Below are 144,179 nucleotides of genomic sequence, written 5' to 3' on the forward strand. Positions count from 1 at the left end.
TGACTGTTAGTCTTTCGAGGTAGTTTCATCATTCGAAAAGTAAATAGGATAAACTTGTAAACGAGTCTTAATTGTTATTTGAATTTAAATTGGAAATTTGTTCATTATGGGATTTCCTTTAAGAGCATTTCCACCAGTTAGCCCATTGCCATGGCAAGGGGAGCCCTAGGGTAGCTACTATTCATGTGAATAGTAGCTGCCCTAACCCAAACAAAGTGTGTTTCCAGCAGTTTAGGCTTGTCATGACAAATACTATTCATGTTTTTGTTTTTTTCACAACTTTGTTTACTTAAACAATTAATTTAGATAATATTTTCGGATAAGATTTTTCGGTTCCTACGTGTCAATACTATTCATATCGGATAAGATTTTCGGTTTCAAATTTCAGATACATTTCAAAATTCAAATTTCAGATAAATTCAAAATGTCAAATTTAAGATACATTTCAAAATTCAAATTCCAGATAAATTTCAAATTCCAAATTTCATGTGAATTTCAAATTTCAGATAAGATTTTCACCTTCTAAAATTGTGCCACATGTCATCTTTATCTGTCTAAATTTTTCTATAAGATCAGAAGCTCAGCTCATACCTCCCACACCATATCTTCTCTACATCTTTATTTCTCAGATTTTAGATTTCATTTCTCAAATTTTAGATTTCATTCTCCATTCTCAATGGCAGACATGGAAGAGGTTTTGGAGAGGCAAGAGCAAGAAAGGCGATAAAGAATGTGTAGAAGAGCTGCAAGTAAAAGGGCGCAGAGAGAACTAGATGAGCAACTTGGCATGGCCGTTGCTTTGCTGGAGGAAGAAAACCAAAGCCGCCGTAGTTCACGAGAAGGTCGGGCATTGAATGTGGACAGACAGACATTCTCGAGGTAAGAATCTTCTGGAAGATTATTTTATCCCACAATCTCTGTACTCTGATGTTCATTTTCGAGCAAGATATAGAATGCAACCCCATTTGTTCAATAAAGTCATGCATGATATTTGCAATTATGATGACTACTTTGTTCAAAAGAAAAATTGTGCTGGAAATTTGGGGCTTGCTTCCGGTGTAAAAGTTCATATTGTGATCTGAATGTTGGCGTATGGGTCATCTGCTGATCAGGTGGATGAGATTGCCCGGATGGGGAAGTCCACTATTTTGGAGAGCTTGGTACGATTTTGTAATGCAGTGGAAAATCTGTACACAGGGACTACTGCGCAGACCTATGCCCGAGGACTTGCAGGCTTCTACAAAAGTGAGTCTCGTGGATTTCCTGGAATGATTGGTAGCATTGATGCATGCACCGACAATGGAAAAATTGTCAAACCGCTGGCAAGGGATTATGGGAATCGAAAGGGTAGAAAAGCATCATCCTCGAAGCAATTGCTAGTTTTGATACATGGGTTTGACACGCCTTCTTTGGAGTTGCCGACTCTCAAAACTATTTGAGCGTCTTGGGCAATCCCGGTAATCAATGATGTTCGAGAGTGTTTGGGCCAAAATTGACACACCCGACCCAATAAAATTAGGCCCGAATAAAGCTGCAGAAAAATCAAAGAAAGATGGAAGCCCAAAAACCAGAAGAGACCAGCCCAAAATTGACACACCCAGTAAAATTAGGCCCGAATAAAGCTGCAGAAAAATCAAAGAAAGATGGAAGCCCAAAAAACCAGAAGAGACCAGCCCAAGGCTCATCAGAGCAAACAAGGCAATAGGAAGAGGGAGTCCAGAAAGGAACAATCCCACGTGACATCTCTGGGATAAAGAAAAGTCAGCAATGGCGACTGTCATAGAAGAAGTGATTGAAGGGTTCATGACATCAAGTTGATTATGAAAAAACTGAAGATCAAATCCCTCTTATATATGTATATTCAGATATTTTTCTTCTGTCTTTACAGAGAAGGTAATTCTCCCAAGGAGATAAGGCAAGTTACAATCTCAGAGAGGGATAAGCAAGAAAGCAGGGAGCTGTCCAGAAAAGGAATCAAACTAACCATCACGGGTAAAATATCACAAGGGGCAGTTGAAATTGGGAAAGAGATTAGGTTCCTTTTCAAGAAAATCAGGGAAGTGATTGCCTATTTGAGAGCTTATCTTTGCCGCCCAATAAATAAACACAATCACCCTACTCCAGAGAAGAAACAGTTTACTATAAATACAAGAAGGAGTGAACAGGGTAAGAGACAACCAAAAAATCAATCAAAAACAAAAACTCAAAATGATCACTTGATCTCAAAAAACCTTCAAAACACTGAAGCAACCAAAGCTCATTGAGCCACGACACAAACAACTCAAAATCAACCAGAAGCTCACTTGAATTCCAAGTGAAAACCAGCTTTAGATTAGAATTCCCAAGGTTCAGACTTAGAAAATAAGTCATTCAAAACGAGATTTCTCTCGTTACAAATTTGGTTTAGCAAAAAACCAAGACAGGTAGAGCTTGAGCTTTTCCCAAACATGAAAACCTCAACAAATTTTACATGCAGTCTCTAGCCCATGAAGTTCTAGAAACGACCATACGCCCTTGGTGAAGAAGCGCAGTTCTGCCCACTCAGAAGCTTCACAAAAGCTTAAGGTACATTGAAGCTCTGCCAGAATCAACCTTTGGTATCGATTTATAGTTGAAGCTTAGCAGTCAAGGTTGTCAACGTTCCAGTCCACCCAGCGTCTCGTCCGGCCGGACATTTCCGAGTCCAGCCTGTAACGAACCTTCCATCTCGCGAAATGGAGTTCCAATATCTTCATCTCTAGCATGAGTATTTATTGTTATAGTTTTGTAAAGCGATTACGCTAAAAGCGATTTAAATTCCATCAACCATTACGGCCGAACAACCTCTTTATCTTGAGATAAATTGTTAAAGTCCTCACCGATCGAGGCAAGAAAAGAACTTACTTGGGAGATATTCCTCACCCAAATTCACAATCGTTTGTTTGCAGAAATCAGTAACTTGGGGCGCAAGTTATCCATTCCAAACTAAGTCTGCTAGAATTTTTATTACTAGCAGTGGCACGCTCGCACACCAAAGAAAGCTGACTTGTTGACCAGTCTATGGTTCTCAAAGCGTGGGGAACTTTGCCCTTCCATCATAGGAGTAAACACAAAGCGGGCAAACAGAGAGGTGAAGGCCCAAATATCACATATCAAATCAATATCGTATACGAGAACGGTATTATCTAGCTTATAGTATCTACACGAGGTGGACAACATTTGTGAAATCAATTCCACATCCTCGATCCGGAAGGAAATTTTTTGTTGCCTATCAAGAGAGAAAAAGATGTGGAGAGGTGCTTCGGTATCCTTCAAGCCCGATAGGCTATTATCAGGCGCGGCGCGTCTATTTGACGAGGAGGTGCTTAGAAGTATAATGATGACTTGTATCATCCTCCACAATATGATTGTGGAAGATGAGTATGATTACAATGTTGATGAAGTGTATGAACCAGATCCCATGAACACGGCCTTAACACGAATTTATGAAAAACCTATGGGGCCAAATGGAGAACTAGTGTAGCATGATCCGTTGGTTAGAGATGGTAGTTTCATGCATTGTATGATTGAGCTCTACACGGAGATGCAATCGTCGTATATTCATGAACACCGTCAAGTTGACTTGATGGAGCATTTGTGGGCGGTGAAAGGCAATGAAGGTCAATGAAGTGAAGTGTTGTATTTTTAGTTATGCTTTGTTATTTTTTTATGCTTTAGTTGTGGTTTGTTTATTTTTTATGCTTTGGTTGTGGTTTGCTTTTTATGTATGGAATGTTTTGAATAAAAAGGAATTTTGTTGAATATTTTCTTCATTCACTAAAAGAAAATCAATACAACTCATAAAATAAAATACATGAATTACCACTAATTTTTTAAACAAAACAAAAAATACAATGAAATGAAAGGCAAGCAAACTAACTTAGTGGTACAATGAAATGAAAGGCAAGCAAACTAACTTAATGGTACAATAAAATGAAAGGCAAGCAAACTAACTTAATGGTTTTGATCATTTAACCAATCCGTGTTGCTAGGTCCATCGTCACGAAAAAGTCTTCGTCTCATAACATCCCTTCGTTCTAGCTTCCAATATTGTTTTGTTTCAGGGGACATATGGGTTGTATCCATGGCCATGGTTTCCTGATCCTTTTTTTAAATCTTTTCTCGGCGTACATACTCCCTTTGTTGGCGTACATACTCCCTTTCTTTTGCATATTCTAGTTCCATTGCCCTATCGTACTCTTGTTGTTTCATGTCCATTTCAATTCTCATGGCTTGCATCTTTGAAATGTCCTCCAAAAATTTAGATGCATTCTTGGTAGAATTACTCCCTCTCTTCGCCTTCGCCGCTTTTCTCCCAATAGGCCTTGGCTCTTTTTCAATGGGTGAGTCTTAACTCATCGGGGAATCCATAGGTGAATCCGATGCCGGTGTCTCATAGAGTGGCATCTCGTTCAACACTACCGTTGGACCCGTTGGAATAATTTGGAATCTCTTACAATTCTTCACCACCTCCCAACATAGGGTATGGTTGAAACTTTTTTTGCCTTGCCCAGTAGCACCAAAAAATATTTGTGCTTGAATAATCTATAAAAAAAAAAAAAAAGGAAATGCAAGAAACTTTAAGAAATATTGGCAATGCAACAAGTATAAAAAAATAATAATGGAAATACAAGAAACTTTAACAATTTATTAGAAATGCAAAACAAAATATAAATATTGCAACAAACATTCATATTAATATTGGAAATACAAGAAATATTAGCAAAATATATAAATTGCAAGAAACATTTAAATAAAATTTAATATGACATAGAAATTAATAAAACAAAAATTACAAATAATTTACCTCACTGGTAAGGTTTTCCCCGCTTCAATGGTTGTCCACTGGTAAGGTTTTCCCCGCTTCTATGGTTGTCCATCGCTTTTGCCAAGGCATCTCTCCATTTCGCCAACTCTTTATTAAGAATTTTCCACATACTAGATAATGTCATTTCCGTACGGGTCGAACCAATTACCCTTTCACAAAAATCTGATGAATTTTTTTCCACATATGACAGAATTTCATCTCATTGGCTGTTACAGGACAATAACTAATGTGGAGCCAAGACTCACACAAGCTAACATCTTCCATGATGCTCCATGCCCCTCCGGTTTCACTAGAAGAACCCATAAATTTTTCTAGAAAAATACAACTTGAAAGTGAAAAAAATATTGAGTAGAAAGTGAATAATAGTAGAATGAGAAGAAAATGTATGAGGAGTTGGTGTTACAAGTGAAGAGTATTGGTTGGTATTTATAGAAAAAAATTTCAGTATTTTTTGGGTATTTTTTTAATTTTTTGCGATTTTTTTTCATTTTTTATTTGGGAAAAATTGGCTGCAATTGGATTCTTGGAAAAGGGATCGGAGAGCCTAGAAGGAGCCACGTGGAAGAGAGTCGTTAGGGTAGTTCAATTTTTTCATTTTTTTATTGGCGAAAAAATGGCTCTGTTGGATTCTTTGGAAAAAGTGGATCGAGACACCCTTGCCCGCATGTGGAATAGACTGTTGGGGGACATTGTAGGGCGCATCAATTCACGCGCCAGCGTTAAAAAATTTAAACCCGATCTTGATGTCGTCGTGGACGTGTAGCGATGACATCAGCCCAAAACAAGTTTTGGTGCTCGAGCCGAGCTTCCCAAGGGCCAGCCCAGTTATTGGGCCCCACACTGGCTGATTTTGTTGCTAGAAACACCATTTTGGGTTTGCCCCTCCTAGCCCTCCCCTTGGGCCCCTTGCTGGAAATGCTCTAAAGGTTGTTGCTTATCTTTAATTATTATTATTTGATTAAATTATGTTGCATTCTACTATAGACTTGAATCGCTAAATTGTGAATATCTCTATTATTATTGTGACATTTGAGACTTATAATTATTCGGAATATGGATTATATATGTTGAGTACCATCCATCAAATACAAGACACTTCCCATATGTGGCGGTGGAATTTCCGGCGTGTGAGACACTTCCTATACGTGGCGTTGGATTTTCCAGCGTATGGGAAGAATATGTGACTATCTGGTCTCATACGTGGCGTTGGAATTTCCGGCATGTGAGACACTTCTCATACGTGACGTTGGATTTTTCGACGTATGGGAAGAATATATGACTATCTAGTCTCACACGTGGCGTTGTAATTTTCAGCGTGTGAGACACTTCACATTCGTGGAGTTGGATTTTCTGGTGAATTAGAAAAATATATGACTATCTGGTATTACATGTGGCATTGGAATTTCCAGTGTTTGAGACATTATGATTATGTTATTTGCTCATCACACGTGGCGTTGGATTATCCGGCGTGTTATAGAGTAACATGGAGAAGAAAAAGGGATTATTTTACTATATCGGAGAAAGATTATTGTATAAAATGAAGTGTGTTGGGATTTAAATAAAAAAAGGGGAAGATATCTCTTGAAATAATTTACTTGTACTACTGAAATGGTTGTATATCATTTGGTGCATGATTATGTATGTGAAGAACTACGTGTGGCTTGATCCCTTAGTAAGGGTACATAGGTAGCCTGGGGTCCCAAAGTGACCCAGTGACTATATTTTATTTATGTTGTTTTATTGAGATTGGGCTGAGGCCTTAAACTACTTGCGATTGTGTTCGGAGGTTAAAACCTTGTATGTTAGATATTTGGGAAGTTAGATGATGTAAATTGCATTTGGCATTCATAATTATATTTGAGTTTATTATATGTCTTGTTTAAGGTATTATTTGACTTAAGAGCTTTGTTGGTAGTTTTGTTTCGGATTACTTGAACGCCGGAGGCCGATTATGTTTATTGCTTGAAATTATCTTGTGCATGCTGCCAGTTGGTGATATTAAATGTGTTTTAAGTAGGTTGAAATTTTTGGGATTATTCAATTTACAGGAGAGACTCTGCCAAAATTTTAGTTGAAAGTCTTGGTCATTAGTAAGTGGGCCTGGCATCGGTGATGTTGGAATTTCCACAGGATTCGTCTCGGGTTCGAGGAATTCAGGGCGGGTCCTGTCATTGAATCCCTATATTGAGCATAATAGTGAATCTCCCATCATTTAACTTTATAAACGAGAGCGATCAGAAGAGTCACGTGCTACTATGCTAGACGCATGCATATGGCTTGCTATATCTTGGCAGTTTGCACCATTGCAATAAAAAGACAATACCCCTGCAATTCAATTTCTTCTTTTGTTTGTTATACCTGGAATATAATTTGAAAAAATTAAATCGCAAGGAAGTTCCTATTATATGACAAGAGTGGCACTTCCAAATGCCAATTGTTCCACACTTGATTCTGCTACAGTTGATGGAATGCTTGTTTGAGTTGCCCCACTATGTATGTACATCACAACTTCCTCCAAATAATGTGTTAAAAACGCTATAACAGGTTACGATAGCATTATACAAAACACCACAAAACTATAACAATTAACTACTATAAATTTTTTTCTTCGTTTATATATTGGTTTAATTTTTTGTCGGAATGTTTATATATTGGCTTGTAATGATATTTTGGGTGATTTTGTTTATTTTTTATGTTAATATTATTGTATTTGTTTTTAGGTGCAATGCATTTTGTGGCTTATCAATGAATTTGTTTTTCTGCATATTATTGGTTCAAAATGCAATATTTTGGTTTTTGCATATTATTTATTTATTTTTAAATTGACAATCAATATTTTTATGAGAGATTCACTATTATACCCATTTTAGGAGTCCAAATTATAAAAATACCCTACATGAAATAGATTTTAGAAACACACCCAAAACCCATTTATAACATAACAAAGAGACTTTGAACTTTCTATAAATTACAAAATTGCCATTGATTTCTTAAAACAAGCCCAACCCCAAAACTTCATTAAAAAAACCAAAATACTCAATAGGGTATCAAAGTAATTTAATAATCAAAATTAAATTTAATAGGGTTAGCTATCATTTTTTGGATTTTTTTTTGGGTTTGTTTATAGAAATTAAATGGGGTATGGTTTATCTATGTCACTAGTGCTAAGAATGAGTATATAACTAAAAGGAAAGGATCTAGTGAGAACATTTATATGAGAACATTACATGAGAACACCGTTGGATCTAATCTAACGGCCGTGTGAAAAGCAATTGTAAGTGAAAGTGTTGTATTAGAACGAGGCCTTCTTCTCTTTCCTCCCTCCAAAACAGCTGTTCACTTTGTTCAATTAGGAGGCCAATTTTTTTATCAGCTTTGATTAAGGAAGAACACTAACATTGAAGAGAGAGTGCCCCTGTTATTCCTTATTCACTTTGAGGAAGAACATATAAACGATACCCTCATTTTTCTGGCTTTCTCCTTCAAGCAAAACAAAGCAATCTTGGATTTTATATTTTCATCTTTGTGGTTTGGTATTTCTGGTTAGAACATTTGTCAATCCTTGAGCAACGTCGAAACTGGTGTTGAGTTGGAAATTGGCGATCGTACCGTTGTGGTTATGTTCTCTTGGTTTTGAAATCCTTGAGCACGGTCGAAACAGAGGTTGATAAAGATGAAATTTTTTGGGGTTGACGTCCAGATCTAAAAGGGCTACATTTTCGTATTTGTTGAAATTTTGAAGTTGGAAATCACTTACGAGGTAAGTGATATATTGTATTTTGTCAATTTTAGTTTTGGGCATCAACATGAGTTACGTTAGTTTGTATGTAGGTTTTTAATGTTTCACCAGATAGTCATTTTCATGTTAGTTAATACATATATTTTAAAACTCTTTGAAAACATGTGCCAATGTTGGTATGATGGTGGTGATGTGATATTCAGGGTTAAATTGCAAGAATTGTGAAATGGAGTGTGAAGGACAGGTGATACTAGAAGTAAGTTCAGACTTCAAACCAAAATTGGGACTTGCATTTGATTGCTGTGAGGATGTGTTCAATTTCTATAATATGTATGCCGCGAAAGCCGAATTCGGCATTTGGTGTTCTACAACAAGAACGTGCACATTGACAAGAGAGGTAACAAGGAAAAAATATTTATGTTGTAAACAAGGGTATTCGTTGACAAGCACTGTTAGTCGTAAGAGAAGACATCAAGGTTGTACTTGAACTGGTTGCAAGATTAAACCTATTAGGTAGTAAAAGACAAGAATAAGTACATTGTTGTACGATTCAATGAGGTACACAACCATGACATGACCACAGTTGATAAAGTTCATCTATTGAGATCTCACTTTAACTTAACAGAGTCTACAAAGGTATGAGCAAAGTTAATATCCATGTACATAAACAGGTAAGCCTTCTTGAAGTGCAAGTTGGGGCATTGGAAAATGTTGGGTTTGTTAAGAGAGAGGTATATAATTATGCAAGGGATATGCGGGGGAGGTGATTGGGGATGATGCAGAGCTGCTAAAGGAGCATTTTTGGATGAACAAGAAAAGAATGAATCATTTTATTTCAAGATGGAGGTAGATTCAGAAGGAAGGATTTGTAATGTTTTCTGGGCAGATGCAAGGTCAAGACGAGCATATAGGTTTTTTTGGGGATGTGTGGTATTTGATACGACGTTCAACACGAACCGCTATGGGATGGTCTTTGATCCTTTGTCAGGCGTTAATAACCATCGGCATACATTGTTGTTTGGTTGTGCATTCCTAACTAGTGAAACCACGGATTCATTTGTATGGTTGTTCGAGGAATTCATTATCGAGCAGGAGCAGTTCAAGATTGTGCATTCTTCTAAATGCCTCTGCCTTGAAGGCTACCTCATTTGATGCAGCAGCTGAATTTGTTGAGGAAGAGTTAATTGATATCCAAGAGAAGTAACCAAGTCGACGTCGTCTTGAACAATTTCCATCAAAGTCTTCAACATGGCACCGCTTTTGGTTACTTGTACTAAATATTGCCTCGCTAGGAAGGATGAGCATGAGGCCCTTAATAGTTTCTGTTCCCTGCTTCGAAATCAGAACATCTGGTAAGTAACAAGTTCACAAGCATTGCACAAATATAAAAGTGAGCAAGTTTCTTACAGTTAATTTTCTCAAAACATCAGAGGCATCTTTATGCCACACTCTACTACGCTTTCCAGGGTCCTCGGGTGATTCTTCACGAATAATTGCCCTTCCCATGTCTCTAAGTAATTGATGCATGATCAACTTGTTGTCTATATCAATTTCCACTAGACATCTATCAACTAGATTTTGAATTCCAATCCTTTTGTAAAAATTTAAATTGTCTAGTACTGTAATTGTATAACCCATCTTCTTTTCTATGAAGAAACAGACAATATGAAGGAATAAATTCCTGTCATGATCATCTTTTAGAGAATCAAAGCTTATTCTAAGAATTTTTTGAATCTTGTCATCAGGAATCACATGCAACTTCTGTAATGCACTTTGCCATAGATCTACTCTTTTTCCAAGTAGAGAAGATCCCAAAACTTGGAGAGCTAGTGGAAGGCCTTCACAGTGTTGTACTACAGATCTTGAACGGTTCATGTAACCTTTGATAGGATGCGCTTGTTTGAAGGCATGCCAACTGAAAAGCTCCAGTGATTCACCCTCACCTAATCCTTTAACCTTAAACATTGCATAAACTGCATGATCATTTAACAGATTTTCATGTCTATTTGTTACGATAATTTTACTTCCTGGTTGAAACCATTCTCGCATTCCAAGAATTTATTTTCCTGTGTATTGACTGATGAATAAGAGGCCAATTCCACCTAAATATTTATGATATAGACTGAAAGCTAATTAATTGAAATTTTTTAATTATTTGATGATTAGTTTGTGGTCTTGAAATTGTGCGAATGCCTTCTGCATTGTAATTATTTAGGAAAAAAAATGGAAATGGGAACTTTAATTTTGAGTCTTTTGAGTGTGAGTCTTCAGTTTAAAACCCAAAACAAAATATCATATGCAAATGTAAAGCATGATTACAAATAAGAAAAGTAGGGTTGGATCGATGCAAATACTAAGGAAAGTCAAGAGGAGAGTCATTGACTTATCTCCATGAGGACTTGGATTCCAAGCTCCTGATGACCAAAGAGCAGAGCTACGTCTTCACCACACGAAAGCGGACCAGGGTGGATTAGTAAGTATACTCGCTAACTGTTCGATGAAATTCCCGACTCAGACACTGTGGAAGAAAATGGACTATCCCAAATCGATTGTTGTTCAATATTCTCCACCTCTCTCACTCTCTCTGCTCCAAGAATTTTGAATGGGTGCAAAACTGAAAAGAATCCCCATTCAACCTCAAGGAGCCTGCACCTTGAATCCCACGCTAAACACAATCGGCTGTAAATCCCCACAGCTCAGCTTCCACTACAGAGCTAGACCCCAAGTTGGCTCGGATACCATCCCAGTCACTCTCAGGCGAAATATGGTTATGTAAACGTGTTACGAAGTTTCAAATGATTGCTCAACTAGAATACTTGTTTGAACAACCCAATCGGCAAATTAACTTATTAATTTATACGAAAATTTACAGGAAATTTGAAATGCACTTTATTTAAAAACACCCTAAAAAGCACTCCTGCTTAAACAAAGGAGGGCAAGTACATGCACAAGACGATTATGAATACATAAACATAAAAGAGCACATTTCTTACAGTTAATTTTCTCAAAACATTAGAGGCATCTTTATGCCACACTCTACTACGTTTTCCAGGGTCCTCAGGTGATTCTTCGCAAATAATCTGCAGCTTTTCCAACTCAAACTTTGATGCTTATCCTATATGTCTATGTATGAGACGACTCCTATATGACTATGATTACAAATAACGTATTCACCCACCTTATCCAACTCAAACCTTGATGCTGACGCTGACACATCTCCAGCAATGACATGATTCTTGCTCAAAGGAGTATTTGTTTCATGCTGGAACATTGTGGTTATATCTTCAGTTATAGTACCCTCATTATTATTCTGCTCGTACACAAGCTGGATTCCAAATTCCTTTGTCCAGAAACTATCGGATTCATCTCTAACCGAAACACGTATTTCTTCCCCACCTTCCAATTCATCGTTTGTGAATCGCCAATGACTAAGCCATAACATATCTTCCTTCTCTTTTGGAAACCCTATTATGACTGGCAAATAGGTCCACTTAAGACCCTTGGTCTCATTACTGATGCGAATTAAGGGAACGACCGAGTAACATTTCAATTCCTCAACAAGAAACTTACCTTGTGCATACACAACACATGCATTTAGGCCTCGGATCTTCAAATTAAGATGTGGAGGTATACTTATAGACAGCTCAGAGTTACCCATGCTCGACTTGTAGCAGAACCAATCTGGAACCTCGCTCCCAGGAAGGAATATGCTAAATATACCACATTCATCCAGTCCCTGTTTCATGCATGCATGGAGAGATTTATATATGTTCAAATATTACAGGCCACAGAAAATCATAATCATCATAAAAACTATATAATACATGAGAGAGAGAGAGAGAGAACCTGGAGAGGGCCCTTCCTCGTTGTACGTGTCATGTAGTTGATCATTTCAACTTCAGTGCTTCCTATGGATTCCAAATTGAACAGACCGATATCTTTGATCATTTCTATGTCGACACTTCTCAACGGTCTTGTTTTGAACACCTTTCGAAATTCAACTAAATTCTCGCATCTCAAAACCTCATGTCCCATTGTTTTGAACGTGGTGGGTAAGTTTGTTAGTACTCTTTTCAATGAAGTACATTCCCATGCTTGCAATCTCTCTACACTTGGTGGGAGCTCGGGAAGCATTTCGAGGTTTGGGCAACCATCCAACACAAGAGTCTGGAGCTTACTAAGACCATTCATGTTTACTGATAGGCTCAAAAATGGGTTTCCACTTAGATTCAAATGCTTCAATGAGGATAGGCTACTAAGACCATTGGGAATTTCTGACAGATTGCAGTATGCCATACTTAAGCTTTTTAAAAATTGTGGCAAACTTGCACTGGTAAGTTGGAGATTTTTTCTTGGCAATACCCGTGATCGGATTGATTGCCACAATTTAACTGCAGATAACAGACTGAGTTTCTTCATGTCACTAGGTGTAGAGTCTGAGTGATTTTTAACAATCATACTGGCAGGCAGCACAAGATTTGGGCAACCAGAGAGAATAAGTTTCTGGAGAGATCGCAGCATACTAATTCCTATTGGAAGCTTCATGAGACTTTTGCAATCTTTTAGATTCAAGAAAACAAGTTTCTCCAAATCTCCAATGGATTCATCCACCTCTTTCAAATTTATGCAATCTTTAAGAATTAATCTCTCGAGGTTAGGGAGTCCTGACAAGTCAGGGGTTGTCACAAGGCCATGTGAATGACTGAGATTTAAGATTTTCAGTCCTAGAAGAAACTGTTTTAAAAAAGAAGTAATTAGTTTCTAGAAATATATAATCATCTTTAAATTTGTCTGTGTGTGATTGAGAGAGAGAGAGAGAGAGAGAGATTAGTAGCATACCCTAGTTCCCTTCCAAACATGTTGGAGGCTGCTGTTCCGCAAGTCAAGAGCAATTAGATTTTCCAAATAAAAATTGGTTGGTATCGACTTTAAAGCGAATCCTCGCCAAGACAACCATATTAAATTTTTTGGGAAATCTTCATAGCCTCCACTGACTTGTACATTATCAAGCAGCAGGAGTTCAAGATTTTGCATCCTTTTAAATGCCTCTGTTTTGAAACCTATCTCATTTGATACAGGAAATGAGTTTTTTGAAGAAAAACTAATTGACTGCCAGGAGAAGAAACCAAGCCGACGTCAGCTGCTTGAACAGTTTCCATAATAATCTTCAACATGGACTCTTTTTCTGTTACTTCCACTGGATGTTATCTTAGAAGACTCGTCTTTTATTAACATAGGAATGTTGAGCATGAGGCCCTTAATGGTTTCTGTACCCTGGTAACAAATAAGAACATTGGGTAAGTAACTTGTCACATGCACAACACGATTACGAATACATAGACATAAAAGAAGATATTTCTTACAGTTAATTTTCTCAAAACATTAGAGGCATCTTTATTCCACACTCTAGTTCGTTTTCCAGGATCCTCAGGCGATTCTTCGCAAATAATTCCCCTTCCCATGTCTTGAAGTAATTGGTGCATGGTTAACTTGTTGAATCCATCAATTATCAGCAGACCTCTTTCAACCAGATTTTGAATTCCAATGTTTGTGGCAAACTCACATTCATCAAGGACTGTAGTTGAAAAATCCTTGTCTTTCCCTATGAAGAAACAGGCTATATGGAGGAACAGACGTTTGTCATGATCTTGCAGAGAATCAAAGCTTATTCTGAGAATATTTTGAATTTTTCCTTCAGTAATCACATCCAAGTTCTGTAATGCATTTTTCCATACATCTGCAGCTTTTCCAAAGAGAGAAGATCCTAGAACTTGAAGAGCTAATGGAACCCCTCCACAGTGTTGCACTACAGGTCTTGAAAGATCCATGTAACCTTCGCTAGGATGGGGTTTTCTAAAGGCATGCCAACTGAAAAGCTCAAGTGATTCATACTCATGCAACCCTTCCACCTTAAACATTGCATAATTCTCATGAACCTTTAACAAATGTTCATGTCTAGTTGTTATGATTATTTTACTTCCTGGATGAAGCCATTCTCGCATTCCAAGAATTGCATTGAATTGTTCCAAGTTGTCCACATCATCAAGAGCAATAAGAACTCTTTTGCAACGTATCCCCCGTTTGATCTTTGTTATTCCTTCATCCAAGCTGTATATTTTCTTTGCTTTCCCCTTTTGGAGATCTGAAAGAAGGTTCCTTTGCAAGTGAACCAAACCATTGGGAAGTTTTGAAGTTGCTCTAATATCTGCAAGAAAGCTGCTACCTTGAAATTTATAGAAGTTCTGGTTATAAGCAGTCTTGGCAATGGTGGTCTTGCCAATTCCACTCATCCCATAGACTACAGCTACTCCAACATCACTTGATCCATCTTCTAACCACATGTTTAGGCCTTTCACACGATAATCTATTCCAACTACATAGGGATCGACTCTTAATCTCCTATTCCATGTGTGATCCAGTTTATTTCCAATAACTTCAACTATATCTTGGATAAACTGCGACTCGTACCTATAAAATATTGATATCAAAATACACAAGGCACAAAAAGTTATTTCTTTTCAACAAAAAGAAACTTATTTCTTTATTATTTTTATTTTTATTTTATAGAAGAGAATTGATATATATCATAGGTTGAAATGAATCATATTAAGCAAATGAACTTTCAAAACAGAAGTGCTGCCATCTAACAACTACATGAGATTAAAGAAAAAGCTTCAATATAATCTACTTTAAAAACCATCCAAGAGAGAGTTAAAACCACCATTTTGGGAATGAAAAAGTACCGATCTCCTAAAACCATCCCTCCCAAATCTGCAACATCTCTGAGAGCTTTTCTCCACTTCTCCACCTTGTCCATCTCCTTGTTGAAGCGCTGTTGGTGTCTGGCAAATGCTTCTTCAAAAATTCCTGTCTGGTTCCTGACATGGGATGGATCCACATCATAGAAAATCGGCATAACCATGTGCTCATTAGTTTCTCTACGGTCCATGATCGTCACTAGTTCATCCAGGCACCATCTCGAGGAAGCATAGTCCTTGGAGAAGACAATGATAGATACTCGAGACTCTTGTATTGCTTTTTGAAGCTCTGCTGAAATATTTGCTCCTCTCTCGATTTCGTCATCATCTCTGAAAGTGTGGATCCCTGCCACCTCCAAAGCCCTGTAGAGGTGATCAGTAAATCCCTTGCGTGTATCTGTACCCCTGAAGCTTAAGAATGCATCATAAGTGCACCGGTGAGAGGACGGATCCTGCTGCGTGCTGGTAGCAGCCATTTGTATGTTCAGCTTGTGTTTGTGTTTGAGAAATAAAATCTTGCTCTATAAAAGAGAACAGAATAAAGATAAGAAAAACAGGAACGCATGACAAAGTCACAAAGGTAGTGACCAAAGTGATAGAGTAACAAAGTCAATGTCTATTGCCCCACCAGCCACTGAACATATTTATGATCTCGATTTTCACACTGAGATGCGAGAGATGTATTGAGGACGAAGCTTCCTCCATATGAATTGAACACCGGTCCACTGCTAAATTCCAAATACACGGACACTACTAGCAATATCGATACTGTCCCATTAAATTTCAGACAGACGATTTAGTTAATGGTTCACTACTAGCAACACTAATATTGTCCCTAACTTAACCACGTACAAAGTTCAGTAGATGTGAGATTTTATTACAAAAGGCATTACTTTGGTGTTATTATGAACGGAACCACTTATTATAAGTAATAATTTATTTAGTCAAGTTTCCGATGTGGGACTTTATATTCTTCACCATTAACTACTTGAAAATTTAAGGGCAAAACTAAAAGTTAGAATAAATTGCGGGGATGAAAAATATGGTCATTCAAGAATACAGATAATATATATTTCGTAATAAATGGACTATAGCATGCTCACTTGTGATGCAAATGGAAATATACATGTTCAAGCAAATTGACTAAATGATTCATGGAGTGAAAACTAGCTAATGGAAAAAGTGGTCAAGTACTTGATGAATAGTTAAATAATGTGTGTGACAGATTAATATACTAAGAATATAAATGTTATAAATGAAAAACAACAGCCAGTGGACTAGAAGTCATGTGAGTTTCATTTTGATCCAAAACAAATATTAATTTATAGACAAATGTGAAACAGATAAAGATATAAGAGCACTTTCAGCAGTTTTCCCTTGCCATGGCAAGGAGGACTAGGGCAGCTACTATTCACGTGAATAGTGGTTGCCTTTTCAAAAAAGCAATGTGTGTTTCCAGCAGTTGTCCTTTGCCATGCAAATACTATTTATTTTTTTGTTTTTTTACAACTTTTTTTACATAAACAATTCATTTGGATAATATTTTCATATAGGATTTTTGAGTTCCTACGTGTCAATACTATTCATATCTCATAATCGGATAAAATTTTCGGTTTCAAAATTCAGATAAATTTCAAAATTCAAAATTCAAATAAATTTATTTTTTAAAAAGAAAACATTTAATAAAATACCTTTTTATTCAAAACATTCCATACATAAAAAGCAAACAACAACCAAAGCATTAAAAAAACAAAGCATAACTAAAAATACAACATAAACATAATAAATAAAAAGAACATCTTCACTTCACTTCATTCACCTTTATTGCCTTTCACCACCCATAAATGCTCCATCAAGTCAACTTGACGTCGTTCATAAATATACGACGATTGCATCTCCGTGTAGTGATCAATCATACGGGGCATGAAACTACCATCCCTAACCAACGGTTCATGCTGCACTGGTTATCCATTTGACCTAATGGGTTTCTCATAAATTCATGTCAAGGCCGTGTTCATGAGATCTGGGTCATACACTTCATCAACATCGTAATCATACTCATCCTCCACAATCATGTTATCAAGGATGATGCATGTCATCATTATGCTCCTAAGTACCTCCTCGTCAAATAGACGCGCCGCGCCCCTAATAATAGCCCAACGGGCTTGGAGGATACCAAAGCACCTCTTCACATCTTTTCTGTAACCCTCTTGATAGGCAACAAATACTTTTGCTTTTGGGATTGGGGATGTGGAAGCGATTTCACAAATGTGGTCCACCTCGGGTAGATGCCGTCAACTAGATAATACCCATTCTGGTAGATGATATTGTTGATTTCATAGGTGATATTCGGGGCTTCACCTCTCAAAACATCATTGAACACCAAGGATTGACCCGGGACGTTCAAGTCGTTTTGAGATCCGACAACTCCGAAGAATGCCTGCCAAACCCATGTATCGAATCCAGCAACAGCTTCAAGGATGATACTTTTCTGCCCTTTCTTATTTCCATAATCCCCTTGGCAAGCAATTGGACAATTCTTCCATTGCTAGTGCATGTAGTCGATGCTACCAATCATGCCAGGAAATCCTCAAGCTTCAGCTTTTTATAGAAGCCGTTGCGGGTCCTGGGCGTAGGTGCGCAGTAGTCTTTGGTGTACAGAGTTTCCACTGCATCACAAAATCTCATCAAGCTCTCCAAAGCAGTGGACTTCCCCATCCGGGCAATCTCATCCACCTAATCAGCAGATGACCTATTTGCCAATATTCGTATTACAGCTGTGAACTTTTGCTTGGGAAGAAGTCCCAAATTTCCAGCAGCATTTTTCGTTTGAACAAAGTATTCATCATAATTGCAAATATCATGCATGACTTTATTGAACAAATGAGGTTGCATTCTATATCGAGCTCGAAAATGAACATCAGAGTACAGGGAATTTGGGATAAAATAATCTTCCATAAGATTCTTACCCCGAGAATGTCTATTTATATCCACATTCAAGGCACGGCCTTCTCGTGAACCACGGCGGCTCTGGTTTTCATCATTAAGCAAAGCCACTGCTATGACAATTTGCTGATCTAGTTCTCTCTATGCCCTTTTGCCTGCAGCTCGTCTACGCCTTCTTTCTCTAGTTTCTCGCTCTTGCCTCTCCAAAACCTCTTCCATGTCTGACATTTGAGAATGGAGAATGAAATCTAAAATATGAGAAATGAAAATGTAGAGAAGATTTGGTGTGGGAGGTATGAAAGTGAAAAAAATATTGAGTAGAAAATGAATAACAGTAGAAGGAGAAGAAAATGTATGAGGATTTGGTGTTAAAAGTGAAGAGTATTGGTTGGTATTTTAAAAAAAAAAACAGTAATTTTTGGTATTTTTTTAAAAATTTCGATTTTTTCATTTTTTTATTGCACAAAATTGGCTGCCGTTGGATTGTTGGAAAAAGTGATCGAATAGCCCGGTAGCGCATCACGTGGAAGAGAGCCGCTATGGCAGCTCATGTGCGGCGAAGGCAATTTTTTTAACGTTAGCGTACAACCGTAAAAAATTCAAAGCGCAAGGTTGACTCACACGTTAGCCATGACATCACCACCCTCGGTGAACTCCACCTTAGGCCAGCCACGGTCTGGTGGCCCCACCTCTGGGCTTGCTTTTGTTGCTGGAAACCACTTTTTGGCCCAAACCAACCCCCCAGCCCGAGTCCAGCCTCAACTGCTAGAAATGCTCTAAGAAAGATGGAACGTAACTAAAGCCAAGTGGAGTCAAAGTCAATGTTGATGACTTATCTCCATGAAAGTTTCAAGTCAAGGCTAATGAGGACCATTCTCTCAAATTAAATGTTGTGCATTCTCCACCTCTAATTGATAATCATAGTTGCTCTCTGTCTCCGCCATGCTCAAATTTCAATTGGATTGAAACCTTGCGCTCTCTCTGTCACCAAGAATCTGAAAGGGTGTAGAACTCAAAAAGCCGTATGGCTGAGCATTTGCTCGAAAGCAAAAAGGTCTTGAAAGTTGAAGAAGAGGAGGCGGGAGATGCTAATAGAGAAGCTGAAGAAGGAAAGTTTAATGCTAAGAAAGAAGGCCAAAAGTCGCAATTGGTACTTGTGGTTTGCTTTTAATTTTCTCCTTTTGGTTTACTGCTAATGTTTTTTTCAGTCAAATGTTCAATTTTTTTTTGTTAAAGTTAGGAAGGGGTAGAAGCATTTTCTCAAACATACACTGCCAAAATGCCATGGGATTCCAACGTGAATCTTTGTTAGGCCCGTTTGGTTCATGAGAATGGAATTCAATTGCTTTCCCATGTTTGGTAAGTCCAGACATGGGAAATGGTTGCCTGGCACATGGGAAAGTAGGGGAAAGTGAAGCCCTCCTCTTAACTTGAGTTTTTTTTTCCCTCATCATGGGAAAGTTTGGGAAAATGAGCCTGTTGGCGTGACTTTGGATGTGTGGCTTTCGCTCATCTCCAAAAAATCAACGTAGCAAACTTGATCCCCTGTGCTGCGTTGTGTTTTGTGGGTTATGCCACTCATCGAAAGGCTACCCTGTTATCACCCTCCTACCCAACATACCTATGTCACTTTGGATGTGACCTTTGGAATCTGAATCTGTTCTTCCATGACCCATTATCCAATTCTATGCTTCATGGGAGATACTGAGTGAAGAGCAGAATTGGAGCAACTTGGAAAACGAAGAAATTCTCCTATGTGTGAAATGATTGATCGTCCCGAGATTACTCTCTGCCGAAAAGCGATCAATCGTCCATTCATAGCGATCAATTGCCTGACCCACCTGATCCATGTGAAGATATTTCTTATCCGAGTCTCACACCTACAGACAATACAGAACAACAAGATGAAGACCCTCATTCTAACTCAATAGTACCAACAGAAAAATCTCTTGAGAATATCCTTGAGGTAATTACTCCTACTAGACTTGTGCATTTAGAGGATAAAACTATTGGATATCAATTACCTTTCATGCAAAATCGTGGGAAGCCACCAAACCGTTATTCACCTGATATTGGCAAGACATTCAAGTATCCAATTGCAAATCATGTATCCATTGAGAAGCTGTCAGAACCACTCATGGCTTTTGTGCACCAATTGTCTGCTATCCATATTCCAACCAAGATCTTTGAAGCATTGAAAGATCCTAAATGGGTCCAAGCTATAAAAGAGGAGATGAAAGCTCTTGAGAAAAATCAGACTTGGACATTGGAGACTATACCACGAGAAAAAAAGACTATTGGATGTAGATGGGTATTTACTATAAAACACAATGCAGATGGATCTATCGAGCAATACAAGGCAAGACTTGTGGCAAAAGGGTACACACAGACCTATGGTATAGACTATGAAGAAACATTTGCTCAAGTTGCAAAGTTAAACACCGTCAGAGTCTTATTGTCCCTTGCAGCTAATTTGGATTGGCCACTACACCAGTTTGATGTAAAGAATGCTTTTCTACATGGCGAACTCATGGAGGAGGTGTACATGGACATCCCTCCTGGATATAATACTACTCAGACTGGAACAGTTTGCAGGTTACGAAAAGCATTGTATGGATTGAAACAGTCACCACGTGCATAGTTTGGACGGTTCACCATGGCAATGAAGAACAATGGTTTCAAATAGTGCAACTCAGATCATACTCTGTTCTTGAAACATCGGAAAGGGAAGGTAACAACATTAATAATCTATGTTGATGATATGATTATTACTAGGAATGATAAACAGGAAATATCACAGCTACAAGACTATTTGGCTACGGAATTTGAGATGAAGGATCTAGGTGGACTCAAGTATTTCTTGGGAATTGAGGTGGCTCGATCGCAGCAAGGCATATTTCTCTCTCAAAGGAAATATGTCTTGGACTTGTTGATGATTACAGGAATGCTAGATTGCAAACCTGCGGACACTCCTATTATTCAGAATCATCATCTTGGAGAATATCTGAATCAAGTTCCAACTAACAAAGAAAGATACCAAAGGTTAGTGGGAAGATTGATCTATTTGTCACATACTCGACCAGACATTGCTTATGCGGTGAGCGTTGTCAGTCAATTTATGCACTCTCCAAGTGAAGACCACATGAATGCAGTTCTTCGGATACTTAGATATTTGAAGTCTGCACCTGGAAAAGGACTTATGTTCTCAAAGCATGGTCATTTAAATATTAATGGTTATTCGTATGCAGATTGGGCAGGTAATGTAACAGATAGAAAATCCACATCGGGTTACTTCACATTCGTGGGAGGTAATTTGGTGACATGGAGGAGTAAGAAACAGAATGTAGTAGCTTTATCCAGTATAGAAGCTGAGTTCAGAGGCATGACTAAAGGGATTTGTGAACTTCTTTGGTTAAGAAAGTTGCTTACTGAACTTGGGTATAAACCTACATCCATAATGAATCTCTTTTGTGACAACAAGGCTGCTATAGTCATTGCACAGAATCCGGATTCAGCATGATCGTACTAAACATGTTGAGGTGGATCGACACTTCTTCAAACAAAAGCTTGAGGCTAAAGTGTTTCAGTTTCCATTTGTGAAATCCGAGGATCAATTGGCGGATATTTTGACAAAGGCGATTTCCAGTAAAGCATTCCACAATTCACTGGATCAGTTGGGCATTGGCGACATCTATGCACCAACGTGAGGGGAGTGTTGGCGTGACTTGTGTATATTGACTTACTTTCCTTACACACCAAGAATTCCTATTATAATTGTAATTGATTTACTTTAATTCATGATTTCCTACTGTAAATAGATTTAGGAATTTATTATTTACTTGCCCATTCAGGTTTCGTTGTATTATAAATATGACCTCCTACAAGGAGAAGAATACACAGAAAATTCCCACAAACAAATATTCTCTCATAGTTTTCATATTTTAGCAGAGCCCACATTCAATGCACAATTTTCATGACTATTTTGTTCCTATGAACAATTTATAATTACAACGTATCATTAAATGCATTCTTTTTTTATTTGATTTAATATGGGTATAATTGGAAAATTATACAAACTTTGTTTTCCATTCCTACTCAAAACAAACATGGGAAAGGAAACAAAGTGAAATCTCCCGGTTACTTTCCCGACATTACCAAACTTGGAAAATGAATCTTTCATTCTCATTCCTTGGGAAATGACATGGGAAATTATTTCCCCTCATATCTATTATGTGAACCAAACAGGACCTTAGAGAATTGTTTCATGGGCATTTCTTGAGCCGGCATCGAAACACGAATATCTTCGTGGATAAGCGCACATGCATAGTTCAGTGCCCAAGAAAAGTTGCAGTACATTTATGGTGCAGCTCATACCTATCCGTCTTTGCAACACCTTACATAATAATAACTTAAAAAATTGTTCAAATAAAAGAAAAAAAACGCAGTCCCAACTTATGGTGCAGCTCGTCATACCTATCCGTCTTTCATACACAATATGAAATGTTTTCCCCTGCGGGGTATAGGGAGATGCTGCTTCTGTTCTTCCCCAGTCCCTAATTAATCGTTTGCAAACCGCCAATGACATAAAGATCAATGCAAAAATTCATATTTAGAACAAATCGAATCATCGTCCAGCCTAAACAAAAATTGATGGAGGCCTTAGGCTCCTATTGAAAATCAAGATGAGCTGGGTTCTCTGAGCTCAATCTGAATTGAAATTGGTCCTTATAATTACAAAGAAAGTATTTGCCCGTCTACAGTTGATACTTTGAAGCAAACACAGACACATCTTCACCAAGCACATTCAGCCTCCAAGGAGATGCTTCCTGTTGGATTGTTATATCTTGATCACTATTTGATAGCACACTCTTACCCTTATTTTCCTGCTCATACACAAGCTGGATTCCAAACTCCTTTCTCGAGAAACCATACTCCATATCCACCAAAACACGTACTTCTTCACCGCCTTCCAATTCATTGTTGCCAAACAACCAATGGCTCAGCCATAGCATATCTTCATTCTCTTCTGGACAACCTATTGTGACTGCGGAATAGGTCCACTTAAGACCCTTAGTCTCATTACTGACTTTAACAAAGTGTTGGCTTTGAAGCCCAAGACCCCTATCTGGATGACGAGCATACACAACACATGCATTTAAGCCTCGAATCTTCCGGTTAAGATGTGAAGGTATGATAATAGACAACAATGAGTTGCCCATATGCTCCTGTAGCTGAACCAATCTGGAATCTTGCTTCCATGAAGGAAAATGCTAAATATGCCACACTCATAGAGCCCCTGTATCATGGAGATCATATGGTTCAACGATTACAGGCTACAGAAATCATACTCATTATTATAATTATAAGTGAGAGAGAGAGAGAGAGAGAGAGAGAACCTGAAGGGGACCCTTCTGGGTTGTATTTGCCGAGTAGTTGATCATTTCCACGTCAGCACTTTCAATGGACTCCAAATTGAACAGCCCCATCTCTTGGATCATTTCTATGTCAATGCTTCTCAACAGATTTATGTTAAACGAGCTCTTAACTTCGACTAACATCATACATTGGTAAAACATTAATTCCAATGATCTGAACTTGTTTGGAACATTTGTTACTCTTTTCAACGATGTACAAAAACTTGCCTGCAAGCTCTTTAAATTTGGTGGGAGATCGGGAAGCGTTTGCAGTTCTTTGCAGTTATCTAACAGAAGATTCTGGAGCATAATAAGACCGTTCATATTTTCTGGAAGGTTCAGAATTGGATTTCCGCTTAGATTCAAATACTGCAACGAGGATAGGATACAAAGATCGGTGGGAACTTCTGACAGATTGCAGTAAGCCAGACTTAAGCGTCCTAAGAAATGTGGTAAATTTCCCAATGAGAAATGGCTTTCAGGAACTTTTCTTGGTAACACCCACGACCACCACTACCAGATTGATTGCCACATTAATTGCCATGAAGTAGTCAATAACAGAACGAGTTTCTTCATATCAGTAGCGGTAGAGGTGGCAGTTGTGTTGGCATGAAGCACCAGCTTTGAGCAACCAGAAAGAATAAGTTCCTGAAGAGATGTCAACATGCTAATACTTGTCGGAAGCTTAATGAGATTTTTGCAGTCCTTCAGATTCAAGAACACTAGTTTCTCTAGGTTTCCAATGGATTCACCAATCTCAACCAAATTTATGCAACCATTAAGATTTAGTCTCTCAAGGTTAGACAGTCCTGACAAGTCGGGGGTTGTCATAAGGCTATGTGAATGACTGAGATTAAGGATTTTCAGTCTTGGAAGCAACTGTTCCAAAGAGCAGTAATTAGTTTCTAAGAATACGTAAACAATCCCTAAACTTCTGTGTCTGTGTGTGTGTTTTTGTTGAGAGAGAAAGAGAGAGATTAGTATCATACCTTGGTTCCCTTCCAAACATGTTCCAGCCTGCTATTTTGCAACTCAAGAGCAACTAGATTTTCCAAATAAAAATTGGCTGGGATTGATTTTAAAGGGAATCCACGCCAAGATAACCATATTAAATGTTTTGGAAAATCTTCATAGCCTCCACTGATATTAACATTACTGAGCAGGAGAATTTCAAGATTGTGCATTCTTCTAAATGCCTCTGTTTTAAAGTCCATGTCATTTAATACAACTGAACTTGTTGAGGAAAAGTTAATTGATTGCCAGGAGAAGAAACCAAGCCGACGTCTCTTTTTGTTACTATCATAATCTGTAACGTGGCATCTCTTTTTGTTACTTCCACTACAAATTGTCTTTGAAGGCTCGTCTTCTATGAACATAGGAATGTGGAGCTTGAAAGCCTTAATAGTTTATGTACCCTGCTAACAAATCAGAACAAATGGTTAAGTAAGTTGTAAACATTTACAGTACAGACATACATATGAAGAGCATGCTTCTTACGGTTAATTTTCTCATAATATTAGATGAATCTTTAGACCACACTCTACTGCGTTTTCCAAGGTCCAGAGGTGATTCTTCGCGAACAATTCCCCTCCCCATGTCTCTAAGTACTTTATGCATGACCAACTTGTTTTCTCCATTAATTTTCAGAAGGCATCTATCAACTAGATTTTGAATTCAAATCCTTGTGTAAAAATCACAGTTGTCTAATACTGCAATTGTAAAATCCTTCTCTTTTCCTATGAAGAAACATGTGATATGAAGGAATAAATGTTTGTCATGATCATCTTCAAGAGAATCAAAGCTTATTCTAAGAAATTTTTGAATTTTTCCATGAGGAATCATGTCTAGCTTCTCTATTGCGCTTTGCCATACATCTACATTCTTTCCAGATAGAGAAGATCCCAAAACTTGAAGAGCTAATGGAAGCCCTCCACAGTGTTGTATTGTACTACGTACAGGTCTTGAAAGCTCCATGTAACCTTCAACAGGATGGGCTTGTCCGAAGGCATGCCAACTGAAAAGCTCAAGTGATTCATACTCATTCAGTTCTTGAACCTTAAACATTACACTAACTTCATGAGCCTTTAGCAAATATTCCTGTCTAGTTATGATAATTTTACTTCCTGGATGAAACCATTCTCGCATTCCAATAACTGCACTGAATTGGTCCCAATGGTCAACATCATCAAGAACAATAAGAACTCTTTTGCAACATACAGCATGCTTGATCTTGATTACTCCTTCATCCATGTTATATACTTTCTTTGTTTTCCCCTTTTGGATATCAGAAAGAAGTTTTCTTTGCAAGCGAACCAAACCATTTGGTTGTTCTGAAGTTTCTCTAACATCTGCAAGAAAGCTGCTAGCTTGAAATCTATCTAAGTTTAGGTTATAAGCAGATTTGGAAATGGTAGTCTTGCCAATTCCACCCATCCCATAGATCACAGCTACACCAACATCATTTGATCCATCTTCCAACCATCTGTTTAGGCCTTGCACACGCTTATCTATTCCCACTGCATAGGGAGCAATGTTTAATGCTCTGAGATCCAATTTATTTCCAATATTTTCCACAATTTCTTTGATAAACCGTGACTCATACCTATAAAATTATGGATATCAAAATATATAAATCACAATTAGTAAGTGTGTATTTTGTGACAAATTCTTTAATTCTTTAAAAAATAATCTTTCGAAAAGGTCATCTCTAGCAAATAGTTTAGATAAGTGAAAATTTCACATAAAAAAGCTCTAGCACTTTGAAATTAAAAAGGTGACAAAGTGATGATTTTTGGGAAATGACCGATTTTCTAAAACCATTCCTCCAAGATCGGCGACATCCCCAAGTGCACTTCTCCACTCCTCCACCTTGTACATCTCGTCCTTGAAGCGCTCTTCATGTCTAGCAAATGCCTCTGCAAAACTTCCTCCAAATAGTGTGTTAAAAACGTTGTAATAGGTTACGATAGCATTATACAAAACACAACAAAACTATAACATTAAGTTTCTATTGACTTGACAGGACCCACCCTGAATTTCTCGTAACCCGAGATTTAATCTCGTGGAATTCCCGACATCACCCCAATGTCGGGCCCACCTACTAAAACTATGTCCTCTTTTGCCAAAGAGGACTAAGGGCTTGAGATTTTCTCCCGAAAATTCGGCATAGTCTTCCTTGTAAATTAAACATTTCCCAAAATTCCAGCCTGCATAAAACGCAATTTAATAACACAAATTGGCAACAAGCACAATATAATTTTATGCAATTCAAACAATTGGCCTCCGACCTTCACATAACTAAAATTAACTTCCCAAAAAAAAATCCAACATATGAGGCTTTAACCTCCTAACACAAACACATCTCATTCTCACTCGAGTAGCAGGACCAACGACAAAGTCCGCATCATACTCAATAAAACCACCTAAGTGAAGTTTAGCCCGCGGCTGCACCTAGGCGCTATCCTAGGCTGCCTACGTACCCTTACTAAGGGATCAAGCCACACGTAGTTCTTTTCCTAAAACCTTTTTTTTTTAAACTTTAAATCACAATTCACCAATCACAATCTCACATATCTCCCCATACAACAGATCTATCAGCGCCACGTATGGGAGTCTGCGTAACACGCCGGCTACTCCAAAGACACGTGCGACCTCAACACAATATAACATATCTCCCCATATGCCGGATATACCAACGCCACGTATGGAGTCTGTCAACACGCCGGCTACTCCTACGACACGTGCGACCTCAATACAATATCACATATCTCCCCATATGCCGGATATACCAAGCGTCACATATGGGATCTGTCGTATGGAGTCTGTCAACACACCGCTACTCCTACGACACGTGCGACCTCAACACAATATCACATATCTCCCCATCGCGGATATACCAACGCCACGTATGGGGTGCATCAACACGCCGGCTACTCCTACGACAAGTGTGACCTCACAATCACAGGCGGTGCTTATGACCATACACAACTTCAAACGGACTCATCCCGGTTGTTCTGTTGACTGAATTATTATAAGCAAACTCCGCTATAGGTAACACAGAATCCCATGACTTAATGTGGTCACCAACCAAACATCGCAACAAATTGCCCAAACTTCGGTTAACCACTTCGGTTTGCCCATCTGTCTGTGGATGAGAAGCGGAAGAAAACTGGAGTTTAGTACTCATCATGCGCCATAAAGTCTTCCAAAAATAACTCATGAATCGAACATCACGATCCGATACTATAGTCTTAGGCACACCATGCAAATGAACCACGTCATCCATGAAAAGTTTAGCCACTTTTGAAGCATCGAATGTCTTAGAACAAGGGATGAAATGGGCCATTTTGGAGAAACGGTCCACTACCACAAAGATAGAATCGTGCTTCCTCAGTGTCGTAGGTAGCCCAAGTACAAAATCCATGTTGATATCTTGCCATGGAACATGGGGTACCGGTAATGGAGTGTACAACCATGTATTTTGCCTTTTATGTTTCGCAAGTTGACAAGTACGACATCGTTCCACAATCTTGGCAACATCACGTTTGAGACTTGGCCAATAAAATCTGTCTTCCACAAGGGCAATGGTTTTGTCTCTCCCAAAATGACCAGCTACTCCACCAGCATGCAACTCCAAAAGCAGAAAGTCTCGTCTGATGTGGGGGAACGCAAAGTTTATTACCCTTGAAGAGAAAACCATCTTGTAAAACAAATTCATTACTTCTGGATTTGTCTTCTGAAAGTGCCGCATATACCTTCCCAAAATCTGGACATATCGGATAGTCTTCTTTCAATCTTTCAAATCCGGTAACTTCCACACTCATAGTACTTATAAGAGAAACCTTACGACTGAGAGCATCTGCTGGTTTATTCTCCACACCAGCTTTATGTTTCAACACAAACGTGTACTCTTGAAGGAACTCAACCCACTTTGCATGGCGGGAATTTAATTTCTTTTGTGAACCCAAATATCGAAGAGCTTCATGATCTGAAAATAAAACAAATTCTTGTGGTAACAAATAATAATGTCTCTAGTCTCAAGGCTTGAACAACTGCGTAAAACTCTTTGTCATAGGTAGAATATTTTTGCTTGGCTTCATTCAATTTCTCGCTGAAATAAGCCACTAGATGTCCTTCTTGACTCAATACTCCGCCTATCCCTACCCCTGATGCGTCACAAGCTACCTCAAAAGGCTTTAAGAAATCTGGAAGACGCATTACTGGAGCCTCAACCATTTTAGCCTTAATCTCTTTGAATGCTTTTGCAGTAGCATTAGACCAGTGGAATTCTCCCTTCTTCATGCAATCCGTGAGAGGAGCCGTGATTGAACTAAACCCACGAATAAAATGATGATAGAATGTGGCCAATCCATGAAAACTACGCACTTCGTGGATATTTGTTGGTTCTGGCCAACTAACAATGGCCTTTACCTTTTCCGGATCAGCTTTCATGCCTTCAGATGATACAACAAACCCCAAGAAGATAACTTCACTAGACATGAAGGAACACTTCTTAAGGTTAGCAAACAGCTTCTTTACTCGAAGAACCATGCAGACTTGCTTTAGACGGCTAAGGTGTTGCTCTTGTGAGGTGCTATAGAGTAAGATATCATCAAAATAAACAACCAAGAATTTACCTATGAATGGCCTCAAAACTTGTGTCATAACTCTCATGAAAGTGCTTGGCGCGTTGGTAAGTCCAAAAGGCATGACTAACCATTCATATAGGCCGTCTTTTATTTTGAAGGCTGTCTTCCACTCATCTCCTGGCTGAACACATATCCAATGATATCCACTTTTCAAATCTATCTTGGAAAAGATAGTGGCACCGGTCATCATATCCAACATGTCATCGAGCCTTTGTATGGGAAACCGATATTTGACTGTAATCTTGTTGATAGCCCGGCTATCTATACACATTCTCCACGTGCCATCTTTCTTGGGTGTGAGTAGAGCGGGTACCGCACAAGGACTAAGGCTCTCTCGAATAAATCCTTTAGCAAGAAGTTCATCAACTTGTCGCTTCAACTCTGCATGTTCTGTGGGATTCATTCGATAGTGAGGTAAATTGGGTAATGTTGACCCAGGAACAAGATCAATCGCATGTTGAATGTCTCGAGAGGATGAAGTTCATTTGGGAGATCATCGGGGAACACATCCTAATACTCTTCTAAAATCGGTCTCACCATGGAAGGCACTTCCATATTAGCGAAACGCCCTGATTCCCTTATGGCTAGAACATATATGGGAGCATCTTCTACTTCTTTAATAAATTCTTTTAAAGTAATGATGTGCAAGGCTTTGGATTTGTTTACTTGACTCTTTTCCTCCTTGCTTGGTGTAGGGTTATTCACAATCTTGGGTTGAAGTGGCTTTAACGTGACTTTCTTCCCTTTGTGGATGAATGAACATATGTTTTCTCGGCCTAAGATGGACACGTTGTGATCATATCCATGGCCTTCCAAAGAGAATATGACCCACATCCATCGCCACCACATCACACCAAATACGATCCTTGTAAGATGAAAATTGAATAGGAACTTGACATCGCTGGTAACAGGGATTGAAGAAGTATTGTCAATCCATGCTACTCTATATGGTTCAGGATGTTTTTCAGTTGATAATCCAAGACGCGAGACAGTAAGTGTTGATACAACATTGATACAACTGCCATTATCTATTATCACTTTCCAATCTTTATCACCAGACTTGATGTAAGTGTGGAAAATGGAAATTCTACGCCAATCCTCAGTTTCCTTCCTTGGTTGAGCCAAAGTACACCTTACTACTGATAATGTTGGATGAGGGGCTTCAAAGTCGTTTCCACAATCTTCAGCAGGTTGTTGGGGCTCATAAACATCTTCCTCAAAATAGTCTTGATCGTCAGTTTGTTTGTCAATGTTTGTGATCAGACTTCTTGTTGTCTCCTTCGTTGGGCATTGGACAGCAAAGTGTCCAAACCCTTGGCATTTGTAACATCTTTGTGTTCCACCATTTTGTGTATCCATTAGTGCTCCTTTTCCTTTGTCAATTCTAACTGAACTTGTCGTTGTGAAACCCTTAGACATTGCATTAGGCTTTGTCCCAGATGTACCAGCACGAAAATTAGATTTGTGAGGATCAACTCGCTTGACTATGTTGGAAGATTTCAAATACTTCTCTAATTCTTGTACTATCTGAAAAACCCTCTCCAAGGTATTCACCGTATGAGGAATTAATTCCCTTTGAAGCTCTGGATGAAGTCCTGATCCTGAACCGAGAAAAAGTCATCCTTCGATCTTCCCTTATGTCACATCTCAGCATGAATTCCTCAAATTTTGCAATATATTCAAGCAACTGGCATGTCGTCTTGACGAAGAGTTTGCCACTCGTCCAACAAACTTTGTTGATAGGATAATGGTAGATATTTCTGTCAAAGGAAATAAGTATATGATTAATGCCAGCAGATTGACAGCTGATTATACAGATTTACAGATTTAAATACCAGCAGATTCTTTCCTTAATTAGGATATACTAGTTGTAGGCTATAATTAGATAAATGTATATATGGTAGGTTAGCTGATTTTAGGAGCTGAAGATCAGCCTGTGTTCTTTCCTAATTAACTTGTATTCTGTCCATATAATGGCCAATTCTTGATGAATAGATATACACTTTTTCAGAAAGACTCTAAATTGTCATGGTATCAGAGCTATAGCTCTGAATTATCTCTCGCTCCCAAGTTCCTTAGTCTCAGTTATTCTTGATCAAGTTCTCTTGACATCATGTCTTCGGATAAGTCCGAGGTTTCTCTGATTCGTTTCAATGGCAAGAACTACTCTGCTTGGGCATTTCACTTTGGGATTTTCGTCAAAGGTAAGGAAGCGTAGGGACATGCTGATGGAAGTAACCCATCTCCTGACAAAAACAAAGACAAAGACCAGCACGCCAAGAAGGAAGTCAAGGACGCTCAAGTTATGACATGGATTTTAGGATCTGTCGAACCTAATATCATCTTGAACCTTCGATCATCTCAGACTGCAACTCAGATGTGGACTTACCTGAAGAAGATCTATAGTCAACGAAACACTGCTTGTCGGTTCTAGCTTGAACATGAATTGGCTGCTCTCCAACAGGATAGCCTTTCTATCTCTGATTTTTACTCTAGATTCAATAATCTTTGGGCTGAATACACTGATATAGTTTATGCTGACTTACCATCCGAAGGTCTTAGTTCTGTTCAATCTGTCCATGAAACTACCCGGAGGGATCAATTTCTAATGAAATTGAGACCTGAATTTGAAGGCACCAGATCCAATCTTATGAACCGGGAATCTGTCCCCTCCTTAGATACATGCCTCAATGATCTCCTTCATGAGGAACATCGCCTTCTCACTCAAACCACCATGGAACAACGGCGGTCTGCATCTATTCCTGTGGCCTATGCAGACAAGGTAAGCCACGAGGCAGGGATATGAGCACTCGTTGTTTTTGTTGCAAGGGATTTGGTTATTATTCGCAAATTGTCCCCGGAAATTCTGCAACTACTGCAAAAAGGATGGCCATATCATCAAGGAATGTCCTACTCGACCCCCCAAGAAATCGAGACCACATATACCGTCTCGCTGGCTCTTCTAGTGCGGTAGTTCTGTGATCTGCAGACACGACACAAAGTGCTACCGCTCCTGTTTAACTCAGTGACCCCGACATGATTCAACAAATGATCATTTCTGCATTTTCAGCTTTAGGACTCTCAAGTAAACCCTTCTCTACATCATCTCCTCGGTACTTTGATTCCGGGGCTTCCCATCATATGACAAACAATGCTAATTCTCTTACCAATGTAAACAAATATGTTGGAAATCTCAAAATTCATACTGTTGATGGCAATCATTTACCTATCACGGCCACTGGTGATGTTTCTTCCTCTCTCACTGATGTCTTTGTATCTCCTGGTCTTACCACCAATTTTGTGTCTGTCGGTCAGTTGGTTGATAATGATTGCAAAGTGGAATTCTCTAAATCTGGTTGTGTTGTGCAGGATCAACAGTGGAGGATGATTGCGAAGGGGCCTAAAGTGGGACGTCTTTTTCCTCTTCAATTTCCTTTGTCTTCTTTTTTACCCCTGTCTCTTGTAATTCTGCTCATGTTAATTACCGAGCATGGCATAAACGTCTTGGACATCCAAACTCTAATGTACTTCATGATTTACTGAAATCTGGTATTCTTGGGAATAAAGAATCACCATCTCTTAGTGTTGTTGAATTTGATTGCAATTCTTACAAACTTGGCAAAAGTAAGACTCTCCCATTTCCTATTCACACACCACATGTAGTCCAACCGTTTGATTTGATACATAGTGATGTGTGGGGAATGGCACCAGTCACTTCTCATGCTAATTACAAATACTTTGTCACTTTTATTGATGACTATTGCCGTTTCACATGGATATATTTTTTACATTCTAAAGATGAAGTCTTTTCTGTTTTTAAGATTTTTCATGCATATATTCATACCCAATTTTCGGCCCATATCAAAATCCTTCGTTCTGACAATGGGGGTGAGTATATGTCTCATTTGTTTCAGGACTTCCTACAGACTCACGGCATCATCTCTCAACGGTCTTGCCCTTCAACACCTCAACAAAATGGGGTGGCTGAAAGGAAGAACCGTCACCTTCTTGATGTTGTTCGCACTCTCCTGTTAGAGTCATCTACGCCCTCTCGTTTCTTGTGTGAAGCTCTCTCCACTGCTGTCCATTTCATCAACAGGTTGCCTTCTTCCACATTGCACCACAACTCTCCTTTCACCAAGTTATTTGGTAGCCCTCCATCTTATTCCAACCTTCGTACCTTTGGTTGTGTCTGTTATGTTCATCTTCTTGCGCATGAACGCACAAAACTCACGGCTCAATCGATTCAGTGTGCTTTCCTAGGATATTCAGTCCACCAGAAGGGTTTTATTTGCTATGATCCAACTTTGCGACGCATTCGAGTTTCTAGAAATGTAATCTTTCTAGAAAATCAGTATTTTTTTCCCACGCATCAGGACCCCGTTTCTCCTTCATTTTCTGTTTTGCCTATGTTTACTAACTCTTCTGCAACTCCTATTTTAAATACCTCTTCTCCAGCACCAGTCCCTTCTAAGCCTCTCTTAGTGTATCAACGACGCTCCTCCGCCACTTCCCACTAGCCTCCAAAGCACCTCCCCAGCCCCCTCCAGCTCCTTCCCCGATTGTCGCTCCTGTTCTAGCAACTGCACCTCCCCTCTCAGACAAAGTACTCGGGTTCGTAGACCACCAGATAGGTTTGGTTCCTCTCCTCTTTCATCCTTCACTGCCACCTTATCTTCTATTTCTCTTCCTTCGTCTTATACACAGGCCATGAAGCATGAGTGTTGGCGGAAAGTCATGAAACCGAGCTTCTCGACTTGAGGAAAACCAAACTTGGGACGTTGTTCCATGTCCCTCCTCCGTGAAACCCCTTGGCAGTAAGTTCGTGTTTTCTGTCAAGCTTCGTTCTGATGGGTCCATAGACCATTATAAGGCTCGGTTAGTGGCACTTGGCAACAAACAAGAATATGGTCTCGACTACGATGAGACCTTCGCACCAGTCACCAAAATGACCAATGTCCTCACCATACTCGCCCTTGCTGCATCCCAATCATGGCCCTTACATCAAATGGATGTTAAGAACGCATTCCTCCATAGTGATCTCAAGGAAAAATTTTACTTGAAACTTCCCTCTGGTATGCCTACTTCCTCACCTAATGATGTTTGCAAACCGAAACGTTCTTTGTATGGTGCGAAGCGAGTCCATGAGTATGGTTTGAAAAGTTTTGCTCCACTTTGCTTGGTTTTTCTTTCACTCAGAGTCAGAATGACTCCTCTCTTTTTCTACAACGGACATCCATGGGTATCGTTGTCCTCCTTGTTTATGTGGATGATATCGTCATCACCAGCTCGACTTAGAGGCAATCTCTGCAGTTCAGACTTTGTTGCATTCTACTTTCCACATGAAAGATCTTGGTCAGCTCACTTATATCTTGGGTTTAGAGGTCCATCATTAACCTCACGGTCTCTTCTTGCATCAGCACAAGTACAGTCAAGATCTGGTTCAGTTAGTCGGCCTTACCAACACTACTTCAGTTGACACCCCCATGAAACTTAATGTGAAATATCGACGTGACGACGGGAAGCTTCTTTAGGATCCTACTACCTATCGAAGTTGGTTGGTAGTCTTATCTATCTAACCATCACCCGACCGGACATCTCTTATGCTGTTCACACCTGGCAAGTTCATGCAAGCCCCAAGGCATCACCATCTCTCTGCCGTTCGCCGCATCATTCGCTATATTCTTGGCACACCTAGTCGCGGCTTGTTCTTTCCTACAGGTTCTTCCCTTCAGCTCCAAGCCTATGGTGACTCTGATTGGGCCGGTTGCCCAGACACCAGGAGATCTACTACTGGCTGGTGTCTGTTTCTTGGTGATGCCCTTATCTCTTGGAAATGCAAGAAGCAAGACCACGTCTCCAAATCATCCACTGAGGCAGAGTATCGAGCCATGTCTGCTGCGTGCTCCAAGATCATTTGGCTGCGTGGTCTCCTCACAGAGCTTGGGTTCAGTCCACTTCATCCTACTCCACTGCATGCTGACAACACAAGTGCCATCCAAATTGCAGCCAACCCCGTCTATCACGAACGCACCAAGCACATCGAGGTTGACTGTCACTCAATCCGAGAAGCCTATGATCATCAGGTTATCACCCTTCCACATGTCTCCACTACTCTGCAGATTGCCGATATCTTCACCAAATCCATGCCACGTCAGCGCCATCATTTCCTTGTTGGCAAATTGATGCTTCTCGATTCACCAACATCAATTTGAGGGGGGATGTCAAAGGAAATAACTACATGATTAATGCCAGTAGATTGACAGTGATTATACTGATTTACAGATTTAAATACCAGCAGATTCTTTCCTTAATTAGGATATACTAGCTGTAGGCTATAATTAGATAAATGTATATATGGTAGGTTAGCTGATTTTAGGGGCTGAAGATCAGCCTGTGTTCTTTCCTAATTAACTTGTATTCTGTCCATATAATGGCCAATTCTTGATGAATAGATATACACTTTTTCAGAAAGACCCTAAATTGTCAATTTCTGCTTCAACCTTTCTTTCATCTCACCCCAGTGGACGATTGTTCTTCACCAGCTCTCTCTAGCTGTGTTTCAACATTGGTCCAAAACAATCCAGCTTGACCCACCAATTTTATCTTAGCAAATCTCACCCTTCGAGCTTCGGACATGTCATGCCACTCAAAATAGCTATCCATGGTAGCCAACCAGTCGAGGAGTGCTTTAGGATTTAGCTCACCATCAAAATTAGGAGCGTCAACTTTCACTGATCTCATCACCCTTTCATCGGGGTCTTGCTCACACCAAGGAGTCTCCAATCTCTAGAAAGTAAACTTTTCTTATTATCTCAAATCTCAATTTTAAGAACTACATAGGGAGTATTTATAGCAAACTAAACCTAGAGACAATAGGATAAAAATCCCTTACTAAAAAAAAGGAATCCTAATCCACAAAGGAACCAATCCAAACAAACTAGGAAACTTAAATCAAATCCTACTAAAAACTGGAAACTAAAACTTAGTAAAATCTGGAAAATCTAGAAATCCTAGTGAAATCTGGAATCTGGAAAAAAAATAGTTTTCCTATTGAAATCTGGAAACTAAGATTTCACGCCAACCATAATGATAATGTTGGATTGGCTGATCGTTTCTTCCTTCTTTGGTAAACCTTAAAAGGTTTGTCACAGATGTCCGCATCGTGGTGCACAAGTGATCAGATGTGTTTGCAAATGGTGGAACACTTGCATTAGCAGTTCAAGATTCATAAATTTCCGTCACGAGATGAATGTCATGAAAAATGCTTGTGAATATTTCTTTAATGACACAGCATAAGAAGGTGCTCACTCTTTTGTTATGAAGCAATTCCCAAGTATTTGGATTTAGAACTTCCTAATCCCATAAATGGTTTCGTCGTTTCTGGTTTGTGCAATCAGTTTCTTTGCATTTCTAACAGTGTTTTATTTTCACTTTTGGACCCTTTTGACTTTGATGATTCCTCTGTAAATTTAGAATCCATCAATCCGGAAATCTCAAGAGACTTCCATAAGGACTTATTCATGAGCATTATCATAATAGTTGTTTCACTTCTCTAAGCTTCGGGATCCAATGTGTCTTTGGTGGGGGCACAGATGACTAAATGGTTCTGTTTTGTCATTATTGGTTATTCAATTGTGTAATGTGGGTCTCCTAATTTGGTTGGATATATTTCCTATTTCCAGTTTAGTTGCATGTATACAATTTTGAACTGGTTCATGGTTTTGCCCTCTTTAAATGAAGCATGCATGGTGATGCTATTGGGTTGGATCTTTTCTATCTTCAAAAACTTTTACTTTTTTCTTCTACTCCTTTTCTAAATTAGTTAAATATCTGTGAAATTAATCAACTCATCTTTCATGCTTCTTTAAAGGGTACTCTCTTTCATCCAGGAGCAGCAAGAAAGACACCAATACTTGGGTGTCTTGTGATTGCATCACAAAATGTAGCATTAGACCTTCCCTATTAAGACATTTAAGAATGTGGCAGTTTCAAACAGTGCTGTTATAAAGGTGGATGCATCCCCGAAGTTGATGATGCTTACGTGACAGTTTCAAGGCATATGTAAAACTGATGGTTGTCAACATTAAGTTAGATTTGAAGAGAAAGTATCTCTCTTGTCAGCCACGACGAAGACAATGATAAATGGTCCTTCTTTCAAAATTCTCAACCATTGTTGGATGGAACTCTGCTATAAGAGAATCTGTGAACCAAAGCCGTCCCCACAAAGCCCTCCTTCTCTTTTTCCAAATGAAACAAAATGGTTTGGAACCTAACAACTTCACCTTTCCCTTCTTGGCTAAAGCATGTTCCAAGCTCTCCAACCTCAAATTCTCCCAAATTATTCACACCAATGTTTTAAAATCACCATTTCGGTCAGATATCTTTCTGCAAACAGCAATGCTCAATATGTATGTCAAGTGTGATCAGTTGGCTGATGCCTACATTCTGTTTGAGAGAATTCCCATGAGAGACGTGGCTTGCTGGAATGTGATGCTTATGGGTTTTGCGCAATTGGGATTTCTTGATAAAATGTTACATTTGTTCCATGAGATGAGGTTTGCACGAATTCTGCCTGATACCATCACAGTTATGGGGTTGACCCAGGCAAGTTTGGAGACAAAGAATTAGGCACTGGTGAAAGCCATTCATGCATTTGGAATTCAGATTGGGATAGATGGAGATGTTTCAATGGCTAAAACTTGGATCTCTGCCTATTCCAAATGCAATGACTTAAGTTCGGCCATGGCTGTCATTAATGGGATTGAAATTGGCGCGAGGACTGTTGTTTCATGGAATTCAATGATTGCGGGATATGCAAACTTGGAGAAATTTATTGATGCTCTAAATTTTTACAAATGGATGCTCTGTGATGGATATAGGCCTGATATAGGCTCAATTGTGAGCCTTTTGTCTTCATGCATTCAACCTGATAAATTGCTACAAGGTGTGCTGATTCATTGTCATGGGATTCAAATGGGCTGTGATTCTGACATTATTGTTGTCAATGCCCTTATATCAATGTATTCCAGGTGTGGTGATATACTTTCTTCTAGATTTTTATTTGATGGCATGTCAAATAGAACTTGTGTTTCATGGACTGCTATGATCAGTGGGTATGCTGATAAAGGAGATTTGAATGAGGCACTAAGATTGTTTTATGCTATGGAAGCAGTTGGTGAGAAACCTGATTTGGTTACTGTGCTTTCTCTGGTTTCAGGTTGCGGCCAAACAGGAGCACTTGAGCTTGGAAAATGGATTCATGACTATGCCTTTTCTAACGGTTTAAGAGGCAGCATCGTAGTCTGCAATGCTTTAATTGACATGTATGCAAAATGTGGAAATATCAACAGTGCTCAAGAGCTCTTCTATGCCTTGCCAGTGAGAACTGTTGTTTCCTGGACAACTATGATCGCAGGCTTTGCTTTGAATGGCAACTACGAAGAAGCTCTGGACCTTTTCTGCCTGATGGTGGATTTGGACTTAAAACCAAACCAATTAACTTTTCTTGCCATTCTTCAAGCTTGCACTCGTGCAGGTCTTCTTGAGAAAGGAATGGAGTTCTTTGACATGATGAAAAAAGTGTACAAAATAAATTCTGGGGTAGACCACTATTCCTGTACGTAAAGGAAGGTTGGAAGAAGCAACGGAGCTTGTGAAAAGTTGGCCGATGAAACCTGATGCGAACATATGGGGTGCGTTACTTAATGCTTGCAAGATTCACCGTAACGTAGAGATCGGGGAGTATGCATGTCGCCGTCTATTTGAGTTGGAGCCCCAGGGTGCAGTTCCATTTGTGGAGATGGCCAACATATATGCATCAGAGAGAAGGTGGGATGAAGTTGCTGCATTAAGGACAGCTATGAAATTTAAGAAAATAAAAAAAATTCCAGGACAAAGCCTTCTTCATGTTAACGGGAAACCTCATGTATTTACAATCGAAGATAGGGGTCATCCTGAAGGCTTGCTTATATATGCAATGTTAGATAGTTTGGCATTGCAGTTGAAAGAAGAACAATACTTGCCACATTCAGACAATTTTGTGAAATGATTAGTTTAAATAATTTATATTTGCTCAACATAATAACCATGATCATGAATATTTCGTTTGACCAAAGCCCCCCTATCAATTTTTGCATTTTCCATTCGTTTCCTAAAGTTGAACCTAGCAGTCTGTTTCCCTTCTGTTACAAAGAACTTCATCTCTTCTGGTTTGCCTTTCTTTTTATTGGTTTCTTGTTTGTAACATGAAGTTTTTCTTTTGGTCTTGTTAAATTATTTTCAGTTTCATATTGGACACCCATTGTGTCCGCTTGCCATAAGGGCGACCACCATCACCCCATTCCTAACTCGTAATGAAAGTTTGAAGACTAGTACATTCATGGACCATTTACAGTAAAAAAAACCTTAAATTATTTATTAAAAAAATAATCACTTTTAGTTCATGTAGTTTAAATTTTAGCAAGTTGATCCATGTAGTTTGATTTTCATTGAAATTCAAGGACATGTCCAAATTTCCATCCAATTTGGCTCGTCCAAAATTCAGTCCTATTTCGTGACGGAGTAAGCACACGCCCCTCATGTAAAGAGTTAAATCAGTATGCCATGACAAGATGAGCCACTTCTGCCACCTCTAAATCAAAAAAAATTCACTATGATCCCTCTACAAATTGAATGAAATCTCAACCCTAGAGTCTAAATTTTTAAAGAGCTCTTGTGAAATAGGAAGAGATTTAGTGCCCGTTTGGCATTACTTATTTGGGGTTATAAGTGATTTTAAAAAAAAATTGATAAGCCCAGCCCGTTTGGTAAACTATAAGAAAATCACTTATTGTTAAAAATTGCTATGAGAGAAAGTTACAAGGGAAAGCGGTAATGAGGTGCTTTTATTTTTTGATTATACAGAATCGGTTTTGAAGAGGTTGAGTTTAATGATTATGTAAATCATTTTCTAATTATTAGGAAATAGTACCAACAACACTTTTAACAAAAAGTTTACCAAACGCACTGATTTCTCTCACGTAAATCGACAACGATTATTTTCACAGCACAACAATACCGAATTGGCCCTTAGCCAAATAGGTAGATAACACTAGTAGATAGAAATACCCTTATACGTGAAGAGCACAAGCTTACAGCATTAGGGAGTTTGACGGAAATTTGGATGTGTTCTTAAATTGCGACCTTTATCAAACTATTTGGATCAAATTGCTAGATGTGACACCGAAGGGACCAAAGTGGAACATCCGAAAAGCTACAAGGACTAAAAGCTAACTTTATTGCGTAAACACAGCATAGCGACGCAGACCATTACTCACTCAGCCTCTACTTCAACTTCGTCCTCCCGTACTCTGCCTTCACTTTAACACTCACAAAAAAAAAAAAAAAAACAAAAAAAAAAAAAAAAAAAAAAAAAGAGGCCAAAAGTCACTTTTGGTTCCTATAGTTTGGCGCTTCAACCACTTTTGACCTTGTAGTTTTAATTTTGTCACTTTTGACCTTGTAGTTTCATATGTGTAACAATTCAAGGAAAAGATAAAATTTTTGTCAATTTCTTTAACGGAGCAACAACATGGAGGGGCAATTTTGTCAAACTAAAATCTCACGCTAAAAGCTGGTCTGGTCTCTACCTCTTCCCTAGGGCGCGAAAATGGGCAACCAAAATCTCAAAATCCTTTCTTCACTATTCCAAATTCCCAGCACCTAACCAATCTCTATCTCCTCCATCCCTTTCTCTCTCCCTTCAATCTTCCAAATAACCAATTTCTCTTCCTCCTTTCTCAACTCCTTCCACCATTCCCCACCTCACACCCACCGCCGATCAGCAACTATAGCAATTGCAGGAGATAGTGGCTGCTTTGAAAATGAAGTACAAAAGTGTAAAATCACACCCACCACCATAGCAACAAAGCAAGAACTTTCCAAACCCAAAGTTACAGAACAAAACAAGGTCATTCAGAAAAAGAAAAAAACAAAACAAAACAAGGCCACAAAAGAATGGATTAAACAAAAGTCTTGGATTATATGCATTGAAAACTCGAATATAAGTTATAAAACAATTTCGCACAGAAAACTGAACCCTTAAAGATTCTGAGTTCACTTGGATTATTGAAGCCTCCATCGACTTCACCTTTCTTCACATCATCGTCGTTGCTTCTTCACGGAAATAATAACCGATTGAAGTTTTGCTAGTCTTTTCACACCTTGTTGTTGCACTCAATTGAAAGCTCAGACGAATTTCACTAAATTTTTAGGAGCCCCTAGTCCTAATTTGCTTCAAAATGGCCAATTTTGCGAGCTTTAGGGAAGAGGTAAAGACGAGCTTTTACATGGGGCTTTGGATGACAAAATTGCCCTTCACATGAGAGGCATGTGGTTACTCCATTAAAAAATTGATGGAAATTTACGTGTCCTTAAATTCTCTGAAGTATGAAACTACGTGGTCAAAAATGACGAAATTGAAACTACAAGTTCAAAAGTGATTGAATTGTCAAACCACGGACCAGAAGTGACTTTGTGCCTTAATCGCCAGACAAACATCCAAGTCTTCTCTTCCAGACCGCTGCTCCCCGCCACATCCACCGACGTTGGCGACAAAGCCCACACTGCCATCATTCATCCTCTGCGTCCCCATCCCTCCTTCATGCTCCATTGTTGTTGGCGTCGTCTCCCTCTTCTCGTCGGCTCTCTCATCCTCACCTCTCTCTCCTCTCTATTCAGGCCAACAACAGTGAAGGAGACGACCTTGCCAGCCTCCAAATTTGAGGTAGCTGACTTAAGATTTAGAGGCCAATCTCTCCCTCCCTCCCCATTGCGAGGTCAACTCATCATTTCTCTGTTAGTCTTTTCTCTTTTCTTCGAACACACCTCACTCTCAGTTGTTTTCTGAGTTCTATAATTTTTTTTCCTGCTTTACTTTTGACTTATATGGTTGCTTTGTTCTCTTTTAGGTTTTCGGTTCTCTCTATATCTCTCAAATCCCAATTTGGGAATTTCAGTTGAGACCCAAATTCAGATGCTGATTTGAGGTAATTTCTCTCTTGTAGGCACTGTTATTTTACATTTGAATGGTGAATTACTCAATTTAGCTTGGGAATGAATTGTTTGGGTTTATTGATTAATGGTGCGTTTGTCGCATAAGAATCTATCTGTTTTGATTTGGGTTTGGCTTCTGTTATATTGTCAATCAAAAAATTGGTGAAGTTGTAAAAGATGTAGCTTGCCCCTTTTTCATTTTATTTTGTATTTTCTTATTCTGTCATAATTTTCTGGTAACCGAACCAATTCCACCCCAATTTATAGAATTGAGGGTTAGGTTCCGTTTCGTTTTTTTTTTTTCCTTCTCTTCTCTTCATTAACTTAGTCCTACAAGTTCTATGTCAGCCATGGAATTAGTCGTTTCTTCCATTAAACAAAAGCTCTATCACCTTCCATTAAAAAAAATGTTCAGTTTGGAAGTTTAGTCGGCCTGAACAAACAATTCTGGCTCCGGTCATGTTTACGCTCAAGTGTCAAAGTAGGTTGGGAAGCAGTGCACAGGTTGTCAACAATGATAGTTAGCACAAAGAATTATCCCTCATATCTTCAAGACCCTGCTCCACTAAAGAATGCAAATACATCCCACCAGTTGGAACTGCTAATGAAAGTGTTCCGCAATTTTCAAACACATTTTGTAACCTGTGCACCGCTTACCTGCCTACTTTGCAAAACAATCGTGTTGCACTTGCATTGTTTTCCTGGGACGGGTCAGGGTCTTAATTGCAAGGTTAGGAATGTAAGTTCTTTTATTTTTCAGTCTAGATATTAATCAATTGAATGAACCATGTCCATTCAATAAGTGTTTTAAATTCTATTTCAAAGAATGTGTTGTACACCAAAGGTTGACCCAGGAGATACCTTGTCATAAGTTTTTGTGTAACTTATTACACATCTAGATTGTCATAGTTGAAAAGAGATCGCCACAAGTACAAGACGTTATGCTTCAGTTTTGGATATAATGCCTCTAGTTTTGTTTCTTTCTTCTGCTTCTTCGTGTTTTGGTTCTGTTCTGTTTTTGTTATATGTAAAGTTAGCTTGAGTAATACAAAGAAAATTAATCTTATTACTCAGAATTTTTCGTTTCATGGTTGTCTGATTGTGTGACATGGATCTCTAATTTTCTCACTGAAGTTATTTCACACATGGTATAATCTTTGCATAGAGCTTGAGCTATAAGAAATTCCTCATCATATGTGTTTGGGGTATAGAGTAACTTATTTGACAAAGATTCTTGTTCCTGAAACGGGATCATACTGACTACAAATTTGTACATGGAGCTTGAGCTAGGAAATTTCCAACCATATGTCTGAGAGGTATAGCATAACTTAATTGACATCATAGATTCTTGTTCCTTAAAGGGGATCATCCGGGCAGCAAGGCCTCCTATTTAAGTTCTTGTGCTGCATTTTTATTTATTCTGCTTCGTAATACTCTTTGTAATGTTTCCTTCTAAAGAATTAAAAAACCATATGGCATGTTTGAATTTTTTTTATTTGTTGGTTATCTGATTGTGTAATGTCAGTTTTGAAATTTGATTGAATTGATTTGTGTTTTCATGTTAAGATGAAGCATACATGGTGATGCTTTTGGATTGGATCTTCTCTATCTTCAAAAAAAAAATTAGCTTTTGCTCTACTCCTTTTTGAAGTTCGGCATACATGTTAAATTAAAAAAATCATCTTTCATGCTTCTTGACAGAATGTATCTCTGCGTGAGCCTGGAACAGCAAGCAAGGAAACACTACTTGGTAACTTGTCTGCCATTACATTCAAGAAATGTTGTAACAATATTTCCCTATTGAAATGTTTAAACTATCAGTAATATTAGTAAATCAAATGACTGAGAATTAAGAACTATTACAAGTGAGACAAAAACGCTTATACCTCTCCCAATGTACAATGCTTCTTTTCTTCATTAAAGTGCCCACTGGATGAACATCACTTAATTATTCCTTTATATCTTTCATTTTTACCTTTGATTCCCCCTCCCCTTGGTCACCTTTCCTTTCTTTCATAATCATACAACTCAAAAATCTCCCGTCTCTCTCTCTGTCTCTCTCAATATTTTTAAATAGTCATATATATATATATATATATATATATGCATTTATATGTGGCTATAGGTGCAAATGCAAGCTCTGAAACCACTAATGTTCTTTCGTTCACCTCCAAAATTCCAATGCCTTCCCTCTAACACAGCCAAACTTTCCATATCTCTTTTCTCTTCTCTGTCTTCACCCATGAAAATCCCAAACCCAAATGGAAACTCTCACATAACAGATTACCTTATCAGTACCTTCAAATTTACCAAAACCCAAGCGTCCTCAATCTCGAATCGCTTCTCCTGGGTCACATCCCCTGAAAAGCCCCAATCCGTCCGTAGCTTTCTTCGAGAGCTTGGATTCTCCAATACCCATATCCGCTCTGCTGTGCGTGGCTCGCCCCAAATCTTGTTTTCTAATATTGATAAGACCCTAAGGCCAAAGCTTGAGTTCTTTCAACAGTTAGGTCTTTCCGGTTCTGATCTCGCTAGTTTGATTTCCAAGAATTCCACGCTTTTGACTGTTAGTTTGGAAAGAAAATTAGTACCCTGTATTGAAATTCTCAAGAAAATCTTAGGGAATGATGAGAATGCCAAGGATTTGATTCGGGTTTTGTGTAGATGCAATTGGGTAGTGAGGAAAGATCCAGAATCAAGATTGTTGGGCAACATTGCCTTTATGGAGAGTTGTGGAATTGTTGGTTCTCAGCTTACCATGCTATTGAAGAGGCAGCCATGGCTTTTCATTGTGCAAGAATCTGTACTTAGAAGCCTTGTTTCACGGGTTCTGGAAATGGGTTTCTCATTGAATTCTAGGATGTTGGTTCATGCTCTCTACACAGTCAGTTGTTTGCGCAATGAGACAATCAGCAGAAAAGTGGACCTGCTTTGTATTTTTGGCTTTTCAGAGGATGAATGTATGGAAATGTTTAGAAGAACTCCAGGGTTGCTTAGGACATCGGAGGAGAAGTTAAAGTTAGGAATTGATTTCTTCTTGAACACGGTTAAGTTCAAAAAGTCAGTATTAATTCATACACCTTGGATTTTGATGTTTAGCATGGAGAACCGAGTGATTGCCCGATACAGGGTTTTAGAGGTTATAAAGTCAAAACGGCTATTGAATAGGGATCCAACTTTTTATGCTGCACTTGTTTTGACAGAGGATGAATTTTTGGATAAGTTTATATCAAGATTTAGGGATGACGCAGAGGTATTGTTAGTTACTTACAAAGCTCATCTGCTGGATTCTACTCGGGAAGAAGATTCTTAGTTCAATTCAATATTTCATCTTCCCAGGTGGGAGTTCTAGGCCACATTTGAATCAAGACTGTATCACATGGTGGTGGTTTTGGGTTCAGACGGATCTGAAAAACCCCTTTGTGCCTTGTCTGGAGAATGGGTTGTGAGTAGCCTGAAAGTTTAAGGATATGCAGGATCACCATGACTACATGAGATACTTAAGATTTGGATATTATTTTTCTGTATTTTTTTATACGATGTTATGTTGCATTGTTCTGGTTCTGATTTGTCCGTGTTCTTTGTAATGTCCCATTTTTCATTGTTTAAACAAAAAGAGAAGAGAATATATCATATTTGAAGGTCTGTTTGTATGAGTATATTTTTGCCTCTGTCAGGTTATCGGATTGTGTACTTTCAGTCTCTGAATTTGATTGAGCTTGTTCATTATTTCTGCTTAGTTACATCCATACAAGAATGGGGTGTCATGAACTTTTATTAATTGTTTGGGGTATTTGACTGGTTCATGGGTTTTGAAGATGAAGATACATGGTGATGCCCTTGGTTGGATATTCTCTATCTTCTAAACACTTTTTACTGTAGCTTTTGTTGTACTCCTTTCTGGTGACATGAAACAGAGGTTCTCTGTTTGATGGATAACTGTTTTAATCTAATTCCCTCAAAACTTGACTTATCAAACAGAGAACTTTTGTAAGTTGTCAACCATTAGTGACTTGATCCTTAGTGACCTTTAACTTTACTAAGAACAATGGGTGTAAAGTAGTTTGAACTCCTTGTTTAAGATGTGTCTATTTTTTTACCGTCTATGCTGAAAGGATCAACACACTTTATGATCCAAATATGAGGTGGCACAAACACCTTACAAGCACTAGCTATGAGCCTACTTGCAGGGTGGATAGTTGGACATGGGTCATGCATGTATTGAATTGCACTCAGAAAAAGAAAAAAAAAAATTTCCCATGGAATATAGGGGTAATTGGTATGAACAAGTTGACGTACAAGTCCATCGCCTAATTTAACTAGTTTTGGTAATGGATAAACATTACAACTAAGAATAACTCTTGAACGTTAAATTTCTTCTCCATCTTCCCACCTCTAACGACGACTACACGTGCTCTCACATCATCCAATTTTGGATTTGGATGTGTTAGCTATGTCCATGTTCATGCTCATCAGTTGTGATAAGCTTGATCCTGGTGTAGCTTAAGTGTATTTCTATGTTATTTTACTCAGAAAGGGTATCTTTATTTCTAGCCTCATTCTGGCAAATTTTTTGTTTCCATGGATGTTAATTAGTTGCCAGCTTGACAACGGTCCAAACTACCATTTGTAATAGCTCAATGTTAAATTTTCTTCTTTCCTTTTGCGAACGATTCCCCTTGTGCCTTACTACATTTTCTTTGTGGCGGTTGGTCTCCATTTTGTTGGTTACATCCTCCTCTCCACCGCCAAAATGATGCATTCAATCCCTTCAAATCTTTTAAGCTCTTGGTTGAATGTTTTCTGTATCTAGAATGGACGGACACTATTTCTTCATTTCAAACAGACAAATTGCAAAGGGCTTGTAACTTAAGTTCTGAAGAGTATTTAGGGCCTGAGTGACACAAGCCTAATAAGATACTGACACAAGCTCCTTCAGCCACAGACAGTACAATCGTTGCTTATGTATTTGAGGCCACACCACATGTGTATGGTAGCTGTGACTTGTAGACCAATAATAGCCACAGTTGGCATGTCGTGGCTACGGAAACTGTGGAAAGGAGAGGAAATCGATTGGGCGGTGATGTGAACTCTTTAACTACCTAGAGTCTCTATTGTTGTTGGTCCTTGAAAGTCAATAGCCTTATGTTTCATTGTTGAATGTCAACATGTGCAGTACGTGACTGATTGAATAAATGATAACATATGCTTTGTCGGCATGCTTATAAACAGTGCATTTTTTGTCCATAAACCAATATCTTTTATGAACTTTGGACATTGTCGTCCCAACTCCCAACTTTTAAGGGGTCGGCCGAGATTTCTGTGTTTCGGATCTCGCCGCTGTTTCTGTAACCTCCTTTTCTTTCGATCTCTCCGAATCTCCGATGTCTGTGTTTTCAATCTCTCCACTGTGGTTTTACCCTTGTCTCTCGACTTATTCCATAAGATAAAATGAGTCTTAAGTGCAACTTCTCGATGAAAGGATTGACATTCATTCCAGTCCATATATGTTGTTAACTTCAACGTGTGAAGGTTTCGTCCATATATGTTGTCTGTGAAGGTTTCGTCTGCTTCAAATCATTTGAAAATCACTTTTCCTTTATCAAACAGAATAGAAGTAATATCAAGATGAAAAGAACCAGCTTTTATAGCAATTCTATGCGAATTACGAACAATGCTATTGGGTTGTCATTTCAAAGTTTTGTTGAAGAATATAACTCCACATCGGAAACTTAACTAAATAAAATAAAAAATATAATAAATGGTTCCACTACTAATATTACCGAGACTTTTTGTGATAAAACCCCACATCTATTGGCCTTCGTAGGTGGTTAAGTTGTGGACAATATCAGTGTTGCTAGTAGTGGGTCGCTGGCCATTCTCTATTAAATTTAAACAAGTTTTTCTTTTGATTTTTCATTTCATTTTATATTATTAGACTGAATTGGTTTTTCTTTTTTACTTTTTTTTTCTTCTTAATTTGGCTCGGAAAAGTTACTTTTGTGCTAAAAAAGTTGGCCATGTGATCATTTTTAATGGAAAATGAGACGGAATTGATAGAAAGGACTCATAATGCAATGTGCAATTTAATTGGAGAATGCTTGTAACAATTTTTGGAGATCACAGACGAAAATGCAAAACGGGGCATCTGTCTTCATGATTTTTGTATGAGGTAATTATGTTAGCTTCTCTTTTGAAAACCCAATCTTTTCACTTTATCTTGCGCAAAATATATTATTGTTTTCTTGCTGATTGAAACTAATATGTATCTAAAAGTTAGAATAGAAAAGATAAAGAGTAAGCGTTCTGAGTTAGTATGTAGGTCAGTACAATGTTAATTCCTCTGCTCCACAATGTAGTTTCATAATCCAACTCTTTCAATTTTTAGGCCCTCATTCAATGATTATCCTTGCCAAATTGCATCCAAATTAGAGATCATTTAGCCATTTTTGCGAAGAATTCTTTATTTATCAAAAATATTGTGTGAATTTTTTGTACAGATTAGAGATCATTTAGCCATTTAGTATATTTAGTTTGTCACAATTAGATAATGAAGAGGTTTTAAATTCGAGTGAATTTTTTGTACGGATGATTTTTCAATAAAGGTACTTAAGAAGGAAACAAGTTGGATTATGAGATACATTATAGTGTGGGCCAAACTATGCAATTACCGCAGTTTAAGTTACGAAATGGTAAGTGTTTGAGCGCCATTGATACTATATTACTCGAAATTTTTAGTTCAATACTACATTTCCTAAATATCAATCAAGTTGGTGGAAATGAAACCTTTTTTACGTTTGAAAATTACAAAGGAATTTACAAAGAAGATTCTCTACATTTCTTAAAACCACAACGATCAAACTGTAATTAATTTATGTAGTACAATAGAAGGAAAGTGACTAAACCAAATACGTACATGATGAAGAGTATGTCCTAGATTTGGTCTACTATATTGGTTTCTCGAAAATTATGTGTAATGCCAACCTTGAAAGTTGTGACGAAGAGCCCTACAAAACCTGCAGCTGCTTAACCATTAGAAAGAACTGAACTCATGCGGACATCCATATGTAGTAATAATAGCACAAATTTGTAGATGAAACTCAAGCTTTTGAAAATACCACACGTCCGACTGTTACTTTTAATTATACATTAATTCTCGTTTTGTGTGGGACAGTAGAGAGGCATGTGGCTATGTTTTGAAGCCGCTGGACGTCGGAAACCCCTATTTAGTCTCGAGTGATCCAGGAGAATCTACCAACAAAAATAAACATAATTTAATATAATTATAATTAATTATATTATATTATTATATTATTTAAAACCATAAAAACTAATGGTTTATAACGAATTGTTATAAACCATAAAAAGTTAATGGTTTCAAAATGAGTGAGATTTTAGGCCGATCATTCTTTATGGCTTAAAATAATTTACTATTTTAATTTAGTTAATTTTAGCAACCGAACCTTGTATAAATACATAAGTTATTCATTGAAATGAATCAAGCAATTCTAAAAGCATAACTCAAAGCAGTTCCTTAGCTTCTTCCTTTTGTTTCTCTAATTGTCTTAAAATTCCCTCGTTCCCTTATTCCTATAAACTAGGAATTCATAGTTCTATTAACTAGAAGTTTTGGATCAAGTGGTATCAGAGCACCAGATCCGAGAGGGTGACGTGGTTTGTGGTCTCAACTCACAACCAACGCAAAGTTTCTGGAGAAGAACTTTTAGGTCCTTTGCTCGTACACCGAAAGCCAAGGTCCAAGAGAGACATTATGACTGGAGAAAATAAACAGGATACATCTAGTGATGACGATTGCATCACTATGCTTGAGCAGCAAGTTGAAAACTTGTCTGCATCAATCCTTAAACTCGTGGAGAGTTTGAAGACTGAAAACCTTCACGTCCATTAACTTCATATGAACCTGATCAAATGCTCAAGAAAAAAGTTTTTGAGGATAGCGAAGATGAAGATGACACACAAGCTAATCCAACGAAAAAGGAAGCTGAATCAGGTGACAACAAAAATTCTATTGATACTTTAAAAATTGATTTTAAGGTTGATATCCCTATATATAAAGGAGATGTTGATCCTGAAAAGCTAGATAACTGGATAGAAACATTAGAAATTTATTTCACACTTTATAAGTATTCTCATGTGCAAAAGATTAAATTTGCGAGTTTGAAACTTTCAAGCCATGCCCTTACATGGTGGAAGTCTTATCAGAGACGGTATGATGTCTCAAAATTGACTTTGAAGAACTTCAAGATGCTTTTAGAAAACAATTATATCCAGTTGGCTATGAAGATGAAAGATGGTATAAAGTGGCAACATTTCAGACAAAGATTTAGGCAGCCCGTACAAGAGTATACAACAGAGTTCCACAACCAAGCTATGGTTCTGGACATTGACGTTGATGACTACAATGTTTTCATGAAGTATATTGGAGGTTTTGCCGACTACATAAGGAAAGAACTAAAATTGTTCACCATAGATACTATTGAAGAAGCTACTGTGAAAGCCATTGCCATTGAGGCAAAAAATAAAAGAACTGACAAGAAGGATGACAAATTAAAACCTGTCAACAAAACTGACTGGCAGAAAAAAGGGAAGCAGAGCAAGGAAGGTCAAATATGGAAGGTCTACTATGATCACTGTCAAACCAGCAGACATGCCAAAGACAAGTGTTGGATACTCCATCCTGAGTTGTGGCCAAAGAGAGAGAAAAACAACCAAGAGAGAAATGACAGAAAAACCACCTTAACTACACAATAAGTAGAAGAGTTTCTAGAGTTCAAGCAACTTGATGTTACACTTACCCTTATGACAAGACCAACAGATATTGAAGACACGTACAACCATGAAGACTTGTTTCATGTGAATATTCAGGTGAAGAAAAGTGTTGTACAAGCTATCATTGGCCTTGGAAGTCAAAAAACCTAATTTCAGAGGCTTTAGTAAGAAAAGTGGATTTAGAGACCACACCACATCCTAAGTTGTACCCGCTAGGATGGATTCAGAAGGACGTTGACTTACAGATCATAAAGCAATGTACCTTCAAATTTTCTATCACCAATCGATATATCAATGAGGTGACATGTGAGGTGGTTCCTTTGGACGTTTGCCAAGTCATAGTAGGTAGTCCATATTTATGGGACCGAAATGGCATTCACTATCTGAGGCTTCGCAAGTATAGACTTGTGAAGGATGGGAAGGAGTTCCACATCAACGCTTGCAAGCCTCAAGCTACAGATAATTTGCTTACGGATAATTTGCTGATAGCTAACCAAGCCAAGAGGTTAGTCAATTCATGTAGGCGATTCATTTTATTGATGATTCGACAGCAAGATCAGAGTTCTAGAGCCGTGACATTGTCTACTTTGTCTTTATCTCCTATGTAATGCTCAAACATAGGGAAATTGCAGGAGAAGTTCAAGGACTTATTTCAGGATGTGCATGGTTTGCCACCGAGGAGAGTTGTGGAGCATGATATCCAGTCGGTAGGAGATTCACGTATACCAAACTTGGGTTTGTATCGCACTTCTGTGATGGAATCTGACTAGATCAAGAAGCAAATTCAAGGACTTCTTCAACAATGAGTCATCAAACCTAGTTGCTCGCCATGTGGTTCGCCAGTGTTACTTGTGCCTAAGAAAGACGGAGGCTGGGGTATGTGTGTAGATTATAGGGCACTCAACAAAATAACCATTAAGAATCGGTACCCATTGCCGAGGATTGATGACATGCTAGATCAACTACATGGTGCACATTACTTCACTAAGTTTGATCTCAAATCTGCCTATCACCAAGTCCGCATCCATGAAGAAGATACTTGGAAGACTGCATTCAAAACAAAGCAAGGACTATTCGAGTGGTTAGTCATGCCATTCGGGTTATGTAATGCTCTAGCTACCTTTATGCGATTGATGAATGAGGTATTCCGCGCTTTCATTGACGACTTCGTCATTGTATACTTGGATGACATATTGATATTTAGTGTCACATGGGAGGACCATCTTCGTCTTATTGCTCAAGTTTTGGAGGTTCTATGAACAAATAAGTTACAGTTAAACGGTAAGAAGTGTGAATTTGGGAAACAACACCTCGTATACCTAGGATTCATTGTTGGTGCAGGAGAACTGAAAATGGACCTAGAGAAAGTACATGTGATTTCTCAATGGCCTACGCCCTGTTCAGTAACTGAAGTTCGGAGCTTTATAGGTGCATGACAATATTTACGAAAGTTTATTCGGCACTTTTCACAAATTGCAACACCCTTACATTCTCTTACAAAGGCCAATCAAAAGTTTGAATGGTCGAGAAACCATGAAACCATGAAGAATCTTTCTAGTTGTTGAAACGAAAGATTACAGAGGCCCAGTACTAGCATTACCGAATCTGCAGAAACCATTTGAAGTGGAAGCAGATGCATCAAACTATGCCATAGGAGCTATATTATTTCAAGATGGGAAACCAGTTGCATACCATTATGAGATGTTTAGTGGACCAGTATTGAACTATCCGACTTATGACAAGAAGCTGTATGCAATGCGTCAAGCAGTGAAGCATTGGAGAGCTTACTTGTTAGGAAAAGAAGTTGTAGTTCAATCAGATCATAAACCTCTTTAGTTTTTAACTACACAGTCTAAGTTGCAGCAAGCTCGCCATATGAAATGGATGTCTTACCTACAACAATTCAATATTGTGACAAAGTACAAGAAGGGATCAACTAATAAGTTGGCATATATGTTCTCTAGACCACATACACCAGTTAGTTCCGCATTGCTGGTGGCTATGCAAATCCAACCCATTGTTCTTTCTGAATATGCCAAAGGGTACGACACATGTGCTGATTTCAACTCAGCCTATGCCAAGCTACAACAAGGAAATACAAGTAAGTTTCAATTGAAGGATGGACTAATGTACAAGGGAACACAACTGTGCATTCTAGAAAAAGGCGACAAATTGCAGTTGATTCGTGAGACTCATACTTCCAAAGTAGCAGGGCATTTTGGAGTTGAGGAAACTTTATTGAATCTTCGTAGTTTTGTGTATTGGCTAAAGATGCATCTCGATGTTTCACAATACATAAGAGGTTGTGTTCTATGCAACACATCGAAGCCTTCCAACATAAAGTTAGAATTGTATCTTCCATTGCCAGTACCTAGCCGACCTTGGGATAGTATCTCCATGGATTTCTTAGGTGGATTGCCTAACACCAAGTCTAAAAATGACTACTTGTTTGTGGTGGTAGATCGTTTCAGTAAGATGGTGATTCTCATTCCATGCAAGAAGACCGTTACTGGAGAAGGCGCTGCTAAGTTATTTTTCCAACATGTTTGGAAGTATTTTGACTTACCTACATCGATTATTTCTGACAGAGACAGTCAATTCTTAGGCCATTTCTAAAGGTCATTATGGGGAATGATGGTACCAGATTGAAAAGAAGCACTGCATTTCATCCACAGACAGATGGGCAAACGGAGGTTGTAAATCGAACTATGGTACACTTGTTGAGGGGTTACAATTCCAAGCATCCGAAGACTTGAGATGAAAGTCTCCTTTACTTACAGTTTGCTTTTCACCGTGCAATTCATGGCTCCACACTCAAATCTCCATTTGAGGTTTGTTTAGGTTATTTACCCCAGAGTCCTTTTGATTTAGCATTCACTATAAGTGACCAGCCATTAAGTGGGAAAGAAGAAGAACATATTCGAGCACAAAAATTTCTCGAACAAGTCTGAAAGATTCATACTGAAGTGGAGGCACAACTAAAACGTTCTCGGCAACAATATAAAGCTCGTCATGATAAGCATCGTGTGCCATGTAACTTCAAAGAAGGTGATCTAGTATGGTTACACCTTGGAAAGGAGTGGCTAACCGGTGAAGGCAAGAAATTGAAACCTATTCGTTATGGACTGTTTAAGATCATCAAACAAATTGGTGATAATGCCTTTCAACTCGAATTACCACCATACATGCATATGTACTCGGTCATCAATGTCGAGAATCTTAAACTTTTTGAGCCATCTCTACTTGATGATGATCCCAACGAAGACACATGTCTTCTATCAATTGATGACTTGCGAATTGAACGAGAAGACCCTTTATAAGAGGATTGTATATTGGAACAAAAGGTTTGTGAGACTCGACACGGAAAGTATGAGTATTTCCGTATTGGTAGAAAAGGTCAATTTCCTAGCAAGTCGAAATGGTATATTTGAGACAAGGCAATAATAAAGTTTCCTCATCTCAATTTAGCTTGACCAAAGCTCAAGCATCTTAAATGGGGGAGCCATGATCCAGGAGGATCTACCAACAAAAATAAACATAATCTAATATAATTATAATTAATTATATTATATTATTATATTATTTAAAACCATAAAAACTAATGGTTTATAACGAATTGTTATAAACCATACAAATTTAATGGTTTCAAAATGAGTGAGATTTTAGGCCAATCATTCTTTATGGCTTAAAATAATTTACTATTTTAGTTTAGTTAATTTTAGCAACCGAATCTTGTATAAATACATAAGTTATTCATTAAAATGAATCAAGCAATTCTAAAAGCAGAACTCAAAGCAGTTCCTTAGCTTCTTCCTTTTGTTTTTCTAATTGTCTTAAAATTCCTCTCGTTCCCTTATTCATATAAACTAAGAATTCATAGTTCTATCGACCATAAGTTTTGGATCACAGAGGGTTTGAGGATGTTGGCACCCAACATGAGTATAGCTAACTAAATACTAGTTACATCATCAGACGTACAAGATGGATAGTTCTTCGGGAGTGAGAAAAGGAGCATGGACTAAAGAGGAAGATGATCTTCTGAGGCTGTTCATTCAGAACCATGGAGAAGGGAAATGGAACCAGGTTTCTCTACATTCAGGTGACACATCTCAAGAAACCCAATTCTAGTTTTAGTGCTTTGGATGTGTGTGTATATATATATATATACATATATATATATATGTATATATATTTGATGCAGGGTTAAAGAGATGCAGAAAAAGCTGTAGACTAAGGTGGTTGAACTACTTGAAGCCGAGCATCAAGAGAGGACACTTTGCTGAGGATGAAATAGATCTAATACTAAGGCTTCATAAGCTTTTAGGAAACAGGCAAGTTTTATATATCAATCCCCTTAATTTCCAACCTAGCTAGGAAGCACACCATATTTATTCCGGCTTACTATTGTGGATGGATAACAGTTTTGCCATCCTTCATCTTGAGAATTAATCCCTGATCATGCCCGACCAAGAACTTTCTCCTTTAACCAAGAACTTTCTTTTGCCATGCTAACTGTCCTAGCTAGAACAGTATGTTCCAATAAAGGAAGCTAACCCCTAATTCTGTAAGGTACACAAACCATTTGTAGCTAAACTTGGCTACTTTTGGTTAACACCACACTAATTGTCGTTGGATGACTTTATTTTTTATATTCATGTAGCAGGTAGATTAAATCGATTTTTTTAAATCAAATTTAGCCAAAATTTAGCCTCCAAATTCATAAATGTCAGTTTTTTTTTTAAACTTTCAAATATAGTAAAAAACTCACTTAAATTGACCCAAATGCCCTCTAAATTAAAAACCTAACCAAAAGGCTAATTGTCATGCTCTTCCAAGCCATAGGCTGAGTACTGAGCACAAGGACACTGCTCTTAAGTGGGCTAAATGACCAAATGTGGTCACCTTTTTGAAAACCAATCTTTCTTTTTATTTATTTAAATGTGGTCACCTTTTAAAATGTTTTCAAGTGTTGTTTAAAAATAAATAATTAAATTAAACAATATATAGTTGTAGAATGTATGAGTATTGTATCATAGTTTTTCTCAAAATAATAAAATATGAAGGACCCTAAAATATAGCCCTGCATGGCCGGAGATGGAAAAATGTAGTCCAACACTATTCTTTAAAAAATTAATATTTTGGATGGCAAAATTTTTAACCTTGGACTACATTTAGCCCTATGACTGGAGATGGCCTAATAGCCTCACTCTCACCCACCCTACCCTCAAACACAATGACACTGCTCCTCGTCAATCGCCCTTAATAGATCTACTTTGCAGTTGTTTATTAGGGTTTGGATACGTACATTTCATGGAACAATTGTCATAATATCATGTTTTATATGCACCCACACTAGATATATTTTTGTTTTTTCACTCTGTTTTTGTTTATTTCATTTTATTATTATTTTTGTTTTATAAAGGTAGAAGGGAAAGCAAAGCTAATATAGGTAAGATTGTGTTATGGGAAGATAGTCTGTGAACAGCGAGGGCCTTGCAATTTTTCTGGACCTCTTATCCCTGAGGGAAGGCTTGGTTTGCAAGAAAGTTTAAACCCCACATCAGATGCGGAGCAACATTATTTAAAATTTATTATGTCAAGAAACTAACTTTAACTTCTTTTTTTATTGTAAAAAACTTCAAAACCCACCAATTCTAGTCATAGCCGCATAGATGATTTTTGTTGCCTGGATTTATGAATACATTGGCTTTTCCCTTTCTTCTTCTTTTTGGTAATTACATTGTCATTTTTATGATGGGATTCATAGGCATGATTTAGTTTATGGAGCCAATTTTGGTGCTCTTGCTATTTTGGGTTTCTGGTGTAATTGAGTTTTAATTTAGGGGCATTGGGGTTTTTAAAAAACTGACATTTATAAATTTGAAAACTAAATTTTAGCCACATTTGATAAAACCTCGATTAAATCACACCCATCCAACGACATTTGGTGTGGTGGTATTGCTTTTCCATCTGCTTTTGGAATACTCAACATGGTTTTTAGTGCCCAATATTTGCTCCTCGTGGTAAGTTTTAGTGCATATTGAGACATACGAAATCAGTTGGAATCCAATCCAATGCTAGAGACTAGTTTACAATCTGCACTAACAAATGAAATTTAGTGCATGTTTTAATGATAATCATATTATGTTGTCTGGCAAAAAAAATAGCACCTTATGTATTTCTTTTCTGTGTGTTTTGCATGTAAGGTGGTCATTGATTGCTGGAAGACTTCCAGGAAGAACAGGAAACGATGTGAAAAACTTTTGGAAAACTCGACTGAGTAGAAAGATGACTTCTGTTGTTGTTGAAAAGGTGAAAGAGAAATCTCAAGAGACCAAAAAGGACATCGCAGTCAGACCTCAATCACGGAGGCTCTCGAAAACTTCACACTATTTGAGTGGGCATAAAACTGTAACTTCACGTCATAATCAACCAGAAGAGAATTTTAGCAAACTGCCAATACTACCCTCATCGCCTATAGAAGATGAAGCTGATTGGTGGGAAACCTTCTTGGAGGACGAGGACAATGTGAAACGAACAAAATGTTCATTTCTTGTGCTAGAGGAAGACCACCTCACAAACGGTTGTGTTGAAGATTTGGCTGAGTGGACAAGAACAGATTTTAGATATTTGGAAGACTGTCCTTGTTGGATTGGCTCTTCTGATATGGACCTTTGGAATCTATCAACATAACAAAAGAAGTTCACCCCTTTGGGACCAACTATGAATTTTATTTCAACCCTTTTTATTAAAACCTTTACTCATATACCATTCTTGCAAAAACTTTGGTAACTCGAAAACTGTTAAGACTTCTATTTGTGCCCAACAAAAATCGACCAATACAGTGCATCAAGAAAATACTACAATAACAATCGTTAAATTGAGTGATCAAATATATTCAAATTCAAGTGATTTTTAGCAGAAAAGATCTTTTAATAAATACCTAAAACATCACTACTAGAATATGTGGCTTTAGGCACCATTTTTATTTGTGCTCTTAACTGCAAGAGACACAAATAATTGTGCCCTATGTCCAAAAGCCACAGTGCAGCGACCTTTAAGCTGACGGTGTTTTCCATAGGGGTTTCTATTACTATAGGGCACGAATCACAAATTCGTGTCAGACAACATAAAGCACGAAAAAAAGTACTTGTGGTTATATTCTGACAAGTTTCCTCAGTCACTTTACGAACTGATTAGACATATGTATAAAGACAGACACAACTTTAGAATCGTGCTCAATGCTGTATATTTTATTATATAAATAAAAATTATTACACAACCCAGTTGCTACTTGCTTAGGCTGGATTCCGCCCCTCCTTTCTGTTTTCACTGAAGCAAGTTACACCCGAAATTGCAAACATGAAAAATTTTACGAATAAACAATCACATTGAATTTGAAATTTCAGCAAATTAGTTGATCTAGATGCTCCGAATAGCATACAAATGCAATGACAATATATTTTCACAAGAACCAAACGACCAAATTTTGAAACAAGGAAAATCACTAAATACATAAAACTTAAGAAACCAAAACAATAACATTCATTCAAATTCCGTAAGAGTATCAGGGCATGTTTAACAGTAATGGGTATGGAAGGAGAATGACCAATCAGGAATGAAAAAAAATGGGCCCTATTTGTAATCACACATTAGGAATTCTCAATTTTCTCACAAAAATAATCACTTTACCATAATTCTAAAATTAATTTGGACTATGCAAATTAGTAAACACTAACAATGGGAATCAATCCCATTCCATTGCTAATTCCATATCTTTAGTAAACATTCGATCCCATCAAATTCCGTTTCTCCATTAGATTCGTAAATATGCCCTCAGTGTATCACCCATCCATTCCTAAATGAAATTCAAAATTGAAAAACAACATAGGGCATCAAACACGGGTTGCTGCCCTGTAGAACATCTCAGGATTGCTTGGCCTCTAATGCCTCGGTTTTGTAATACTCGGAGCATTAGAATCGTGACCACCGTAGCGGAAACCTCATATCCCAATCGCCGAGAACCCACACCCACCAAAGCTTGACATCAAGGGTCTAATTTGCATTTTCCACTTCAAGGATATGGAGATAGAAGGAGAGAGCTATCAAAAAAAAAAAAAAAAAAATGATGAAAGGAGATGAAGTCGGCAGATTTGAGCAGTAGAGTGGACCTGATTTGGAGGCAGCAGCGAGACAGAGAGAGGGGTAAATGCGACAGAAGAACGACTGAGAGGTTCTTTATGGGAGGGCATAGAGAACCGATGAGAAGTTCTTAACAAGTTCTTTTGGGGGGAGAAAGAAGGCTTGAATAAAGAAGAAAGGATGGGTTAGATATTTTATAGGGTTGGAAAAGATTAAAATAAAACATATTTATTTTTTCTTTTGTTCTTTTTTAACTTTGAAGATAAAATGTATGGGTAAATTACTCAAATGGTCCTCAAATTTGTACAAATTTACATTTTGGATCTCTAAATTAAATTATTAGTCTAAATGGTACATAAACTCTATTTTAATTGCCCATTTGATCCAACCGTTATATTCTGTCAATATTGTTGTTAAATATGATGGCAAATTGGTCATGCGTATGTTAAAAATAAAATAAATATTGAAAAATAAAATAAAAACTCTTTCTCTCTCTCTCTCTCTCTCTCTCTCTCTCTCTCTCCATTCCCCCGTGGCCACCACCCTTCAAGCTCCAACCCCCAAACTCATCCCACAACCACTCTCCACCCAAACCCATCCAACAACGACCCTCCACCCTAGGCCCTATGAACCCAAAACCCCAGCTCCTCCCCAACCTCCCAAGCTAGCAACTACAAGAAAAGAAAAGAAAAAAATCTTCCACAAACCCCATCCTAACAAATCCAGAACCCCAACTCAATAGCCATCGGACCCTCCCCCCTTCCCAACAAACCCACGATTCCATTCATACAATCCCATCTCATCTGCCTTAAACTCAAAACCTCCACAAAACCCCAAAAACCAACTAACCCAATTCCCTCAAAATCTCCAAATTCTCTCTCACTCAGCTCCACCAGGACAACCCGAATTTGAAGGTTCCATCATAGCCTAATTCAAGCACTGACGCTTGTATTAAAGCGCCCATAGCTCCATGGATGAAGGGTCCTCTTCTTCTTCAATTGATAGTCAGATACTCATACTTACACCATATCTTTTGGCCTAAAGAAAGAACTTGTTGCAGACAACGAGCCCAAAAAGCTGATTTGTGTCACTTATTCCGGAGGCCATCATAGATAGAGGAATGTTCCCAGGAGAAAGTTTCAGGGGTACATGAATCCAAAACAAAATCCACAAATTTTTGGAACCTATGCATGTTAGAATTTGGTATTTAGCTTGCTGGTTTTAGTGACTGGTTTACAGAACAAATAAAACCTTTTGTAAGCATGTATGCAGAGCCAAAAAACACTATATGCATGACACAAGTTGCCAAAAAAAAAAAATAGATCCTAAAAAACTAGGACACAAGGACTCATCTCCAGCCATTCAAGGTCATTGGAGGCTACGATTCTTACACCTAGGCTAGAAATTGTTACAGCATAAAGGACTAAGACAGCTAAGAATGATAGCTGTAGAGTTTTTCAAAATAGTAAGAAAACTAGCCGTTGGACATATCCTATAACAGCTATTACTATAAAAGGAAAGTTGTTTAGCTCCTTCGATTTCTTCATCCTCTTCACTGTCAATCTGCAGGATTAACATCTGCAGCTTGATTCAAGGCTAGTATGCAACTTAACTCTCAACAGCCTCTCCTAAGCTGCTTACTAGCTTGACTCTAAGCTTCAACCTCAAGTAATTGAATCGATCTTTGGGCAGAGCTTTTGTAAAAATATATGCCAACTGTTCTTCACTTCTGCAGAATCTCATGTCAATCACCCCTTCTTGTAAAGCTTCCCTTATGAAATGATACCTTCGGTTTATGTGCCTTGTTTTCTGATGGAAAACAGGGTTTTTGACCATTGATATTGCTGACATGTTGTCACAAAACAATGGTGTTGCATCAGGTTGCATTTCACCAAAATCATCCAACACAAACCTTAGCTAGATAGCTTGAGTAGTTGCCTCAGCTGCTGAGACGTATTATGTTTCTACGATTGACAATGCAGCTGTGTTTTGCTTTGAAGCCCATGAAAAACTCCACTACCAAAACTGAATGCATATCCGGATGTGCTTCTATCATCTTCACTGCTAGCCCAATCAGAGTCACAAAAACCAATCGAGCAGATTCTTGTCCCTTGTAAATTCAATGCCATAGCTGAGAGTGCCTTAAATGTATCTGAGAACCCTTTTTGCAATTCTCATGTGCTTCTTTGTGGGGCTACGCATGAATCTTGATAACAAACTAGCTGCAAACATTATATTAGGCCTGGCAGCAGTTAGATACAACAGGTGCCAACAATTTTTCTAAACAAACCTTCGTCAGCCAACTAACTTCCATCAACTTTCTTTAGTTTCTCACCAGTGGGTAGAGGAATTGTTACTGACTTACAATCCTCGAGACCAAACTTCACAAGCAAGGACTTTGAATACTTGCTTTGATGAATAAACACCCTTTATCAGTTTGTAGAACTCTCATTCCCAAGAAATGATGTAAGAGTCCTAAATCAGTCATCTCATACTTTTGCATCATGTCCCTTTTAAACTCATTGAGCAATGCATTACTGTTTCCAGTATAAACTATATCATCAACATATATAGAGACAATGATCAATTTTCCTTCTTCATCAGTTCTGGTATATAAGGTGGCCTCACTAGTGCTTCTTTTAAAATTGCAGCTAGTTAGATAAGTGTCAATTTCATTGTACCAGGCTCTAGGAGCCTGCTTCAAACCATAGAGAGCCTTCTTCAACTTATAGACTTTATGACTTGCTTTTTCCACTTCAAACCCCTCTGGTTGTTCAGTATAAACCTCCTCCTCAAGTACTCCATTCAAGAAGGCTGACTTAACATCTAATTGGAACAACTTCCAACCCTTTTGTGCTGCAAGTGCAATCAAAGTTCTAATTGTATCTAACCTTGCCACTAGGGCTAAGATTTCATTATAATCAATACCAGGTTTCTGAGCATACCCTTTAGCTACAAGCCTAGACTTGTGTTTTTGAACTGTTCCATCCAAATTCAGCTTGGTTTTGAACACCCATTTGACTCCTATGACTAGTTTATCTATTGGCGTTTCCAACCAGCTCCCAAGTTCCATTCTTTTCAATAGTTTCAATCTCAGCATCCATTGCTTCCTTCCATGCTTTGTCTTCAACAGCTTCATAATAAGTTTCAGGTTCAATAATGGTCATGTGACATCTTGCATAGATGTCCTCCAAACTTCTCAGCTTTACTGGTGAATTGTTTGGAGTTGAGCCTTGACTGGTACCATTGTCATTGCTTTCAGGGACATGTTCATCATCTGAGCTTAATTGATTTAGAGTTGGTGAATCAATGCTGTGAGTTTCATGAGAGGTTTCTTCTGTTTCATTCATCTCAGAATTTCCATTTTCAAAGATGAGAGGCATGGAGACAGTTTTAACTTGCTTGATGTCCCAATTCCAGGATTTGTTCTCATAAAAAACAACACTTCTTGAGAGTATGATCTTCTCAGTTTGAAGATTATAGATCTTGTAACCCTTCTCACAGCTGCCATAACCCATAAAGACTCCTTTGCTTGCTTTGTCATCAAACTTCTGTCTAAGATTTGATGGAATATGACTGTAACAGATGCTTCCAAACACTCTCAGGTGTTTTACACTTGGTTTTCTTCCTATGAAAGCTTCAAATGGAGTTTTGTGCAGAATTGAAGTGGTATAGCACATGTTTTGCAGATACACAGCAATACCAACTGCTTCAGCCCAGAACTTTACAGGAATTTTCTTCTCAGTCATCATTGATCTTGCCATTTCACAAATGGTTCTGTTTCTTCTCTTAGCAACCCTGTTTTGTTGAGGTGAGTAAGGCAATAGTCAGTTGCCTCTCCATGCCAAGATCACTGCAATACTCAAGGAATTCATGTGAAGTGTATTCTCCACCTCTGTCACTTCTTAGTTTCTTTAAATTGAATCCACTTTGTAGCTCAACAAATGCTTTGAACTTTTTGAAACACACTTATCACACTTGACTTGTTTCTGAGAAAATATACCCAACACATTCTTGAATAGTCGTCAATGAATGTGATGAAGTATTTATTTCCTCCAATGGACTCATTTTGCATTGGACCACATACATCTGTGTGTATTCAACTCAAGTGGATTCTTAGCTCTCCAAGGCTTCTCATTCTCAAATGGTTCTCTGTGGCTTTTACCACACACACAGCCTTCACATACTCCTTCTTTTTATGAGAAATCAGGTAAGCCTAACACCATTTGTGTTTGCTGCATTTTTTTCATGCTTGCAAAGTTCAAATGCCCCAATCTTCTATGCCAAACCCATGGATCTTCTTGTATTGCTGCTTTCATTCCCATTGAGCAGATAGATTCCATAGACAATGGAAAACATCTATTTCCAGCCATTGCAACTTTGGCAACAACATTATCAAGGCTGCGGTCATCACATATTAATGCATAGTTTCCTCCGAATAGAATGTAGTACCCATGCTCCATCATTTGTCCTATACTCAACAAATTCTCATCTAGACCGGGGACTAGCAGCACTTCATTTATATATCTTCTCCCTTTTCTTGTCTCAACTAAAAGTGTCCCTTTTCCTGTGGCTTGAACAAGATCACCAGTACCCATTTTCACTTTGCAAGTCATTGATCTATCAAGATTGATCAATAAAGACTCTTGAGAGGTCATGTGGTTGATGCACGCACTGTCAACAAACCACACAGACTTGCTTGATGCAATTGAACTTGCATGACAAGCATAGAACATTGTTCATGTGGTTACCTCTTCCTCCTTTGCACAGTTTGCAACTTGTTTGCCATTGTCACAGTCCTTAGTTAAATGACCAAACCTATTGCATTTTCCACATCTAGGTTTGCCTTTGTGCCTGCACACACCAAAATGAAATTCTGACAAACTTGGCACTGTGGTTTCACACTTCCTTGACTGCTACTTCCTTGCTTGTTTTGTGAATTGAAGCTGCTGTTCCAATTCCCTCCAGAGCCATTATTCCAATTTGAGCCATTATTGTTGTTAAAGTTTCCACCTTGAGACCAATTTGAGCCCTTTTTGTTTTGTCCTTGCCATTTTTGATTTTGCTTTCCCTGAGAACTTTTGTTAGCTCCAGAAGCTTGATTATTTCTAACTCTAAGACTGCTAAAAGCTTTCTCAGTTCCTGCCAACTTATCCCTTTCATCATGCAAATCCTCTCCCTTATCAGAGACTTTGACAGATGCAAGAATTTCTTCAACTCTAATAGTGTCAAGGTCTCTAGTTTCTTCAATGATTGACACTATGGACTTGTACCTCCTACTTAGACTCATCAACAATTTTTGGACAATCCTTTTCTCTGATACATCTTCTCCTAGAGATTTCAGGTTGTTTACAATTTCAAAAAATCGAGCCAAGTAGTCATCCAGAGATTCAACATCATTCATTCTCAAATATTCAAAATCAGCTCTAATAGCTTGTAATTTCACAGCTCTTACCTTTTTATCTCCTCTGAACTCTCTTCTCAGAATTTCCCAAGCACCTTTTGCAGCCTTCTCATTTCTGATGCAAGGAAAGAGTTCATCTGTTAGTGCTCCTTGAATAAGACTCAAAGCCTTGGCATTTTTGATCTTATCTTCTCTGGAGATAGTAGGTGCTTCCACTAGAATTTGCTCAGCCTCACTCTCTTCATCTCCAGAGCCTTCAGAGCCTGCTTCCTCCTCAATAATCGGCTGTGGTTGTACTCCAATCTCCACTACATCCCATAGATCATATGCTATGAGAATAGTCTCCATTTTTACTGACCAAAAATCATAGTTTGCACCATTAAACTGTGGAGTTCGTAAATCTCCACCTGCAGAACCTGATCCCACCATTTTGATGTGAGTCTTAGTGAACCACACAATAAAAGAGCAACCTTTATCCCTTATAGAGATTTTAGGAAAACCCCCTTTCTCACAGCTCACGCCCCTTCTCGAAATCGACCAGGAGCTCGATATCATGTTAGAATTTGGTATTTAGCTTGCTAGTTTTAGTGGACTGGTTTACAGAACAAATAAAACCTTTTGTAAGCAACGTATGCAGAGGACAGAAAAAACTCAGAGAGAATGAGAATGATTTAGTATATTTTTTTATGTATTGCATCAGAGCCAAAAAACACTATATGCATGACACAAGCTGCCAAAAAAACAGATCCTAAAAAACTAGGACACAAGGACTCATCTTCCAGCCATTCAAGGTCATTGGAGGCTACGATTCTTACACCTAGGCTAGAAATCGTTACAGCAGAAAGGACTATGACAGCTGTAGAGTTTCTCAAAATAGTAAGAAAACTAGCCGTTGGACATATCCTATAACAACTATTACTATAAAAGGAAAGTTGCAGAGCCCACTCGAGATTTATGGGGGTCACACCACCATGCTTACTTCGATTTGACTACCCATTGCCCCGATCTTCATCCATCTTCCTCGATTGGTCAACTCCTCCTATAAATATTAAGCTCAAGACTACGTTCAAGAGGTTAACACTAAACCAAAAGCCTCCCACGGAGCAAATTATATTTTCTGTAATGCACTTTCAATACCTTTATTTGCTTTCTTAGGAGTAGTGGTAGACTGTAAGGAAAATCCATTCATCAATATATCATACAACCCTTGATTTTCAAGGCGTTGGAGCACCACCTCTGTTATCGCCTCACTCACCCCATATATCATACAACCGTCGCTCTCTGCACCACCTAAAACCCACCACCAACAAACTACTGCCGAGATTCAAGGCTACTATGCGCACAATCGCTTAACATCTCACGATGCAACGAGATTTGCGACGGACCAACAATTTACGTAGCTATTAACCAAAACAATAGATTGATTTATGAGCTCTACAAAATTTTTTGAATGAAGCTAAACATAAATTGATCATATGATTGAGTGAGGAAAAATTGACCTTGTATAAGCATTTGCATCTCGTTTTGAGAACTTCGAAATTTCCAAGTGGTCTTGTTCTTGGTTGAGGCCCAAGAGCAGATAACGCCCATCAAGACATGGTGTGAACGATGAAGCCAAAGGCTTCAACAGCTTCAATCCATATCTCGTCAATTCTAGTTCTCAAGCACTGACGCTTGGACCAAACAGAAAACATATGAAACCCAAAAAAGTTTTGGGGAATTTAGAATTTGGGATTCCTTGGAGGGACTTGGACAAAATGAAAAATGGGATGAAACCCACAAAGAGTTTGTGGAGTTTGGAATTGGTGGTTGCTTGGAGGAACGCAGTAATTGAAAGGGAGACTTTGGAAAAACACAAAGGAGAGAGAAATTTTGTAAAAGAAGCCAAAATGGACAAAATTGCCCTTATTTATTTTTGGATTTCCTAATGAATCCTTTACATTTGCATGTCTTTGATTTGAAAGTTGAGAGGTTTTTCTGTCTTTTTTGAAAAAACTTTGGCTTTTTCCAAAAGTGAAATTTTTTTTTTTGCTAAAACCTAAATTTACTTAATTTTGGAATGGGGGAGAAGAAATCAAAGGGAGGGGGTTTGGATCTCATGATTTTTTCTCTCTCTTTTTCTTCAATTATTTTCTAATTTTGTATTTATTTTAACCCTATTTTATTTGTTAATTATGAAAATTCGTATTTGCTCCTAAAATTTTGGTTACATTTAACAGAAAATGTAACAGTTGGATCAAATGGGCGATTAAAATAAAGTTTATGTACTATTTAGACTAATAATTTAATTTATGAGATTAAAATGTAAATAGTATATAAGTTTGAGGACCATTTGAAGTAATTTATCCTAAAAAGTATACTAATAGAAATAGGGAAATAACTGGGCTGTGTAAAAAAAAAAAAAAAATTAAATAAATGGGCACAAATGTAGTTTTTGTGTTTTAGCGTTGTTACATCTGTCAGATAAAGACACAATTATTTGCGTCTACACAAGTAAATGATCTTACTTTTTCTGAATCATTTGTCAGATGGTATTTATCATTTACATTAAATTGACATTTGGCACAACTCTTTGTGTCCAATAAAAGTTTGTGCTTTATGTAAATTCATTTGACACAATTATTTCTGTTTTATACAAAAAGAGCCCGAATAAAACTTATTTGTGCTCAATGTTAGAGAAAAGGGCACCATACCTATATTTGTGCTCTTAAGTTTGTAGTTTTTGACCAGTTTTTCAGTAGTGCATAGACGGTTTTGATCATTGAAATACAATATGAGATAGGATGTTCGTGAATAAACTTAGTTGAGGGATATATATATATATATATAATATTATTTTTCCTTTTATCAAAGTTGATTGTGGAGTGTTTTTATAGGCTTGGTTTTATTGGCCTACGTACTATTAGTGCATTACTTTAGCATAGTGGCATTTTCTTCACTGAAAAGAGCGTTTTGTGTAATCTTAATTTCAGATCAATTAGGTTGGCTGGACTACTATACTAGACATTTGAAGGATGGATTCAGTATGATGAATATCAAGATCTTTGTTCTACTAAGTTTATTATTCATATAATACATTCACTTAACTTTTTTGAGCGACCATAGTCTTTGTTCCTCATATACTTTAACATTGAAATCCTGTTTTTTTAAAATTTTTTTTATCAATCACAAGAATTCTATTTGATTGATCACATTTTTTTATTTATAACACTTCATTTTGAAATGTTTTTTGTTTGATCGATCACTGCTACTTAGCTCAGTTCATTTTGTCCCCCAAAGAAGAAGATTTACATATCACATTTATGAAAAGGATTTTAATTAAGACAATTTTCTTCAACTATAAAAGTCTCTTTTTAGCAAAGGGCTTGTAGTTCAAGTAATTAAGAGCATTTATCCTTGCACCCGAGTTTCGGTTCCCCCTCGTCCAATAAGATTTTGTGGAATTGGATATGTTTTCCCTTAGCATACCTCAGATAATCAAATCTGACATTAGTTGATTCTCACACATATTGTATTTCACTTGTTTGGATTGTGGATCTGAATTATTGAGTCAATGGGTGTTACTTGCAGCTAGCACTTGTTTTGATTAAGGAATATCTGATTTTGAAAATGAAGTCAGTTTGGGTTTCATGACTTCTTTCCTTTTATAGTTTTCACATAGTTGAAATCACGTCCATAATCTGAGTTTGTTGTTTCAATTAAGCAATCAAGTCTACTTAAAGGAATCGACATTTTCTCAATCAGCATTATAATTCTTTCTCTGCTCCTATCAACTACTTGATGATATTGCACTATGAAGAGATGGAAGAATCTTTTGCAAGGTGAACAATTGCAAACTTATAGCTTATAGATTATTGTTTTGGGTGTGTGGCTAGCAAACTGTGAGGTTCATTTTAATTCTTGTTAACCTGATTGCTTGGTGTCTAGCTCATTGCTGCTGCATGTGTATTCTGTTTTTCTTATTAAATTAGAAAATTTGATACATAAATTCTCATTAAAGAGTTCGGTTTAGGCCTCCGTTTAGGATTGCTTTTTTTTGGGCAAAAACATGCTTCACTTTAAAGTTAAGTAGTTTAAGGTGTTTGATAAAAAAAAAAAAATTCTGATTATTTAAAAAGTAGTGGCATTTTGACAACAACTTTTTAAAGCAGGATCTGAGTTGTTTTTCAAAGCTGCTTTCAAAAAAAGCAGAGATGAACCTTTAATGAATTTTTTAATTCCCAAAATACTATCATTCATTTTTTAAAATGACACCACATCCATTTCCACATCCTAACTCCATCACTTGCATCACCACATTCACTACCACCACCACCACACTACCATAGCCATCACCACCACCACCACCACCACGACGCTACCATAGCCGCCACCACCACCACTCTTCATCACCACTACTACCACCACATGATTAGTAACATAACACTTTCAACATCATGTCTATTTTAGTCATTAATCCACGAATTTGGTGTATTTGATCTAAGTTCTTTGACTTTTGTGCCGCATTGGCTTTCCTTTTTCAAATTTCCTAATTTAATCATTGTTTTTTCTTTTTAAAATTATTAATTTTGTTTTAATTATGCCCTTATATTTAAATCGGATAAGAGTGATTTATATAATTATAATTAGCTAATTAATACAGTTATTGATGATTGCAATTCATAAAGGGTAATAAATGAAATTTAGGCCATAATTACTATATTTGACCTTTTAAATACGTATAACTTGAATTTATTCTAGTCTATCAATTTGAATTTTTCAAATCCTATCTTATAAAAAAGAATTGCTATAAACGTGCTAGAGGCTCTTTGGTGTAATGTTGATGTCATTCAATTTTTTATCTACCAAGGGCATATATACCTTACCATAAGGTTAACACAACACACAAAACTTAAATAGGTAAGGTACCTATATGCTATACATACACCTATAGTCCAGGTAATTAAACCTATAAACCACCTCTAGTCCACATAATTAAATTCATAAATTACCTCTAGTCTAGGTAATTAAACCCAGAAGCGACCTCTAGTCCACATAGTTATAACCATAAATTGTATTTAGTCCAGGTAATTAAACTCATATAATACCGTTGGTATGGATCTTTAAACTCATATAATAAGTCTGCCCCAGATACTTAAAGTCAAAAAGTACCTATCTAAAAAATTATAGAAAAATGAAAAAGAAACTCACACTTGCAAAACCGGTATACTCAACATCTGAATACTTTGAGATAAAATTCCATAAAAATTACTTTGTCAAAACCAAGAAAAAAACTATTACGTGGAAGACAACTAGTACGTGTATATATACACACACATATGTATATATATATATATATAAATTCTCTCATCCTGATGTCCACATTATTATTGTGCGAATGATATTGTAAATGAGTAATGTTACTCTTACCACATTTTGTATACCGCATTTCAATACCACATGATGTGGCACCTTACTTGGACATAACACCTCATTTAATTTCATTTTAAATTATCTTATTTTTCATTCATTTTGGTTAATATATTTAATAATTATTATAATAATAAACTTTGTTAGACTTCTCATATTCTTGAGTCCTCCTCCTCCACCACTCTTCGTCTCCCCAAATCAATTTTCTCTTCCCTCTTGAAAGTCCCTCTAAACCTTAAACCCTTCATCCTCCCTCCCTCCTTAATTTCCAGAACAAATGGAAAAAACATCACAAAAGATACAAAAGAGTAAATTAAAAAAACACAGCAGGATCAATGCAATTAATAGGAAAAGACCAATCATCCTAGATACATCTAAGAACTTTCAGCCATGAACAATGGCCCATAACCCTTAACATGATATAGACATTTTTCTTCCTTTCGACTCCTTTAATTTCAATGAAACAATTAGATAAAATCATTCTTTATAAAGCAAAAAGGAAAGAAAAGATGGTTTGCTAGAAATCAACTAAGAATCAACTAAAAGAATGGAGACGTGTTGGAAGGACAAGAAGGGAGGAGGCATATGGAGTGGCGAATAAAATGTAAGATCTAATATTATTTTTTACCTAGGGTTTTTAATTGAAAGATTCGTAAAATGAAATTTAATGAGGTGGCATGTCCAAGTAGGTGCCACATCATGTGGTATATGTTATACATGCAAAGTAGCATTATTCATTGTAAATAGGGAGGAAAGTAAGGGAGGGATAGTAGAACAATACATGGCATCAGCATGGTAATAACATCCGGACATTTGCATAGGAGAATTTCTATATATTATACCGTTATTCTCACATCTAAATGTCTGCATGTTATTATCGTGCAAATGCCATTGTAAATAGGGAGGAAAGCAAGGAGGAGTAGTAGAAAATATATGGCGTCTACACAGTAATAACGTCCGGACGTCCGCATAAGAGAATTTCTATATATATATATATTCTATTATTTGGATGTGCACACGTTATTATCATGCATATGTCATTGTAAATAGGGATGAAAGCAGGGAGAAGTAGTAAATAGGGTTTCTAGGTGAACATTTCTTGTGTGTTGTCTTGACTTTTATGACTAATGATATGAAATATATGTTATCTTCTAAAATGTTGATGAATGCTCACACACCCTTCACGCTAGTTGTTGCTAGCACATGTGATATTCTAGATTGACGGGTCCTTTTGAGTGCGTAGGTTGTCATTTAGTTATTTTCTAGGTTTGCAGGGGTTTGAGAATTGATTGTTGGTTGGATGTGGTTTCTATTGTGTGTTTTTAGATCTATGGCTAGTTGTTGACTAGACATATATTTGGTAGGATTACTTTGTTGGTCTAGTTTGTGGTAAGCTAGATTACCATTTAATTTTACCCCTTCAACCTAAGTACCAATTTCAATTGGTCTTAGAGCTCCGACTTTTAATGCAAATAGAGAGATCCTAGGGGGAATGTTGCTGTTTAGGTGGTGGTGTTACCATGGGAAGGGAAAGAGTTGCAAGCTCTTGCAACTCTCCTCCATAGTTTGATGGCAATAATCATGATGCATGGAGAAAAACTTTGAGATATTTTTTGATGCACTTGATGTAAAGTAAAGTAGCTCTATGTTTGCTAAGGGCCAGTTTGGTAATCGAGTTTCATTAAATAGAAGGTTAAAGCTCAGATTACATCAAAACAAACTCAAATAATTGAGTTCACACCAAATATTAAGAGCAAGTCACATAAGCTACAACTAGTAGGAGTAGCGCTAACCATAATGCAAGCAATAAGTGTAATTTGCACTTTAAGGACATATCAAACTCCATAAGTGCCACTGAGGGTAAACAATGGAAGAGACATTCATGGAGTTAAGGAGCCGATGAGAATGGTTTAAACCATATGATAAGACGCAACCACCAATGATGAGGAGAGAAAATGCATTGCAAAAAAGTGTAAACACAGCACCCGAAAAAACAAAACCAAAGCCTTCACGGCCTAAAAGAGAAAACAAGTTAAGCTTAAATAAAAATAAAAAACGAAAGAAAGAAAAAAGAAAAGTAAACGGCTCTGCACCGTTCCAAAGTATGAATTGGGGCTTGAAATCATGCGCCGTATTGTGGGCAATTGCTGAGCTGAGTATTGGCATTTTTGGGCACAACACAGCCCATGCATAATTACTTTCTTAATCTAACAATGGCTTCTTTAAAAAATGTAACCATTCACCCTTTTTTTTTTTGATAATATTTTTCTTTCTATTTCAGTGAAGCTAAATAACAAAATAATTAAGTTTGAAGGGCGGATTACAACTTGCAGGGAGTGACTAAATTTTTATGAAAAAAATTGAACATATTCAAGTGGCACCGAATTACACTGTTATATATTTGAACGCAAAGGACAGTCCCATTTAGGAATTTTTTTTAAGTATATATAGCATAAATGAACTTAACCAAGTTGGTTAGACCGGATGTGCTCCCCACTCTATATTCAAATTCGAATCCCCCACTCTGTAGTTTAAATTAGATTGAAAGTAGAATATCACTTATAATATATATATATATATATATATCAAAACACTACATTCTAATATAATGAGGGTAAAATAGTAAAAACTAATTTGCTAAATTACAAAATAAAAAAATAATTTGCTGAATTACCACTACTAGAAAAAGGCTCAACAGGGACTCCTTTATTAGAGACTGAAATAAAAACAGTCTCTACAGAATGCTATTAGGGACTATTAATAGAAACAATCTCTATAAAATTATATTAGGGACTGACTTAATAATTTTCCATGACTAATAATTTTAATACAAATTTATAAATAAACCCAATCATAAACATGTATTTATAAAAAAACTCAAGCACTATTTAAACATAGAAACACACCCAAAATCAACCCCAAAGTCAACTTTTTGGGTGTGTTTATAAATGGGTTTTGAGTGTGTGTAATGATGGGTTTTGGGTGTGTTTATAAAGTGTTTTGGGTGTTGGGTTTTTTTATAATTTCAACCTCCATTTTGGGTGTTTTAGTGAAACTCCCTAATTTTAAAGAGTCTGAAATCCGTGCCTTCAGTATTAGAATAATTATATATAATACTTTCATGTTAGATATATATTAGAAAATAAGGCACTGATAAATTAATCAGTGCCTAAGAACGGATCAACATAAAAACTTAATTAAAATTTTAAAAATATATAAATAAAAGACTCATCATACCAACTTTTAAATTTTAAAAAAAAAAAACCACTCTCAGATACGGAAGTGCGTGTGAAGAGGTTAATATATATAAAGCAAAAAGCAGAAGAATGGTAAAACATTTAAAATACCTACAAATGCCCTTAGTTAATGCAAATATTAAAAATTGAAATTATTAATTAAATAAGTATAACATGATAAATTCACACTTTTTCACATTAAAAAAAATTAAAATTAAAAGAAAATTCAGATAATATATCTTATTTTGATGAAACACAACTACCCATTATTATTTTTAATTCTAAAATAAATTTTAAAATTTTTATATAAAAAAAATCTCATAGGTTCACAAGTGCGTGCGCAGAGACAAGTACCAACTAAGTGAAAGTATACGTATACCAAAATGGCTTTCCTCCTTTTTATTTGCCCACTATCTCTCTCTCTCTCTCTCTCTCAAATTATTATTTTCTTAAGAACATCAATAGTGGAGGTTGTATAATAGGGTGTATGTTAAATATACATCACAATCACTCTCAATAGGGAGGTGTAAACAAGTGTAAATTTGCATCACCACCCGAGATGCAAATTTAGATATATATATGTACATCTTTTTATATATATATATATCTCTTGCATGTGGGACCCAACTGAAAAAGGTGAAATAAAGTGGAGAAAGGTCAGCAAAAAAATTGCTCGACCAAAATTAATATGTGGGCCTATTTTTTGGTTGTCATGTCTCCCCCTCCAAAGGCTACATTGTTGGACCAACAGCTTTAATTTTCAAAAACAGCCAGCTTTAATTTTTTTGGGAGTTTCACTAAAACATCCAAAATAAGGGTTGAAATTATAAAAAAAAACACCTCAAAACACTTTATAAACGCACCCAAAACCCATCATTATACACACTCAAAACCCATTTATAAACACACCCAAAAAATATACAATTGTTGATTTTGATTTTGGTGTGTTTTCTATGTTTAAATAGTGTTTGGGTTTTTTTATAAATATATGTCTAGGATTTGATTTATTTATAAATTTGTAAATTTTTTTTTTGATGAAATCATATCTTCTTCGAATTTAAATATTTTTAAGTCTATTTGTTTCAAAAAATAAAATTAACCTAATACACAAAAAATTAATTTTATAAAGTTAACACAAAATAAAATTTTAGCATAAAGAACAACTTAAGACAAAAAAATCAATTATATATATTTAGATTTATATCTTTCTCATTGAAGCAAAAACTATATTTACAACTTCCCAAAAATGTATAAAGAGGATATAAAAGTAAGCCTTACACCCTCAAAAATACACCCCTACTGTAAGTGCTCTGACCACTCGTTTTACTTCCCAAGATTTCTATTGTTTCCTCCATTCTCTCTCTCTCTCTCTCACTCTCTCTCTCTCTCATATTTCCTCCTCTTTTCCTAACAACTTTCTTGAAACTTCTTTCTTTTTCTGCTTCAAATCTACATGCACCCCTTTTATCTATTAATTTTTTCTTCTTCTTATTCTCGTCTTTTTTCTTGGTATTGTGTGCTGGATTCTTGGTTTCGTTTCAAATTTAATTCTTGGTACAGTGTTTGTATGAATCTAACCCATTGTCTGGTTTCGGCTAGATCTGTGTTATATGTCTCATACAAATATTTCATTTGAATGTTTTTTCCTTAGTGACTCATGTTTTTTGTTTGCATGGTTTTTTTAATGGATATTTGTGTTTTTGAATTTTGAGGATTTATTTGTGTTTTATGTTTACTGCAGATGCGGTTAATAGGCTTAATGCTCTCAGGGGCAGAGGTGAATTTCTACTCCTTTTTCAACACTTTTGTGTTGTTGAATTTGATGAACTCTCTCATCCAGTTCAACATGCAAAGACTCTTCCAGTGTGTCTCCATAATCCATGGTCAGAAAAAATTCTTATCTCATCTTGACGGAGAACACAAGGTTTACAAGAGTGACGGTTTAACAAAAACCGATGAATGGTTTAACGACAACCGATGTTTAAGCATATTGAAACAATCAGATATTTTAAAAAAATCAGGTTTATGATTTTTCGGGACTGATAAGCATTCTGTACCCACTACTACAATTTTAGCTTATACCGACAACCTAATACTGTTCAAGGAGCAGTTTAGCCAGTACTAGGAGCCATTACTGGCAAAGTCTTTCGTCAGTACTGGTTTTACTGACGAGCGACAGCGCCAGCCCCTTTAAGGGCGGGAAGCCAAAATATTAAGCGCCCAAATTCGTAGACATCAGGAAGCCAAATTTTATCACTGACGAGTTGGTTTGCCAGTACTAGACTTAAGTATAATTTTTTTACTTAAACTTTCTCTTTACTTCCTTCAAATCGACTCTCTCTCTCGTTGACCAAAAAAGACCATATCTTCTCTCTCGTCTTTTTCTTTCGTTTTTGGGTTTTGCTCTGTCACTCACTCTCCCTTCCTCTTTTTTTTTTTTTCATTGAAGAAGAAATTGTTTTCTTCCTTAGAGCTATTGGAGTTAGAGGAATCATGTGGTAGTGATTTTCGTATCAGTTGGTTCAGATTGACAGAGAGATTCAATTTGGGGGTTTTCTTTGTTCTTTTCAGTTGGGGTTGATTCTCTGTTCTGGTGAGATTTCTGTTCCTATTTCTTTTATGTTTTTTCAAGTATTTGAGTATAGGCAATGACCCACGAATCCTTCTGATTAGTTTATAAATTAGAATACAAATTTTAAGATGCAGACATGGACGATGTACCAGTTGTATAGATGAAAGGCTGATTATATCCTTTGATTTTTTAAAGCTCTTGTTTCAATCTTTTATTATTTGTTGATGAAGTCTGGGGCTTGTTTGTTTGTTTTTGGGAGCTTTGTCTTCTGTTTTAGTTTCGTTTGGGTTGTGGTTCTGTTTTCTTTTTCTGTTGGGGTTCTGGTGGTTTGCCCTGGGGGATTTTTGTCCTCTTTCTTGTGTTTCTTTTCTTTCTTGTTCTTAATAAAATTGTTTCTATTAGGAAAAAAAGTATTGGGAGTATTTTGCTTTTATATATGTGTGAGTTGATATATTTTGGTGAATATGCGTACTTTATTTGTTTGTTATAACGTGGTCTACTTGTTTGGTGTTATTTCTTCTTTTCTTCAGTTCAATGAATGTGCAATTTCTTGTTTAATTTGGTTTTTCTTGTGAGTTGAAGTAGATGGTGTTGAGGGTCATCCAATGGAGAGACAATAGATTGTTTTGTATTGAAATGCTGAAGTAATAGTTTTTTTTTCCATTCATGTCTGATTAATTTGTTACCACTTTAGATGAGTAGTTCTGGAGATAGTTCACAAGAAGGGCTCAATGTTGACTTGGGGGATGGTCTAGAGGGAGATGGTTCTGCAAGTGGTACTGGGTATGTTTAAATCATTATATAAATATATTGTATGTGGGATATATGAGAAACTTATTACCTTTGTATTGAGCAGTTAAATTTAATTTTTCATGTAGGCAATGAGGCAAAGCAAGGTCGGGGTCAAGGGATATGCAACTAGTGTCTAAATAACATGAGAAAAAGTATCAGACTCCAGCAAACTTGATGTGTGGGACACTCTCGTGTTTCTTATTCCTAAAATTATTGAATACTTAGTGCATGTATGTGAGTTTATTAGTTATGTATTTTAGAGTTGATGTAAGACTACCTTATTGTGCATGCAGGGCACCATTGAATTTTGTCCTGAACAGCAGCCTTTGATTCATGTCTTCAAGGATGTATGTATAAATGAAGAATAATGAAAAATTGTGGAGAAGTTTCAAGAGTGATTTGAAGTTATTATAAACCTTTCGAAGGAAGTAAAAGACGGTGGCAATGTGGGGATTCTCGTGTAGACCCAGACCAGTGGCGGCTGTTGTTTGAACATTAGGAAAAATATGAGACTGCAGTACGTATTATTACACAACAGTCAATATATATATATATAATCTGTGCAATGATCAAGTATGTTTTGCTTTTGCGAATAGCAGGAACAAGCTAAATGAAATGCTGAAAATTGGAGTAAACAAATGTTGAATCACACATCTGGCACAAAGTCTTATGCTCGAAGCAAAGCACAATATGTAAGTTTATGATGCACTTGAATGTTTATTCTTTTTTCTTGTTCATTGTTCTTTATGTTCTTTTATTTGTTCAAGTATATGAAAAACTGAAATGTAGAGGTCCAGAAGACTAATTGTACAATTCATCATTGTAGATTTTATTGGTTTGGTTAATCTATGATGACCATAGAATTTGATGGAGAATGATGAACTGAATATGTATCTTTGTTTTTTGTTAGGCTGAAATGTAGGAAAACTTTAAGGGATTAGTTGAAGATGAATGTCCTGATAATTTTAGAATGGTGATTTCCCCACTCCACTCCTTTTTTATAACTAAAAAAGGAGTGTAAGTGGATAAAATAGGAGTGGGGAAATCATTGCCCTAATTTTAAGGCAAGAAGAAGAGCTTTAGGTTGGGCAACTAAAGTTTTGGAACTCTACTGATGTAGGCAGACCTTTGTAATATTTGGCTATTGTAAATTGTAATCCACATTGGTACTTTATATTTTATAAGAATGGTTGTTGTATCCTGTATGGTTCAATCTTTCAGTGTTGTACTTATAATTGTCATTACATTTTTAATATCAATTAAAAAAAATTTAGGAATGAAAAATGTGCAGATTATATTACAAAACAAAAGGCATTTGAAGGAAGTATATTTAATGGTGCATTAGCTCAGAAAAGAATTGAATTGACAAACAATCCTGGCATTTTTTACGTTGGTTTAGAAACAATCCTGGCGAATGTTTGGCCACTGGTATCGAAACAATAATCCTCACAAAAGCTTCTTTAATACTGGCCATTTGTTTTTCAGTAATAAATTGAAGTCACTTCTCAGAGACAAACCTGTACTGACGAATAAGTTGCAGAAGTTGGTCGGCATTAGTATTACTGGCAGGATATTTACTGACAAGCCTTATTTCCGTCGCTGCACTCGCCAGGAAGCCATTACTGACGAATTTTCACCAGTAATGAGGTTTCTACTGACCATAGACGGTTGTCAGGTATAAGCTAAAATTGTAGTAGTGACCCTTTTTTTTTTATTGATGAAATGTGGAGGTTAAACCCCAAAGAAACACTGAACTTTAATAAAGGAGATCTGACGGGCATGAGAGACTCCAAGCATGTCATCAACCAGCACATGATCACATGGGTATTATCAAAGAAGCAAATGCCCAGATCCAAATTGTAGCTCCATCTTGCAAGACAGTCAGCAAGATAGTTCTTCTCTCTGTATATATGATGAAACTGGTAGCTCTCAAACTGCCTTAAAAGAGTGTACAACAGTTATGCAACAGCGAGGGGATGAAAACGAGCTGAGTCCATTTCGATGGTGATTTTACTGACACCTTTATCCAAAGCCATTTTAAGTCCAAAGGCTAGACCCCAAAGCTCAGCTTCAAGAATTTGGCCAATTCCCAAGTTCACAGCAAATCCCTTAATCCAATTCCCAGAGCAGTCGCGAAGAACACCCCAGCACCAATATTCCCAGAAGCAGTTTTACAAGATCCATCCACATTCAGTTTAAACACTCCAGTATCAGGAAAGTTCCACGTCACAGAAATCTGCACTTTCTCTCCAGCAATATTATCACCACACGAAGCATTCCGTACCTTTCAATTCTACTGGACACGGATGTATTTAGAATGCATACTGGTTGGACCAGAATGTGGGACCCGTTGGAAAAATATGTCACGAAGATTTGAATTCCGTGTCATATTAGCAATAGAAGACCCATGTAAAAGACATTGTTAGAAGACAGTGCCAACCACTACATTAGCCACTGTTTTCAGTTCCCAAATAATGCAAAAGGGGCATGCAAAAGGGACTGACAGCCCTCCTCAGTGTCTTTTGGTCTTTTTTTTAGTAGTAGTGTACAAAAATTAAAATAAAAAAACTAATAATATATTTTTATTTCTTTTTATATGTCTATATTTAATTGATTAAACAGAAAGAAAGAATGTTTACATATAATAATAATAAATAAAATAAAAATTTGTAAAAAGTCATTTTTAAAATGAAACATAAATACAAATATTATGAAGAAAAAAAAATTCAATTGGCACACACGAAAAGTAACGGTAGCTGAGAAAAAAGAAATTTACTAGATATTATATAAGCATATGCTAAATGGGTAGAACCATAGTCTAAAATATCGATAATATCGACGAAATATTAAGGATATTATCGTTTTTTCGAATCACGGATATTTTGAAATGTATCTATGCACATATCGTATAAAATATCAAGAATATCTACGATAATATCGGAAAATATCGACGTCGATAATTTCGTTCACACTTCAGCAATATTTTATTATAATATCACTAAAATATCAAAAATATCGATACAATAAAAAAAAAAAAGAAAAAAAAGGGAAAAAAAACACACGGAATTCAATGTGTTTCCTCTTGTAAAATTAGTCATTCTTGGTTTGCTTCGTATTGTTGCGTTCAAGTGGTAGTTCTTTTTTGCTTCTGAATATTGAAACATGGACAGGCAATGAATGATGGACCTTACATTTCCAACCATGTCGCTTTCAGCCAACAGTCAATCAAGATGGTGGCAGGGCCATGGCACACTTGGTTGTCCTTATGGGCCTTTTACCTTGTCAGTTGCACTGCATGCGGCCCCACGTTTTCCGTATCTGCATAAGTGATGCTCTCAAAATAAGAGACATCAAGCATATACAACACCACAAACCACCCAATCAGAAAAAAAACATTTTGGTGAGTGTCACACTATGCTATCATATATCTTGGACAAATTACTTTGTTTTTTTTTTTGGGTGCTAAAAGACTTTATCTTTATGTTGAAGTCTTTGTAGTTCTGATTCAAGCAATCAAACAATGGCCAGCGAAGAACCTTCTCCAAACTAAGGGAAAGTAAAATAAAAATCTTCAAGTTTCAAGGAGGGTGAGGAACAAAGTATGGAAGGTGTGGGAAATAAATTTCATGATATTTGAGAAAGACCTGCTGTATTGGAAAACTAAGAAGAGAATGCCAACTGAGTCTTTTTGCACACTGATGTGGTGTGAGCCGAAGGGCCTCTAATTCGTGTCAGTCTTCGAGTAAGAGAATGCAAGATCAAAGTTAGAAGGAAACGTTATTGAACAGGCTAAATCACTCAATCCTTCTCTTGATGTCTATGATTGTGGGTTTCCAACCAAAGGAATGCAACAAGGCTACATATAGGCTGGATTGTCTGCCTTAGATCTAGATATTCCAATTCATAGGGTTTAAGAGTGGCCAGCATGACTTTATCCTTTGTTGAATGATGATAATATGCATGACCTATCATCTTAAAAAAAAAAAATACTTTTCTTGATTAAAAAAAAGAATGTTAAAATGATTTCCACTGAAAAAGATTGTTACAAGGTTATACTCTGCTGCTGACTGTTACAAGATAAGAGAGAATCATTTTTCAAACTAATGCCATGTGTCAAAGTGTTATTGGTAAAATCCAATGACAGGGATTTATCTGCAAGTTGAATTCGGCAATTAATGCAAACATGAAGCTTGGATATGAGATGAAGAAACCTAATGTGCAGAAAGTGCCTCGGTAAGAACATCAGGCCACTGAGCGTGACGAGGAAGAAATTGAAGAGAGGTTAATTTTCCTATTTTAATGCGCATTATTGACAACAATTGAGCTCATGATTTTCAGAGTAGTGTGTTTTTAGCCATCCAATTATTGTCATGCTGCATCATGAAAGAAGATCTTACAACATTGTGCTTTCTTCTTATGAGACCTACCATTAAAAGTTTTAAAATTATTTTTCCAATTGTAATTAATTACACGGAGAACTTAAGTGTGAAACTAACTAAGATATGAAAATGATAAGAAAACCAATATTTTGGCATAAAGTTGATGCAAAAAAGACTTTAGGTGGTAAAGGCTGAAAAATTAGTGAACTTCTTATACCCAGGCAGAAACCCCCAACCTGACAGTTAATAGTTTCAAATGAACATCGAATACTCTGTCCTAGAAAGTGAAGCAACTCGTAATTCTGAGATTCATTAGTTTAATAAAGATTACACTTCAGCTTATATACATACAACTCACTTAAGCTGAGATCATTACATTAAGTATATAAGCTGGGATGACTTGGCATCAGAAGCTAATGTAGAAACTCTATCAAAAAGCACCTACCTCTATCAACGTCAAATTGATGTCGCATGTATCATCTTCACCTCTTTCTGTAGGACAAATTTTAATTAACATGACATCCATCTGATGTATACAATTGAAAAACAAAAAGAATGACTTATCTATGATTGTTTTGTCTATAAATAGACGAAGCAAAATATGTTTGTGGGTAAAATTACCTTAATCCGAGCTTCATATGAACTGGAATTTTATTTAGAGATGAATTTTTACTTTGAGGCTAATTAGGAAGCCTATTTCTACAAGAATTTGGTGATCTCTAAATTATTATATAAAGCAAACTCTCCAACTTGAGAAGGGGTGAAGATGATATCAACCCTACGATATTCTTCCCCTAGAACTCAACCCTACGATATCAGTGTCTTATTTTATTCTATATGAGTGTTATGGTTGTAATTGAGATATGGGTTGTGAGGATCAAACACTTTGTTCACCTTTGTTCTTTGTTCATTCAATAGTGAAAATACCCAACACCCTGTGTACGTAGCCCAAATATGAGTGAACCACATAAATATCTTGTGTTGTTTAATTGGATGTTCTTGCTTAATTTCTAGGGGACCAAATTGGTTTGAAAAGATTGTCGGCCTTTATCTTGGAAAGGACATTTTCTGTTGAATCAATTTCAGGGATCAAGAAAAAAAAACAAACAAACAAACAAACAAACTGCAAATGACAATAAATAATAGAGGCATGCAAATCTTCTTGCAAGTGGCAGGACTAGCCAAAAATAAAAAATAAAAAAATTGACAGGCCAGAGGACCCTCCTCAATCAAGAGGGGCAAAACTAGAATAGAGAAAACGTGCCGAGATAAAGAGTAAAAGAATGGGTTACCCGCTCTTCTACGATTGGAAGTTTCGTTGAATGATGGATGGTGGTGAGTCGATGATGATGGATGGTGAGAAACCTCAAAATATGGACAAAACAAGTGGACCAAAATTCAGACCAATAAAAAAAAATGTCGACCTAAAAAAGGAGCAAAAGTGAATGAAAGCCCCAAAATATGGACAAAACAATTCCAAAATAAATAAATAAACAAATAAATAAATAAATAAATAAATATATATATATATATATATATATTCCCGATCTCTTGAATTACAGATCAAGAGATTTGTAGTCGTCATTCACTATTCATTCATTCTTGTATTTCTTTTAAGAAACTTTTTTGAGCACCGTTAGATTAACATCCGATGGTGAGAATTCTAAATCTCTTGGACCTTTGTGGTCAAGAGATCGGTGTTCTATATATATATATATATATATCACTTTTACTCCTTAGTTTGTTGAATTTTCACTTTTGTTCTTGTTAGTTCAGTTATGATAATTTGACTTACATAATTTGATATCCTTGAATTGTTTGATATTCTTACAATTCAAAGACACGTGTAAATTCCTGTTTAATTTCATGACGGAGTAAGTATGTGTCATTGATGTGCATGTGTGTTTTGGACAGAATTAGAATGAAATTAATAGAATCTCTCTTCATTTTTCTGACCAAAAAAGAAAGCAATACATGTGGTGCTTATTTGGGAATTGTGGAGGAAATGAAGATTTTCTGTCGTTTGCGAGAAGATGATCGATCGTAAGTGATTTTACAATCATTTTTGAAAACGATTTATTATTTTTATTTTTCTCCTTATTTATTTGTAGTTTTGTTTTCAAAATATTATCAAATCAGAAATGTACAACAGTACAACTTTACACCCAGCCAAAGAAATCGACATCTATATGACCAATCACAATCATCATTATTAGGTTGAACAAATAAAATGGTCATTTTTACTTATTACTCACATATATTTAATAGATCTAATTGAATATCTGAATTTTGTATACAGAGGCGGACCTACAGAGGCATAAGGAGGAGCAGTTGCACCTCCCCTTGCCTTAAATCCTGTGAAAAGGCTGGATTATGCACCTCTGCTGGTCCTAAGATTCTGCATCTAAGGTGTGTTGCAGGGGGTTTCAAAACGAGGAAGATGACTTGGGCTTTCTGTTTTCAATTTTTTGCAGAGCAAACGATGTCGTCTTTGTTATCCTCCAGCTCAGAAGGTGTTTAATGAAACGGGGAGTATTGATTGATGCAATTCTGACTTTCGGCAAATTACCACTTTAACCATCTTAGTATCCTCTAGCTCAAAAAACGTTTTAATTATCCCATAATCAATTAACCATGTGAGCAAATTAGGATTCCCTTCCATCTAGAAAACCCACAACCCAAATCTCTCGAAGATTTCTTCATTGCAAATTTAAGTGTTGATGGGTTAGTCTTGAAGATATATTTTATGAGGTAATATTTCTTGTGGCTTTTATAAGTTATTATTTCTCACTTTTATATTTTTGGATTGCTTATTCTGCTTAGATGAATAAGTACGTATATCTAATTACATTATACTCATTATTATGGGTCAATATTAATTAGTAAATTTATAAATTTTTCTTGTCAAAACAATTGATGCCTCAAAAAACATACTCCTCACCGTTCAAAATTTTAGCTAGCGCCTGCTATGTATTCAACTAAATGTCTCAAAGAGGTTTCCATGTTTTGTTTGTACTGTTATTTTTTTCATCAATTATGAGTGACATTAGTATTATTTAAATTCTAAAGATAATAGTTGTCTAAATTTTGTTTTCAAATTTTTAGTCTTTTAAAAATTGCCCATTCTCTGAAAATTCTCTAAGTCCGCCATTGTTTGTATATATTTATGAGGATTTTACGTCAATTATTTTCGTCTAATTGTAATTGTGGATCACACAAAACTTATCTCTTTTATTAATTAAAAAAAAAATTACACCCGAGAAAGAAAGAAAAAGAAAAGGAGAAATGTTATACCTTTTGTCTTCCCTTTGTATGGAGGGCAGAGATGCACGTACGCAAGAGTATTTATATATAGATACCTTTGTCTGCATATCATATTGAGACCCTTTATTAGGCAAGTGGTGTCTGGAGGCTTCGACAAGTGTGTACGACGTATCCCCACGAAATGGAGGGTAATAATTTGTTGAGAGTGAGAAAAGGTGCATGGACTAGAGAGGAAGATGAACTTCTCAGGCAATACATTCAACAGTACGGTGAAGGCAAATGGCATCAGGTTTCTCTCAAAGCAGGTATTATTATTATTAGTTGGAAACACTGCTTGCTTGGTCTTTTTCTGTATGCACGACGTGACAAAGTGTAATTTATTTATTCGATTGTACGAGCGAGTCAGAGTAAGGAGGCAAGTAATTTTTTTAACTAAATTTATATCTGTACTTATAACTGGACTTATTCAAGAAAGAAACTAAGGGGCTCGTTTGATAATCATTTCAAATTTTATTTTTAGTTTTTATTTTTTATTTTTTGTGCTAGGGTATAGAGAAAGAAGAGGGAGAATGAAAGTGAGAATAAGAGTGGAGATGAGATTGAGAGGGAACACGAGGGTGGAGGATGGGATGGATGAGTAAACAAAAGAACAATAACTAAAAACTGAAATCTTTTTGAAATTGTTTTCACTTTTGTGACTCCTCCTTATCATTCTATCTCTCAATCTCATCTTGACTCCCATTCTCACTCTTATTTTCCTCTATTTTCTAGCACAAAAAATGAAAAATAAAAAATAAAATAAAAATGGTTATCAAATATGCCCTAAATTGTTTTTTGTGGAGAATGTAGGAAGATTTTATGTGTAAGTTTTATGAATTATACATGCAGGCTTGAATAGGTGCAGGAAAAGCTGTAGACTGAGGTGGTTGAACTACTTGAGCCCAAATATCAAAAGAGGAGATTTTACAGAAGATGAAGTGGATCTAATGGTTAGGCTTCGAAAGCTTTTAGGAAACAGGCAAGTACAATCTGATCTCTTTCGTAGCAAACTTTCTAAGTTGCTAGGAATGAAGGACTTTCTGTTCTTTTTGTTCGACATGTTTGTACTTTGCAGTTAAATCTAAGTACTTGTTACTCATCCTATAAAACACAGCCAAATTAATACATAACCCAACCATATAAATCTTCAATAGTAATATCAAAATGAAAAAAAGAAAGAAAAAAGAATACCACAGCCAGAAGGAAAAGTAATATGACAAATTATGTTATTTACTCAATATGATATATATAGAGTTTTTCTATTTAAATCCCATACTTTTCTTTGTTCACCGCAATACTTAAATCATTAAGCTCTTAAGTTTTATTATTATGTAACAAGACAAAAAATGTAATCCAACTTAATACTTAACTCTAGTTAATCTATACACACACCCCACCACTCTTCATATTAAGTTTAGAAAAACACAAACTTTTCTACACCCTATTACCAGAGATATGTCTGATTATGATTTTGCCAATATGGAAAATCAAAATACTGCAATAGGATCACCAATTCGGACACCAAGGAAAATAGCTTTAATTGGTTTCGCATTAAGTAAAGCCTCCAAACCAAACTTGAAATAAGAATATGTCAATTGAAGGCTACAATCATCGTAGACATATCTCTGACTAAATTTTCTTTTAGGATGCCATTTTGTTTGATAATGGTAACTTACATATTAATTTAACTGTCAATATTTCTCTATCAAAATCTCCTATTTTATTCTCAAATTTTTAATAATAATAATGGTAATAAAATAATACTGTTAGACATTTGACAACCGTATTTTTATTTGTGAGGTTAAGGTGAACTTAGAGTGGTAAGGGGCAAGATAACCGGTTGTAGGGTGTGGGGTGTGAGGTTGATGAGTTTTTCATTTTATTTTTTCTGCTAGGTGTGTATTTAGGGATAGTTTGGGAAGATAGTGAGGTTTTCTTAGAAATTGTCAAAATTTGAATTAGAAGTTGAGCTAAACTTAGAATATGGAGTGAACATAGAGAAGTACGGGGTTTAAATAGAAAAGGTCTATATTATAGTAGCATACAAGGGATTAGTATGTAGTGGACTAGATTTTGATTCCATGGTACTTAATAAGATATTTATTATGAATAATGTTACTTTTACCATATTATGTGGCAAATGAGGTGGACAACCACATCAATTAAAATTATTTAACATTTTCTTTTCTTTTATGATTTGTTAACCACTTTAAAAAAACTGTTAATTAAACTTTTTATTTATTAAAATACATTTTATTGATTTAATTGATGTGACATATAATATGGACATGCCACATCATGTGGGATAAAAATATGGTAAATGTAGCATTTATTATTATCAAATCTGATAGCTTGTTACAGAGTGAGGGAGAGAGTTGCGTGGAAGAATAGAGGGAGGGAGGGGGAATGGAGAAAAAAAGGGGAGAGAGAATTGGGATGTGTGCTCTGGGCCCTTTATCAATTTTTTCTTTAATTCTCACATAAAAGTTAACCAAGGTTAACGATAGGACAAATGTCATCCTTTAAAAATGGTGGTGAACATACAACTTTGGTTAATGATGTGAGGAAAAATGCTCATTTTTTAACTATGGCAAGCCCTTCAATAGGATAGCACACAACTCTTATTTGGGAAATTTCACAAATCAAATTTCTACGTTTTCTAGATATGATGTAACAAATTTTCAAGTTCTTATTAATTAATAGTATCAATCTTCGAACCATTCAATATATAACTAGCATATGCAATTTTTTATTTGACTGTTCTTTCTTACAACAAAAAAACGCTTCTAATAGCATTTGGCAAAAAGTTTAGAAGTGCTTATAGGTTATAGAAGTATTTTCTGGAGAAGCACCTGTTATGTGCTTCTTCAAAACACTTGAATTTCTTATGAATATTTCAACATCTTTATAATAAAAGCACTTATGAGCTAAAAACACTTATGAGTAGAAGTACTTCCTAAAGAAGCAGTCCCAAACGAGCCCTTAGACATGAACAAACAAAACATTGCAATCTAATCCCTTTCCTTTTATGACTTTTTGGTCTTTCCAAATTCACTTGTTCTAATATGATGTATTTTTAAAAATGTCTAAATAATATAATTTCTAACAAATCCTTTTTCTTTATGTATGCACATCATTTAGGTGGTCGTTGATTGCCGGAAGACTTCCTGGAAGAACATCAAACGATGTGAAAAACTACTGGAGTACCCGACTAAGGAAAAATAAGTCTTCTAGGGCCGAAAATGATAAAACCCTAGAAACAACAAAGACAGTAATATTAAGGCCTCAACCACGAACCTTCTCCAAAAAGTCATATCGTTTGAGCAGCCCAGCTCCAACTTTACAGTATATTCAATTAAAAGAGAATTTTAACTGGCCATTGCCATCATCACCGCCTATAGAAAATGGAATTGATGAGTGGAAAAGCCAGTTAGCTGATACGAACAGTGTTGAAAGAGCAATGTGTTCTGGTTTTCAGTTGGAGGAAGATTTCTTCGCAAACTTTTGGGTTGAAAATATAGCCCAAAACACAGGAACTGGTGTAAATTCTGCAGACGAAGGCCTGCTGAGTAACAGTGACTTCTCTTCTCATCTTTGGAATTTTTCAAAAGAAAAATAGAGAGAGAACTAAGGTTTAGAGGGTCTATGTCTTCCCAGTAGAATTCTTGTGCATCTCTTTTTAAACATTTATTTCTGTTGAATTCTTTTGCATTTTAATATTCTGTAATAACATTTTAATATTTTACACTTGGTAGTCAAATAAATTGAAACGACTGACCCAAATTCCACTTTGGAATCCGGGTGAATCAAACTGACACCTAAAGTGCTGTGGTCGTAAATGACCAAAATGCCCGGAAGCGATAACACAAACTCGGGGCCCTATCTCGTGGCTGCGCCAGAATCAGAGGCTGCCTACGTACCCTTTTGAGGATCAAGCCACACGTAGTTCTTTCACCGCCCGACTGAATCGGTTCAATTATCCAGTAAAACAAACTCTAGGGTTGACGCTTGAGTATCCGACTCCCTTTACGATCCGTCAAATACTATACGATCCGGAAAACCTAGATCAACATACCAAGTTGACTACGATCCAACGGTTCAAACATATAGAACTCTGAAATTGCACACTAAAGCGAGATCCGTTCGGGTTCAAACGTTATCCGAAATAAGATCCGCGAAATCCTATACGCTCGTGAGGACTAGGAGATCACTCTAGAACTGACTGTGGTCCCCACCCTGCTGCCCACGGCCGCCACACGTGCTTTGGCGCGTGGTGCCTAAAGCGATAACGCCTCGCCGGAAAATCTCAACATCTCGGTTCAAGACTCCTATCCTAGGTAAAACACCCTATTTGGAACCACTTTTGTTCTTGGACCAACCCCAAAAAGTGGCCGGAAATGGCCGGAACAGTGACTCGAAAACCGGCTGAAACCTAACTCGTAAATCGAGCTATTTACGCTAGAAATTTCTGAAATCCTACCCAACCAGCAGCTAGAGCATGAAAAATAGCTAGAAAACCATACCTCACTCGTCCGATTTGGTGGCCGGACGACGGAGAACGAACGCTTGGAAGTTCTGTCAAAAACTGTCCAGCGCCGCCTGTTTCGTGGCTGTTTCCGGCGACTATGGCGGCGGATCATGGCGGCGAAGGGCTGGGGTTGGAAGAGGGAAGTTTCGTGGTTCATTTGGCACTGGTATTGCCTGAATCGGGGGTCGGAGCTGAGAGGAATCAGCGCAGAAAGTCGGCTCGTTCTGCTTCCGAAACCCAGAAAAATCTGGGTTTATAAAATTTGAAGTTCGAGATATTTACGGTTATGCCACTGAACTTCTTTTGCTCGTAACTCCTTCGTTACAACTCCGTTTTGAGTCCACTACATGTCTACGGACTCGTTTTATCGCGCTCTACGCAACAGTACAACTGGAATCCTCAAATTCCTTCCCGGTCAAAAAGTCAACTTTTAAACTAATAAAATATTCTAGGGGTATTTTAGTCTTTTTCTCAAATAAATTAATAATTAAATATTAATTTTGGGTTTGGGTTATTACATAAATAATATTCTAGTTTATCAACAAAAATAACTATTACACATATGCCCGAATTTATTACCATATACGTTTTTTATTTATGCAAACGATATTAGAGAAGGAGAGATTCAAACACAAGACCTCAAGTGTATGGCTAACTGCTCTTAACCCAACTCAATGCATGCATTTATTGAAAATTGAGTAAGTAGTTTCCTGGAGACTTATTTACTGTAATGCCCCTGAAACTTCGGTCAAATATCACTTTACCCGCACCGTTATCTCCATTAATAACTTTGTCAGTTTTGATGACGTGTCATGGTTATTTTAGTTTTTTTTTACTATAAGTGATGATGTGTCATGTGAATGTCCCATTTTTGTTTTTTTAAAATTGAATTAAATATAAAATAAAATAAAATAATTACTTGTTTAATTAAAAAATGTATAAATAAAATGGAAAATTAATAAATAATTTTTTTCCTTCTCTATGCTTTAAAAATAGGGAGCTTTAGTAATATACCCAAAATGGGACCTGAATTTATAAAAAACCCCCACATAGAATACACTTTATAAACACACCCAAAATCCATTTATTATATAACAAATTAGTGTTCAAGTTCCTATAAATTACAGGTCTGCCACTATCAAGCCCAACACCAAACAAACTCAAAAGACACCCAAAACAAACCCAGCCCAAACTTATAAACAAGCCCAAACCGTAACTTTCGTCCAAAAAAAAAAAAGTAAACCGTAACTTAAAAAAAAGTAAACCGTAACTTCCAGCACTTTCATTAAACGTTCTCTGCAAAACGTCTCTTCACTTCACTCATCGTCTTCATCAAGTCAAATCGTCTTCATCAATTCGTCTTCATCGTCGTCGAAACCGAGACTCCATAACCACCACCAAGATTGATCTCGTTTCAAAAATAAACACCAGACACTGACCTAGACAAAATTTCAGAGAACCATTTCAACAAGAAAACGCTTCAAAGGTAAGACATTTACAAACCAAACCTTTACTGTAATATTGATTATTTGCTACAAAGATCCAGTCTAGGGTAATAACAGTATTTTAGATTTCACTGTAGGACAAAATCTTGAAACTATATTGGATTTCACTATAGGACTGACTGCATAGGACCATTACTCTAGTCACTAATTTAGCGGCTAGCATGCTGATTAATGGCTATAAAGTTCCAGTATATGGTAATAACACTGATTGTTCCCTATAAAATACTATATCTAAGGCATGTCTACCACTGTCAAGTTCCAGTATAGATAAAGTTCCAGTATATGGTAATAACACTGATTGTTCCCTATGAAATACTATTTCTAAGGCATGTCTACCACTGTCAAGTTCCAGTATATGGTAATAACACTGATTGTTCCCTATGAAATACTATTTCTGAGGCATGTCTACCACTGTCAAGTTCCAGTATATGGTAATAACACTGATTATTCCCTATGAAATACTATTTCTAAGGCATGTCTACCTCTGTCAAGTTCCAGTATGGGGTATTAACACCGATACTTTACTGTCGTGTTCCTATTTCTAATGCAGGTATACCAATTAAAAGATGAAGAACGAAAGAGCCAGAAGAAACTCCAAAACAAAAGGCCAACAGTCATCATCCAAAACAACAACAAACAAGAAGCCAAGCAGATGGGAGGACCCAATTATGTGCAGATCAAGAGCAACATGCTCTCTTTTGCAACAATAATTGACAACATCAGACAGAGACTTGAACGTCGGCACGATGTCTTAACACTGCTATCAAAGACACCTTTTTGGGCATTAATAGAAGCATATATCCAGAGAAGGTTAACAAAGGTAGAGTGCATGAAGTCTAACTACGACATTGTGAGACTCATACAAGTTTATGACACAAAGACAAAGAAGTTCAAGTTTAATGATGTTGACAGCGAGATGAAAAGCAATGATGTGGCTGAAATTTTTGGCTTGCCAAACAGTGGCAAGAAGTTACCAAGCACAACAACCTCAACAAGGCCAAAATTGCAGTTTGTAGAGAAATACTTCGGCGGTATAAGAAGATAACAAAGACTTCAATTGATAAGTGCTTGAATTTAGCACTTGAAGATGAAACAGAAGAGGGTGCTATGGATGTAACAAGATTGATAATCCTACAACTCTTCATGACCAATCTATTCTGCAACTCTGGTTGTACACTTGCTTGGACATATACAACCACAATAGACACCTTAGAAGAGATGGGGAAATATAATTGGGCTCGAGGAGTTTTGGACTACATGTATTTTGGATTAGAACAAGCAAAGAAGAACAAGAAGGACAAAAAAAAGCAGCCAAGCGTGAGTGGCTGCCTAATCCTAATACTGGTAAGAACACAAATCTCCAAACTGCAAATTCGTAGCATTATTCTAATGATATGAATTGACACGTGATATTTCAAAAAAATATTGTGCAGTATTGGCTGTGTCAAAGATCTAACCTGCTCACTCCAATTCCTGGAAGAGAACAAATGACACCATTGTCAAATGGAGTCTTCAAGAACTCAGCGCGAAGCTTCATCATCTAAACAACAACCAGATAAAGGTACTCTTTCCTTTCAAATAATCTGCAAGCTGATATGACAACATTGTTAATACCATGTCATGTACATACTTGTTAATACCATGTCATAGAAGTAAACTATGAATACCATGTCACAGAGGTAAACTATGAATACCATTTCATAGAAGTACACTATTAAAACCATGTCATAGAATTACACTCTTAATACCATGTCATAGAAGTGCACTCTTAATACTAACTCTACTCAACAAACAGATAAAAAGCACTAAAGCTCAAGAGCCAGATGATGATTCTGAAGAAGAGAATGAAGAGAATGATGATGATTCTGAAGAAGAGAATGAAGAGGAGGATGATGGTGCTGAAGAAGTGAATGAAGAGCATGATGATGATGCTGCTGAAGAAGTGAGTGAAGACAAGGATGATGTGAAGAGGTGAATGAAGAGCATGGTGATGCTGCCAAGAAGAAAATGAAGAGGAGGAGGATGTCTGAAGTGAATGGAGACCATGATGATGCTGCTGAACATCAAGTCCAGCAACACCACCAGGTACAAGAAGACCTCCAAAATGAAATCCCGAATACCGGAATTCAACGTTGTTTGAGGAAATTGTTAGATCAGTACCAGAATACAAGGAGGATGAAATACAGCTTACAAAAGAGTATATGATGGCGATCAATAATGCTGCTGAATATTGGACGAAGAAAGGAGAGCATCAAAAGATCCGTGATGCAATAGCATCTTGCATTAAACAGAATAAATTGATTCAGATGCTGTACAATGAAAAAGAAGAATTATTGAAGCATCAGCAGCAACTGCAGAAGATGGTTAAGGAAGCAGCACATCACAAGAAAGTCATACAATTAGATGTTCATCAGGAAAAATCCTACATGACAAAGCTGCAGCTAGAAAATGATCAACTTCTTGCAGAGAAGATTTCCTACTTGGACATTATTAATGAAAAGGAAGCTGTTATTGTCTTGTTGAGAGATCAAAAATTAGCGCAAGAACTGCAGAGTGAAGAGGATAAAGAAGAAAAGAAAGAAGGTGAAGCAGAAAAGATAAAATCAAGAAAACCAGATTCCTCATTCCCTAAAGCAGAGACGAGAGCACAAAAGAGAAAGGCACAAAAAAAACCAGCCAAATCAAAGAAGAAGGCCAAAGGTTCATTCCTGCAATGGAATACATATCAGGTCTACAACATGCTGGATGAACTCTCACAAGAAAAGCTGAGAAATTACTGGAAAAATTCAGTTGATGGGTAAGGCAATGTGTTTCATTCATTTTCAATGCAAGATGCTATTATTGAACATGCATTAGAAAATAGGATTTCATTGTGTTATTACCCTATACTAGAACTTTACAGGGGGTAGACATGCATTAGTTATAGGATTTCAGAGGAATCTAGCAGTGTTATTACCCTATATTGGAACTTTGCAGTGATAGACATGCATTAGATATAGGATTTCATAGGATACAAGCAGTGTTATTACCCTATACTGGAACTTTACAATGGTAGACATGCGTTAGAAAAAGGTTTTTTAGGAAACAAGCAGATATTATTACCCTATACTGGAACTTTATTGAACAGTTCTTTCAATTTTATTGCCATTTTTTCTAACTACAAATACTGTTACAGCACTGCTTTTTGGCAAGGGACAAGCATTTTGTTCAAAGATGACATACAAAGCTTATTAAGAGATGCTGAAATTTATGGACAAATCATAGATGCGTATGCCGAGATACTTCATCATGATGAAAAGAAGGACCCTAAAAGACAACAGAATGCATACATCACGTGCTACGCATACGTAAGATCATAGCTATCCCATTACTTCTAGTAAAAATCACAAATTATTCATCTTCCTATACTTTTCACATTCTCTCTAATGCCGAAACTATTAATTTTGCAGAGGTATCTCACAGATAAAATGCACCCAAGAACATTCGATGAATATTTTGTCAAACTCCTTGAATGCATAGGGAAAACTTCAAAGGTGTTCATACCAATAACGGATGGCGGACACCACACCCTGCTTGTCTTCGACACCAATTCATTGCAATGGACGCACTACAACTCATTGAGGGGGAAAGAGCAAACCGTTGAATACTACAACAAAAAAGCAATAATTTTGGTAAGACAGACTCCTACTATGAACTGTTAATACAAGGTATGAACAAAACAGTTAATCAGTGAAGCTAACAACATACTTGCCTACAATGCAGGCAGACGCAACAAATGTCTTCCTCAATAGTGTCAAGGAATGTGCTCCAACAATTCTAGAAAAAAACAGCTTCACACTTCTTGAGTTCAAGAAGCCCGTCTACAATGAAGAATTGACCGACGAGATTGCAAAACTTCTTCGAAACCTGAAAGTTACACCAGCAATTGCTCAAACAATACAATATCTGATGAAACATGATCCCACCAAATTCAACTTTAAGGAGGACAGGGAATGCGCCCAACAACCTGAAAAGTCGTAAGTTTCACAATAACACTTTTCTTCCCCCAATTCAAATTAAACTATGATTCACTAAATGTTGCATATATATATATGTGTGTGTGTGAATTTGCAGAAACGATTGTGGAGTATTTGTCATGTACTACATGCAGAAGTTGTCACAAGGAAAACAAATTGAAGAAAGCTTGAGTACAGAGCATGTGTGGGAAATGAGAAAAGAAGTTTTATTGAAGACAATGGAAAGTGAAAAAAGTTGGTATTTCACAAAAGAGAATGAAGGATGAAAGCATGGATTTCACAAAATTTAGAACTATAAAATAGTAAATGTTCGGCTTCTAACTTCCAAATGTCAAATTGTTAATATGTAGCTTCTAACCAAAATCTTTTGATGCTTCTTAACTTTCAAATGTCAAATAGTTACTGTGTAGTGAGATTCAAATGTAAAAAATTGTTACTCTATAGCTTCTTCTATATTTCAAACTGCGAATTAACAGTGTTCAAAATGCGTATTAACAGTGACTTTCAAAAAGCCCAGCCCAAGTTGAGAAAATCAAGGTCAGAAACGAAATAAAGCCCAAAACAAATCAACCAAGCCATAGAAAAATACAGAAAAAAGGCCCAGTCTAATTTGACAAAAAAAAGCCCAAACAAACCAAAAAAAGAGCCCAGAAAACTCAACAAGCCAATAAAGCCCAATTTCACTAAGCCCATTGAAAAAAAAGAAAATATCTCAACGCAGAGTACACGCACGCACCCAAAAAGCGAAAAACCCACTCACCCTCTCACTCCGATCTTTGCGACGCGACCCACTCCAAAAGCAGGCGAAAACCTCCATAACCACCAGGCAGGAGACAACCTCCATAACCACCAATCAACGACAAACTCCATAACGAGAAAGCCGGCGAATCGAAGTTATATTCTGCCATAGCCAAAAGTCTTCAAAATCGACACTACAAAAAGCAACTGAGCACAAGGACAACCAGGAAAAAGGGAAGAAAATTTCTTCCATAAACATCGACAGAAAGGTACAATCTCAAAAACCCACAATGACTTTCCACTTTCGTCTTAAGATTCTGCTAACTAATGCAAGAGTACCACGTTTAATACAGGTAACCAACGAAAAGGTCCAACAATGACGAAACAAACACTCAAGATTCTTCACAAATGGCTGACAAAGCATCACTATCAGACTCCCAGGTATTACAAAATCTCTTAACGTCAAAGTCCAATAGCAATGTTTTGAAAAGACGCATGTTTCGACTGCAAATGTATACGTTTCACAACTGTTCATACCATGTCATAGAACTTGAACTGTTAATACCATGTCACAACTGCTATTAATACCATGCATCTTGCTCTTCTAGGGCCTTTGCGAAGCGGCACTTGAAGACCAAAATATATAGCATCCTTTATTAATCAAAATCTGTGATCTGCTATGCATCTTTCTCTTCTAGTGCATCGCTTTGCAGTGCACTTGAAGACCAAAAATATATAGCATGCTATGTATCTTGCTCTTCTAGTGCACTGCAAAGCAGTGCACTTGAAGACCAAAATATGTAGCATCCTTTGTTAATCAAAATCTGGGACTTCTATGCATCTTGCTCTTCTAGTGCAACATGCACTAGAAATGTATATGAAAAAAAATCGTAGTGCACTAAAAAAGAGAAGCATGAGGTTCAAATGCATAGAAGTAAATGGTTAATACCATGTCATAGAAGTATTAATACTTATGTTTCATCTTTCTTTTGTTTAGTTAAAGTAACCTATTTGTTTCACTTTGCAGGTGGTCATATGGAAAAAGGTAACCGGGTTGAAATTCAAAAAAAAAGCATACAAAAGGATCACAAGCCAGCAAAAGCACAAAACAGCATCAAGAAACACACAAGGCACACCACCAACAACAGCAAAAGCCAAACTATCCACACCCAAATCCGCAAACACACTGAAACCAAAGAAAACAACGAAGACAAAAAAAACACAATCCCAAACACAAAAACCTCAACCAAACAGACGCAATAACCCAGATTATGTGCAGATCAAGAGCAACATGCTCACATTTGACAACACATTGCAAACGGTAAAAGACAAGCTTGCAGCAAGAAAGGACGTCCTCAAGATCCTACAAAAAACGCCATTCTGGAGCATCATCAAGGCTTACATGGAAGGTCAGTTAACCAAGGTAGAATGCCAGAAGTCTAATTATCAAATAATTAAACTAATCAGACTCTACAACCCCGCAACCAAAAAATTCAAATTCAGTGAAGGCAACGAGCATGAAATTACAAGCAATGATGTGTCTGACATCTTTGGATTGCCAAACAAAGGAAACAAGTTGCCAAGCACAACAACTTCCACAAGAACAAATTTGGCCTTCGAAAAGAAGTACTTCGAGAAGTCAAAAAAAATCACAAAAACTGAGATTGATAGGTGTCTGAACACAGCAATAGCAGATGACAGAAAGAAGAATGCAATGGATGTTGTCAGGTTGTTAATCCTAGAGCTCTTCATCACAAATCTCTTTTGCAACTCTGGGGCGACAATGGCTTGGACCTTTTTGACTATGATCGACACATTAGAAGCTATGAACAGCTACAACTGGGCACAAGGAGTCTTAGATTACATGCATTATGGACTGGACCAAGCCATAAAAAATAAAAAGGACAAGACAAATCAACCAAGCGTCAGTGGTTGCCTTGTGCTAATCCTGGTAAGAAACTACATCCATTTGTTAATCCTGTTATATTATTTGTTTTCATGTGCATTAACACTTTATATTGAAAAACATGTTTGCAGTATTGGCTGTGTGAAAGAACTAACCTGATCAGTCCAATTCTGGAAGAGAAGATCACAAACCATGTCAAATGGAGCCTTCCGGAGCTCAATATCAAGCTGAATATTGCAACATATGAAAACATTAAGGCATTTTTCTTACTTCCATAAACATATATAATGTTAGTACACCATAATTACTACTGACTCCAATAATTCAACAGATAAAAGCTGCTGACAATGAAAAAGAAGAAGCAACAAAGACTGATCATGCAGACCATGAAGAACAAGAAGAAAATGAAGAGGATGATGACTTTGTTATCACACTTAAAGATTGGGTAAGATAACCTACAATGATCCAACATTTATATTTCAAAACTGAATTGATAGTGTACAAACACATATACATGTATATAAATTTGCTAATACTTTTTTTTTCCTTTCTAATATTTGTGATGATAAAGAGTCAAACACAAAAGGAAAAAGCGGATCATATTACCTGTAAAGAACTTCACTTCCATGAAAATGTGGACCAAAGTGCAACCCAGACAAAAACTCCACAACAGGAGCAAAATGAAGACAATGCACAATCATTGGGATGCAAAGCAGATGATGAAATTGAAGAACCACCAGCACAATCATTGGAATGCGAAGCAGATGATGAAATTGAAGAACAAGGAGTTGACCTTAGTGCGGACTTCGGTGACGGAGGAGGACACTGTTAATGTCCAAAGAATGAACCCGAACTTGACAAACAAGAAGAAGACTTGACTCCATTTTTGTGGACATAGTGGGGTCAATCCCGAGTACTACAAGCATGAAATAGCCCCTACCCATGAGAAAATCCAGCAATGAAAGAAGCAATCGACTATTGGATTGAAAAGGCGATACTCGAAGGATATGATGCATCTGCTATAGAATCCTGCATAAAGAAAAATTCATTCATTCAACAAATATGGACCTGAAAAAGAAGAGTTGGAGCAACAAATTGAAATATCAAAAGCAGCTTGAGCAAGAGAAAAAAGAAGGTGCAAAATTACAAGGGGAACTTCATGCGCTCAAATCAAATAGGAGACACTACAGGAACAACATGAACTACTTGAAGGGGAAAAGTTGTCCTGCATTGAGAGCATGAAAGAAAAAGACACTGTTATTGCCTCTTTGCAACATGTGATGGGAAAAAAAATCAAACAAGGTGAACAAGGAGAAATTCCGATGAAAGAACAAGCTGATAAGGAGAAAAAAGATGAGAGAATAGCAGAAGAAAGTGAATTGGAGATGCAAGAATCTCCTAATGATGAAGATGAGAACGCCGATGGAAAAACTCCTGAAAAGTTAGTTATCATGCAAGCAAAAGAAGTAGGAACACGGCAGTTGCTCTGGCATCAAAATAATCAAAGACAGAAAAGAGAAAGCCGCAAAGAAATCAGATTACACATACCCCGAAGCACATAAGAAAGGCGAAAAAGAGCAAGCCAAAGCGAAGATGAAGCAGCCAACAAAAAAAAGGAGGACAAAGATACATACCTTCAGTTGCACATGTATGAGGTCTACAACAGGCTGGATGAAATATCAAAGAAGAAGTTGGAAAATTACGAAATGCATCGATTACGATGAGTAAGCCAATCATCACGAATTACACTGTTAATACTATGCCTTAGAACTGTCATAGAATTACACTGTTAATACTATGTCATAGAACTGTCTTGTCATTAAACTATTATGAGATTATCATTTTTAAACAACATTATTGTCGCAGGGACGCTTTTTACGTACAAAATAGGACAATATTGTACAAACATAACATTGAAAAGCTGATGGGAGATGGTCCAATTTCTGCACTAATCATCGATGCTTATGGAGAGGCACTTAATGATAATGCGAAGCAGAACCCTCAGAAACAGAAAAATGCATATTTGTCCGCCAATAACTATGTAAGATCACATCTAATACATCAATTTTATATCATCAACATGCTCACTAATCACCAACACATGACTTTTGCAGATGTTTTTGCGAGGTGCCTCACACAAGCTGACATATCATGCTTTCTATATGCCACTCCTAGAAAATATTGGAAGAGTTGATAGAGTGTTCATACCAATTACAGATGAGAACCACCATACGCTGCTTGTCTTTGACACCGGTGCAGCAAAATGGACACACTTCAACTCATTCAGGGGGACATCAGAACGAACTCTCCAATATTATCACAAGAAGGCAATTGTTTTGGTAAGTAAGACTGGTGATTAACACTGTTAATACATAGGACACTAAATTTAAAGGAAACTAAGCACATACTTGACTATGATGCAGGTTGAGACAGCAAATATATTCCTCTGTCTTCTTAAGGAATGTGCTGCAGTATCACTGAAAACAAAACTCGTCCAAATTCCTGATTTTGATGCCAAGATGCCGAGAGGGCTTAATGAAGCTTCAGCTAGAATGATATCAAAAATACTTGCCAGCAACGAACTTACACCAGAATATGCTCAGACAATGAAGTATCTGATTTGTCATGATACTACTAACTTCAAGCTGACTGAGAACAGAGAATGTCCCCAACAAGCAAACAATTCGTAAGTTACGCAATAACAGTGAAACTTTCATCCTATTCAACTAAAAAAATACTGAAATAACTCCTGCATGCGTATCTCTATTATGCAGCAATGATTGTGGCGTCTTTGTCATGCACTTCATGAAGCAGCTTTCCAAAGACCAACAAATAGAATCAGATTTCAACAAAGAAAAGGTCTGGCAAATGAGAAAAGAAGTCCTCATGAAAATTATGAGCAATGAAAGAAGTTGGATTTCCATCAAAGAAAGAGAAGAGAGAAATGCAAAATAATGAAGTTGTAATCAAATATTTTGCCAAAATTCTTGCTTATATTGTAGTTTCTTAGGACTTGTGTAGGTTTAGAACATTGAAGTAAAGTGATTTTCAAATTCAAGTTATGTACTTATTCAAAAACCAGTTTATTTACGTGAATTAACAGTGTATGTAACCTGAAATAATGGTCTCCATAGCACTAAAACAACTAAAAAGGTGAACTGCAACAAATAACAACGCACTCTCAATACAATGTTAATGCTATTTGATAGAAATAAATTGTTAATACCATGTCATAGAACTATCTTTCAATTTCAACAATGGCATGAACAGTGAGCATTAAATAGCGTTCGTTCATTTATAGATTATTCAAACAGCAGTAATGCTTAATTCATATCAAACTTCAAAACCGAAATTTGCAAAATACCAAAAATGGTAAATATTATGTATTAATACCAAAAATTCAAAGTGTATTCATATGCAGTGACTGCTATTTCACCGTATTAACAACTTGCATATCAATTTCTATTCCTTTCAACTATGATTGTCATTAATCAATCACATAGCACTTTAACTAGTTAAAAACTAACTACTCTCATTCAAGTCTTTATACTCAGAACCTTTACATCAAATAGGAACCTTGCAAGTCCTCCTATTATGACGATCACAAGAACCGCATCTCTTGCACTTCACCTGCCTTTTAGTTTCACTGCTTGACTTGAAGCGCTTTGTCGGAGGTCGTCCCGGAGGCTTTCTTGTATGAGGAGGTAGAAGAAAAACATCTCCAGGAGGAGGCTTCTCAATATCAGGTATGGGAAATATAGGGGTTGCATAAGTAGCCTTATAAAAGTCTGCCTTGTAATACTCATCCACAAAGTTGTACAAACATAACCCGGAATGTTGGATAACTTGAATCGCATGCTGACACGGAAACCCAAGCAATTGCCACTGATAACAGGAGCAAAACCTCTCGTCCAAATTGACCATAACACTCAAATCAGCATGAACTTCAAAAACAGATTCACTCGCGCGACATATCCTCCAATGACGACCCTTTGCAGCTAAAGTCTTCAACTCATCCTCAATAACAGGACACAAAACACTACTCCATTTCTCGGATGCAAGCTTCCTCCTAGAAATCATCTCCATCATTTTGATCCTAACAGTGTCAATCATCTCATAAATTGGAAGCCTACGCACATCCTTAACCCATGAATTAAACGACTCGGACAAGGCATTACTAACCTCCCCATACCTCTTTCCCGGAAAAAATGCATTAGCAAAATTTTGGACAGGGAGATCAGCCAAAAACTTATCAATTATTTTTGAACCGCCATCATCTCTTAATTTTTTCAACGTATCTTGATATTCCTCAACAGTCGGTGCATACAACAACTTACAAAAAAGCCATAAAATATGATCCTTGAAAGAGGAACCAACAAAGCATGCGGATACTTCTTTTTCAAGTTCTCTTTCAAATGATATAGACAAAAACCATGGGGAGAAGCAGGAAAAACAGTCCTAACAGCATCGATAATAGCACCATGCCTATCAGAAATGAATGTAAGTTGCCTACCTTCATCAACCAAGACTTCAGATATCCTTTCCAGAAACCACCTCCAATTATCCACAGTTTCACCGGATACAATCGCAAAGGCAAAAGGGAATACTTCTACAAGAAACAGAGAACTATATTAGTTAGTTTGAACTGTAACAGTGTTACCACATAAAGCAGAGTAAAACTACAATGCATAAAAATACTAAGATGCAGGGTATGAACAGTATAGAAACTGTTCATACCACTCAATGGAAGTCAACAACTACAGCATTTACATTTGCATAACTACACTGTTCATACCACTCAATGGAAGTCAACAACTACAGCATTTACATTACATACCTTTATTTCCATTCTTTGCAGTAGCTCCTAGAAGAGTACCCTTGTACTTGTTTGTGACGAAAGTACCATCAATGAACAGCATAGGCCTACACCACCGAAAACCATCAATGGAGGCCTTAAAACATATAAAGATCCGCTGGAAACGAGAACCATCCTCGCCACAGTCAAGCACACAATGAGATCCGACATTGCTGGCCTTCAAAACATTCACATACCAAGGCAGGTGAGCATAAGACAACTCCTCATCACCATGCAAATCCTTAGTAGCCGACTCCTTCCCATACCACGCAACATGATAAGGGATATCCAATCCATAATTCTCCTTCAAATCAGTAATCAGCTCAATAGGCCTTACCAAAGGATTGCTACGAACCTTATCTTTGACAATTGAAGACACCAAACGAGAACCCATTGCCTTATTTCTCTTCTCACGGATCAAACCACTGCAACTGTGTGCATTATTTAAGTTCTTAATATAAAAAAATCCATTTACATTCGACTTAACAGCATGCACATGCCACTCACAGCCATTTGATTCCTTCTTAGCACACACAGCAGTAACACGACGAGGCTCATTTTTCAAATATTTCATCTTAAAACCATTCTCAATCGAGTACTTAGCCAACTTATCACGGAATTCACAAACTCCACCCTCAAACTTCTGACCCTCATGAGTAATATAACCCTCCCAATCAGTAGACAAATACTTACGACCTCCACAACTACCATATTTGCCTAAATATTCACTTCCATACTCACTGCTAATACCATCAAAATCCATACTCAAACAAGGAGAAGCTGCACTTGAATCAACAATACTACCAGTTTGAATTGAATATTTACATGTATCCTCATCTTGTGCAAAACTGTAATTGTTAGGAACAGCCTCCAACAAAAAAGGAGAAGCAATTATGTTCAGATATCAGCTTGAACATAATTCACTACAAATTTTATCCCTAACAGCAATGTGAATTAATTGATCCTTCGTCAGTCCACATACCATAAACATGATTTTCAAATCATCATCCAATTCCAATAAACAATTGGAGCAATCCGTATAAGAGTACCTCAACTCAAAATGACCTAACTTCAGCTTGAACCTACTACACAACTCGTTAGACAGCCAATCAAAAGTAGTAGTTGAAGACAAAATAAGCATTAAAGTTCCACCACCATAGGTGCACTTTGCCACTCTCGAATCATCCATATCTATACAAAAAAACAACAAACAAAACAAAAATGACTACTAGCAATAACAGTGGATGCCGAGTATTAACAGTGAATTATAGTCGACTCAAAAACCAATAGTGCATAAACAGAAAAAACACGAATATACTCAGATTCAACTGAAAAAACCTCAATTAATATGAAAACCAAATCGAATATCACAAAAGTTTCACCACACCTCAAATCAAAACACAAGAGCAAATCCACAATCAAAACGAATCTGAAATCAATCCAAATTATAAACAAAAAGAAACGAAAACCTAATCAGCAACTTAATTAATCGAACATGAAATCACCAAAAATCAGACTACAATATAATCGAATCCTCAAAAAACGAATATGAATTCACAAGAAAAAATCGAAATACCTCAAAATAGAAGATCACAGATCGCACCAAGCTCCAATCGAGTCTCTTGCAGCGCAATATCAATCCACAAATTACCAAATCAAACAACAAAGAACAAAAAAATTGAAGCAATAGAACTCCAATCTACACCATACTGAGCTCAGAAGAATCCAAAAAGAAGATCTGAAACCACATCATCTGAGCTTCGTTCGAAGAGGTGAACGAAGCTCGCCGTTCAAGAAGCGAAGCTCGTTTGGAATATTTGATCTGTGAAATTTGCCAAACAGGTTTTTATGAGGTCACCAACGTAAATTTTCAGAAATTCCTATCCTAGCTGGCGAATTTTGGGCCTGTTTCAAAGAATTCGGACCAAAAGGTCAAAACCGTAATCTAACATAAAAAATAAATCCAAAAATTGACAGCTGTTGGTTTTTGGGTTTATTTTGGGTGTGTTTATATGTTTTAAATAGTCTAGGGTTTTATTATAGTTTAATGTCTAGAATTGGGTGTTTCACTAATTTTCTATTAAAAATAAAATAAAATCCCTAAACTCTCCCCAAAATCAATCCATATTCCCGACGATCAATCCCTATCCCCAAATATCAACCACCGCACCATCGCACCATCATCTCTCTGCAACCAACCACCGCACCATCATCCATAACCACCCAAACTCACCACCAACGTACCCACCCACAACCACCGTACATGACCGGGTTGTCACGGCCAGGCCAACACGAGAAGAGAACCTCAGCGATGTGGCCCCGGATGATGGTCATGTGCATCATCATCTTGCAGCGGCTCGTAGGCATGAACCCAAAGACTTGCGCCGTTGAACAATGTCGCCGGGGGCGGCGTAGATGGGATGTTGTGATGTGAAGCAGCCATTTTGTTAGTTTTTAGTAGAGTTTTGATTGGATAATTGTAATGGCTAGCTTAATATTTTCGACAATTTGTCTATATACATGTTGTATGGATATGGTTGGTGGATGAACAATGGTAGACGATTATGTAATGGATTAAAATGTGGGCATATGGCAGTCGGCGAAACGGACGTAAGGAAGGGTTTATGGACCCACTAAAGGGTGAACACAATGAGAATTTTTCTTGTTTTGGACTTCTGGTATTTCACATTGAATAGAATGAGAATGTGTGGTCCAGACTACTTAAGATTTGATGCCATAACAAGCCAACTAACACTAAACAGAATACTCCCTCACTTAATGGCCAAGAGAACATGAAAAAAGGAAATGGAAGCTTTGGATTTAACAATTAAGTTACAGCTGAAATTGTAAGACTTCACACTTTTTTTGAACTAGTTCTTGGCATTCAGAAGGGGAAGCTCATACTCAATTCATGCATTGATGAAAACCGATGCTAAGAATGTTAGTGTTTTGAGTAGGCCTCATCATTTGGCCCGCGGGCTCATGGGCCGATGGGGCCCGCCGGCCCATTGGAAAAAGCCGGCCCGCCCGTTATGGGCTTTGAGATGGCTGCCCGCCTTGGGCCGGACTAGGCTTGGGTGCTTGAAGCCCGCCCGCCCATAGGCCCGGCCCGATTAAGCCCAAGAAAGCCCGGCCCGGCCCACCCACAAAAGCCCGGCCCGTTAGGCCCGCATAGATATATAATTATGTATAAATAAGAGTTTAGGATTAGGATTATATCACTTAAATCACATATATAATTTGTTTCATTTCATTTACTTTTCTTTACTCATTCCTAGTTTATAATTGGATGATTAGCACATTAATTTGTGTCAATTATTAATACAACAATTATATATATATATATATATATATATATATAAATAAGATGAACAATATATCATATCACTAAACATAATCATATCACGAAACATAATCGTACTACTACCACCAAATATAATCATGTTTTTCTTGAACACATCACCAAACATTTACATATTTATTTATACCATCCTTTAAAAAAAATATCTTTTTGATACTTATTATTTTTTTAAATTATTTCTTAAAACGTATTATGGTCTAATTATGTAATAACCTCAAAAATAATACTTTGTTTTATTATTTTTGTGGAAAATCTTATTAAGTTGTGTGACTTTATTGAGTATTTTATGAATTTGGTTTGATGTGAAAATATTGGAATTAAGTGAGTTTAATCTCAAATTTAGACTAAAATGCCCTTATGATTAAGTTTATGATTTTTTTCGAATGAAGTAGGCCCGTTTCGGCCCGGCCCGTTGGGCTTAGCCCAGCCCGCCCAATGGGCTTTCTCAAGCCCGACTTATGGGTCGGGCTTGGGCTTTGAATTTTCTAAAAACCGGCCCGACCGGCCCGGCCCGGCCCGATATTTTCTCTTTCCTCTTTAAAGCCCGGCCCGGCCCAAGCCCGTTAAATTTGGGCGGGCTAACTCGGCCCGGCCCATTGACGAGCCCTAGTTTTGAGTGTGTGAATGGAGAGTAACGAAGAAGGGAAGAAAGGAGAAGCAACAAGAATTGTAAGACTGCTCTGCTATACGTGTAGCGGAGGAATACACATTTCTATTCAGTCTCTCTCTTACAACCTCACACACTTGGAGTGAGGGAATATAATCATTAGGCACAATAGCTGGATCCCTTACATCACAAGGTGATCTCAGCCATTCATTTAGACATCCAATGAGATCCTTACACTCGGCTTAAAAAACTTAAAGAAACGAAAACTATGTTAACTAACTCTTAAGTCAGTTTAAAGGCTTATAATTCAACACTCCCCTTTAAGTCTTGAGCTGATTTAACTCCATGCATACTCTTGAGATCATTGAACCGATCTTTAGCCAATTGTTTGGTGAAAATGTCTGCAAGTTGTTCACTTGTAGGACAGTACACCAAATCAATGATGCCTTCTTGTAGTGCATCTTTGATGAGGTGATAAATAATTCTGTCAATATGAGTTGTCTTCTGATGAAACACAGGGTTCTTAGTGATGACAATTGCAGATGTGTTGTCATACTGCAATGGAGTTACTTCTGTATGAAGTTCCCTAAAGTCTTCTAACACAAATCTAAGCCAAATGGCCTGTACAGTAGCTTCGATGGGCTAATGTACTCTACCTCTGCAGTAGACAATGCAACACAATTTTGCTTAATCTGAAGCCCAAGAGAAAACATCACTGCCAAAGGAGAATGCATATCCAGATGTGCTCTTACTGTCCTCAACTGATCCACCCCAATCACTGTCATAGAAGCCAATCAACATTTCATTTTTTCCTTTCACATACTCTAAACCATAGTCTAGAGTCCCCTTGATATATCTTAGCACTCGTTTAGTAGTTCCATAGTGTTTGCTTGTAGGACAGTGCATGAATCTAGCAAGCAGGCTTGAGGCATACATGATATCTGGTCTAGTAGCAATTAGGTACAAGAGACTGCCTACAATGCTTCTATATTGCTCCTCACTTGTTGCTCCACTTCCATCATCTTTGGTTAGCTTCTCAGTTGCTACAGGAGGTATGGTCACAATCTTGCACTCATTCAAACCAAACTTGTTCAATAGAGAGCTTGCACATTTCTTTTTGTGGATGAATATGCTAGAGCTTGTTTGAACCACTCCTATAACAAGAAAATGATGTAGATGACCCAAGTCTGTCATCTCATATTTCATCATCATGTCTTCCTTGAATTCATCCAACAATTCCTTGCTACTTCCTGTATACACAATGTCACCAACATAAATAGAAACAATTAGAATGTCTTTGTCTCCCCTTGTCTTGGTATACAAGATAGCTTCACTTAGGCTCTTCTCAAAACCACACTGAGTGAAGTAGGTGTCTATCTCTCCATACCAGGCTCTAGGTGCCTGTTGTAGTCCATAGAGAGCCTTGTGCAGCCTATACACCTTAGCTTCTTTGCCTTTGAACACAAAACCCTTTGATTGGTCTATATAGACTTCTTCTTGCAGTACACCATTTAGGAAAGCTGATTTTACATCAAGCTGATATAGCTTCCATTCTTACTGAGCAGCTAGAGCAATGAGAGTTCTAATGGTGTCCAATCTAGCCACATGAGCATAGGTTTCATTGTATTCCAATCCAGGTTTCTGAGCATACCCTTTGACAACTAACCTTGCTTTATTCTTTTGGACTTAACCATCTAAGTTTACCTTTGTTTTGTAAATCCAATTGACTCCAATAACTAGTTTCTCAGTTGGTCTGTCCATTAGTTCCCATGTACCATTTTTTAAAATCATTTGTAGTTCATCTTTCATAGCTTTTAGCCATGATTTGTCTTGAGCTGCCTCTGTAGATTACACTGTGCAAGAACATCATCTAACCTTTTCCATTTCAAGGGTGAGTGGTCATAAGCTTGAGTATTCCTCTCTTCACTGCTTATGCCACTTAAAGATGTGTTGTGATGATGCTTGAAGAGGTAATGGACTCCTTTCATGTCGAATTTGAGTCTGAGGTGTTAGTGCATCATTCACATCTTCGTTTTCCACATTAAAACCAATGTTACATTGACTTCCATCTGTAAATGGTGTCACAACTTTACCAATGTCTTCTGTCTAGTGCTAAGAGCTTTCTTCATCAAAAGTGACATCTCTTGATAGTGTGAGTTTCTTGGAGATTGGATCAAAGATCCTATATCCTTTCTCACAAGTTGCATATCCCACAAACACCCCCTTTACACTTTAGGTTCAAGTTTATGCCTTAGTTTAGTTGGCACATGAACATAACACAAGGAACCAAAAATTTTCAAATATGCAATACCAGGCTTTCTTCCATTGTAAGCTTTAATGGGTGTGATATTGTTCAAAGCCTTGGTAGGACATCTATTTAGAATGTATACAGCTATGTGAACATTTTTTGCCTACAGGAAATAAGGTATTCCTTTCTCATGTAGCATGGACTTGGCCATTTCAACCACAGTCTTATTCTTCCTCTCTACCACCCCTTCTCAAGTTCATGGCATTCAAAGGCATGAATAAGGTATTCCCTTCTCATGTTGCCTTTGAATGCCATGATCTTCACAAAACTGTATAAACTCAGAAGATAGAAATTCTCCTCCTTTGTCACTCCTCAAACTCTTCACCTTGTGTCCAGATTGAAGTTCAGTCAAGGACTTAAATTTTCTGAAACAATTGAAAGCCTCGAACTTGTTTCTCAAGAAATACACCCATATCATTCTTGTGTAGTCATCAATGAGCAACATGAAATACTTGTTTCCTGCAATATACTCATTTCTCATAGGGCCAAAAAGATCAACATGAATTAACTCAAGGGGAACACTTTCTCTCAGAGCTTGACGTTTTAGAAACTATTTCTGTGTTGTTTTCCAATTTGACAACCCTCACACACACCACTTTTCTCTTTTAATTGTGGCAATCCATGCACCTTGTGTTTGTCTTTCAATTGTTTCAGTCCTCTAAAATGCAGATGTCTTAGTCTTTTATGTCAAGTCCATGTGCAATGAGTACTACTAGCCTTCATAAGCAGTTGATTCTCAGCTAGAAAAGATAAAGGATAGCACCTGCTCTTCTTCATTGGAACCTTGATGATGAGACAATTCATTGAAGAACTATCAAACACCTTGCACATTCCTTTTCCAAACACCAAAAAATATCCATGCTCATCTATTTGCCCAACACTTAGCAAATTCTTTCTCAATCCTGGAAGATACATCACTTCTTTGATGTATTTTCTCCCACTAGTTGTATCAATGACCAATGAACCCATGCCAACCACATTCACAAGTGCACCAGTTGGCATTTGCACTTTCCCAGCCACATTTGTCCTCACATCAACAAGTAGATCCACATTACCAATCATGTGATTGTTGCAGCCACTGTCAATGTACCATTCTCCATTTGTTTTTGTCTCAGTGGTGGCACAATTTGCATAGAAACAATTTCCAGTCACCTCCATTTGGTTTGCACAATTTGCCTTTTACAGTCTTACTGCAGTGCTCTCTAGCCAAATGTCCAAACTTGTCACAGTTGTAGCACTTTGGCTTCCCTTTGTACCTACATGCACCAAAGTGGTACTTTGAGCACACCTTGCGTTGAGGTTTTGCAATTTCTTGGCTCACTGATTGAGATGAGCTAAATTGCTGTGCAGACTTGCCCTGTTGAGGCTTGCCTTTTGATTCCCACTGCTTGCCTTTAGAATTCCAATTTTTCTGGAACTTGGATGAACCAGATTGAGTAGCATTCTTGTTTTGACCTTTTGAGCTCACAATGAATGAGGCAAAAGCCTTCTCAGACGTGTCAATGCTGTGCAATTTAAACCGCTGCTCTTGACTCTTCAAGATAGCAATTACTTCTTGTAGTTCCACAGTTTCCAGATTCTTTGTGTTTTCAATTACAAGACATATAGGATCATACACCTTACTAAGACTAATTAGAACCCTTTAAACCAGCCTAGCATTTGAAAGAACTTCACCAAACGTTTTCATTTGGTTACTCAACTCATTTAGTCTAGTAAGATAGTCAGGTAAGGATTCATTATCACACATCCTAGTATATTCAAATTCACGTATGAGGTTTTGAAGTTTTACCGATATGACATGATCTCTACGATGGTATTCTCCATACAACAAGTCCCATGCCATTTCGCAGCGTCTGCATTTGCGATTAGTGGAAATCGGAAACTACATTCTGTATGATACACATAGCTTTTGCATCTTTCATGAAGATTGCAGTCATCTTCTTATTGGCTTATTCATTTGAAATTTCTTAAGATGTTTTCGTCTTCTTCTTTGAATCAAAAATCGGAATCCCCTTCTCCACCAAGCTCCATAACCCATATGATTTGAATATGATCACCATCTTGATTTTCCAGAACTCATGGTTCTCACCAGAGAAAATCGGAGTTCTCACCTCAAAGCTTCCAGATCCAGCCATGTCTGATCTCAGAGGCTTCCCAAAAACAAGTTGTTTTCAGATTGAGGAGAAATCGAGATCAAGCAGCTTCATGAGCTTTGAACAAGCTTCCAAATGCCCCTATCTTTTTTTTTTCTTTCATAGCCAGAACGCCCAGATTTAGATGATCAAACTTGGCTCTGAGGCCATGTTAGTGTTTTGAGTGTGTGAATGGAGAGTAACAAAGAAGGGAAGAAAGGAGAAGCAACAAGAATTGTAAGACTACTCTGCTATATGTGTAGTAGAGGAATATACATTTCTATTCAGTCTCTCTCCCTTACAACCTCATGCACTTGGAGTGAAGGAATATAACCGTTAGTCACAATAGTTGGATCCCTTACATCACAAGATGATCTCAGCCATTCATTTAGATATCCAATGAGATCCTCACACTTGGCTTATAAACTTAAAGAAACGAAAACTATATTAACTAACTCTTAAGTCAGCTTAAAGGCTTATAATTTGGTAATGTATGCATTTTGGGGTTTTCTTTTGGCTTCCCTTGACAATTTTGTAATAGAATTTTTATTGTTTTTATCAAGCTCAAGTTTAGATTAAGAATAGCTTCTCTAGGGTTCAAGCAAATTGACAAAGGTAAATTGTGCATTGCATCACATTGCATTAAATTGATTTCATAAAATGATGACTAGTCATCTGTTTCTCGTATGACTAGTCATCCTTGCTCTGTAGGATTTCCAGCTGGATAACCAACTATTTTGTCATATTCTCCTTTCTCTCTCTGCTGCCATGTGTTGATTCTGACCTAGGGAATTTTTGGGTGTAAAGGCCAAAGGATTCCCATTTTGGTAGCAGTCACTTTTGTAGGCAAGTTTTGGAAAGTTTCTTGACAAGCTCATATTTATATATATTTTACATCAAATTCACTTGTCTTTTCTTAGTTAGTTCCTTATATTTTTGAGCTATTTACTTTGTTTTTGTGTTTTGTAGGATCTGTCAAGCAAAGAAAAGAAAAATAGCACAAGTGGGATTTTAAGTCACAAATTCGTCAAAACTGCCTGTGCAGATGAGCTGACTTTGGAAGCAAGTTGCGAACAGCTCAGAATGAATTAGAGAACGTGCCATATATGCTTGGAAAGGTACAGATGTCTATTCTCTGGAGCATTTTGTGGATTGTTCATATCATTTTTCTAGAAGCAATAATGGCCGTTTTAACACTGAAAGGTTCACAAGAGGCCCGTTTTAACACTGAAAGGTTCACAAGAGGCCCGTTTTAACACTGAAAGGTTCACAAGAGGCTGAGCAGTTTGTAAATGCAATGAAAGCAATAAACCCAATAAACCTAACAGCCAAAACAGATGCAGCAAAGAACAAGCCAGCGGAAACCTATTCAATATCTGAGGAAATGGAATTAAAGATGGGGATTAGGTGTGTTTATACCAAAATGAACAGCCAATATGCATTGGACACGTGGACCAGACTGAAGCTATGGTAGCCATCGGCAATAAGCTTTGGTACCCCTCCTACCGATCGCACGATTAGGGCAACTTCTCCCCAGGGACATGTGGCAGTCCCACAATTGGAGTCCACAGTCCCATATCGAAATTCTAAACAACTTGCACACCTCCCAAGTTCTATAAAAGAGGACAACTATCCCAAATTGGAGGTGATCAGAACTTACGACATACTACCTATTGATATGTAGTTCAATCTTACTAAATCATTATTTACTTAAGCATCGGAGAGCCTTCGGCCGGTACCACATCGGTGCCTTAGGTCTTACCGAGCGTTTGCTATCTTGTAGATTGCACGCCTATCGAGACCCAGAGCATACCGAAGGCCCAACATCATTAAGTTGAGCGGAAAATGTCTGAACCATTTTCTGCGTCAACAGCTTTGGCGGTGTTTGTGGGAATCGATAAAAATCAACCTACAATTCCTTAAAAAAATAAAAATTAAAATAAAACACACATGGGAACCACTTCACCAACGTTCTTATCGGAGGATGGGCTACCGTTCGCAGGCAGCGAGCTAGCCTGCGCTTCCCTAGCACTCCCTTCGTAATCCTTGGCGGTCGGACTACGGTCGAGCGGGCTTCAGCCCAAATGACTTCCCCGGAAGGAAATGGCTAAGCTCCAAGAACATAACGACCTCCTCTCGTCCAAAGTAGACGAAACCCGGTGGATGCTTAATCGCAGGAAACGCAGAATATCCAAGCCACGGAACCTTCCCAGTCTGCGCAGACTCGGCGTAAGAAGGGGAAGAAGGGGCAAATGCAACCGTCTGCGCCTTCCAAAGCAGTTGGTAGTCCCGGCTCCACAAGACCAGCCTCACATACCGAAAAAGGTTTACATCGATTGTCGCCATCGGATCAACGACAAGGAGGCCGAATCGCAAAGGTCCCGATCGGGATTAATGCCCACCTGCGAGACTCACGGATGAGGTCCTCGGAAGCAAATCACCCCTTAGGAAGGTCCAAGGGTTGGAGTCGGACGTAGAATCGACAACGAATATGTCCCCTCCAAAGGCGCCGAATCGAACTACAGTTCGGAAACTCCCACGAGTATTCAAAGGCAAGACCACCGAGTCGCGGAGAACTTCCGAAAACTACTGATTCGAGGAGGTTCCAAGCGAGACCCCACTATCCGTCTGCTTTTCGGAGAATTTAGAAGATGGAAAACAATCGAACCGGTCCCGGGAACCTAATTGGGGGAAACTTGGGACTCTTTATCGAGTGCATCATGAAAGTGCAGGCAGGAGGTACAGCCATTGCGCATACCGTTCTACATCGGCGTGGAGAACCCCTTGACGCATCTTCACTCTTTTCAATCGCGATCGGATGCAAGGGCCTCGGCGACGATTGGCAATGCTCGTTGTTCACATCCTCCCTTACGGCCGCTTGAACGGTTCTACCGTCTTGAACTAGGAAGTAGACTCGTTTGACGAATCTGAAGTAGATTTTCTCAATCACTTCATGATCTAGACAGATCGCTTGTACTCTGCGATGATTTGTACACGATTCGGCAGAGAGAAGACGAACTCCTACGAGGAATACGTTGCGCGCTTCATCATGAATACTCGAGGTGTCCGAAGCACGGACGATAGGACACCTATGACGCCTTCAAAAGTGGCCTTGGTCCTCTCATTTTTGGTATCTCGTGCACAGTAGCAACTAGGGCACATATGACGAATCGATGAAGCGGCACCACGCCAAGGCGAATATTTCAACTCCAAATACAGGCCTTGGCTCGGGAGGAACCAACACCAAAGAGCTATTCAGGCAAGGATCATCATACCCTCCTAGGCGGCGAATCGTCGGCAGGTCACAAGGAAAGGACGACCGTGATAACCGGCAAGGAAGCTCAAAGAAGGGGCGTGGTAAATACGGTCGTAACGACCACCGAGCGCCACTACCGAATCACGACCGCGCTCAAGAAGTCTTCACTCTGTTGAATACTACATATGAGGTCGTCCGATGAACGAATACGACCAAATCCCGAGCCAAACAACAAAAAGCCAATCGGCAAGACAATCGGGATACCGGCAAATTCTGCCCGATACCACTAGCATAACAACCACAACACCGTCTGTCTAGGTTAGGACCTATCGGCAGTGTCGGTTTGCCCATCGCCTTCGGTGTTGCCTCTCGAAAAATGATGACCTACAACCAATTCCTCATCGTCGACGCCCAACGGCATACAACGCCATCGTGGGACGGGACGACACTCACTAGAGTCAAAGCACACTTGTCCCCCACATGTTGCTAATGAAATTCCCAACTAGCGACCGCACTCGCCCGAGGGGACCAGCTCACGGACTTGCTATGCACGACCCTCAAATAGGTAGGCCCCAAACCTCCAATGAAAGCAATGTCGTGAGAGAGGTGCGAAGCGGTGGCGGGCCTATAGACGACCCAAGGGAAGAAATGCCGACACCGTTAGCACAACTGCCGAGGAGCTGAAGCGGTGGTAATGCTTGAACAAGGAACATCCCGATCGGTGCGTAAAGATCGGCACCACACTAAATCCCAACCTACGAACGCAGTTCATTGACTTTCTGCGGCATCACGCGGAGGTCTTCGCCTGGTCTTACGATAATATGCCCGGCATATGACTCGACGTCATCACCATAAGCTCAAGCATCTCCCCGTCTATAAACTAGTCGAAGAAGCGCCATTCGTATGATGTCGAACGGTATGAGGCTATGCGTACCGAAGTTGACAAGCTTAAAACCATCGGCTTTATTAGGAGGCTACGCACATGCGTCCCGCTTGCCAACTCGCTTATGGTTCGGAAGGCCAAAGGCGGATGACGAATGTGTCAAGATTATACCGACTGAACAAGGCCTGTACCCGGACACGGTGCCGGCTTCATGGACGCCTATTTAGGGTACAACTAGATTTTCATGGACCTTGCCGATAGCGAGCATAAGACATTCATCACCGACCGCGGGTTGTACTGTTACAATGTCATGCCTTTCAGCTTGAAAACGCGAGGGCAACGTATCAACGGCTCGTCAATCGATTTTTGCTAAACACATTGGCAGCATTATAGAGGTGTATGTCGACGACATGTTGGTGAAAAGCCGAACGGCGGGGGGGCATCTAGAAAACTTAGCCCTCATGTTTGGTATCCAGCTTAGGAGATTGGCGGATCCCAAGTCGAAAACAGCCACGCGGATGCACTTTCACGTTTGGCCGGCAATAAACGACAAGATCGGAAGGAAGGCGCCGATGGAGATATTGTCCCCCCAAGCACGACAACTGTTGAAGTATGTGCCGTGACGGTATGAGGACACGTGGATGTCTCCAATTTATGCTTTCTTAACTAACGGAATGCTACCCACCGATAAGTCCTAAGCCCGGAAGCTACGGTACCGATCGAAAGATACACAATATTAACGCGTGTTTTGTACAAGCGAGGCTACACCACGCCGTATCGAAATGCCTTACCAAAGAACAGAGGGACTATGTCCTTCAGAAGTCCACAACGGAGTCTGCGGTGACCATTCAGTGAGTCCGATCGGCGGCACACAAAGTCTTCCGACGGGTATTTTTGGCCGACTTTACACCAAGATGCGAATGTGTTAGTCAAGAAGTGCGACAAATGCCAACGGTTCGGTAGTGTCCCTCACATCCTTGCCGAGCCTCTCTCACCAATTGTAAGCCCATGGCATTTCGCCCAGTGGGGACTAGACTTGATCGGTCCGATGCCGCAAGGCAATGGTCAGGTCAAATATGCTGTGGTTGCCGTGAACTACTTCACCAAATGGGTAGAAGCCGAAGCCTTAGCAACGATAACGGCAGCCGAATGGAAGATTTCATGCGGGACGAACATTTATGCCGATTCGGTATCCCTTACGCCATCATCACCGATAACGGCGGTAATTTGACTTCGGAAGCCTTTAGGCGATTCTGCACTTGCCTCAAGATCAACTGTTCTTAGCTTCGCCACCACCCCAATCGAACGGTCAAGTTGAAGTAATGAATAAAATAGTCAAGAAGCTATTGAAAGCAGCGGTTTGAGAAGGCCAAAAGAGCTGGCGAGAAGCTTCGAAGCATTATGGGCCATCCGGACATCCTACCTAACGGCAAGGAAACTCCCTTCTTTCTTGCCTATGGTTGGGAAGCGATGGTTCTGTGGAGATCGGAAAGTCCTCCTGCCAAATGGAAACCTATGCACCGAAAGTAAATGAGGAGGCACTTGCATTAAGCCTCGACCTGATCGAAGAACGCGGCGCAAGCTAACCTTCGGAATGAGGCCTACAAACAGCACGTCTCTCGGTATTACGACTCAAGGGTCAGACTCCGCTCTTTCCGAATCGGTGATTGGGTCATGCGAAAAGTCTCATTGGCAACTAAGAACCCCATGGAAGGAACCTTCGGACCTTCCTGGGAAGGACCTTACGAGATCATCGGCATCCAACGATCGGGAACTTATCGGCTCAGAGAGTCCAACGGAAAGACCCTCGGTCATCCTTGGAACATGGAGCATTTGAAATATTATTTTAAATGAAGTCACCTAGCCTACGGCAGGATGAAAATGTAGTTTAAAAAAAGGGGGCCTTGGCCTATTTTTATTCACGACTTTGGCGTATCATGTTCCTAGCATACGGCGGGTTTTAATTGTAAAAGCGAACTCCGGATGTATTCTTTCCTTCGGCGACTATTGATGAAAAGGCCTTCGGCTTATATATTCACAACCTTCGGTGTGTTCATTAATCTCTTTTCGTTTAAAAGATACGGTAGAGACCATCGGTCGCAGTATACTACATTTTTAAAACCCTTTTTTAGCCTTCGGCAATTAAGGTACCACGGGCAATTAAGGTACCACGGTTAACTTCCCTATTTTACAAAGCCTGTTAACGATTGGAAGTTCACCTTATTTAGCCATCGGCACTTTAAAGGTTCACTCCAACATTATTATTACTAGCCTTCGACAGTAAGTCTTTGGTTTAGCCCTCGGCAAACTATATTGTTAGTTTCCCAGCCTATTATAAATCGGAAGGTCACTTGCAGCTAATCTTTTATTTAGCTCTCGGCACGTTAAAGGTTTACTTCAGAATTATTCTATTACTAGCCTTCGGCAGTAAATTTTTAAGCCCTAGGTGTTGTACCGATTATGTGTTCACTTGAGTTTTAATTCCTACTAGCCTTCGGCAGTTGATCTTTTTAGAGCCATAGACAACTAAAGTGGTTAAAGCAGAAACATACCGAAAGTGAAACTACTTGGACAATGAAATCAGAAAATTGAAACAGCTTGAATTAAAAGATGCCCTCGGCATCAAGGTGTTCAGAAAATATTGCCTTATGGCAGTTACACAAAATAAAATTTATACAAGGCTCAAGCGGCAGTCTCCTCCTCGACATCGTGATAGGATCCTCGGCATCAAGGGCGGGCTCTTCCGGGCGTCCTCCCTTCGTAATCCTCGATCATCTCTTTAGGAATGCCTTGGGAAGGGGAGGAGGATCGACAATAAAGTTTAAGTTCAGCTACGGTGGGGTTGTACCGTTTGAATCGATGGAGACCAGATCCATCATCTAAGGCCCACCTCTTTATCCAAAGAAGGTGGAGAACTTGGTAGAATAGCGGTATACGGATCGCCTCTGGACTGCGACTTCAAGCTCAGAAGCCTTTGGCCGCCGACTCCTCAAAGCCACTGGACCTCCTCATTCGCCTCTAGTGCCTCCTTTGCCGTTAGTGCCGACTCAAGGCTGCCGACATCTCGGCGAACTTGGCTTCATAAACCTTGACCTGCCGTTCGGCCTTTGCATGTCGCCGCCAAGTTCGCATGAGCTTGGATGGCCTTACCGCCTCGGCAACCACAGCCTGCCATCTTCATAGGCCTTCTTTGCCTTTTCAGCGACATTGATGGCTTGCTTGCGCACGACCACATGTCCATTGAAGCTGGAAACAAAGAAAACCTCGGACATACCGAAGCATAAGGCGATAAATAATAAAAGAGAGAATGTTTGAACTCACGAAGCTTGAAGGCGGAAGGCACGCGGCTTCCTCGGCGACTTCTTGGTAGGTCTTCAATCTTGAGCAGCTCCATTTGCGCGAGGATCATATGGTTCTAAATTGAATCGTCTTCGATGTGCAGGCCAAGGTGGCGGGTCGGCGGGACATCGTCATCTTGGCACAAAGATGGCCCGAGAAGCTCGATGCCGCCCACGCTTTGGGGTAGGCTCGGCATCAGTTGGCGATGAATGGGTGCTTGCTTGGCTGCCTTGGAGGAGGTGCCTCGGCGCACACCTCGGCTAGAGTCGGACTGCTGCTGCCGTTCCGGCTGTGAGCGGCGTTGGTGTGAGGCGGTCGAGAAATAGTTTGGTCCTCGGGGTCAACCACGAGGGCGCGTGCTTCCATTAGCCGGCTCTTTTTCTTCTTGGCGGAGGCCGAGCATGAGTAGCCTCTTGGATAACTCATTCATCCTCTTGGCTTGGCGATTACCCTCGCCTCCGTCCGCACAAAAGAGCGATCGATAAGGCGTCGACATGTTATAATACCATAAACTAAGCGAAGTACACTTACTCTTGGCGGGGTTGTGGTGAGCCTTGATAAGATTGGCGGTGAAGAGGAACTTGGTACCTCTCTCCACGGCGAGGACCTTGGTCTCACCATCGATCGCGAATATCCGATTGGGTGGCGCTCATTGCTTCAACACTGCGCAAAGGAAACGAAATTAGGCTTCTTAAGAGACATCAGTGCACTAAAGACTTACGAGCGGTATGTTAGCCTATCGGCTATTTGGAAGGTGGTTGGAATGTGGAAACGGACGGGATGTCTCGATGGCGACTCCCAATCGCGGGAAAAAAGTACCACGATTCCTCCACATTTTCGCGAAGTCGGCGCGCAGCGACAAAATGGCTGCCTGGGTAGCCTTGAGCGATTAGCTGGACCCGACCCGTGGTCGATAGACTTGGACTTGGTGACTGCGGATGGGAGAAGCTGACCGTCGGCGCTCCTTCGCCACCATGCCGGCGATAACCATTCCTATCAGCGCCACCTAGAAGTTGGGGTTGAATTGGCACTGGAGCATAGCGATCTATGCCAAGATCCTCTGCGGCGGGTTGCGGTGGCAACCTCACCCCTTGTAGAAATGCGTCCGTGAAGGCGACTTCCCCATCCTTGACCTACTCGAGATTCGGTGGCCATTGGGATCCTCATCCTTACCGAATTGGGTATGAAATATATTGCGATATCTCGCGATCTCCGCTTCGATAATCTTGTTGGGCTCCGGGTAGTCTCGCCGAATAGGTGCTCATTCGAACTCCCATCGGCACCCTAAGATTGTTGGGAAAAACTACCGATACCCTCGGCCGAGAGGATGGTTTGGCGGTGACTCTCCATTGCCGGAAGTGGAGGTCTCGGGTAGCGGCTAGCGCTCATCTCCCCGGGCATGGCAAGACCGATGTGACGACCGTTACTATAAAAAATGGACAACGATACCGGTGCAGTCATTAGCCCCTTACCGATGCCATGTGTAGGAATGAAGCTGGGCCCTTCACCGAGTATCTCAACATCGGTGTCGCTTCCGTCCTCGGCACCGGGGCCTACCGCCTCATTGTCCGAGTCAAAAAGACTGTCCAATGACTCCCCATCGAACGCATTGGGCTCACGCTCGGAAATTAACTCGCTATCAAACATCTACAAAAAACAAAGAAAAAGGAAACTAAGGTTCATGCCGAAGACTAGCCTACCGACCTCTACATCACTACCTATGGCAACTAGAGTACCGAACGGAACCCTATCGTCGGTCTAGTTCAAGCCAGGAAAGACGTAACAATAGTTAATGGAGAGAGTAAATTAAGGGTGCCGAACGGTACCTTAAATCAAGCTCTGGAAGGAAGACCGAAACTATGATCTTGATCGCCTTGTGAGTCGCCTTTCTTGTCGTTATTTGAGTCGAAATCGCCTAGTTTACCGTTAGCCCGCGTCGGAAATCGCTTTGAATCGGAAGCTCTCGTCGGAAATCGCCTCAGCAGAGCTCTCGCTTCTCACAAGCATAAAGTGAATTCCTTTCGAGTCACCCCTATTTATAGGCGAGGTTCGCATACGGTACACCTCGAAAAACCAAAGCGGAGCATTAATGCGCGCGCCTAATAATTGCTCTTGCCACGTGTCTCTTATCTTGTGGGGGTGATGGCATGCGAGGCCTGAAGAAAAGCGCCCACACATCTCTTCACACATCGACTCGAGGCGACCTTTTGAATTCCCGGCGTCGAATAAGCGACGGAAGGGCCAAAGTGAGCCCTCTAACAGTTGGATTACCGAGCGGTGGGACAACATTTTCGCCGAAGATAATTTCAAGTCCCCTCCTTCCTAGAACTCTCGCAAGAGAACTTGGAGGACTCCTGTTTATACCAAAATGAACAGCCAATATGCATAGGACACGTGGACCAGACTGGAGCTATGGTAGCCATCGGCAATATGCTTCAATACCCCTCCTACCGATCGCACGATTAGGGCAACTTCTCCCCACAGTCCCACATCAAAATTCTAAACAACTTGCACACCTCCGAAGGTCTATAAAAGAGGACAACTATCCCAAATTGAAGGTGATCAAAACTTATGGCATACCGCCTATTGATCTGTAGTTTAATCTTACTAAATCTGTACTTACTTAAGCATCGGAGAGCCTTTGGCTAGTACAACAGCGGTGCCCTAGGTCTTACCGAGCGTTTGCTATCTTGCAGATTGCATGCCCTACTGAGGCCCAAAGCATACCGAAGGCCCAACATCACTAAGTTGAGCGGAAAAGTGCCGAACCATTTTTCTGCATCAACAAGGTGGGAGTAATTGGCTTAAAGGCCACCCAAAGAGTTACAATTGTTTTACCATTTTCTCTCATTATTGTCATCAATTAATAGCTATTAGTGGGGGAAGTTTAGGGGGAGAGTGATCTTTGGAGAAAGAAACAGAGAGGCAAGGCAGAAATGTTGGAGGAAGGAGGAAATCTTGGCATTCTCTTCTTTCGGTTTTACCTTCCCAAACTCATGTCTTTCTTTTGGTTTAATTTAAGAATAATGTGGAACTAAATTTTTAGTAGTTAGGGGCTGTTTTGAAGCCCCAGATATGATTGCAAATGTGTTATGACGTTTCGTTTCAATTTCTTTCACGAAAGGATGAAAATTGCTTCACTACTTGTCTCATTGATGAATTCTTTATGTGTTTTCTACAGATGCATACTTAGTAAGCATATTTAGGATTCTAATGCTATGAATATGTGTTTGCCTGCCCTTGTTGAATGAGGACCTACATATGTTCTAGAGTAGTACTTGTTAGTTGCGATTAACATGTGAATCAATTTCTAGGATAAGTAAGACAACGCCAGTACTTACGCTGCCTTGTGATTATTCAAACTCTTTTCGTTCTTAACGATTTCTACTTGTTAAATCTATGAACACGCCATTCTAGATTGCATGCTAGGGACTAAGTTAAGTTGAAAACGTCAATCTCTTAACATACTACATAAGAAAGAGTAATAGGTTGAGTTCTAACATTGAGCCAACTCGGGCATCTTCATCCGGAAATAAAAGGAATCTGATTGAAACATAACATGTTTGCATGACTATTTGGTGGTGGATAGCACTTCCCCTAACTCATTTTCTTAATTGTGAAATATAATCTGTTCTTATAATTCAAAATCCGTTTCTGTCCTGTTGTTGTCGGATTTAATTTATATAGCAAATCAACTCTAAAAATCCCAAAAATTTGTGTGAGTGTAGCTCTGCATGTCTAGTATCTGTGCATAAAATTTCGTAGACTTTAGATAAGTGTAAGTAGGGATAATAATTTATTTATTTTTCTGTGGCTGGTCAGTAGGGACAGCGGCCCAGTTTTCGTGACAATTCAAGTGGTTAGATACGACAATCTTCTGCGGGAAAGACCCTTATTTCCATATGCTACAATTGACGAATCTTAGTGTTAATAAGGAAAATCAAAGAATATTTGTGTGCTACTTTGTGGTGTGCTTTTAATCCTATCATTTCTCTGTAAACTTTATCTTCTTCCTCAAGTGTAACTTTCATATTTTTCATCTTTGAGTTTTCCAAAATGTTTCTTTTTGAAAACTGCATTTGAAATATGAAAACCTCATCTTGCTAGATCAAACACTCTCTCATATATATCTAGGTCAGATTCAAGATTGATTTCTTCAAGAGTATGGTTTCTTGAAGAAATTGGTCATTCTCCTTTGAATCCAAATTTTGGTTTTTGTCTGAGTTAGAGCTTGCAAGCTGGTGCCGTGGGATGAATGAGCTTGAGAATGAGCTGTCATTGACATGAAGAACTGAGCTTCAAGCTTTGCTAAGTTGGAGAAGAAGATTGCACAAATGAGGTATAGCTCATCTTCCTAAATAGGTCTAGGTTTTTCTTGAGCTTGCTTGTGTTCCTTTGTAAGAATCTTTTTCTACTTAGTGGATTGCCTGGTCGGTTGATGACCCCCAGTTTTTTCCAATGGTGGGTTTTTGGGTGAACAATTTTTGATTGCATCTCTGTAATTTTTCTAGGTTTGTGTTCTTGGTGGTTGACTAGTCATAATATGAATTCTGGGTTTGTGTTCTTGGTGGTTGACTAGTCATCGTATGAATTCTAGGTTTGTGTCCCTGTAGTTGACTAGTCATCAGTATCTGTTGTTTGATGTTTACTTGATTATGATGATTGATAAGTCTATAAATTTACACATTTATGTACTCTTTATATTTAGTTTTTGTAGGAGAATTTGATTTAAAAAGGACTTATTACTTTATTTTCTCAATTTTCAGCTTACCAGAGCAAGTAATTTATTTTCAACGGCAATACGAATTTTTGGTGGAGTTTTAGTACGAGACTAATTGAGATGAAAGCTTAGACCTTGAAGATGATTGTGGAATTTTTCTAGAATTTTCAGAGCAGCCAATGAGAGCAGTCTTTGAAGTTAAGTCAGTATAAGGTGCAATCCCATCAAAACTGTGCTGTTGTGGAAGAATGACTAGTTGATGACTTTCCTGATTTTTCCTCAAGGCGTGCAATATATGGCTGGAAAGAGAAGACCAAAACTACAATTTACATATTTTTCCCGAATTTTCTTAGAGGAGAAACAACCCATTCCAAGTAGGAAGAGGAATCAATTACTTACCCATTTTGGATTTATGTTTTAATTAGGTTTTTCTTTATTCTTGGGCTGCTGTAAAAGCCCAGCTAGAGTAGGAATAGATGTGTGGTGTTTTATTTAAGCATAAGAAACAACTCCCTTGAAGACACGCAAAGACTAGAAGAAATTGGAGGCATCAGAATAGTATCGCAATTGGCTAAGTTTTATTGTTTCTTCCTTATGTTTTTGCTTATGCCGAATTCTATGATTATGTGTAACTAATTTTCTTTTGCTAGGGCATGATGTAGCCCTAGTATGATAATCTAGTTTTCTTATTTTACCTATCTATTGATTGCCGTTTGATGTTGGATTCTTAATCACTGTGCTTAATAACTTGGTTAATTATCTTGATGCTTGATCACCATCTAGACTTTTAATTGAGTTAATCGGATGCAAATTAGAGTAAATACCATACTTAATTTGAGGCTTGCTTCTTGTGATTAGGATTTGTAATTCGTCTAGGGTAAATACCATACTTCTAGGGTTTACATGCTTGTTTGAGGTTTTCATTGATCTTAATGTGTTGATATTTGACCTAAATACCATAGGCGAATTGCATTTAGGAATATACGAGCTAGGCTAAATACCATAGGTAATTCATGAAAAAGGAAAACTAAGCGGCAACATCAAATGGTTAGTTAATAGGTAGGTGAATAAGAGGCTAGATCGGATTACTAGTGGTGAATTCATCGTACTAGTGCTTTTATCAATTTGAATTTCTCATCTTGTGTTTCGTGACTTTCTACTTATTTTGTCTTTTAATTTCGTTGTTAATTAAATCATTCTTTCAAAAACCCCTTTCGTGTTTACGTGAGTATGCTACGTGTTTAATTTCTTGTCTATATAATTAGAGTAGTTAGACTATATTGTGAAGTAAATTAGGTTAGACTAATTGGTAGTTGAAATCAATCCTCGTGGGAATGACCTCGTATCTGCCATACTATATTACGATTGACCTTGTGCACTTGCGAGTATAATTTGTGTTTAGACTAATCTTTATAATCTCCATTTTTTAGGTTGTCTAAAATTCACAACAAGTTTTTGGCGCCATTGTCGGGGACGAGCTACAGGGGATGCCTAGATTGACGAGTCCTTTTGAGTGCCTATGTTATCTCTAGTAATCTTCTAGGGTTGCAGGTACATTGTGGCATGCTCTGTGTGTATTCTTGATTGTGGCTGTTCATGAGCAGTTGACTAGTCATAAGTGTTTTTGGTCAAGGTCTAAAGTGTGTGAAGATTGTTATGTTTTGTTTAAGTGTTGTAAAATTTACCCATCATCACCTAAGTACCAATTTCATAATTCAACAGAGAAGAGGTTGTGTATTACTCATCCTTTTCATGATAGACGAGCTATAAGCTAACAACAAGAGGGCTAACAAATTTATCAAAGCAACTTTCTAGTTTCCTTTTGGCATGTTCTTGACTGAGCCACAAGGAACGACGATTGTAGCAGTGCCACTTGTGATTATAGCACTAACTGGAGGAAAATTAGAATTCCCTAAACTCATAACAATGTTGACTTTAGCTCTTTTCAATTTGTAGCCTACCGAATTGTATGGCATGTGGGGGGTGTGGGTGGTTATGGATGATGGTGCGGTGGTTGGTTGGAGAGAGAGGAGAAAGGAGGAAGGATGAGGCCATTCTTTTGGGATAGGGATTAATCTTTGGAGAGAGTTGGATCTTCGCAGGGTTTTTTTTTTTTAATTTTTTTAATTTTTTTTTATAACAAAAAATAATTTTATTTTTAAAGCATAGAGAAGAAAGATTTTTGTTTATTAATTTCTCTATTTTTTAAAATAATTTTTTAATTAAACAAGTAATTACATTATTTTATTTTATATTTAATTTAATTCAAACAAAAAAAGTGGGACATTCACATGACACATCATCACTTGTGATAAAAAGACTAAAATAGCCATGCCACGTCATCAAAACTGATAGAGTTATTAGTGGAGATAATGGTGGGGGGTAAAGTGGAACACGAAATCACGATTAAGGGGGTTAGGGTGATAAAGTGAGATTTGACCAAAGTTTCTGGAGGCACCACAGTAAATAAGCCTTTCTTGAATGTTAAAACCATTGATTCATATTTTCGTAACGAAAACAATGGCATGAGATATTTTTGAATGACGCTGGGGATGAGTAATTATATACTACTACTAGAGTGCAGTAACTGATGTGTTATCTCATTCCAAGTAGGAAGAGGAATCAATTACTTACCCATTTTGGATTTATGTTTTAATTAAGTTTTTCTTTATTCTTGGGCTGCTGTAAAAGCCCAGCTAGAGTAGGAATAGATGTGTGGTGTTTTATTTAAGCATGAGAAACAACTCCCTTGAAGACACGCAAAGACTAGAAGAAATTGGAGGCATCAGAAGAGTACTGCAATTGGCTAAGTTTTATTGTTTCTTCCTTATGTTTTTGCTTATGCCGAATTCTATGATTATGTGTAACTAATTTTCTTTTGCTAGGGCATGATGTAGCCCTAGTATGATAATCTAGTTTTCTTATTTTACCTATCTATTGATTGCTGTTTGATGTTGGATTCTTAATCACTGTGCTTAATAACTTGGTTGATTATCTTGATGCTTGATCACCATCTAGACTTTTAATTAAGTTAATCGGATGCAAATTAGAGTAAATACCATACTTAATTTGAGGCTTGCTTCTTGTGATTAGGATTTGTAATTCGTCTAGGGTAAATACCATACTCCTAGGGTTTACATGCTTGTTTGCGGTTTTCATTGATCTTAATGAATTTCTATGTGTTGACATTTGACCTAAATACCATAGGCGAATTGCATTTAGGAATATACGAGCTAGCCTAAATACCATAGGTAATTCATGAAAAAGGAAAACTAAGCGGCAACATCAAATGGTTAGTTAATAGGTAGGGCTAGATCGAATTACTAGTGGTGAATTCATCGTACTAGTGCTTTTATCAATTTGAATTTCTCATCTTGTGTTTCGTGACTTTCTACTTATTTTGTCTTTTAATTTCGTTGTTAATTAAATCATTCTTTCAAAAACCTCTTTCGTGTTTACGTGAGTATGCTACGTGTTTAATTTCTTGTCTGTATAATTAGAGTAGTTAGACTATTTTGTGAAGTAAATTAGGTTAGACTAATTGGTAGTTGAAATCAATCCTCGTGGGAATGACCTCGTATCTGCCATACTATATTACGATTGACCTTGTGCACTTGCGAGTATAATTTGTGTTTAGACTAATCTTTATAATCTCCATTTTTTAGGTTGTCTAAAATTCACAACAAGTTTTTGGCGCCATTTTCTGGGACGAGCTACAGGGGATGCCTAGATTGACGGGTCCTTTTGAGTGCCTATGTTGTCTCTAGTAATCTTCTAGGGTTGCAGGTACATTGTGGCATGCTCTGTGTGTCTTCTTGATTGTGGCTGTTCATGACGAGCAGTTGACTAGTCATAAGTGTTTTTGGTCAAGGTCTAAAGTGTGTGAAGATTGTTGCGTTTTATTTAAGTGTTGTAAAATTTACCCATCGTCACCTAAATACCAATTTCATAATTCAACAGAGAAGAGGTTGTATATTACTCATCCTTTTCATGATAGACGAGCTACAAGCTAACAACAAGAGGGCTAACAAATTTATCAAAGCAACTTTCTAGTTTCCTTTTGGCATGTTCTCGACAGAGCCACAAGGAACGACGATTGTAGCAGTGCCACTTGTGATTATAGCACTAACTGGAGGAAAATTAAATTCCCTGAACTCATAACAATGTTGACTTTAGCTCTTTTCAATTTGTAGCCTACCGAATTGTATGGCATGTGGGGGGTGTGGGTGGTTATGGATGATGGTGCGGTGGTTGGTTGGAGAGAGAGGAGAAAGGAGGAAGGATGAGGCCATTCTTTGGGGATAGGGATTAATCTTTGGAGAGAGTTGGATCTTCGCAGGGTTTTTTTTTTTTTTTAAACAAAAAATAATTTTATTTTTAAAGCATAGAGAAGAAAGATTTTTGTTTATTAATTTCTCTATTTTTTAAAATAATTTTTTAATTAAACAAGTAATTACATTATTTTATTTTATATTTAATTCAATTCAAACAAAAAAAGTGGGACATTCACATGACACATCATCACTTGTGATAAAAAGACTAAAATAGCCATGCCACGTCATCAAAACTGACAGAGTTATTAGTGGAGATAATGGTGGGGGGTAAAGTGGAACACAAAATCACGGTTAAGGGGGTTAGGGTGGTAAAGTGAGATTAGACCAAAGTTTCTGGAGGCACTATAGTAAATAAGCCTTTCTTGAATGTTAAAACCATTGATTCATATTTTCGTAACGAAAACAATGGCATGAGATATTTTTGAATGACGCTAGGGATAAGTAATTATATACTACTACTAGAGCACAGTTACATGATATAACTTGTCCACGTGTTATAATATAAGTAGATTTAGTGATATTATTCCATAAAAGGGGGAAATATCGACCCTCCTCCACCCATATTATAACATGTGTACAAGTTTTACCATGTAGCCGTACTCCAATTACCACACAATAATTTCTCGTTAAGAAGAGCTTGTTGCACAACATGTCATCAAAGACCAATGTCACGTAATATTGTTGTGAAGGAAATTATAGTCCGAATGTACATTTAACCTTGGGATTGTTTATTTAATCTTTGTTGATATTTGGGTATGGTCCATTTTATTTGGTACCGTGTCTATTTTGCAGTCCCAACGTTTATTAATTTTAAGGTAAGCTTTAGCTATTTTGATTTCTAGCTTCCTTAAAGACAATATTGTATTTGCTAATGTAAATCAAGATTAATTACTCTAGGATAGACTTGGTTGAACAGAGCTGTTATGACTAAGATAAAGTGTGGCTAAATGCAAATCAGCTCAAAGGTAAAATCTTGCATTGCATATATTAGGATATATGTCAAGTTGTGTTGACTAGTCATCCGTTACTCCCAACTCATTGAAATTCTTATGTGAGACTCACACATTAACAACTGTAGGTTTTCTGTCCTAACAAATTTTATCTCATTTAAATTCAGGGTCATTTTATAGAGAAATTTTAATTATTTTAAAAAAATATGTAAAAAGAAAACTATTTGAGCATATAAGTGGGAATTGACCATGTACTTCTAGTGAGAGTCAGAGCAAGACAAACCAACTCTAGTGTGCTGTGTGCTCACTTATACATATAATATATACATGTTCAAAAAAAATTGGGTGCCCTAAATCCCGGTGCGGTTTGCATCAATTTCACCGTATCAAGGCCGATCCTTTTCTTTTCGTACTCCATTGAACCTATAGGCCGATAGCCACCACAAAAATGGAACAATCTCTATGTCAGTTAATTAAATGTTCTCGATGAAATATAATCGGAATAGATAATACTACTGAATGCTCCAACTTATTTTCATATTCACAGGCCCACTTATTTTCAATCCTTGGGAGATGACGATGCATACAAACCAATGCATTCATTAGTTGTTGAGAAATTCAAAGCTCCTGAATCAATAGCAGAAATTATCTGGTACTCATCGACTGTAGAAAAATTTGTATGAAACGAGGATAATAATGTTTTGCTATCATTTGTCAATTATATAATGTCACGTAAAAAAGTTATCACGTGTGGTATACCGTGACTAGCCAAGGATAGCAAACTAGTGTTATCTCCGTTTTATATAAGTGTTTCTCCATCAACTGACGATGCATACAAATTCAATGCATTAATTAGGCTACATATGGTCTGTAGGATTAGGTAACTCACTAGATTTAAAGAATGCTGAAGTAAAAACTGGAGTTCGACACTCAAAGTTGAAGATAAGAAGAATTCATGAAGGAAAACTTTTCCCTTCCAATCTCTGCAAATAGTAGGTTATCAACACTTTATAATTAATTCATCTAATCCCTTCAACTTTTACAAAATGTGGTATTCATTTCTAACTTTAAAATACCTTGAGTGAACTATCCAATCCAATCATAGACACAAAGGTGGCAAACGAATTCGATTATTCTACTGATTGTATAATGTAGTAGCTAAGAATTATCCTTTGTATATCATTAATTAAAATATTTATAATACCAGAAATTATATTTTAATTTGTATGTAATTTTGTTGAATCTCAATTACGTTTGAAAGAAAGAATATATTAAAAAAAAAAAAAAAAGAACTCGTTACCAGCAGCCTTTGGCATTCAATGTAGTTCTCTATACCCCACTGCCTTTTGCATCCTTTGTACCGGAGAAAAAGAATAATATGTGGGATGTTTACACCATAATCAACTGAGTATATCCAGCCTCAAAACAATTAGCACCAAGGCAGACATGCCTTCTCCCCTGCTGGAGGAAGACACTCTTCCGAGGTGCCAAGCACCTGCTGAAACTCCCGATTGCCAAAGCTCATAAACTGCTAAACCTAATTTCTATGACACGTGTCACCACCGCAGCGACTTGCACAAAGTCCCACATTGGAAATCTACACAAACCTCCCAGTTTCACTTCCCTATAAATAGGGAACAGTACCCTAGTAAAGAGGGTAACTATTTTCTTACCTTTTTCTATTACTCTGCTAAAGTTACCATCCTTAGCTGACTGCTTCTCCTATTTTGTCTTCTGCAGGCTAGCCCCTTGTTGAAGGCCCAGGCCCTTCTTCTGGAAAGCAGACCCTATCTTTTCTCTAAGTTGACCCTCTTCAAAAAGAGTATCACATTTGGCTCCGTTTGTGGGAATCGATACTTGAATCCCATTTTTCTCTACCAGCCCATTGGCTCCTTCTCCTATCCGGCCCGTCGCCTTTTCTTCACTCCACACTCAGCTATGCCTCACGAGGATAGCCACGGACTCAAGACCATACCCCATGGGGTACCTCCTAGAGGAGACCTTCATAGATGCCAGCCCAGGCAGAATGGAGAGCCTCGTGCTAGTGTCACCAAGATGTTCGAGAAATATGACCATCTTCATGCTAAGAACGTCGAGTCGAGCATGACTACAGCACACTGAAGCATAATTGGGAGATGGATCAAGCCCAGGGCTCCCAACGTAGTCTTACCCGGGAACCTAAGCGAACCTAGCCAAATCACCGAGCACTCCCACCACAGTGTCCCAATCCAACCTAGGCTCAGCAAGGGTAAAGGCCGCCTCCATTCGTAGAGACCAAGTCGCGGCTCCTCCGCATCTTCCAGCCGAGGAACCGGCCCCATGAACCAACAAAGCAGCGCAACCACCAACCCTCTGGGCAAAGCCATGACTTGGGCCCTTTATCGAATGCATCCTTAATTACCACCAGTAGAAGGACATCCAGCCACTCCGCATCACCTTCTACACCGCACGGAGGATCCTCTCACCCACATACATTCTTTTTCGGTGCCTCAGGGTGCAAGGGCCTCAGACGAAGGCATGTGCCTCCTCTTCCCTTCCACTCAGCGCCCTGAATTGGTTTTACAGCTGAACCCCGCACCATCAACACATTTTGATTTAGGCGAGGCCTTCTTGGGCCATTTCATGATCCAGTGATCGCCTCTACTCGGGACGACCTATATATGCTTAGACAGGGTGAGGACGAGCCCCTTGGGGAATATGCAGCTAGGTTCAGCTAAGAATACTCCCGCTGCCCAGACATCGATGATCGTGCCGCCTTTGGTGCTTTCAAGAGTAACCTCACGAAAGTCCAACTTCCGTGCTTGGTCCATAGCAACCCTTGGAACACATATGCCGAGTGATGAAGTAGGCGGCAGATTCACGCCAAGGCTGAGTACTTCAACTCCAAGCGCGGCCCAGCCATCCCGACGCGTAATCCTTTTCCGATCCTCCACTTGCTTCAGATACCCATCCCAGCTCCACATTAACATTCGCCCACACCAAGCACCAGGTGCCCAGACCCCAAGAGGAAGGATAGCTGCCAAAGCATACCTTCAGCAATATCAAGCGGGGCGGACATGGAAACCACCACCATGCAGTGGAAGCAACCCCCAGGACAAATGGACTGGCCCCACTCCCATTCTCACCCAAACCCAGGTTCGAGGTCTTCACCACCCTCAACATTACCTATGAGAATGTCACTGGGGCATGAAGCACCTATCATACCCCATCCTCCACCCCGGAAACCAGGCGGCAAGCATATGCCTAACATAGGTGTCTTCACGCTTTCATCACTGGCCACGATGCGAATCTTGTGTTGTCTTGCGCAACATCATTGAAGGACTTATTCGTGAGGGGAAGCTGGATAAATACGTGCGCAATCTCCCACCCCCACCTAACCCTCACCAACGGCAGATCAACATGATCTCAACCATCAGTGGTGGCCTACTATGGCTAGATCCTCTAACAACTCCATCAAACATTATGTCCGCTCCACCTATGCGCATTAGGTCTTCAACACTGAGCAGGAACGCTTGCCAAAGACACAAAAAACAGTGGGCCCCTATTACCTTCTGCGAGGAGGAGGAGTGTGGCGTTATCCTCCCTCATGATGACCCAATCATTATCCACGCTGACATCTCTAATTTCGACGTTGGGCTCATCTTGGTAGACATTGGCAGCTCGGTCAGTGTGATGTTTGTTGATGCCTACAACGAGCTCCAGGTCCCATCTCATTTGCTCGACCGAAGTGTCACACCCCTAGTGAGCTTTTCAGCGATATGGTCCAGGCTATTGGGAGCATTCATCTCCCTATCTCTATTGGAACAGCACCCCACAGCCTACAACGTTATCCTTGGGCGCCCTGCCATGGCCCAAATGAAGGTTTTCATCCCCATGGCATGGGCATGGTGCGCGGCGACCAACTTGGCGCCTAAAGCTGCTATGCTTCGGCAGTAAAGTCTACCAATCGCCAACATAGGGGTGAGGCCCTAGCGGTAACCCGGGCCCCCCACCTCGGGCCGGCGCCCGAAGACCTTAGGGAGGAATCTATCACCCAACATGCCGAACCTGTGGAGGACCTCGAATGGTGACTCTCCATGAGGACATCCGGGATCGACAGTCGGGATCGGCACCTCCCTCTCACAAGAGCTTCGCTATGATCTTGTTGCCTTCCTCTGCCTCAACTCGAGGTCTTTGCTTGCAGTCTTACAACGATATGCCGGACATATCACCTGATGTCATCTCTCATAGGCTAAGCATTAATCCGCCGTCCAACCCGCTCGGCGAAGCGTAGTGCTTATGACCCGGAACGGTATGAGGCCATGAAGGCGGAAGTGGATAAGTTGAGCATCATTGGATTCATCAAGGAGGTGGATTATCCCACCTGACTAGCCAATGTGGTAATGGTACGTAAACCAAGGAAGTGCTGGCGCATGTGTGTAGACTACACAAATCTCAATCGGGCTTGCCCAAAGGATAGTTTACCCCTACCCCGCATTGACCAGCTAGTTGACACTACAGCTGGCCACACCCTCCTCGCTTCATGGACGCTTACACAGGGTACAACCGGATCTTCATGCACCCTGAGGACTAAGCTCATACATCCTTCATCACTGACCGTGACCTTTATTGCTACAAAGTCATGCCCTTCGGCCTCAAGAACACCGGGACTACGTATCAGCATATGGTGAACAGCATCTTGGCTCCACTAATTGGCAACACCATGGAGGTTTATGTTGATGACATGCTGGTCAAGAGTCGCACTGCTGACCAACACATCCCCAACCTCTCTGCCATGTTCACCATTTTGAAGCAGTATAGGATGTGGCTTAACCCCACCAAGTGTGCATTTGGGGTGGCCTCCGGCAAATTCCTTGGCTTCATGATCGGCAAAAGAGGTATTGAGGCCAACCAGAGAAGATCCAGGCTATCTTGGACATGGACGATACCCAAGACGGTCAAGGACATTCAGAGTCTTACCGGGCGTGTCGCAGCCCTACGACCAGATTTATCTCTAAGGCCACTGATCGTTGAGTCCCATTCTTCAAGGCACTTAAGGGTAGCAAATGCAGCATTACAGGTGCCGAATCGACCAAGCATTGGCGAGCTCAATGCATACATGAGCCGAGCCCTTTATTGTCAACCCCGAGTGCAGGGATGTCCTCACTATCTACCTCTCTGTCTCACCACGGTTAGTTGAGTGCTCATTCGACCACACGAAGGTGCTGAGCATCCGGTGCACTATGTGAGCAAATGATTGCAAGATGCAGAGGTTCGATACCCAGACATTGAGAAACTTGCTTTCACCCTGGTGGTTTCGGCTAGGCGCCTTAGACCATACTTCCAAGCTCACACCATCCATGTCTTAACCAACCAACGGCTCCGGCAAGTGTTGCAGAAGCCAGAGACTTCTGGGAGGTTAGTTAAGTGGGCCATTGAACTTGGTGAGTTTGATATCCATTACAAACCCCGCCAAGCCACAAAAGGCCAAGCCGTGGCTGATTTCATATCTGAATTCACAGAACCCCATACTCTGGCCAATCCTCAGATTGCAATCAAGCCTACTCCTACCTCGAACGAGGTCCACGTAGCCAGCAAAGGCTCCTTAGACTTAACTTAGCCCTTATAGACCTTTTATGTGGATGGCACTTCCAATGCCCAGGGATGTGGAGCTGGCCTCGTTCTCATCTCCCTGCAGACAAGGTTGTCCTTGAGTACGCCCTCTGCTTCAAATTTCACGCCTCCAACAATGAGGCCGAATATGAAGCACTCTTAGTCGGCCTTCGGCTAGCCAAGGAGATGGGCACCAAGCAAATCCAAATATTCAGCGACTCGCAGACTTGTTGTCCACCAAGTCAACCAGGACTTCACGGCCAAAGCGTCTCCATGCAGCCTACCTCCAACATACCGCAATGCGCTACAACTTTCAATGCTTATCTCATAGGCCGGGTGCCACGCTCGAGAACAGCCATGCTCGATACATTAGCAAGGCTAGCCTCGGCGATGGAGTAGGGCATAGGTCGCAACATCCACATCGAGTTCTTGGACCAGCCCAGACACGGGCATCACTCATCTGTGTCATTGATCACAGCCCTACATGGATGGACCCTATCACTCGTTCTTGCGTAACCGGACACTACTCCATCGATATCGCTGAAACGCGGCGTGTTCGCTATCGTTTCGCCCTATACAAGCGCGGCTTGGCCTCCCTACCTTGGTGCACGACCCAGGAGGAAGGTACCTACGTCCTAAGGGAGATTCATGAAGGTATTTGTGGTAACCACTCAGGCGCTCGCTCCCTAGCACACAAAATCATTTTGCAGGGATACTTTTGGCCATCACTTCACACTGCTGCCCATACCTTCACCCAGAAGTGCGATAAGTGTCAACTATTTGTCAACATCCCACAACTTCCGGCTGAGCCATTGTGAGCCATGGTCAGGCCTTGGCCATTCGCCCAATGGGGACTTGACCTCATTGGACCTATGCCTAAGGGCAAGGGCTGTTAAGTATGCATTGTAGCCGTGGACTACTTCACCAAGTGGGTGAGACCTTAGCCACCATCACTGCGGCCCGCGATCGAAACTTTTGTTTGGCAAAACATCGTATGTCGCTTCGGCATCCCCAACACCATCGTCACGGACAATGGCTGGCAATTTGACAATGCCAAGTTCAAACAATTTTGTTCCAACCTCAAGATACGTCTTTGCTTCGCCTCCCCAGCCCATCCTCAGTCTAATGGCCAGGTGGAAGCCGTGAACAAGATCATCAAGAAAACTCTAAAAACCAAGCTTGACAAAGCTAAGGGTTGCTTGCCAGAGCTACTCCCAGAGGTTCTCTGGTCCTACAGCACCACCTTCCATACCTCAACAGGAGAAACACCTTTCTCTCTCTCCTTTGGTATCGAAGCAGTGGCACCAGTGGAGATTGGCCAGCCCACATACCGAACCTCCACTTATGAGGCCGAAGTCAATGGTGAGCAGCTAGCCCTGAACCTCGACTTCATCAATGAGCTTCGTGACCAATCCAACATGCGCAATGTCGCGTACAAACAGTGCATCGCTAAGTACTACGACTCCCGAGTCAAGCCCCATGCTTTCAAACTTGGAGATTGGGTCATGCGCAAGGTTTCCTTGGCCACCAAGAATCCTACTGAAGGTACATTGGGCCCAAAATGGGAAGGTCTTTATGAGGTTACCAAAGTCTGCCGCCCCGGCACTTATTAGCTTCGTGATACCAAGGGCAAGACCTTGCCTCATCCTTCGAATGCTGATCACCTCAAATACTTCTATAAGTAAACATACCTAGACCATAGGACATTATGTTTTCTTGGACTTTGCTCTCGAGCCTTGACTCAACCAACTCTTGTACTTTTTGCCTTCCGGCACATATTAAATGAACACCCGACCCTGGCTCATTCTCATCAATCACATGGTTCTCATTTTGCTAAGCACAATTGATATCAAATGACAACAAGTCTAATATCATAGCAAATCAAAGTAAGCTTGCCCCAGGCAAGGCAAAATGTTCACACATAGGCAAAATAAACATCAAGTGTTTAAACTAAATAGCTAGAATACATAAAGAAGGCAACGCCTTCAAGACTCGGTAGATGGAGCGTCCGTGGTGGCTGGCTCTGGAGCGGCATCAGTGGTAGGACTAGATGAAGGAGGCTCGCCACTCGTGTCAAAGTTAATCTCCACCGAAGGGTTGACCATCACCACCCTTTCCTCCCAATGCAGCTACATTGCCACCATCTGATCCATGATGTAGCTCCTCAGCTCCTCCGAGCCCCGAAAAGACTCGATCTCTTCAGCTCGGGCAGCAGCTATCTCCTCGACCCTCGACCGCTTCAGCTCTTCCATCTCCTTGGCCATCGTCGCTTTCTGCAGCACCATGGTGTTCTTCTCTTGGATGGCCTCCTACACCTCCACTACCTTGTCCTTGGCCATCTCATTACGTCTCTTTAGCCTCTGGATCTCCTTATCTGCCTTAGCCATATTCACGTACATCTCGCCATAAGCCTGCAATACAAAGCATGATCAATCAAGGGCAAATTCGAATGATATGAACAAACTCTTAAAGTCGGACAACTTACATAGGCTTGGGTAAGGAGCGTCTTCTGGGCCCGATCTGCATAAGAGGTAGTCGGGGTCCTCGCCGAACCTCTGGTCACTTTTCACGCCTTCTAGGAAGACGCGTTCACCAAGGAACCTCTTGCCGATGCATGGCCGTGTTCACCTCCTTCTTCTACCGACGCAGCCCGAGAAGTCCACCTTCTCCACCCCTCGGCGTAAACATCATCCATACCAAAGGGGAGCTTGGTGGCGCTGCAGTCAAAGGGAGGAAGCCTCGACCACTGTCCCCATCACGCTCGGTGGGCTTCCTCCAAGGTGCTCTCTTCTTTCCCAAAGACATCGGCAAACAGCCTTCATCATCTCTAGGACGCTTCCCGGCCGCTGTCGAGCACCTCCCTTCTCCACCCTCTTGGCCCGAGACTCCCTCAGCCGGTTTTGCATATCGGGATCATCCAGATCCATAGCCACCTTCGTGCTTCCCCTTATGATACCTGCCACTGCACATCAAAAGCTAAGTTAGTCTCAACTACAAAAAGAATCATAAGACAAACAACAACAGTGACCCAGGTACTTACTCCCTTGCAAGATTCTAAACTCGTACAGGTTCTTCTGGGTGAGTAGGTTTTTGCACTCATGCTGGGTCTCCGACAACAGTGACCTCACTCTCTCAACCTCGTCTTCTTGCTCCTTGGAGATCGGTCCCCACTTCATGGAACCTGCACCAAAATTTAGATTCAACTCAGCCATTTATACTTGCACAAGCAAAAAAAATGAAGACCCAAGAGTCAGAGCACAAGTAAAAACATTACAAAACAACTAGTCTTAAAGGATGGGGCTAAGGACCTATAGATTGGAAGTGGGTTGGAATGTGTCTGGAGACGATCTTCCATGGAGGACACTCCCAATCACCATAGGCTAAGCACCATCTGTTTCGCCAAGACTTCTGCGTACTCGGCTTATTCCTAATAAAATAACCTTTCTCCTTTGCCTTTCGGCAATTGGCTTGTACCCAGCCAAAGGTTCCTTGTTGCTTGGAGATCGAATACAGGTACATAAATCGCTCAAATGTTAGCTCCCCCAACCCAACCAACCACCAAGCAACATAAACTCCATGCAGAAGCAGCCAAAAGTTGGGATTGTATGCGCCTGACGCATACCCCAACTTGGCCAACATCATCTGTACCCAAGGATGAAATGGTAGTCTGAGGCCATGCTGGTACATATCCGTGAAAATCATAATCTGAACCCTCCGGAGGATATCTTACCACATCCGCAACACTGGGTAACCTCAGGCCCACCGCACACTATAATCTGTCCGAAGCTTAGTCAACTTTACTGTAGTTTATTCCGCCGCAACGACACCAACCCGGATGTCCACCTCCTCTAAAGTCAAGCCACGGCTATACCCACAGACCCTGATGGTGATGTCTGATTGCTCGAGCCCACCTCCGGTGTATGTGCCAAAGCTAGAACCCGATCAACACTAGCCTCTAACACTTTATACTTCTTCTACATCTCCTTATATGCCTCGGACCCAGACTCTACTGATGGCCCAGCCATCTCACCCTCATGAACTACCATCCTAGCTTCTATAAGCCCTTCTACCAAACCCTCTGTCTGGGAACTCTCATCTTCAGAACAAACATACTCACTGGCCTCTTCACTCTCAGACATCTACAACATGCAGAAACAAGAAAAAGGAACTAATGCACATGCAAGGAGGATCCAAACGCAAAAACACAAAATTGGACGGCATCTACATGTTTTTTTATCTAGATGCATACATTCAACATGTTCATACTCATGCTCAAGGTGTTCATCCTAATCTTCAACATGTTCATACCAAAAGTTGAATTTCATTTCAAAAATTCAAGGGAAATGAGGTCTAACCTTGTTTGCACCACAACGAAAATTCGCCGGAAATCTCCTTGGCCCTAGCACCACCACCTCCAAAAATCTCCAAGTGTGATGCCTACGTCACTCCAAGCTCTTATTTATAGAGTCCTAAGGGTACACAAGTAATCCTAGCACCCTTTCACCTTCCCTCCCAAGTCCTTGTACCTACACAACATTTGCAATCTCAAATTAGTCAAAAAAAAAAAAAAACAAAACAAAAAAAAACAAAAACAAACGGAGAAGGAATTTAGAGGGGGCCTTGCCGAACGGCAAGACCCATGAAAGAGTTTAAAGGGATCGTCAAAATTCCGAGTACCTACTTGCCGAATGGCCCAGCCTCACAATGGCTCGGCCATACGAAACTTCACAATGACTTAGCTCAACAAAGGTCCAGCAGCCCCAACTCATTGGCCCAGCTCCAAATGACTCACGGACCAGCCCGTGCGCAAGGTCAGCCTTACTGACACAGCAAAAGCTCACCAAAATCAAGGCCCCAGGTCACAACCTCGAGCCCAGCCCCAAGGCAACCTACCTGCCGAACGTATCTGCAGCCCAGCTCCAATTTAGGCCCGGCTACTCCAAGGCCCAGCTACTTCAAGGCCCGACTGCTCCAAGGCCTACTAGGCCAGGGCCAGCTCACACCGACGCTGCCACACAAGGGCCCAGCTCTCACCTTGCCTAAGCCCTTGCCGAAACAACAGTAAGACCTCAAGCTCCGACCTACACCTGCAAAAAAGGCTCAAAGCACAACAGAAAGCACCTTCAAAAATTTATCAAGACACCCTTGCCGAACGACAGGGTTGGTGCTGAACCCGATCCCCCACTTGCCTCAAGGGTGGTGCTCGAGAATTCCAAACAGCCACAACACAACAAAACTGAAGACAAAATTTTTTTTTCGAATGGGACCTGCCGAACGGCAGGTTCCGTGCATAATCAAACGGGAAGCTTCCCAAAAATCTCTCACCTTGTCCAAACTCCACGGTGCTGGGTAAATCTTCCCAAAACTCCAAGCTCAATCAAGCTAAGACTCCCGCCGAACCCAGCTCCACGGTTCGAGCTCCACTCTTGCCGAACCCGACAGTTAAGGTTTTTTCTTTTTTGCCTAAGCTCTCCAGCAGCTATGGTTTCCTAAGCCTCTTGCCAACCGGAAAAAGCCTAGCCAACTTTCTTGATAATCACCAAGGCCACCATAGAAACTACAACAGGTTTCATTCAACCCTTACCATTCGGCAAGGGTCGTACAAACGACGGAAGACTCCTCGACGAACGAAACGAAGTACGGCAACAGCAGCCTAGCTCTCGCCAAAACTCCCGAGTCCCAGCCCGTGCGCACAAGATCTCAGCCAACTTGCCAACACCAACCCCAACTCGGAACTCTTTGAAATCTAAACCCCCTTGAAATCGTGAGCTGACCAGCCTTTTTGCCTAGCCTTTTTTTTTTTAAGCTCCACAAAAGTCCCAGCTATCTCTTGCCGAACGACAAGCGATAGTGAAACTTATTTTATATCCCTCATTCTACAAATCCTAGTAACTTAAGCCAAGCCTTGCCAACACTGGAAGAGGCCCAACCTCAAAATCCCTTGAGAAATATTCACAATTCCTTTCACCAAAAAGTGTTGGGCCCAGCTCTTAAGCCCAACTTCAAACCCTTTGAAATCTCAAAGGCCCAGCCTTGGGCCTTCACAAGCCATGCCTAGGCCCAACAAACACGGCCCGGACTCAAAAGCCTAGCCTACAGGACCTCCCTAACCTGGCTGCCGAACGGTAAGGATTACCCAAGTCCCTTGGGTTTTTCCTTCCTTTTTGAAGCGTTCTTTCCTCTTTGGAAGCTTTTCAAAAAAAACAAAAACAAAAAACAAAAAACAAAAAAAATAAGCCAATTTTGCAAAGGGTCGTGCAAAAAGAAACGTAAGGCTCATCACATGCTCCCCAAGACACTTGCTGAAGCTTCAAGACCCAGGTCTACTTTTCTTTCAAAGGTACCCAGCTACCAAATATCCCAGAGGCTAACATAGCTTTTATCATACCTACCAAGTACTAAGGCAACTTCTAGCTTGCCAACTTGGGGGGCTAGGGAATGCCCTACGGCTCCCACTGAACCTGGATTGCTCGGTCATGATTACACAAAAACTCACAAGTTCCCAACCCAGAAGTCACTTCTTGACCGCGAACTTGGGGGACTACTGTTTACACCATAATCAATCGAGCATATCCAGCCTCAAAACAATTAGCACCAAGGCGACATGCCTTCTCCCTGCCAAGGAAGACACTCTTCAGAGATGCCAAGCACCTGCCAAACTCCCGACTGCCAAAGCTTACAAACTGCTAAACCTAATTTCTATGACACGTGTCACCACCGCAGCGACTTGCACAAAGTCCCACATCGGAAATCTACACAAACCTCCCAGTTTCACTTCCCTATAAATAGAGAACAGTGCCCTAGTAAAGAAGGTAACTATTTTCTTACCTTTTCATTACTTTGCTAAAGTTACCACCCTTAGTGACTTAAGTATCGAGAGCCTTCGACCGCACTACATGGTGTCAAGCTTGACGACGCTTCTCCTATTTTGTCTTCTGCAGGCTAGCCCCTTGTTGAAGGCCCAGGCCCTTCTCCTGCTAAAAGCAGACCCCTATCTTTTCTCTAAGTTGACCCTCTTCGAAAAAGAGCATCAACATGGGGAAGTCTTGAACACAGAAAGTTAACTTAATTATGATTTGGTATTTAAACACACAAGGAATTAACTTCAAACAGAATAATTATTAAATGATATTTCACACTTTTTTTCAAAGCATTTGTGTCTTAAATATAAGGTGGTACAGTTGGGAAACTGCTACCTTCAGCTGGTGAGTTACCTAAGGTCTCAATGGCAGGGGTTTAAATTTTGTTTTGTTTTGTTTTAAATTTTTTAATGGTTTATAATTTTCAAATTATTTTTAAAAATATTTTTTTATTTAATCCACATGACATCATATTATTGGTATGTGAGACTCACATGTGTGTCACATCATCAATTTAACATATTTTTGGATAGAACTTAACGTCATGGACTCTTTCTGAGTGCACCTATTAACCTTAAGGACTACGAATGATTTTTTTTTTAAATTTTTTTCAAAAAGATGTAATTTGATAATTTTGTAAACTTTAGGGATATTTTAAAAAGCCTATAAAAAAAAGGGAGATTCACTATTATACCCAATATAGGAGTTCAAATTATAAATATTAAAAAAACCCCCATATGAAATGGACTTTAGAAATACACCCAAAGCTCATTTACAACATTTTTAACTTCTTTTAAATTACAAAACTATCATGGATTTCTTAAAACAAACCAAACCCCAAAACCTTATGAAAAAAGTTCAAAACACTCAATAGGGTATCAAAGTAATTTAATAATCAAAATTAAATTCAATAGTGGCAGCTATTATTTTTTGGGTTTTTTTTTGGGTTTGTTTATAGAAATTTAGTAGTGCAGAGTTTATCTATATTATTAATGTTAAAAATGGGTATATGACTAAATATCTCTAAAAAAACTAACAATTACATGTGAGAAAGAAAGAAAAAGAAAAAGGAGAAATGTTACCTTCTGTCTTCCCTTTATATGGAGAGGGGAGATGCACGGAAGAATATTTATATATAGATACACGGCTTCGAGAAGTGTGTACGACACATCCCCACAACATGGAGGGTAATAATTTACCGAGAGTGAGAAAAGGTGCATGGACTAGAGAGGAAGATGAACTTCTCAGGCAATACATTCAACAGCACGGTGAAGGCAAATGGCATCAGGTTTCTCTCAAAGCAGGTATTATTATTATTAGTTGAAAACACTGCTTGCTTGGTCTTTATCTGTATGCAGGACGTGTTTGTAATGTAATTTATTTATTTGATCATAGGAGTGAGTCAGAGTAAGGAGGCAAGTAATTTTCTTAGTTAAATTTATATCTATACTTATAACTGGACTTGCTCAAGAAAGAAATTTGAGGCTCGTTTGATAAATCATTTTAATTTATTTTTTAGTTTTTATTTTTTATTTTTTGTGCTAGAGTACAGAGGAAAAAGGGGGAGAATGAAAGTGAGAATGAGAGTGGAGATGGGTTTGAGAGGAAACATGAGAGTGGAGGATGGGATAGATGAGTAACAAAAGTAAAAACAAAAACTAAAAGCTGCAATCTATTTGACATTGTTTTCACTTTTGTGACTCCTCCTTCTCATCCTCCCCTTTCATCCTCTCTCTCAATCTCATCTTGACTCCCATTCTCACTCTTATTTCCTTCAAAAGGGCCCTAAATTGTTCTTTATGGAGAATGTAGGAAGATTTTATATGTGTAAGTTTTATGAATTATGTATGCAGGCTTGTACAGATGCAGGAAAAGCTGTAGACTGAGGTGGTTGAACTACTTGAGGCCAAATATCAGAACAGGAGACTTTACAGAAGATGAAGTGGATCTAATGGTTAGGCTTCGAAAGCTTTTAGGGAACAGGCAAGTACAATCTGAACTTCTCTTTCGTAGCTAACTTGCTAGGAATGAAGGACTTTCTGTTCTTTTTGTTCGACTTGTTTGTGCTTTTTGCAGCTAAAACTAAGTACTTGGCCAAATTAATACATACCCCAACCATATAAATCTTGAATAGTAATATCAAAATGGAAATAAGAAAGAAAAAAGAATACCACAGCCAGAAGGAAAAGAGTTGAAAAGTAATACGACAAATTACGTTATTTATTCAATTGAGTAAACATTTCAATCTGACTTAATATATTATATATATTGTTCTTTATATATATATATATATATATATATATATTCGTGCTTCTATATTATAGAAGCACTTTCTAGAGAAGCACCTGTTATGTGTTTCTTCCGAAAACACTTGGATTTCTTATGAAAATTTCAACCTCTTTATAATAGAAGTGCATATGAGTATAAGTGTTTCCTAGTGAAGCAGTCTCAAACGAGCCCTTAGACATGAACAAACAAAACAGTGCAATGCCACATGATTTCGGATCTAAATACTTTGTGCCTCTACTACTACGTACACTTATACCAAAGTACTTTTGAGGCAATCTAATCCCTTTCGTTTTATCACTTTTTGTTCTTTCCATTAAATCACTTGTTCTAATAAGCTGTATTAAAAATGTCTAAATAATATAATTTCTAACAAATCCTTTTTCTTTCTGCATGCACATCATTTAGGTGGTCGCTGATTGCTGGAAGACTTCCTGGAAGAACATCAAACCATGTGAAAAACTACTGGAGTACCCGACTAAGGAAAAATAAGTCTTCTGGGGCCGAAAAAGATAAAACCCTAGAAACAACAAAGACAGTAATATTAAGGCCTCAACCACGATCCTTCTCCAAAAAGCCAAATTGTTTGAGCAGCCCAGCTCCAACTTTACAGCATATTCAATTACAAGAGAATTTTAGCTGGCCATTGCCATCATCACCGCCTATAGAAAATGGAATTGATGAGTGGAAAAGCCAGTTAGCTGATACGAACAGTGTTGAAAGAGCAATGTGTTCTGGTTTTCAGTTGGAGGAAGATTTCTTCACAAACTTTTGGGTTGAAAACATAGCCCAAAACACAGGAACTGGTGTCAATTATGCTGACGAAGGCCTGCTGAGAAACAGTGACTTCTCTTTTCATCTTTGGAATTTTTCAAAATAAAAATAGAGAGAGAACTAAGGTTCAGAGGGTCTATGTCTTCCCAGTAGACGTCTTTTGCATCCCTTTTTAAACATTTATTTCTGTTGAATTCTTTTTCATTGTAATATTCTGTAATAACATTTTCTATTTTATAGTACTCAAATAAATAATATTCTAGTTTATACACATATGCCTGAATTTATTACCATATATGTTTTTTTTATTTTTTTTTTATTTTTTATACAAATGATATTGGAGAAGGGAGATTCAAATACAAGATCTCAAGTACACAGTTAACTGCTCTTAACCCAACTCAGTGCAAGCGTTTATTGAAAATTAAGTAAGTAGTTTCTTGAATGTTAAAACTATTGGTTCAGATTTTCGTGACGAAAACAAGGCATGAGATATTTTTGAGTGACGCTAGGGATAAGTAATTATATACTAGTATTGGAGTACGATTACCTGATATAACCTGTCCACGTGTTATAATATAAGTAGATTTAGTGATATTATTCCATAAAAGGGGGAAATATCAACCATTCTCCACCCACATATTATAGCACGTGCACAAGTTTTACCATGTAGCCGTACTCCAGTTACCACGCAATAATTTCTCGCTAGGGAGAGCCTTGTTGCACAACATGTTGTCAAATACCAATGTCACGTAATATTGTTGTAAAACGAATTATAGTCCGAATGTACATTTAACCATGGGATTGTTTATTTAATCT

At 38.6% G+C, this 144,179-nt stretch overlaps 11 protein-coding genes, 3 long non-coding RNA genes and 2 pseudogenes across 28 annotated transcripts; 9 read left to right on the forward strand and 7 right to left on the reverse strand.

The window, feature by feature from the left end:
- Positions 1 to 9,638: 9,638 nt before the first annotated feature.
- LOC103332379 (disease resistance protein RUN1-like) lies at positions 9,639 to 10,634 on the reverse strand. The gene is made up of 2 exons (XM_008235115.3): positions 9,993 to 10,634; positions 9,639 to 9,914 (listed from the first exon to the last, which is right to left on the reverse strand). Exons 1-2 carry the CDS (start codon positions 10,632 to 10,634, stop codon positions 9,639 to 9,641), a joined length of 918 nt encoding a protein of 305 aa, XP_008233337.3.
- Positions 10,635 to 11,404: 770 nt separating this feature from the next.
- Positions 11,405 to 15,923, reverse strand: LOC103332389 (TMV resistance protein N-like). The gene is given in 5 exon segments (XM_089043897.1): positions 11,405 to 12,321; positions 12,432 to 13,319; positions 13,425 to 13,859; positions 13,949 to 15,053; positions 15,329 to 15,923. Coding segments are annotated over 5 exon segments (3,540 nt in total). The 5' UTR covers positions 15,820 to 15,923; the 3' UTR covers positions 11,405 to 11,700.
- Positions 15,924 to 17,531: 1,608 nt separating this feature from the next.
- Positions 17,532 to 18,061, reverse strand: LOC148920877 (uncharacterized). The gene is made up of 2 exons (XM_089047303.1): positions 17,924 to 18,061; positions 17,532 to 17,783 (listed from the first exon to the last, which is right to left on the reverse strand). The coding sequence occupies exons 1-2, from the start codon at positions 18,059 to 18,061 to the stop codon at positions 17,532 to 17,534; spliced, it is 390 nt and encodes a 129-aa protein (XP_088903429.1).
- Positions 18,062 to 22,634: 4,573 nt separating this feature from the next.
- Positions 22,635 to 29,754, reverse strand: LOC107880406 (disease resistance-like protein DSC1; annotated as a pseudogene). The gene is made up of 7 exons (XR_016124682.1): positions 28,881 to 29,754; positions 28,458 to 28,690; positions 26,507 to 26,694; positions 25,201 to 26,305; positions 24,693 to 25,118; positions 23,686 to 24,582; positions 22,635 to 23,585 (listed from the first exon to the last, which is right to left on the reverse strand). The product of XR_016124682.1 is annotated as a disease resistance-like protein DSC1 (transcript).
- Positions 29,755 to 36,543: 6,789 nt separating this feature from the next.
- Positions 36,544 to 39,438, forward strand: LOC148920878 (pentatricopeptide repeat-containing protein At4g19191, mitochondrial pseudogene; annotated as a pseudogene).
- A 2,399-nt stretch (positions 39,439 to 41,837) lies between these two features.
- Positions 41,838 to 46,115, forward strand: LOC103332324 (Mitochondrial transcription termination factor family protein). Of its 2 annotated transcripts, none has more exons than XM_008235047.3 (3): positions 41,838 to 42,188; positions 42,302 to 42,379; positions 44,088 to 46,115. In XM_008235047.3, exon 3 carries the CDS (start codon positions 44,518 to 44,520, stop codon positions 45,697 to 45,699), a length of 1,182 nt encoding a protein of 393 aa, XP_008233269.2. In that variant the 5' UTR covers positions 41,838 to 42,188; positions 42,302 to 42,379; positions 44,088 to 44,517; the 3' UTR covers positions 45,700 to 46,115. The 2 variants fall into 2 exon arrangements, with proteins under 2 accessions (XP_008233269.2, XP_008233278.2); XM_008235056.3 differs by having other exon boundaries at positions 41,838 to 42,169.
- An 8,825-nt stretch (positions 46,116 to 54,940) lies between these two features.
- On the forward strand, positions 54,941 to 57,930 carry LOC103332341 (transcription factor MYB1-like). Its single transcript, XM_008235071.3, has 3 exons — positions 54,941 to 55,275; positions 55,378 to 55,507; positions 57,383 to 57,930. Exons 1-3 carry the CDS (start codon positions 55,158 to 55,160, stop codon positions 57,867 to 57,869), a joined length of 735 nt encoding a protein of 244 aa, XP_008233293.1. The 5' UTR covers positions 54,941 to 55,157; the 3' UTR covers positions 57,870 to 57,930.
- A 5,584-nt stretch (positions 57,931 to 63,514) lies between these two features.
- LOC148920879 (uncharacterized) lies at positions 63,515 to 64,054 on the reverse strand. The gene has a single exon (XM_089047316.1). It carries the CDS (start codon positions 64,052 to 64,054, stop codon positions 63,515 to 63,517), a length of 540 nt encoding a protein of 179 aa, XP_088903442.1.
- A 10,674-nt stretch (positions 64,055 to 74,728) lies between these two features.
- Positions 74,729 to 79,324, forward strand: LOC148920880 (uncharacterized). 13 transcript variants are annotated; one of them, XR_016123331.1, is made up of 7 exons: positions 74,729 to 74,921; positions 75,109 to 75,144; positions 75,817 to 76,722; positions 76,818 to 76,909; positions 77,025 to 77,248; positions 77,331 to 77,423; positions 78,217 to 79,324. It is a non-coding gene; the product is annotated as an uncharacterized LOC148920880 (long non-coding RNA). The 13 variants fall into 13 exon arrangements; XR_016123332.1 differs by having other exon boundaries at positions 75,820 to 76,722; XR_016123335.1 differs by having other exon boundaries at positions 74,733 to 74,921; positions 76,634 to 76,722.
- A 5,164-nt stretch (positions 79,325 to 84,488) lies between these two features.
- On the forward strand, positions 84,489 to 88,151 carry LOC103343736 (transcription factor MYB1-like). Its single transcript, XM_008247376.2, has 3 exons — positions 84,489 to 84,679; positions 85,263 to 85,392; positions 87,555 to 88,151. Exons 1-3 carry the CDS (start codon positions 84,556 to 84,558, stop codon positions 88,030 to 88,032), a joined length of 732 nt encoding a protein of 243 aa, XP_008245598.2. The 5' UTR covers positions 84,489 to 84,555; the 3' UTR covers positions 88,033 to 88,151.
- Positions 88,152 to 92,478: 4,327 nt separating this feature from the next.
- On the forward strand, positions 92,479 to 94,147 carry LOC148920881 (uncharacterized). Its single transcript, XM_089047322.1, has 3 exons — positions 92,479 to 93,243; positions 93,622 to 93,793; positions 93,896 to 94,147. The coding sequence occupies exons 1-3, from the start codon at positions 92,648 to 92,650 to the stop codon at positions 94,145 to 94,147; spliced, it is 1,020 nt and encodes a 339-aa protein (XP_088903448.1). The 5' UTR covers positions 92,479 to 92,647.
- A 5,091-nt stretch (positions 94,148 to 99,238) lies between these two features.
- On the forward strand, positions 99,239 to 100,121 carry LOC148920882 (uncharacterized). Its single transcript, XR_016123379.1, has 3 exons — positions 99,239 to 99,445; positions 99,530 to 99,792; positions 99,881 to 100,121. It is a non-coding gene; the product is annotated as an uncharacterized LOC148920882 (long non-coding RNA).
- A 549-nt stretch (positions 100,122 to 100,670) lies between these two features.
- LOC148920883 (uncharacterized) lies at positions 100,671 to 103,150 on the reverse strand. The gene is made up of 4 exons (XM_089047332.1): positions 102,944 to 103,150; positions 101,944 to 102,829; positions 101,480 to 101,715; positions 100,671 to 101,438 (listed from the first exon to the last, which is right to left on the reverse strand). The coding sequence occupies exons 1-4, from the start codon at positions 103,148 to 103,150 to the stop codon at positions 100,671 to 100,673; spliced, it is 2,097 nt and encodes a 698-aa protein (XP_088903458.1).
- Positions 103,151 to 133,742: 30,592 nt separating this feature from the next.
- LOC148920884 (uncharacterized) lies at positions 133,743 to 135,056 on the forward strand. Its single transcript, XM_089047337.1, has 2 exons — positions 133,743 to 134,097; positions 134,554 to 135,056. Exons 1-2 carry the CDS (start codon positions 133,743 to 133,745, stop codon positions 135,054 to 135,056), a joined length of 858 nt encoding a protein of 285 aa, XP_088903463.1.
- Positions 135,057 to 135,297: 241 nt separating this feature from the next.
- LOC148920885 (uncharacterized) lies at positions 135,298 to 135,992 on the reverse strand. Its single transcript, XR_016123225.1, has 2 exons — positions 135,929 to 135,992; positions 135,298 to 135,854 (listed from the first exon to the last, which is right to left on the reverse strand). It is a non-coding gene; the product is annotated as an uncharacterized LOC148920885 (long non-coding RNA).
- Positions 135,993 to 141,378: 5,386 nt separating this feature from the next.
- On the forward strand, positions 141,379 to 143,469 carry LOC103344018 (transcription factor MYB1-like). The gene is made up of 3 exons (XM_089041897.1): positions 141,379 to 141,607; positions 142,157 to 142,286; positions 142,998 to 143,469. Exons 1-3 carry the CDS (start codon positions 141,379 to 141,381, stop codon positions 143,467 to 143,469), a joined length of 831 nt encoding a protein of 276 aa, XP_088898023.1.
- Positions 143,470 to 144,179: the final 710 nt, after the last annotated feature.

Source organism: Prunus mume, linkage group LG1, assembly GCF_029339155.1.
Source record: "Prunus mume cultivar Tortuosa linkage group LG1, ASM2933915v1, whole genome shotgun sequence".
NCBI classification, from domain to species: Eukaryota; Viridiplantae; Streptophyta; class Magnoliopsida; order Rosales; family Rosaceae; genus Prunus; species Prunus mume.

Coding starts and splice junctions, on each gene's coding strand:
- LOC103332379 (XM_008235115.3), bottom strand. CDS start 10,634: ATGCGAGAATGGTTTCAACCAGGAAGTAAAATTATCGTAACAAATAGA. Junction 9,915..9,992: donor ATGTTTTGAGAAAATTAACT/GTAAGAAACTTG, acceptor ATTTCGAAGCAG/GGAACAGAAACTATTAAGGG.
- LOC148920881 (XM_089047322.1), top strand. CDS start 92,648: ATGATGGCGATCAATAATGCTGCTGAATATTGGACGAAGAAAGGAGAG. Junction 93,244..93,621: donor TGGAAAAATTCAGTTGATGG/GTAAGGCAATGT, acceptor ATACTGTTACAG/CACTGCTTTTTGGCAAGGGA. Junction 93,794..93,895: donor ACATCACGTGCTACGCATAC/GTAAGATCATAG, acceptor TTAATTTTGCAG/AGGTATCTCACAGATAAAAT.
- LOC148920877 (XM_089047303.1), bottom strand. CDS start 18,061: ATGGGGAAGTCCACTGCTTTGGAGAGCTTGATGAGATTTTGTGATGCA. Junction 17,784..17,923: donor TGAAGCTTGAGGATTTCCTG/GCATGATTGGTA, acceptor TGGGTTTGGCAG/GCATTCTTCGGAGTTGTCGG.
- LOC103332341 (XM_008235071.3), top strand. CDS start 55,158: ATGGATAGTTCTTCGGGAGTGAGAAAAGGAGCATGGACTAAAGAGGAA. Junction 55,276..55,377: donor CCAGGTTTCTCTACATTCAG/GTGACACATCTC, acceptor TATTTGATGCAG/GGTTAAAGAGATGCAGAAAA. Junction 55,508..57,382: donor CATAAGCTTTTAGGAAACAG/GCAAGTTTTATA, acceptor TTTGCATGTAAG/GTGGTCATTGATTGCTGGAA.
- LOC103332324 (XM_008235047.3), top strand. CDS start 44,518: ATGCAAGCTCTGAAACCACTAATGTTCTTTCGTTCACCTCCAAAATTC.
- LOC103343736 (XM_008247376.2), top strand. CDS start 84,556: ATGGAGGGTAATAATTTGTTGAGAGTGAGAAAAGGTGCATGGACTAGA. Junction 84,680..85,262: donor TCAGGTTTCTCTCAAAGCAG/GTATTATTATTA, acceptor TTATACATGCAG/GCTTGAATAGGTGCAGGAAA. Junction 85,393..87,554: donor CGAAAGCTTTTAGGAAACAG/GCAAGTACAATC, acceptor CACATCATTTAG/GTGGTCGTTGATTGCCGGAA.
- LOC148920884 (XM_089047337.1), top strand. CDS start 133,743: ATGCGCTACAACTTTCAATGCTTATCTCATAGGCCGGGTGCCACGCTC. Junction 134,098..134,553: donor CCTAAGGGAGATTCATGAAG/GTATTTGTGGTA, acceptor TCGCCTCCCCAG/CCCATCCTCAGTCTAATGGC.
- LOC103344018 (XM_089041897.1), top strand. CDS start 141,379: ATGTTACCTTCTGTCTTCCCTTTATATGGAGAGGGGAGATGCACGGAA. Junction 141,608..142,156: donor TCAGGTTTCTCTCAAAGCAG/GTATTATTATTA, acceptor TTATGTATGCAG/GCTTGTACAGATGCAGGAAA. Junction 142,287..142,997: donor CGAAAGCTTTTAGGGAACAG/GCAAGTACAATC, acceptor CACATCATTTAG/GTGGTCGCTGATTGCTGGAA.
- LOC148920879 (XM_089047316.1), bottom strand. CDS start 64,054: ATGTTCTATGCTTGTCATGCAAGTTCAATTGCATCAAGCAAGTCTGTG.
- LOC148920883 (XM_089047332.1), bottom strand. CDS start 103,150: ATGGATGATTCGAGAGTGGCAAAGTGCACCTATGGTGGTGGAACTTTA. Junction 101,716..101,943: donor TGCAAAGAATGGAAATAAAG/GTATGTAATGTA, acceptor TGTTTCTTGTAG/AAGTATTCCCTTTTGCCTTT. Junction 101,439..101,479: donor AGTATCCGCATGCTTTGTTG/GTTCCTCTTTCA, acceptor CTTTTTTGTAAG/TTGTTGTATGCACCGACTGT.